Source organism: Pseudophryne corroboree, chromosome 3, assembly GCF_028390025.1.
Source record: "Pseudophryne corroboree isolate aPseCor3 chromosome 3, aPseCor3.hap2, whole genome shotgun sequence".
Lineage (NCBI taxonomy): Eukaryota > Metazoa > Chordata > Amphibia > Anura > Myobatrachidae > Pseudophryne > Pseudophryne corroboree.
The window spans coordinates 360,726,820-360,870,998 of record NC_086446.1 but is presented as its reverse complement, the minus strand read 5'-3'; the positions used below and the strand labels follow the sequence as shown (position 1 = coordinate 360,870,998).

Here is a 144,179-nt window from a genome sequence, read left to right as displayed (position 1 = left end):
CTGCTGGTCAGCTCTGGATTCCCACCGCATACCAAGTACATAATAAACACAAATATACCTTTAATCTGCCTTTGCGAATAACTATTCGCAACGACATGCGATCTTCTCCAAACCAACACCGGATTATTACTCATAATTATCCGAACACGTAGATACCATGCATGATGCTCTGATCAGTTACTGTCCCCTCGCATACTGTAAAGGTGTATAATTCCCTTGTTGTGCCTTGCAAATAAGTAAAAGTTGCATGAGGGGAAAGGGGAGACTATGTGCTATGTGTGCACCAAGTTTGGGAAACATGCAATGTGTGACAGATATTTCCATGTTCATTATGTTACCCTGTTATGCTATCTCCAAGCAACATGATCCTACACATGAAATGACCAACCATTCTCAAGATACACACAAATATCTCCTATATAATAGCCCAGATCTGTGACTTTGTGACTCATTTGCTAACGCTGGGCGGAGTCACAACACTGGGCGGAGTTAGTCAAATGAGTCACAGATCTGGGCAAATCTATAGGAGACTAGGAGCAGGAGCAGATAGTATGGGCATGGCACAGGCAGGGGTGCATACCTTCCAGCTTTCTTCAGGCAGACAGGGGTGCATACCTCCCAGCTTTCTTCAGGCAGAAGGAGGGACAAACGTGCATTGAAAAGGGGGCGTGGCCAACGAAAAGGGGCGTGGCTTCACGGGAGGGCTCCCGTTTTCGTCAGTGAGGGGGCATGCTCTCTGTGAGCTGCTGGCATGCCTCCAGGGGCGGATTATGAGTCCGGGGGCCCAGGGCACTTGAGACAGGGGAGCCCTATCTCATTGCTGTGCCTGCTGTGGGGCTGGGGCGTGGCCTAATCGCTCTGCTGCCGGAACCCCGGGACAGTTGGGAGGGATGGGGGTGTGTGAGGGGGTATGCCGTACAGACAGACGGGCACCGGCTCACTGTGTGCTTGACCCCCCACATCAGCATACTCAGCAGGGTCTCTCTGGCGCGGAGGAGCGTCACTTTCTAGCACACTCCACGCTTCTTAGCTGCAGTTTTGTGGGGCACCTGCCGCTGTGCAGGTTCCGTACTGCCTCTGTTATCTCCAGCCCCGGCAACCCCACTGCTAGCTGCAGCGCTGCCGCCCGCAGTGAAGTGCGGCCAGCTCCTTCACACACTTTAGCCAGCAGGTAGCGCTGCAGAAGTCCGAGTTGCTTGCAGGCTCCAACCCCCTCCTCCCTCCAGCCGCAGCGTCTCCTGGGAGCTAACCAGTCACTCCCAGTCTCCCCTTATCACAGTGCCCAGCAGCCACGAGGTCCGCGCCGCGTGCATGCTATGACCCCCTCCTCCCTCCAGTCGCAGCGTCTCCTGGGGGCTAACCAGTCACTCCCAGTCTCCCCTTACCACAGTGCCGGGCAGCTGCGCAAGGTCTGCGGTGTGTGACTGAGGAGGGGGGGAGGGATGCTGACGGGCAGAGGAAGCAGGACTCCAGCCTGAGAGAGTCAGCCATGCCAAGTCTCCACCAGCAGCAGATCCCAACAGGTTGGAGTGGAACAGCAGCAGCCAGCAGCAGTGACTCCGGTAAGACACATCTGTCTGTCACCACTGTTTTGTCCCTAATACCAATCTCTCCCATGCCCTGTGTTCTGTCATGTCCCTGTCACCCCTGGCCTTGCCCTGTCACCCTTATCCTGGCCCTTTCACCCTTATGCTGGCCCTGTTACCCCTATCCTGGCCCTGTCACCCCTGTGCTTGCCCTGTCAACCCTATACTGGCCCTGTCACCCCTGTCCTGGTCCTGCCGCCCCTACCCTGGCCCTGTCACCCCTATCCTGTCCCTGTCATTTCTGTCCTGGCCCCGTCACCCCTGTCCTGGCCCGTCACCCCTGTCCTGGCCCCGTCACCCCTGTCCTGGCCCCGTCACCCCTGTTCTGACCCCGTCACCCCTGTCCTGGCCCCGTCACCCCTGTTCTGACCCCGTCACCCCTGTCCTGGCCCCGTCACCCCTGTTCTGACCCTGTCACTTCTGTCCTGGCCCTGTTACTGCATGCCCTCCAACTACCTTTTTGGCAGGTACAGTACCCGCAGCGCCTCCAGACCCCTCCTCAATGCACCACACCTCCGCACCTTCCCCTCCACCACATGCGGCACTCCACCCCTCCCCCACACGCTGTGCCTCCAGACCCCCTACACCACCCGTGGCTCCCATTCCTCTGCCCCTCCACCACCCACAGCACCTCCAGACCCCCTCCACCATCCACCCCCCATATATGTCTCCCCCCACACCTGCCCCCCTCCACCCGCAGCATCTGCAGACACCCTCCTCCATCTGCGGTCCCCCCCCTCACATACCCCTCCCCCACCTATCGCACCTGGTCCTCCACCACCTGCAGCGCCTCCGGACCCCCTTCCCCATCCGCCGCACCACCCGTACCTGCCCCTCCCCTACCCACGGCGCCTCCGGACCCCCTACCCCACCCCCTTCCCATCCCACAGCACCTACGGAACCCTTCACCCATCTGCAACATCCCCGCACCTGCCCCTGTCCCACCCGTGGCACCCCTGCCACTCCCCCACCTACAGTGCCTCTGGACCCCTCCCCCCTCTGCAGCCCCCACTCCTCTGCCCCTCCCCCACCCGCAGCACCTCCCGACCCTTCCCCATCCGGGCCCCCCCCCCCCCCCGCTTCCGCCCCCTCCACCCGCAGCATCTACAGACACCCTCCCCCATCCGCAGTCCCCCCCGCACCTGCTACATTCTGTACATCGTGCCCTGCAGGTGCTGTTCACGCCGTCGCAAGGGGCTGCACCTCCTTCACCTTTGCACGCCCTTTCATTGTGCAATATTTAACCACTAACAAAGGAATGCAAGTAATACTCCATATAACACAAATATTGAACCCCAGAAAGGCATGCAAGGGTTAAGGGGGCGTAGCCCCTTGCGACGGTGTGAAGAGCGCCCGTAGGGCGCGATGAAGCACCTAGTATATATATATATATATATATCCATAAGTGTTTCCCTGCTATTATATCAAAGGTTTTCTAGACTGCAGGCTGCCTGTAATTAATAATTTGAAAATGCAGGCTTATGTGTATCTATTGGGATATTTGTCTCCCATTGTTCTGGCTCCCACCAAACGATGACTTGTTCAGTTTCTGTTGTCTTCAGTATACACTCTGAAACAATAAGGATAACTAGAGATATTTACTGTCCTCACAGATCAGGGTGCCTGTTTCATGATCACAAACCTTTGCGTAAACAAGACATGTCTTGATATATTCAAGACATTGTTTTAGAAGAATGTGTATGTGTGGTTTGATTAGCTTGTGTGTGAACAGTAACTTGCCTTTAAAGATTACAGTCTGTACAAATTCTGTACTATAAGGGTTGAATATGGAACATGGCTTTGGGGGCCTTTCTATGCGACTGCGTATGTCACCGTATTTACCCACACCCCACGCTAATACGCAGGGCTTCACGAGCCAATGTATGCAGCGTCCGGGTGTGCGCACGCACGGCTAATACGCAACCGCACAGAAGCCACTCTGAATGGTGTCTGTATGTGTAGTGCGGGTTTGTAATATTTTCCGACTTCGACAATAATATATAGCATTACGGTACAGTAGGCCACTGCTATACCTACCTCTGTGTCGTCAAGTATACTATCCATCTAGATTCTATACCTGTGGTGCATTTCAGTTGTGCAGTTTGCTGACACAGTGACCACCAGTATATATAGCAGTATGGTACGGAAGGCCACTGCTGTACCTACCTCTGTGTCGTCAAGTATACTATCCATCTACATTCTATACCTGTGGTGCATTTCAGTTGTGCAGTTTGCTGACACAGTGACCACCAGTATATATAGTAGTACGGTACGGAAGGCCACTGCTGTACCTACCTCTGTGTCGTCAAGTATACTATCCATCTAGATTCTATACCTGTGGTGCATTTCAGTTGTGCAGTTTGCTGACACAGTGACCACCAGTATATATAGCAGTACGGTACGGAAGGGCACTGCTGTACCTACCTCTGTGTCGTCAAGTATACTATCCATCTACATTCTATACCTGTGGTGCATTTTAGTTTTGCAGTTTGCTGACAGTGATCACCAGTATATATAGCAGTACGGTATGGAAGGCCACTGCTGTACCTACCTCTGTGTCGTCAAGTATACTATCCATCTACATTCTATACCTGTGGTGCATTTTAGTTTTGCAGTTTGCTGACAGTGACCACCAGTATATATAGCAGTACGGTACGGAAGGCCACTGCTGTACCTACCTCTGTGTCGTCAAGTATACTATCCATCTAGATTCTATACCTGTGGTGCATTTCAGTTGTGCAGTTTGCTGACACAGTGACCACCAGTATATATAGCAGTACGGTACGGAAGGCCACTGCTGTACCTACCTCTGTGTCATCAAGTATACTATCCATCTACATTCTATACCTGTGGTGCATTTTAGTTTTGCAGTTTGCTGACAGTGACCACCAGTATATATACAGCGACCTTGGTGCGCCTCTTTTTTTCTTTGCATCATGTGCTGTTTGGGGACAATTTTTTTGAAGTGCCATCCTGCCTGACACTGCAGTGCCACTCCTAGATGGGCCAGGTGTTTGTGTCGGCCACTTGTGTCGCTTAGCTTAGTCACACAGCGACCTTGGTGCGCCTCTTTTTTTCTTTGCATCATGTGCTGCTTGGGGACAATTTTTTTGAAGTGCCATCCTGCCTGACACTGCAGTGCCACTCCTAGATGGGCCAGGTGTTTGTGTCGGCCACTTGGGTCGCTTAGCTTAGTCATCCAGCGACCTCGGTGCAAATTTTAGGACTAAAAATAATATTGTGAGGTGTGAGGTGTTCAGAATAGACTGGAAATGAATGGAAATTATGGTTATTGAGGTTAATAATACTATGGGATCAAAATGACCCCCAAATTCTATGATTTAAGCTGTTTTTTAGGGTTTTTTGAACAAAACACCCGAATCCAAAACACACCCGAATCCGACAAAAAATTTTCGGTGAGGTTTTGCCAAAACGCGTCCGAATCCAAAACACGGCCACGGAACCGAATCCAAAACCAAAACACAAAACCCGAAAAATGTCCGGTGCACATCACTACGGTATATATATGTGTAGATATGTATATGTGTATATATATATATATATATATATATATATATACATATACACACAGACACACTAGTTTTATGGACCCAGCATATACTGGGTCACCTCAGTCCCCCGTGCTTGGCTCCACCCTGTTCTGGAAACCCCCCATGCAATCCTGGGTTTGCCACTGCTCCCCCCCTGCAGTGCACATGGGGGTAATTCCAAGTTGATCGCAGCAGGAATTTTTTTAGCAGTTGGGCAAAATCATGGGGGTATTCCAAGTATGTTGGCGGCAGGATTTTTTTAAGCAGTTGGGCAAAACCATGTGCACTGCAGGGGAGGCAGATATAACATGTGCAGAGAGAGTTAGATTTGGGTGGGTTATTTTATTTCTGTGCAGGGTAAATACTGGCTGCTTTATTTTTACACTGCAAATTAGATTGCAGATTGAATACACCCCACCCAAATCTAACTCTCTCTGCACATGTTAAATCTGCCTCCCATGCAGTGCACATGGTTTTGCCCAATTGCTAACTAAATTCCTGCTGCGATCAACTTGGAATTACCCCCCATGTGCACTGCAGTGGAGGCAGATTTAACATGTGCAGAGAGAGTTAGATTTGGGTGGGGTGTGTTCAATCTGCAATCTAAATTGCAGTGTAAAAATAAAGCAGCCAGTATTTACCCTGCACAGAAACAAAATAACCCACCCAAATCTAACTCTCTCTGCACATGTTATATCTGCCACACCTGCAGTGCACATGGGCCCTCATTCCGAGTTGTTCGCTCGTTCTTTTTCATCGCATCGCAGTGAAAATCCGCTTAGTACGCATGCGCAAAGTTCGCACTGCGACTGCGCCAAGTAACTTTACTATGAAGAAAGTATTTTTACTCACGGCTTTTTCTTCGCTCCGGCGATCGTAATGTGATTGACAGGAAATGGGTGTTACTGGGCGGAAACACGGCGTTTCAGGGGCGTGTGGCTGAAAACGCTACCGTTTCCGGAAAAAACGCAGGAGTGGCCGGAGAAACGGTGGGAGTGCCTGGGCGAACGCTGGGTGTGTTTGTGACGTCAAACAGGAACGACAAGCACTGAACTGATCGCACAGGCAGAGTAAGTCTGGAGCTACTCTGAAACTGCTAAGTAGTTAGTAATCGCAATATTGCGAATACATCGGTCGCAATTTTAAGAAGCTAAGATTCACTCCCAGTAGGCGGCGGCTTAGCGTGTGTAACTCTGCTAAATTCGCCTTGCGACCGATCAACTCGGAATGAGGGCCATGGTTTTGCCCAACTGCTAAAAAATTTCCTGCTTCGATCAACTTGGAATTACCCCCATGGTTTTGCCCATTAGCTAACAAATTTGCTGCTGCAATAAGGTCTGAGTAAGGCCCCATGTTACAATGCAAGGGGTGCAAATACTTAAATGTATTTGCATGCAGGGTAAATACTGGATGCTATTGCATGTAGCCCGCACATGCTGGACAGCTTTATTTCTACACTTCAATATAGATTTCAGTTTTGACACATCCCTCCCAAGTCCCAAGTCCAAATCTCTCTGCACAGTTTAAATCTACCCCATTTGCTGTGGAACATGGGGGGTCATTCCGACCCGATCGCTCGCTGCAGTTTTGTCGCAGCGCAGCGATCGCGCCGGCGCATGCCAGCCGTTGTTGCCTAGCGATCACCTCTGAGGCAGAGGCAGTCGCTGGGCAGGAGGGGGCTGGACGCCGTCATTTAGGGGGCGCGGTCCGGCCAACGCAGGCATGGCCAGACCATTGGGGGGCGGGCCGCGGCGGCTGCGTGTGACGTCACAGGCCGGGGAGCGACGAGTAGCTCCCGGCCATCATGCTAAAGCTGCGCTGGTCGGGAACTACTCTTGAAGTGCAAAGGCATCGCCGCTGTGTGATGCCTTTGCACTTCTGCGGGTGTGTGTGTGTGTGTGTGTGTGTGTGTGGCACTAACATGCAGGCCGGACTAGCCCTGTGCTGGGCGTCCCCACGCATGTCAGTGTGAATGATCATAGCTGTGCTAAATTTAGCACAGCTACAATCAGCTTGGAATGACCCCCATGGTTTTACCCAGGTGCACAGCTACTTTATTCTCACCTCAGAATCAGGCACGATGGCTTGCATATAACTCGATGGTGAGAAATCTGCTCACTCGCAGGATCAGATTGCATGCAGTGCATTGAAGCTGCAGCATGATTGACATGCTTAGACCATTTGGGGGAGGGAAGGGGGTGGCATCTGTGAGCGTTTTACAAAATGGGGGCATCGCAGGGGCAAACGCAAGAATTGTAAAGGGGGGTTTCCATCAGACAAATTTCCCCACGACTTCCTCATAAGCAATGTCAAATCACACAATGAGATTTTAGGACTTTCTATGGGATACATTTAATTTGTCAGCTGTCGGGATCCCGGCGGTCAGGATACCGACTCCGGAATCTTGACAACCAACAATGCCGCCAGTCGGAATCCCAGCGAAACAAGGCTATTCCATTCGTGGATGCACACAGAGTGGCCAGCGCAGCAAACCCGCAAGGGGACACTTAGCACTCGCCCCGCTACCGGCATTCTGGAGGACGGGATGCCGCTGTCAGGATCCTGACAGCCGGCAACCCATCCGCCGGTAATAAATACCGAAACCCCTTTCTACACCTCACTTGCTATATGCTATGATTTTAGACTTCAGATGCTATTAATATATTTGTATCTCAGGGAGTAATTCATACCTGAGGAAGACCCAAACGGGTCGATACGCGTTGGAGAAGGAATAGAGCATCACATCACTACTCTCTTTTAATACTATTATAGAATACAACAGCACCTAGAAGGAAATCTGGACGGAACAAATCACATTCACAGGAGATCTTGTGGAGGAAAAACGGAGCCGCACGGACGAGAAGGTACAGACCTACGAGCGGAGCACCGATCGTCAGGCTGAAAGAAGACAGAAGAAAAGAGTGGAAGTGTGCGACGGGATCGAGCGCAGGAGAGAAGGTAATCCACCCCGTAGGAGGGAAGGTTCACGGCGGACAGTCCCCTTGTGGGTCCCGAAGTCAGTGATACCTTCCCCCCAGAGGCATGACCGCGTCCCTCCGGATTTGACGGACGGCAGACGCCTGTGATTGCGGGCGTCTCCTGCTGTACAAAACGGAGTAGATCAGCGGGGAGTCCGGGGTATTTATTATTACCCTTTCCCTGATCACCTTATCCCACCACTATCCACATTGGGGTACCCCGCAGTGATATATCCAATTCGAACCAGAACTTGCCTCCACAAGAGACTCACCTTTAAAACTACTGTGACTAACTTTGGAATTCAACATTCCTGTCAATCCAGAAATATCCATCTATACTGTAGTACTAGATAATATTAAACGACATTTAGGTGGAAAAGAGGTGGGACGCCACACTCTGTTCACACCACACATTTGGGACCTGGTTTTCAAAACTTTTTCATATTATACAGGTGCAGCTTAAACAGCTTGACCTGATATATATTTCTTATTTTGTTTATATTAGAGATGAGCGGGTTCGGTTCCTCGGAATCCGAACCCGCCCGAACTTCAGGTTTTTTTACACGGGGCCGAGCGACTCGGATCTTCCCGCCTTGCTCGGTTAACCCGAGCGCGCCCGAACGTCATCATCCCGCTGTCGGATTCTCGCGAGGCTCGTATTCTATCGCGAGACTCGGATTCTATATAAGGAGCCGCGCGTCGCCGCCATTTTCACACGTGCATTGAGATTGATAGGGAGAGGACGTGGCTGGCGTCCTCTCCGTTTAGACTAGAGTACTAGAGAGAGACACAAATTTTGGGGAGCATATTATTAGGAGGAGTACTACTTGCTGCTGATAGTGTGACCAGTGACCACCAGTTTAATTAATCCGTTCTCTGCCTGAAAAAAAAACGATACACAGTGTGACACAGTCACATACCATATCTGTGCTCAGCCCAGTGTGCTGCATCATATGTAATACTGTATATCATTATCTGACTGTGCTGAGTGCTCACTGCTCACACAGCTTAATTGTGGGGGAGACTGGGGAGCAGTTATAGCAGGAGTACATATTTTAAGTACAGTGCACACTTTTGCTGCCAGAGTGCCACTGCCAATGTGACTGACCAGTGACCACTGACCACCAGTATTGTGATTGTCTGCTGACCACCAGTATATTGTGATTGTCTGCCTGAAAAAGTTAAACACTCGTCGTGTGGTGTTTTTATAAACGCATTCTGCAGACAGTGTCCAGCAGGTCCGTCATTACATAATATATACCTGTCCGGCTGCAGTACTAGTGTGATATATATATATATTTTAATTTTATCTCATTATCATCCAGTCTATATTAGCAGCAGACACAGTACGGTAGTCCACGGCTGTAGCTACCTCTGTGTCGGCAGTCGCTCGTCCATCCATAATTGTATACCACCTACCCGTGGTTTTTTTTTTTTTCTATCTTCTTTATACTAGTAGCTTACTTTAGGAGTCTGCAGTGCTGAGTCTGACAGACAGTGTCCAGCAGGTCCGTCATTACATAATATATACCTGTCCGGCTGCAGTACTAGTGTGATATATATATATATATTTTAATTTTATCTCATTATCATCCAGTCTATATTAGCAGCAGACACAGTACGGTAGTCCACGGCTGTAGCTACCTCTGTGTCGGCAGTCGCTCGTCCATCCATAATTGTATACCACCTACCCGTGGTTTTTTTTTTCTATCTTCTTGATACTAGTAGCTTACTTTAGGAGTCTGCAGTGCTGACAGACAGTGTCCAGCAGGTCCGTCATTACATAATATATACCTGTCCGGCTGCAGTACTAGTGTGATATATATATATATTTTAATTTTATCTCATTATCATCCAGTCTATATTAGCAGCAGACACAGTACGGTAGTCCACGGCTGTAGCTACCTCTGTGTCGGCAGTCGCTCGTCCATCCATAATTGTATACCACCTACCCGTGGTTTTTTTTTTTTTCTATCTTCTTGATACTAGTAGCTTACTTTAGGAGTCTGCAGTGCTGAGTCTGACAGACAGTGTCCAGCAGGTCCGTCATTACATAATATATACCTGTCCGGCTGCAGTACTAGTGTGATATATATATATATTTTAATTTTATCTCATTATCATCCAGTCTATATTAGCAGCAGACACAGTACGGTAGTCCACGGCTGTAGCTACCTCTGTGTCGGCAGTCGCTCGTCCATCCATAATTGTATACCACCTACCCGTGGTTTTTTTTTCTTTCTATCTTCTTGATACTAGTAGCTTACTTTAGGAGTCTGCAGTGCTGACAGACAGTGTCCAGCAGGTCCGTCATTACATAATATATACCTGTCCGGCTGCAGTACTAGTGTGATATATATATATATATATATTTTAATTTTATCTCATTATCATCCAGTCTATATTAGCAGCAGACACAGTACGGTAGTCCACGGCTGTAGCTACCTCTGTGTCGGCAGTCGCTCGTCCATCCATAATTGTATACCACCTACCCGTGGTTTTTTTTCTTTCTATCTTCTTGATACTAGTAGCTTACTTTAGGAGTCTGCAGTGCTGACAGACAGTGTCCAGCAGGTCCGTCATTACATAATATATACCTGTCCGGCTGCAGTACTAGTGTGATATATATATATATTTTAATTTTATCTCATTATCATCCAGTCTATATTAGCAGCAGACACAGTACGGTAGTCCACGGCTGTAGCTACCTCTTTGTCGGCAGTCGCTCGTCCATCCATAATTGTATACCACCTACCCGTGTTTTTTTTTCTTTCTATCTTCTTGATACTAGTAGCTTACTTTAGGAGTCTGCAGTGCTGAGTCTGACAGACAGTGTCCAGCAGGTCCGTCATTACATAATATATACCTGTCCGGCTGCAGTACTAGTGTGATATATATATATATTTTAATTTTATCTCATTATCATCCAGTCTATATTAGCAGCAGACACAGTACGGTAGTCCACGGCTGTAGCTACCTCTGTGTCGGCAGTCGCTCATCCATCCATAATTGTATACCACCTACCCGTGGTTTTTTTTTTCTATCTTCTTGATACTAGTAGCTTACTTTAGGAGTCTGCAGTGCTGACAGACAGTGTCCAGCAGGTCCGTCATTACATAATATATACCTGTCCGGCTGCAGTACTAGTGTGATATATATATATATTTTAATTTTATCTCATTATCATTCAGTCTATATTAGCAGCAGACACAGTACGGTAGTCCACGGCTGTAGCTACCTCTGTGTCGGCAGTCACTCGTCCATCCATAATTGTATACCACCTACCCGTGGTTTTTTTTTTTCTATCTTCTTGATACTAGTAGCTTACTTTAGGAGTCTGCAGTGCTGAGTCTGACAGACAGTGTCCAGCAGGTCCGTCATTACATAATATATACCTGTCCGGCTGCAGTACTAGTGTGATATATATATATATATTTTAATTTTATCTCATTATCATCCAGTCTATATTAGCAGCAGACACAGTACGGTAGTCCACGGCTGTAGCTACCTCTGTGTCGGCAGTCGCTCGTCATCCATAAGTATACTAGTATCCATCCATCTCCATTGTTTACCTGAGGTGCCTTTTAGTTGTGCCTATTAAAATATGGAGAACAAAAATGTTGAGGTTCCAAAAATAGGGAAAGATCAAGATCGACTTCCACCTCGTGCTGAAGCTGCTGCCACTAGTCATGGCCGAGACGATGAAATGCCAGCAACGTCGTCTGCCAAGGCCGATGTCCAATGTCATAGTACAGAGCATGTAAAATCCAAAACACCAAATATCAGTAAAGATAGGCCAGGTGTTTGTGTCGGCCACTAGGGTCGCTTAGCTTACTCACACAGCTACCTCATTGCGCCTCTTTTTTTCTTTGCGTCATGTGCTGTTTGGGGAGTGTTTTTTGGAAGGGCCATCCTGCGTGACACTGCAGTGCCACTCCTAGATGGGCCAGGTGTTTGTGTCGGCCACTAGGGTCGCTTAGCTTAGTCATCCAGCGACCTCGGTGCAAATTTTAGGACTAAAAATAATATTGTGAGGTGTGAGGTGTTCAGAATAGACTGAAAATGAGTGGAAATTATGGTTTTTGAGGTTAATAATACTTTGGGATCAAAATGACCCCCAAATTCTATGATTTAAGCTGTTTTTTAGTGTTTTTTTAAAAAAAACACCCGAATCCAAAACACACCCGAATCCGACAAAAAAAATTTGGTGAGGTTTTGCCAAAACGCGGTCGAACCCAAAACACGGCCGCGGAACCGAACCCAAAACCAAAACACAAAACCCGAAAAATTTCAAGTGCACATCTCTAGTTTATATCCTCATTTTGATTTTGATTTTTCATTTTCACTTTTTATTTTTATTTTTCATTTTTAATTTTTTGTTATTTTTAATTTTTTATTTTTTATTTATCTTCATTATTATTCTCTGCCTCAAACTCATTATTATTTTTTCATATATTTGCAAGAGGCAAGTTTGACCTTATACTATTTATACGAATAAACGTCAGTATTATTCTCAATACATATCATCTTGTGATTTTTTCATTTAAACAATTTATTTCTGACATTTTTCTCTGCACGCAGGCGCAGTTGTGAAAAAAAAAAAATGTTTTTGTTATACCTGATCGCTAGGCTGCGTTTTCTCACAGCCTGCGATCAGGTCTGAACCGCGCATGCGTATGCACCACAATGCGCAGGCTCGTCGGACGACTGCACCGGGCATTGGTGCACAGCGACGGGATGGTGCGCACAGATGATCACAGAGAGATTGACAGAAAGAGGGCGTTTGAGGGTGTCAACTGACCGTTTTCTGAGAGTTCCTGTGAAAACACAGGCATGTCCGAGCGTTTGCAGGGAGGGTGTTTGACGTCAAATACAGTCCCGAACAGGCTGAAGTGATCGCAGCGGCAAGTAAGTTCTGGGCTACTCAGAAATTGCACAAAAATAGTTTGTGCAGCTCTGCAACACATGTGATCGCACACTTGCACAGCGAAAATACACTTCCCTGTAGGCGGCGACTATCTGAACGCAGGACAGCAAAAAAACACTTGCGAGCGATCAGGTCTGAATTTACCCCTCAATCAAGTAGCCTACAGTAATTTTATATATATATAATTTTTATATTATTATTTACTCTGACAGACAGTGTCCAGCAGGTCCGTCATTACATAATATATACCTGTCCGGCTGCAGTACTAGTGTGATATATATATATATTTTAATTTTATCTCATTATCATTCAGTCTATATTAGCAGCAGACACAGTACGGTAGTCCACGGCTGTAGCTACCTCTGTGTCGGCAGTCGCTCGTCCATCCATAATTGTATACCACCTACCCGTGGTTTTTTTTTTCTATCTTCTTGATACTAGTAGCTTACTTTAGGAGTCTGCAGTGCTGAGTCTGACAGACAGTGTCCAGCAGGTCCGTCATTACATAATATATACCTGTCCGGCTGCAGTACTAGTGTGATATATATATATATATTTTAATTTTATCTCATTATCATCCAGTCTATATTAGCAGCAGACACAGTACGGTAGTCCACGGCTGTAGCTACCTCTGTGTCGGCAGTCGCTCGTCATCCATAAGTATACTAGTATCCATCCATCTCCATTGTTTACCTGAGGTGCCTTTTAGTTGTGCCTATTAAAATATGGAGAACAAAAATGTTGAGGTTCCAAAAATAGGGAAAGATCAAGATCGACTTCCACCTCGTGCTGAAGCTGCTGCCACTAGTCATGGCCGAGACGATGAAATGCCAGCAACGTCGTCTGCCAAGGCCGATGTCCAATGTCATAGTACAGAGCATGTAAAATCCAAAACACCAAATATCAGTAAAGATAGGCCAGGTGTTTGTGTCGGCCACTAGGGTCGCTTAGCTTACTCACACAGCTACCTCATTGCGCCTCTTTTTTTCTTTGCGTCATGTGCTGTTTGGGGAGTGTTTTTTGGAAGGGCCATCCTGCGTGACACTGCAGTGCCACTCCTAGATGGGCCAGGTGTTTGTGTCGGCCACTAGGGTCGCTTAGCTTAGTCATCCAGCGACCTCGGTGCAAATTTTAGGACTAAAAATAATATTGTGAGGTGTGAGGTGTTCAGAATAGACTGAAAATGAGTGGAAATTATGGTTTTTGAGGTTAATAATACTTTGGGATCAAAATGACCCCCAAATTCTATGATTTAAGCTGTTTTTTAGTGTTTTTTGAAAAAGAACACCCGAATCCAAAACACACCCGAATCCGACAAAAAAAATTCGGTGAGGTTTTGCCAAAACGCGGTCGAACCCAAAACACGGCCGCGGAATCGAACCCAAAACCAAAACACAAAACCCGAAAAATTTCAAGTGCACATCTCTAGTTTATATCCTCATTTTGATTTTGATTTTTCATTTTCACTTTTTATTTTTATTTTTCATTTTTCATTTTTTGTTATTTTTAATTTTTAATTTTTAATTTATCTTCATTATTATTCTCTGCCTCAAACTCATTATTATTTTTTCATATATTTGCAAGAGGCAAGTTTGACCTTATACTATTTATACGAATAAACGTCAGTATTATTCTCAATACATATCATCTTGTGATTTTTTCATTTAAACAATTTATTTCTGACATTTTTCTCTGCACGCAGGCGCAGTTGTGAAAAAAAAATTTTTTTTTGTTATACCTGATCGCTAGGCTGCGTTTTCTCACAGCCTGCGATCAGGTCTGAACCGCGCATGCGTATGCACCACAATGCGCAGGCTCGTCGGACGACTGCACCGGGCATTGGTGCACAGCGACGGGATGGTGCGCACAGATGATCACAGAGAGATTGACAGAAAGAGGGCATTTGTGGGTGTCAACTGACCGTTTTCTGAGAGTTCCTGTGAAAACACAGGCATGTCCGAGCGTTTGCAGGGAGGGTGTTTGACGTCAAATACAGTCCCGAACAGGCTGAAGTGATCGCAGCGGCAAGTAAGTTCTGGGCTACTCAGAAATTGCACAAAAATAGTTTGTGCAGCTCTGCAACACATGTGATCGCACACTTGCACAGCGAAAATACACTTCCCTGTAGGCGGCGACTATCTGAACGCAGGACAGCAAAAAAACACTTGCGAGCGATCAGGTCTGAATTTACCCCTCAATCAAGTAGCCTACAGTAATTTTATATATATATAATTTTTATATTATTATTTACTCTATATATTTAAATGATGTATTCAATTAGTTATGTTACCATCAGTTTTTCCTGATGCTATTAACATTGATAATTTGGCTTGAAAAAGACATGCATGCTTATATTATATATATATATATATATATATATATATATATAATGCATAAAGCTAATAAATTAGTGCACATGTACAGAAATGTTGGCATACTGTGTTTAAAGCCCTTATGAATATGAAGCAATGGTTGATTGAAGGCAGAGGTTCCTTACCGAGGTCAGCTAGGAAGGGAGCAGTGTGTGGTGGTCATATTCAGATTAGGTAGCCTCACAAGACTTGTGACCATTAGCTCTGGTTCACCTGCCGCTGGCTGAGAGAGGTCAGTGTTTGTAACTCAACCCAGAGGGTCCGCGAATCGTGGGAAAATGCCGCAAGTGGGCGGAGCCTAGTGCCACAAGTGGGCGGAGCTACACTTGCAAGCCGCGATTAGCAATAATATTGATTTGGTTAATCAGGGGGTTTCTGGGTACTCAGAAACCCTCCCTGGGTGCACCACTGCATCGCCCCTGTTTGTAGGCAGGTCAAGGCCAGGTTCTGTGTCTTCTGAAGCTGATTTCCTGGCCTCAGCAAAGTGAAAACACCTGAGGGTTACTCAGGTGGCCAATGTTTTCGCAGATGATCCGATGCTGCAGTGGATCACAGAAGCTTGCATTTATTTACACAAGATACCTCTTGTAGCATTAGCATCTTTACACACAGCAGCTGCATTCCCCTGTGAATCAGGCCCTATGTACATTAACATGAATTTCTAAATATTAACTTTTACAGTGCATACAAATGCTGAGGCTGGGATGTAATGGGAGTCGATAACGCATACTTGCCTACCTGACCCTCTCCATGAGGGAGAAAATGCTCTGTTCCTGGATATTCCTGGTAATGTATGATTGCCATCACCTGTGGTGAAACACCTTTCTTATCAATTAACTCGTAAGGGAAAGAAAAAAAGATAATTCCTATCAGGAATTAAATACAGGCGCTTATAGAAATAATTAAAAACCACTTTAACAGTATTAGATAATTGCAGCTCTCACAAGGTATTCTGTTGTACCTGATAAACACTAAAAAGACTATAGATACTATAATAGGGAGCGCAAACATATAATATCTTAAAAACAATTTATTAATAAAACAGCATATATTTGACCATAAAATGACTGCTGCAGAGCCAATTGGTAATTAGACAGGAGCAATTGATTATACCAAACAATGTTGGATAGACACATGTAAAAATGGTCCCCTGTTAATTATGATACAGGGAATCCAATATATCCAATAATAAGATGGTGTATATTTATCGTTCCTTAATAACCCCAAAAAAAGGGTTCAGTCAGCTGTGTCCCTGTTGTTGCAAGAAATTAGCAGCGATGTTCAAAATTGCCTCATTAATATGATTTTGATGTGATAGCACACACACAGATGGTTTGCAACTGTAATTGATTATCAGTTCCTTAGCAACGTAATTTTGACATCACTACGCCGTATTTGAGATGATACAAGTTTCTCACCAAAGTGCAGTGTGAAAAGCCGTATCCTATGGCACAAGGATGTAGCGGCTGTGCGGCAGTGGATGTTAACGTTGGTGCCGGGTCCTATGACACGAGGACCGCCCGGCACTGGAGCTGGAAAGGCAGCCAAGTTGGAATTAGGAAATGAGGCAAACCTTAGGGACACGGAGTGATCACTCGTGCTGCTGAATATGGACGTCCTGGGATCAATATTGATCTTGCGGCTCAGCAGTATCGTCGTCAGAATCCTTGACGCGTTTCTCCGGCTTAAATCATGCCGGTTTCCTCAGAAGGTATAACTGGTGATCAGTTCAATGTGGTATATAACAGAACATCAGCCAATCAGTGTTCAGTATAATTAAACACCTGATCTATAACAGGTGTAGATATCATGATGTTCAATCAGTATGGTCTCTAACGGGTGTATTTTCATGACTATTTATACATACACTCGCTTGATTGAATATATATTATACATAACAATATAGCATTTTTCTTACATATAAAAGGCAATGAATTGCTCGTAATCAATTAATGGCATCGCGGAGAATATATTTGTTTAAAAAGAAAAAGAGAAGAAAGGGGAACTCTTTAATAATCAGCTCTATACTAAGATACATATATGTTTTTCAGACCAACGTATTACAGAGTTGTCAGTGGCACATCATACTAATCGTCAGGTTTACCAACTGCAACATCCTGGGTTCAAACCCCACTAGTCTCAGACTGATAATTTTAATCTGTTAATTTTTATTTTTATTTTTATTTCTATTCAATTAACCTTTATTAAACAAGAATATATTGGTCATCATGTATATATCTATATACAATTTCTTAGAGTAATCAATAAATTATCGGCATTATTTGGGATGGTGATTTATTATCCACTTCTTCCTTTGTATCACATCTTAATTCCAATAATTATGGTTTACGGTTCACTAGCACTGCGCACACCTCACATATTAGTTTTTTGGATATCGATATTAGTATTAAGGATAATATATTAGTTACGTCAACATATCACAAAGAGGTGGATACCAACAATTTTCTTAACTACCATAGTTGCCATTTTCGTCCGTGGGTAAATAATATACCGAAAAGTCAATTTTTAAGAGTACTCCGTAATTGTTCCCAATCAGAGCAGTTCGAGGCACAAGCTGCGGAACTTACCACTGCCTTTAGAGACCAGGGATATCCAGTGACACTGATCGAGAAAGCCTTAAATGATACACGCTCTAGAGAAAGAGGATCACTATTGGTACCTAAACCAGTGATTAAACAATCATGTATTGACACACAACAACCTAGATTTATCTCTAAGTATAATATGTGCTCAGGAGAACTACGCAACATAATTAATAAAAATTACCCTATTTTAAAAACAGATAGGTTACTCTCGACATTTCTGGATGACAAACCGTGTGTGTTACATATAAAAAAGCGTCAAATCTACAAACTCTTTTAGCTCCAAGTCATTTTAAACCATCTCATACTGATACAATAGATACCAAGCAGAAAAAAACTTGGTTACATAAGTGTGGAGAACAAAAAACAAATGGATGCTATAAATGCAGGAGAAGTAGGTGTATTACTTGTCAATTTATGTTGGATAAAGTAAAATTTATTTATTCATATACTTATGGGACTCAGTTTAAAGTAGTAGGTAGCATTAATTGTCAAACCAATTATGTTATTTATGTGATCAACTGTGCTTGTGGGATCCAATATGTGGGTCGAACCACACGAGCACTACGGTTGCGGTTCTTGGAACACAAGAATAATATACTGAGGGGTACTAGCCAGCATAGTTTAGTCAGACATGTAATTACTAAGCATAAAGGTAACATTGAGAACATTAAAATACAGGGTGTAGAACATATTGAGGCCACTATCAGAGGAGGCGATAGATATAATCTCCTTTGCAAACGAGAAGCTTTTTGGATATTCTCTTTGGGCACTCTATTTCCAAATGGTCTTAATGACTGTATTGAAATGAACAATGTCTAATGTCTGTTTATATCGAGTTCCCCCTTCTTTTATATTAGTTAGATTAAGTGACCCTATCTTTGGAAATAAATATAGAGATGCACTACATCACTTAGTGATATAATCCTTTTAGGTCTTCTCTATGTATATGTCCTCTTGTTATAGAGATCTCTAATGATACACCTTGGAACACTGATTTAAGAATCATTATACTTTTGTGACACTGTCCAGCCCTCTCATCCCCCTCGGGCGATGGGAATTTTGGTTAATGCCGATAATTTATTGATTACTCTAAGAAATTGTATATAGATATATACATGATGACCAATATATTCTTGTTTAATAAAGGTTAATTGAATAGAAATAAAAATAAAAATAAAAATTAACAGATTAAAATTATCAGTCTGAGACTAGTGGGGTTTGAACCCAGGATGTTGCAGTTGGTAAACCTGACGATTAGTATGATGTGCCACTGACAACTCTGTAATATGTTGGTCTGAAAAACATATATGTATCTTAGTATAGAGCTGATTATTAAAGAGTTCCCCTTTCTTCTCTTTTTCTTTTTAAACAAATATATTCTCCGCGATGCCATTAATTGATTACGAGCAATTCATTGCCTTTTATATGTAAGAAAAATGCTATATTGTTATGTATAATATATATTCAATCAAGCGAGTGTATGTATAAATAGTCATGAAAATACACCCGTTAGAGACCATACTGATTGAACATCATGATATCTACACCTGTTATAGATCAGGTGTTTAATTATACTGAACACTGATTGGCTGATGTTCTGTTATATACCACATTGAACTGATCACCAGTTATACCTTCTGAGGAAACCGGCATGATTTAAGCCGGAGAAACGCGTCAAGGATTCTGACCACGATACTGCTGAGCCGCAAGATCAATATTGATCCCAGGACGTCCATATTCAGCAGCACGAGTGATCACTCCGTGTCCCTAAGGTTTGCCTCATTTCCTAATTCCAACTTGGCTGCCTTTCCAGCTCCAGTGCCGGGCGGTCCTCGTGTCATAGGACCCGGCACCAACGTTAACATCCACTGCCGCACAGCCGCTACATCCTTTTATCAATTAACTAGCTCACCACAGGTGATGGTAATCATACATTACCAGGTAAGTCCAGGAACAGCGCATTTTCTCCCTCATGGAGAGGGTCAGGTAGGCAAGTATACGATAACGTCAAAATGTTCGATAATGGCAAAATGTCAGATGTTTGCGGCTATATCATTTTAAATAGCAGAAGCTTGTTGTGCATCCTATTCGTATCATTTTGTTTCTATTTAGGATGTTTGTTGCTTTAGTCATTGGACTTTTGGGGACAAAATGGGTGACTTTTCTGACACTGTGATCCTCCTATACTAAAAGACATATTCCGGTTGGTCCAAATATATCTGACGTTTTCTAGTGTAAAATACAGCTACAACTTGGATCCGATACACAGAAGCCGGGAAATAGATGCTCACCGTTACATTGTCCGAGTTCTGGGAAATAAACTTACATTTGTAATGTCCGAGGTGGTGCGATAATTTCCTGGGCGGCATTATCGGCTGCCATTACAACCTAGCTTTAGTTTCCTGTATACCTGCACTTCAACAAGGTAAGAAATAAAATGTAGAATATTCTAATATATAATGCAAAGCACTGGAACGGTTTCTTGCAAATTATAAATTTACGTTTATTATACTTCAGTTTCACAGAACCCCTATAAAGTAATTGCCATTAGATTGTTGCAGTGATTATACCACGGATGGCATATTGTAGCTTACTACTACTTAAATGATAAACTAAAAGAATACATGGAACCATCACACAACTTTTCTGTTTGTCTCCATTAGCTATTTCTGGGTACAAAGGTGTTATTCTGGTTTATTCAGTTATCCATCTTCTGAATCTTTCAATTAGGTGGGGTTAGTCAATAACTGACCTGCAGCATTCTTGCTCTCCTTATCACAAATGTTGTCTCCAGGAGATTGACAGTTTACTACCCCTATTGTGTTTGGAACATTTGACCTTCTTCATTCCTGGACTGTTTGTCTTGTCACATGTTCTGCAGAAAGAAAGCATTTCAAAAGATCATTACAGGGGAAACTTGCTTTGCACCATGATAATAGCCCCTGATGCATAGCCAGATTAAGGAGGGATGCAGGGCATACTGTACCCCAGGCGCCCCCCCCCCCCCCCCCCCCCCCCAGCCACAGCACACTGACATCACTAGCTTAACCTCTTAAGCAGCAGTGGAACCTGCAGCCTGAATGCAAGCAGGACAGTATGCAGGGGGTCATTCCGACCCATTCGCACGCAGCGGTTTTTCGTTGCGGTGCGAACAGGTGCTGAATGCGCATGCGCAGCGGCCGCTGTGCGCGTGCGCAACGTTGCCCGGCGACAGAGGTCGCTGGGTTACGTCGCGGCTACCGACGGAAGCGGTCACAGAGGTGACCGCTAAAAAGATTGACAGGAAGGAGGCGTGGCAGGGCGGATCTGGACCGTTGGAGACCGTTTTCGGGGAGTGGTGAGTAAAATGCAGGCGTGTCAATGACAACGGAGGGCGGAGGTGTGACGTCAAAGATGGGCCCATCATCGCTGAACCCATTGCACAGGGTAAGTATGTCCAGGGCTGGTCTATTGCTGCTTGAATTTTTTTTAGCTTAGCAGGGCTGCAAAAGCGATCGCAGCCCTGCTAAGCTAAAATACACTCCCCCATAGGCGTGGACTATTGATCGCAGCAGCAGCAAAAAGTTGCTGGCTGCGATCAACTCGGAATGACTACCGCAGTGCAGGCAGAGACACAGGAATATGTCATGTTTCATGAGATACCAACAGAGCTTTCTGACCAGAGGAGAGATGGGAGGGTGGAGAGAGCTGTAAGTGACACAGGGATCCCAGCTTCTCCTACTCCGCTTGGGTGTCTAAGTCCTGAGCAAACTGTTATGCAACTAAACCATTTGGGTCTAGCGATAGAGACACACACAGAGAGTCCTCCTGAGTCCTGTCCCAGTGTGGGACAGGCTAAAGCTTTAGACTGTCCCAGGATGCATTGGGGCCTCCTCTGTAACCCCGCATCCAGGCACTGTGAGCTCAGTTTCGAATTGGTGCCTGTAGCAGCAGGTTACCTAACAGCAGTGCTGCACTGGGCAGCACTGAAAAAGCTTTTTCTGACAGAAAATTTATTCGAAACTGGGCTGTCAGCACTGTATGCCATTTTGACACTTCAGCGCTGCAGCTCCATCACCTCCCAAGCAGCATTGCATACTCCTGCAGCTCAGTTCCTGGGTACTTGCAGCGGAGACGCTACGGCTTTAGGCACACGGTCGCGGACGCTCTCCTGGTTCGCGTGGCTGCTACGCGGAGGAGGTAAGAGGGTCCTCCAGGCGGGACCCGGCACTAAATCATGTTCCTGATCAGTCTAGGGAGACGGACTGCAACGCTGGCGTGGACACTGTCACCGAGCAGGGACCCCACTATATCCGCCAGGGCATAGGAGTACAGGTCAGGTGTACTAACGCCCCTATTGATAAGGCTCTGTAGTATCAGTGGTGAGGTCCAGCATAGGGGAGTCGGCGCTTGACCTGTAGCCTCTCTCCGGCCCAGGGTGACATCTACTGCAGATTTTCCCACCCTGGAGCTTCCTCACACTCTCCCGCACTTCCTGACTGTGACGCTGGGTGCCATCTTAGGAGTATAGCTGCGGCTAGTCCCTGGGACTGTAGGGCAAGTTCTCCCTTGTAAAGCCGCTATACAGCGCTGTGACTTTACAAATACTTGAGTTTTCTACATGTCTCTATACAGACAGCATTAGTTATTAGTTAAGAAAAAGTGTACCAAACACAGAATATATTCTACGAGTTTTCTGATATACTGTATACCTCCGGTCTAGGACCGTGCTGTGTTTTATATATATATATATATATATTTATGAGAGTGTCCAAGTTCCGTATGGAGACGCTGCGCTCAACTGTGCTGGCGATGGAACCCGGAGACTATATGGTATCCCTGGATATTCAGAATGCGTACCTGCATATACCTATTGGCAAGTCACATCAGCAGTATCTGCGGTTTGTTATTGGCAACCTACACTATCAGTTCCAGGCTCTGCTATTTGGACTGTCTACAGCTCCTCAGATCTTCACCAAGGTTATGGCCGTAATGACGGCATATCTTCGTCGCCAGGGAGTCAGGATCCTGCCGTATCTGGACGACTTGCTGATCCTAGAAAACTCCCACTATGTCTTCCTCAGTCTTCTACAACTGATGGTAAGCTCCCTACAAGCCCACGGGTGGCTCATCAATTGGAAGAAACTGGAACCAGAAGTGACATCATTATTGGGCACACACAAACTAACACATAAAAACGACCTGAGACTCCACACCCCTATGCCTTGAAAAAGAGTTTATACTCGAAACGCGTTGGCTCAGGAGACATTGGCGCAGGTGGAATTGATGTGCTCTTCTGGGATGGTAGGACTCTATCCAAATTTTATTCATTTTTAATCTGGCCAGGAGCTTTGAACCGGAACTTTGCTCCTTATTTGAGGATCTTCCCATCAGCACTGCACATCCCCCCTGTTCAATGTTGTAATTTTCTGAGAACATTTTTTTAGACTTTTTACTATGTGTTGTACAAATAATTTTTTTTACTGGATTCAACTTGTGACACGTACCTGACTGAAGCAAAGATACCATTATATGAGGATCCACTACATGATTACTGTGAGTAATGGTACGCCATACACCAAGTTTTAAAGAAACCGCTATATATGTTAACCTACCTCCTACAAAGTAAGTGAGGTAAGCTGTGGTTGATTATCTAAGACCGACTTCATTTCAATGCACATAAAGATACCATGATTTGTTTTATTTTGCTCCTCACTATGTAAGTGAGGTATGCTATAGATTGCTATCTAAAGATTTTCAGCTTTAAAAGCAGAATATAGACACCAGGATCTGTATAAAATTTGCAGTCTAAAGCGTTTCCACACATGATTCTTTTTTATTTCTTCATATATCTCCGAGTTCTTCGTTACACCTGGAGAACATTACAGAAAAAAGATCCAAAACAGTAAAAGATAAGTATCCGTTTTGTTTTTTTCTCCTGCACTTTTATCTATCCTCACTGACCTAGTAGCGCCATCTGCTTCACAACCTACACAATATTTACCAATATTCTGGTTTGTGTCCAAATTGTCCACCTATGTTAATTGTCTAATATATTTTAAGATATATATAACTCACAATAACCAGGTAAGAGCACAAATTTGTGACTTACATTTTGTGGCTTATTTAGAGTTGGCTCCACTATGTGCTTGGAGGGGGTAAATTCAGAGATTTATGTAAATCTGTAAATTGTGGTCAGAAAGGGCTGTTATGGCACTGTTTTTACATAATCCCACAGGGTCTTAATAATGGCAAATAAAATTAAAAAGAAGGCTGTACGATGCAGAAGGCTGTACAGTTCACTCTTCCTAGTTCCGCCAATGATTCAGCCCTGTCAGCGGGCCCTAAGTGGCTGCTTTGGTCGCATAGTGGTAAATCCGCTTTTGATCCCAAGAATGTATTTGTTTGCTTTTTTGTTGTTTGCTTTGGTCTAAATGATCTATTTTGAGACCTCTGTATACAGAAAGTGACTGACAGAACAGTATCATGTACTCATAATTCATCACTGAAATATTTCCCCTATTCTCTAAAGGGGGGTACACACGGAGCGATAATCTAAGCAATCTGACTAGATTGCTTAGATTTTCAGCAACATCGCTCCGTGTGTAGCGCCCTCAACGATAGCGATGCGCGGCCCCGCACATCGCTATCGCTGCTGCTAGATTGGCCTGCATGCAGGCCAATCTAGCGGGTCGCTCACTTCACCCGCTGGGTGAAATGAGCGGCCCCCCCGTCTCACCCCGCACGCTCAGCACAGATCGCGCTGTGCTGAGCGCCGGGAGAGATGTGTGCTGAGCGGTTCGCTCAGCACACATCTCTCCCAAATCGGGCCGTGAGTACTGGCCTTAGTGCTGAAACACACTACCCGGCTGTTGCCGGCCGGGAAAAAGCCGGACGGCTTTTTCCCGTGCCGGCCATGTAGTTAACAGTGTGAGGGCTAGGGTCCCTTCACACTGCACGGCCCCGGCCCGGCTGCCGGGTTGCAGCCGGGTCTCACCACTGGAAGGTCCGGCGGCCGGGCGGCCGCCGGGCCGTCTTTGGAGCCAGTAAACCATGTGTGTGAAGGGGAGCTTTCACACACAACGGTTTTTTCGGAAGCCGTGTCTGATGCTGCGCATGCGCACAGCATCACACACGGCTCAAAGCCGTCCTGTGTGACAGATACTGCCGGTTTCTCCCGGATGGCAAAAAGCCGGACAAAGTTTGTCCGGCTTTTTGCCATCCGTGAAAAACCTGAGTGTGTGTTACAGCCCTTAAAAGTCACTCAGGGCATTTTGGCAGCTGGATTAAAAGGGGCAATATTATTAATTACAAAACCACGCATGTTTTGAATGTCATTATTATTGCTTCTTTAAACTCAGCGGCTAAAACTGCTGAAGACATGAAGGCTTTGAAAAAACGCTTCTTAGTAAATCTAACGCAATATAAATATATCAATATGCTCTGCAATAATACCTCACCCCCAGCTGCATTTCTGTAACATATTGTTGCTTTGTTATTAGTGCATAGAAACTATGGGGTCAATCCAATCAGCTGAGAGGATTTCTCAGGTGCGAGTCATTGCGGCAGTGGGCGCACGTTATGGCGGTCCGAATTCGCACAAAAGTGATTGCCACCCCATAAAGGTCAGAGCAATTTTGTGTGAATTGGGGTTAGTTTCAGCCAGCAAAGGGTGCGAGATCGGGTGCCATTGCCGGCATTGAAATGCAGCGGCAATGGCACATCGCACCCTTCTCGTGTAATTGGATTGAGCCCTAAGGGTCTGATTCTGAGTCACACACTGCTGCGACAGGTTTAATGTCTTTTGCCGCAGTTGCAAATGCGACTTTATGCTAATGCTAGTATAATTCCTTCTCCTGGTGTACAAGCGTGCATCTAAGGGGGTCATTCCGAGTTGATCGCTAGCTGCCGATGTTCGCAGCGCAGCGATCAGGCTAAAAATCTGCATTTCTGCGCATGCGTATGGGCCGCAGTGCGCACGCGCGACGTACTTTCACAAAAAACTATGCAGTTTCACACAAGGTCGAGCGACTCTTTTCCGTCGCTCTGTTGATCGATGACTGATTGACAGGAAGTGGGTGTTTCTGGGTGGTAACTGACTGTTTTCCGGGAGTGTGCTAAAATGCAGGCGTGTCAGGTAACAACACAGGCGTGCCTGGGGAAACGGGGGAGTGGCTGGCCGAACGCAGGGCGTGTTTGTGACGTCAAAGCAGGAACTAAACAGACTGAAGTGATCGCAAGGAAGGAGTAGGTCTGCAGCTACTCTGAAACTGCTTGAAAAAATTTCAGCACTGTTTTGCTAACCTTTCGTTCGCACTTCTGCTAACCTTAGATACACTCTCTGAGGGTGGCGGTTTAGCGTTTGCACTGCTGCTAAAAGCAGCAAGCGAGCGATCAACTCGGCATGTGGGCCTAAATGTACAAGGGCTGTGGTGTCCACTGTGAGGGCCGCAATCACCTACGACCATTGGAAGCACCATCGGGACTTGCACTAGAATCTTCATTAGAGTATGTACACAATTATGTTTGCTGAGTTTGCAACCACTCCTGTGACACCTTTGCAACGCTCCCATAACACACCCATCAGACAGAAGATCTTCATGCATCTGCTTAGCATAGGGTTGCTATATTTAAAGAATAAAAATCTGGGACACACTGGGAGACATGGCCAATTCTGAAGGCGTGGGCAAATCTAGGGTGTGGTCATGCCCCCTCCGCAAAAAAGTTTTTAAAATATTTAAAAATACAGAGTGAGTGATGGGTGTACAATTCAGGCATATGGGAGAGAGAGCAGAGAATGAGGGATGCATATGTGGGAAAAGGAGACAGCAGCACACAAAATGCAGGAAAGTTGCCCAAGCTCTCTGGCTAGGTGGACACCATGCACAAAGCCACCTTCCTTGGTATTTGGCGTCAGTCTCCTGCATCAGGGAGACATTTCTCTGAAAGTTCAATGGCATAGATAGAGTCTAAGTAATTCTCCACATGGGTCAGAGCGCAATTCTTGGCTGAGATGGCCAGATCTTGACGCTAGTATTTGTGCAGGAGGAAAGCGCTGATAATATCCAGCATCACATCATTTCTGATATTAAGCACCATGAGAGATCACCACAGCAGAGAAGCTTTCATACATACTGTGAAAGCTTTTCAGGAGAAGCAGTGGATGGCCCACTTCCAGATGTCACGTGCCACCTTTTACTATGTGGTGGATATATTGGCACCAGCACTGACGATGCAGACCACTAACTACTGTCAGCATCACCCCAAACAGGAGATTAGCAATCGTCCTCTGGTTATATGCTACCCCTGGAGAGTACTCTCCTGTTGATGCTGTGTCGGGATTGACACAGTCTGCAAGATCATCTACCAGGTAATGTGGTCACTTGTGGATTCTCTGTACCAGCGCTTCATCTCCTTGCCCAAATGACAGCACCTAGATGACACCCTCTAAGGATTCCTGATGCGTGGGTATCCGCAATGTGCTTGTGACAACCCTGTGGACTACTACAATCACAAAGGCTGGCATTCTATCTTCCTACTTCTTCCATAGTGGACCATAGATACTGGTAAGTACCTTTGTACTATTAAATGTTTCATACCTTTTTTTGTGTGAGCTATATATAATCTAATAAACCTTTGTTTATTTATTTTTTATATCACAGATGTCTTCATTGGGTCACCTAGACGGGCATGATGCCAGAGTCTTCGCCAACTTGGATCTTTTTGAATTTGCAGAACAAAAGCAGGGTGGATGACTTTTCACTAGAGAGGTGTAGCAGGTAGTGTTTTACTAGAGATGAGCGGGTTCGATTCTCAGAGGACCGAATTCTACCGAACTTCACCATTCGAGTCCGGTTCCGAGCCAGGCTCGGGTTTTCCCGCCTGACTCGGAAACCAGAATGAGGCAAAACATCATCATCCCGCTGTCGGACTCTCACGGGGTTTGGATTCCATATAAGGACATTTTCACTCCGGCATTGGAGAGTGTAGAGAGAGGATGTGTCTCCGTCCTCAGTGTCCTCAGTGTCCTCTGTGGTAGTGTCTTGTGCTGTATTTGCCCAGTCACAGTGTTTGTGTCCTCTTGCTGCCATATGTCCATTGCTGCTGTGTTGTGCTGCATCAGTTCAGTGATGGTGTTTTGTGCTGCATCAGTACAGTGGTAGTGTCCTGTGCATCAGCCATCAGTCATTCCAGTGACCAGGCAGTCACAGTGTTTATATACTTTTGCTGCCATATGTCCATTGCTGCTGTGTTGTGCTGCATCAGTTCAGTGTTGCTGTGTTGTGCTGCATCAGACCAGTGGTAGTGTCCTGGCCATCAGTCATTCCAGTGACCAGGCAGTCACAGTAGTATACGCTGCTGCTATATGTCCACTGCTGCCATATTATTATTATAATAATAATAATAACAACAACAAGTCCTTTACAGTGTTGCTGTGTTGTGCTGCATCAGACCAGTGGTAGTGTCCTGTGCATCAGCCATCAATCATTCCAGTGACCAGGCAGTCACAGTGGTATACGCTGCTGCTATATGTCCACTGCTGCCGTATTACAATAACAACAACAACAACAAGTCCCTCACAGTGTTGCTGTGTTGTGCTGCATCAGACCAGTGGTAGTGTCCTGTGCATCAGCCACCAGTCATTCCAGTGACCAGGCAGTCACAGTGGTATACGCTGCTGCTATATGTCCACTGCTGCCGTATTATAATAATAATAATAACAACAACAAGTCCCTTACTGTGTTGCTGTGTTGTGCTGCATCAGACCAGTGGTAGTGTAAATATTTAATGATCGCACACACTGCGCTAAATCAGCAGCCTGAATTCAGGTGGTACAAGTTTCACCAACACTTCAAATTACAAACAGAAAAAATATTTACCACACCGTATCACAAGCGCTTCTCAGAATTTTCATAAGGAGGATTAAACCACTGTTTAAGGGGTAGTTTGAACCTTATAAAAGACATAAAAACACAACCATAGTGTAACACTGTATATTAGAAAGCACAGGTGTCGGCGGTTGCGATGCCTGACCTTCCCAACACTGGACGGGAAGAGATGGCTCCTTCCACCATTTGCACGCCCCCTGCAAGTGCTGGAAGGAACAGCCACAGTCCAGTTTCTGATATTCAAATTGAAGATGTCACTGTTGAAGTACACCAGGATGAGGATATGGGTGTTGCTGGCGCTGAGGAGGAAGTTGACGATGCAGATTCTGATAGTGATGTGATTTGTTTAAGTCAGGCACCGGCAGAGAGACCTGTTGTCCGTTGTATGTAGAAGCTCATTGTGATGCCTGGGCAAACTACCAAAAAAGCCACCTGTTCGATGTGGAATTATTTCTTCACAAATCCGGACAACAGGTGTCAAGCCATCTGTTGCCTCTGTCAATCTGTAATAAGTAGTGGTAAGGATGTTAACTACCTAGGAACATCCTCCCTTATACGTCACCTGCAGCGCATTCATCATAAGTCAGTGTCAAGTTGTGAAACTTTGGGTGAGAGCGTAAGCAGTCCACTGACACCTAAATCCCTTCTTCCTCCTGTACCCAAGTTCTGCAAGCCACACCACCAACTCCCTCAATGTCAACTTCCTCCTCAGTTAGGAACATCAGTAGTCCTGCAGGCCATGTCACTGTCAAGACTGAGGAGTCCTCTCCTAACCGGGATTCCTCCGGAGGATCTTTGAGTGGTACACCTGCTGTTGCTGCCGCTGCTGTTGTTGCTGCTGGGAGTTGATCGTCATCCCAGAGGGGAAGTCGGAAGACCACTTGTACTACTTCCAGTAAGCAATTGACTGTCCAACAGTCCTTTGTGAGGAAGATGAAATATGACAGCAGTCATCCTGTTGCAAAGCGGATAACTGAGGCCTTGACACTTATGTTGGTGTTAGACGTGCATACGGTATCCGTCATTAGTGCAGTGGGATTTAGACAATTGATGGAGGTATTGTGTCCCCAGTACCAAATCCCATCTAGGTTCCACTTCACTAGGCAGGCGATACCGAGAATGTACAAAGACGTCAGAAAAAGAGACACCAGTGTCCTACAAAATACGGTTGTATCCAGTGTCCACTTAACCACAGACATGTGGACAAGTGGAACAGGGCAGACTAAGGACTATATGACTGTGACAGCCCACTGGGTAGATGTATTGCCTCCAGCAGCAACATCAGCAGCGGCGACAGTAGCAGCATCTCACAAACGCCAACTCGTTCCTAGGCAGGCTACGCTATGTATCACAGCTTTCCATAAGAGGCACACAGCTGACAACCTATTACGGAAACTGAGGGACATCATCGCAGAATGGTTTACCCCAATTAGACTCCCCTGGGGATTTGTGATATCGGACAACACCAGCAATATTGTGCGTGCATTACATCTGGGCAAATTCCAGCACGTCCCATGTTCTGCACATTCAATTAATTTGGTTGAGCACAGTTTTTTGAAAAATGACAGGGGTGTACAGGAGATGCTGTCAGTGGCCCGAAAAATTGCTGACCACTTTCGACATTCTGCCACCACGTGCCGAAGACTGCAGCGACAGCAAACACTCCTGAACCAGGCCCTGCCATCAACCAAAGCAGGAGTTGATAACAAGGTGGAATTCAACACTCTATACGCTTCAGAGGATGGAGGAGCAGCAAAAGGCCATTCAAGCCTATACATCCACCTACGATATAGGCAAAGGAAGGTGAATGCACCTGACTCAAGCACAGTGGTAAATGATTTCTGTCTTGTGCAAGGTTCTCCAACCCTTCGCACTTGACACACGTGAAGTCAGTTCAGACACTGCCAGCTTGAGTTAGGTCATTCCCCTCATCAGGCTTTTGCAGAAGCAGCTGGAGAAATTGAAGGAGGAGCTAAGACGGAGCGATTCCGCAAAGTATGTGGGACTTGTGGATGGAGCCCTTCATTCACTTTGCCAGGATTCAAGGGTGGTCAATCTGTTGAAATCAGAGCACTACATTTTGGCCACCGTGCTCGATCCTAGGTTTAAAGCCTACATTGTATTTCTCTTTCCGGCAGACACAAGTCTGCAGAGGTGCAAAGACCTGCTGGTGAGTAAATTGTCAACTCAAGCGGAACGTGACCCGTCAACAGCTCCTCCTTCAATTTCTCCCGCCACTGGGGCTGCAAGGAGAAGGATAAGATTTACTAGCCCACCCGCTGGCGGTGATGCAGGGCAGTCAGGAGCGAGTGCTGACATCTGGTCCGGAATGAAGGACCTGCCAACGATTACTGACATGTCTACTGTCACTGCATATGATTCTGTCACCATTGAAAGAATGGTGGAGGATTATATGAGTGACAGCATCGAAGTAGGTATGTCAGAAAGTCTATACAGAGCTGGTCCTAGGCATAGGTAAACTAGGCAAATGCCTATGGCATTTGGTATGCCTAAGGGCACCAGCAGCTTCTGCTGATTAAAATGATATGCGGCATGCCTATATTCTGTGTGTAGCATTTCATATGCAGAAACCGCTACAGTGGCACACAGTATACAGGTATGCAGCATATAATTTTAATCAGCAGAAGCTGCTTGCGCGTCTTAGCCACACAGCAATGCAAATAAGATGCATTTTCATCAAAAATAGGCACCTGCCGTTAGCAGAGCTGCCAGCTGACTCACGCCAGGCATCTCCTGCTGCATGGCACACTGAGGCAAGATGTTAGAGGACACATCTGTATCCAAGCAGAGGCAACAGTGTTAGCGGTCATGTGAGTGCTGTGTGTGAGTGGGTTGTTTGGGTTGCATTTTTTTTCGTGATTTTTAACCCATTCCCACCCCTTCCCACTGAAAAACATGCTCTGATCTCTCCATATTATTTTAGTCAGTAAAAAAAAAAAAATATTCTTTTAAAAAATATATAAATAATACTTGTGGCTCCTAATAGACAAACCAAGTAGATAATCCCTTCTAATATAAATAGATATGCTATTAGCAACAACAAAAAACACACAAAAAAATATGTTTTTAATTTTTTTTTATTAGATTCCGCCAGCAAAATGAGGCGGACTGAAATTGACGAAATGACTGTCGAAAAGCACTGTTGTCGAATCGACATTCTTCAATTGAATATACTTTTGTCGAAAAGCCGCATTTTTACCATTGCAGACATGTCGAATTTAACAACTGTCGAATTTCAAAAAGTCGAATCTGAAACGTCCGTTTTTTTGTCGAAAAGTACTGTATTGCATTGTCGATTTTTTTTGTGTGTCGAAAATGCCCCGTTTTTCGACATTTGCGGCAATTCGACCGCAATTGCATATACCCCTATGTGTATAAAGGCATTAATAAAGGTTGGCATAATGTGTAAGGCGCATTGTGTTTATAAGGACATTAATAATGTGTGTCATATGTGTAAGGGGCATTACTGTGTAGTATTATGTGTATAAATGCATTACTAATGTGTTGCATTATGTGTATAAGGTGCTCTACTGTGTGGCATAACGTATAGAAAGGGCACTACTGTGTGGTCTAATGTGAATAAAGAGCAATTCAGTGTGATGTAATGTGAATAAGGGGCACTACTGTGAGGAGTAACATTTATAAGGTAAAGTGGTACTACTGTGTGATGTAACATGAATTAGGGACACTATCACATGATAAAATGTAAATAAAGTTGAAGTACTGTGTGGCATAATTTGAATTGGGGGTACTATTGTGTTGCCATGCCATGCCCCTTGCCAGCAAAAACACACACCTTTTTGGGCTGTGCGCCAAATGTGCTCACTGTTCCTGTTTAAAATATAGGAAGTGGGAACACCAAAATAAGGACTGCTATGGGTGAGGGGTGATGGTGCTGGGAAAGGGGTGCAGGGTCAGAGGTGGAACTAGCAGTGGTGCTAGGGGGCACCAGCCAAAATCTTGCCTAGGGCATCATTTTGGTTAGGGTCGTCTCTGAGTCTGTATGTATACTGGCAGGATAAAGAAGCAATTTGGATGCCCTTGCACAAACTGGCTTTATTTTCCCTAAGTTGCTCCTCCTCCAGTGTGTACTCCGAAAGAGTGTTTAGTGCAGCCGGTAACCTTGTCAGCGATCGGCGTAGGAGGTTACTTCCACAAAATGTGGTGAAGATGATGTTCATCAAAAAGAATTATAAATTCCTCCGGGAAGACCTTTACCAGCAATTGCCTCCAGAAAGTACAGAGGGACCTGTGATGGTGGATTCCAGTGGGGACGAATTAATACTCTGTGAGGAGGAGGATGTACACAGTGAAAGGGGTGAGGAATCAGAGGATGAGGTCGACATCTTGCCTCTGTATAGCCAGTTTGTGCAAGGAGAGATTGATTGCTTCTTTTTTTGGTGAGGGCCTAAACAAACCAGTCATTTCAGCCACAGTCGTGTGGCAGATCCTGTCGCTGAAATGAATGGTTTGTTAAAGTGTGCATGTCCTGTTTATACAACATAAGGGTGGGAGGGAGGGCCCAAGGACAATTCCATCTTGAACCTCTTTTTCTTCTTATCATCATGTGCTGTTTTGGGACTATTTTTTTAAAGTGCCATCCTGTCTGACATTTCCGTATATATGTCCAGTGGTACTGCCATTTAATTCCAGTGATTTGGACGTATAATTCCAGTGATTTTACCATTTAATTCCAGTGATTTGGACGTATAATTCCAGTGATTTTGCAGTTTAATTCCAGTGATTTTGCCATTTAATTCCAGTGATTTTGCCATTTAATTCCAGTGATTTGGATGTATAATTCAAGTGATTTGGACGTATAATTCCAGTGATTTTGCAGTATAATTACAGTGATTTTGCCATTTAATTCCAGTGATTTGGACGTATAATTCCAGTGATTTTGCCATTTAATTCCAGTGATTTGGATGTATAATTCCAGTGATTTGGACATATAATTCCAGTGGGAATTGTTTGTGTTGCTTGGCTTAGTCATACAGCTACCTCACTGCACCTCTTCTACATCTTTGCATGAGGTGCTGTTTGGGGCCTAGTTTTTGAAAAGTGTCATCCTGTCTGACACTGCCGTATGAGTCCAGGGGTACTGCTGTATTAGTCCTGGGGTACTGCCGTACACCAATTGCAATTTTTTTTTTAAATGACTGGGGCGTGCTGGAGATGCTGTCAGTGGACCGAACAATTGCGGCCCACTCTCGACATTCAGCCACTGTGTGACACTACTAGATGGGCCAGGTGGTTGTGTCGCTTAGCTTAGTCATACAGCAACCTTGGTGCACCTGAATCAGGCCCCTTGTGAGGCAAAGTGCACTGAAATATGCGGCATATTAAGCTTATCTTCTTATCTATAGTCTTCTACAGTTGCTTTAATTAGGATTGTATATAAACCAGCTAAATGATGTGGGTGGATATTTACCAAATCTTGGAAAGATAAAGTACCAGCCTATCAATATCTTTTATTTTACAGGCTGTGATAGAATAATGATAGAAGCTGATTGGTTGGTACTTGCACAAACAGTAGTTTTAAAAAGCAAACATGAATAGCAGCTTCTTAACTACTTCCCTGGCATGGCTGCATCAGATGCGACCACACCAGGAAGTGTTTTATCTGACCTGGTCGTACAGGATGCGACCAGTCAGATAAACAGTGCTAGCAGCAGCAGGGAAGAGAAACTTCCCCACAGTGTTGCTGTGCTGCCGATCCTTGCTGATCGGTCAGCACGGCAGGATCACCCCCCTCAGCAGCTGCAGACAATAGCAGCCGCTGGGGAAGTATAAAACAATCCCCTCCAAGCCCCCTACCCTGTGTACCTGGACAGTCCGGGCTCTAAAAGGTAAAATCGCGATGGTCGTGATGTTACAGATAGTCGAAATGTTTCCAATTGATGTTTGAAAGAATATATATATATATATATATATATATATTTTTTTTTTTTTTTAACAAAAATCATTTTGCATATGGTTAAATTCATGTACTTAACCTAATTCATTCATTAAAAAAAAGACAATTTCTGAGCGGTTTTTGGGTTATAAAATCATCAGTTAAGTGGTTAAATTAGATTTTTAATATCAGTGAATGTTTTTTTAATCTAGTGGTCATCTTTCAAGTATAACAAAGCAATTTATCCCATCAACCTGATAGACAAGACTCTCGCCTTGAATGCTAGGTGCATTGGGAAATCAGTTCCGCGCACAACTGTGAGCAGTTGCAGTGACCTCTTTGGACACTGCCACACCTCATCAGCAGGTGGCCATGCTCCCTTGACATAGTACAGGGGTGTCAAACTCACAGCTCATGGTCTGCATGCGACCTCACCGCATCCTTATGCAGCCCGCAGGAATGGGCGTTGGCAGGTCACAATGGGACTGAACTGTGTCCCTGGTGTTCTGCCTCCATCTGACCACGGGGATGTTAGCCCGCTACCTGCTCCACCCACTGGCACCCATGCAGCGGTGTGAAGCAGGCAGTCAGGGAGCCCTGACAGACAGCCGCAGCACTTCAAGCCGCAGTCGTGACTTTCAGAGCCCTTAAAGCTGCAGCCCTTCCAGCTGGAGCGCTGACGCCCTGAAGCAGCATGCCCATGAAGGAGCATCCTGCTAATGTAAGTCTCTGGGGCATGCTGCACAGGGGATAGGGGTGCATTGGGAGACACAATGTGTAGTATGCACTATACTGGGAGACATTGGCCCTAATTCAGACCTGATCGGTGCTAGGTTTTTGCACAGCAGCTGATCAGGGTGGTCATTCCGAGTTGTTCGCTCGCAAGCTGCTTTTAGCAGCTTTGCACACGCTAAGCCGCCGCCTACTGGGAGTGAATCTTAGCATAGTAAAATTGCGAACGAAAGATTAGCAGAATTGCGAATAGACACTTCTTAGCAGTTTCTGAGTAGCTCCAGACTTACTCGGCAACTGCGATCAGTTCAGTCAGTTTCGTTCCTGGTTTGACGTCACAAACACTCCCAGCGTTCGCCCAGACACTCCCCCGTTTCTTCAGACACTCCCGCGTTTTTCCCAGAAACTGCAGCGTTTTTTCACACACACCCATAAAACGGCCAGTTTCCGCCCAGAAACACCCACTTCCTGTCAATCACATAACGATCACCAGAACGAAGAAAAAACCTCGTAATGCCGTGAGTAAAATACCTAACTGCATAGCAAATTTACTTGGCGCAGTCGCAGTGCGAACATTGCGCATGCGCAATTAGCGAAAAATCGCTGCGATGCGAAGAAAATTACTGAGCGAACAACTCGGAATGAGGGCCCAGGTCTGAACTGCGCATGTTAGACAGCCGACGACCGTCTCAGCCCTGCGATCACCTCTGCCTGATTGACAGGGAGAGGCGGTTGCTGGGCGGGAGGGGGATGTCCAGTGGCACTTGGCAGCCATTTTAGGGGTGCGGTCCGGGCAACACAGGTGTGCCCAGACTGTGCGAGGGGGCGGGCTGCAGCCACTGCGACCAGCACAGCGACGAGTAGCTCCCTGCCAGCACGCAGGAGCTGCACTGGTGGGGAGCTACTCTTCAAGTACTAAAGCATCGCCGCTGTGCGATGCTTTTGTACTTGTGCGATGGGGTAAAGCCTGACATGCAGGGCGGACTAGCCCTGTGCTGGGCGTCCCCCCGCATGTCAGTGTGCCTGATCGTAGATGTGCTAAATTTAGCACATCTACGATCAGGTCTGAATTAGGCCCATTATGTGTAACTGGTACTATACTAGGAGACATTATGTTTAACTGGCACTATACTGGGAGAAATGTGTAACTGGCACTATACTGGGGGCATTACTTGTAACTGGCACTATATGGAGGACATTATGTCTAATTGGCACTATAGCGGGGCATAAAAATAAAAATATTCTGAAACTGAACATAAAGGGGCATGGCGGTAGTCAAACGGGGGGCGTTGCGTGGGTGTGATCGGGGCAGCTGCGTGACATCTCAGGCAGCCACTGTGATAACAAAATGTTGACGGACCTCCTGCGATTATGCTTAATTTGCGATGCAACCGCAATTTCTGCGTGGCCATTGAGGGGGGGGGGGTTAGCATGCTGGGCGGCCCCCAGCATGCGAACAAAAGAATGGCAAATTCTGACACTTAGCAGAATTTGCAATCCTTACTGAATCAGGTCTGTAGTATCATAATAACAAGAGTTGGAAGTTTGTAAGGTATGAAACATTATAAGATAATGAGCCGGTAATTACTTCAAAGTCAAAGTGCTTTAGAATTTCCTACTGATTGTAAGATATACAGTATGCAGCAACATGTTTTCAAGGACACAGCAAGAGGCAACTAATGCTTATACTGTAACAAATAGTTCTGATGTCAATAAGGCCTTAGGGGGACATGTACTAAGCAGTGATAAAAGTGGAGAAGTGAGCCAGTGGAGAAATTGCCTACTATGAAAGTATACAGAGCAGCTGATTGGTTGCCATGGCCATCTTCTCCACTGGCTCACTTCTCCACTTTTATCACTGCTTAGTACATGTCCCCCTTAGACACCAACCTAGGTGTTTGTGCCACCTCATTTTTCACTCATGTCACTGTGGGGGAGATACATGAACCCAGAACAAGATCTGACTGGGCGGATGCTATTGAAATATAGTTTTTTTCTTTTTCTTTTTACTTTATACATATTTCTCTGACGTCCTAGTGGATGCTGGGAACTACGTAAGGACCATGGGGATTAGCGGCTCCGCAGGAGACTGGGCACAAAAGTAAAAGCTTTAGGACTACCTGGTGTGCACTGGCTCCTCCCCCTATGACCCTCCTCCAAGCCTCAGTTAGATTTTTGTGCCCGGCCGAGAAGGGTGCACACTAGGGGCTCTCCTGAGCTTCTTAGTGAAAGTTTTAGTTTTAGGTTTTTTATTTTCAGTGAGACCTGCTGGCAACAGGCTCACTGCATCGAGGGACTAAGGGGAGAAGAAGCGAACTCACCTGCGTGCAGAGTGGATTGGGCTTCTTAGGCTACTGGACACCATTAGCTCCAGAGGGACCGAACACAGGCCCAGCCTCGGAGCTCGGTCCCAGAGCCGCGCCGCCGGCCCCCTTACAGAGCCAGAAACAAGAAGAGGTCCGGAAAAATCGGCGGCAGAAGACATCAGTCTTCAACAAGGTAGCGCACAGCACTGCAGCTGTGCGCCATTGTTACTCAGGCACACTTCACACTCCGGTCACTGAGGGTGCAGGGCGCTAGGGGGGGGGCGCCCTGAGCAGCAATGTAAAACACCTTGGCTGGCATAAATACACCACATATAACCCCCAGGGCTATATGGATGTATTTTAACCCCTGCCAGAACTTACAAAAAAGCGGGAGAAAAGGCCGCCGAGAAGGGGGCGGAGCCTATCTCCTCAGCACACAGGCGCCATTTTCCATCACAGCTCCGCTGGAAGGACGTCTCCCTGACTCTCCCCTGCAGTCCTGCACTACAGAAAAGGGTAAAAAAGAGAGGGGGGGCACTAATTTGGCGCAGTTTTAATACTTACAGCAGCTATAAAGGAAAAGCACATTTTATAGTGGTATTCCTGTTTATATATAGCGCTCTGGTGTGTGCTGGCATACTCTCCCTCTGTCTCCCCAAAGGGCAAGTGGGGTCCTGTCCTCTATCAGAGCATTCCCTGTGTGTGTGCGGTGTGTCGGTACGATTGTGTCGACATGTTTGAGGAGGAAAATGAGATGGAGGCGGAGCAATTGCCTATTATACAGTTGTCACCCCCTGGGGAGTCGACACCTGAGTGGATGAGCTTATGGAAGGAATTGCGTGACAGTGTCAGCTCGTTACGACAGACAGTTGACGACATGAGACAGCCGGCTACTCAGCTGGTGCCTGTCCAAGGGTCTCAAACGCCATCAGGGGCTTTAAACGCCAGTTACCTCAAATGGCAGACACAGACACGGATACTGACTCCAGTGTCGACGATGATGAGACAAACGTGACTTCCACTAGGGCCACACGTTACATGATTGAAGCAATTAAAAATGTATTGCATATCTCTGATAATACAAGTACCACTAAAAAGGGTATTATGTTTGGTGAGAAAAAACTGGCTGTAGTTTTTCCTGTATCCGAGGAAATAAATGAAGTGTGTGATGAGGCGTGGGTTTCCCCCGATAAAAAACTGATAATTCCTAAAAGGTTATTGGCATCGTACCCTTTCCCGCCAGAGGATAGGGCACGTTGGGAAACACCCCCTAGGGTGGATAAAGCGCTCACACGTTTGTCAAAACAGGTAGCACTACCCTCTCCTGATACGGCCGCCCTGTAGGAACCTGCCGATAGAAAGCTGGAGAATATCCTAAAATGTATATACTCTCACACGGGTGTTATACTGCGACCAGCAATCGCCTCAGCCTGGATGTGCAGTGCGGGGCTGGCGTGGTCGGATTCCCTGACTGAAAATATTGATACCCTAGATAGGGACAGTATATTACTGACTATAGAGCATTTGAAGGATGCATCTCTATATATGCGTGATGCACAGAGGGATATTTGCCGACTGGCATCAAGAGTTAGCGCGCTGTCCATTTCTGCTAGAAGAGGTTTATGGACGCGGCAGTGGTCAGGTGATGCGGATTCTAAAAGGCACATGGAAGTATTGCCTTATAAGGGGGAGGAGTTATTTGGGGTAGGTCTATCAGACCTGGTAGCCACGGCAACTGCTGGAAAATCCACATTTTTACCCCAGGTAGCTTCTCAACCTAAGAAGACGCCGTATTATCAGGCGCAGTCCTTTTGGCCCCATAAGGGCAAGCGGGCAAAAGGCGCCTCATTTCTGCCCCGTGGCAGAGGGAGAGGAAAAAGGCTGCAACAAACAGCCAGTTCCCAGGAACAAAAGCCCTCTCCCGCCTCCGCAAAGTCCTCAGCATGACGCTGGGGCTTTACAAGCGGACTCAGGCACGGTGGGGGCCCGTCTCAAGAAGTTCAGTGCGCAGTGGGCCCACTCGCAAGTGGACCCCTGGATCCTTCAAGTGGTATCTCAGGGGTACAAATTGGAATTCGAGACGTCTCCCCCTCGCCGTTTTCTAAAGTCTGCTTTACCGACGTCTCCCTCAGACAGGGAGGCAGTAATGGAAGCCATTCACAAGCTGTATTCCCAGCAGGTGATAATCAAGGTACCCCTCCTACAACAGGGAAAGGGGTACTATTCCACACTATTTGTGGTACCGAAGCCGGACGGCTCGGTGAGACCAATTTTAAACCTAAAATCCTTGAACACTTACATACAAAGGTTCAAATTCAAGATGGAGTCACTCAGAGCAGTGATTGCAAACCTGGAAGACGGGGACTATATGGTGTCTCTGGACATCAAAGATGCTTACCTACATGTCCCAATTTGCCCTTCTCACCAAGGGTACCTCAGGTTTGTGGTACAGAATTGTCACTATCAGTTTCAGACGCTGCCGTTTGGATTGTCCACGGCACCCCGGGTCTTTACCAAGGTAATGGCCGAAATGATGATACTCCTTCGAAGGAAGGGAGTTTTAGTTATCCCTTACTTGGACGATCTCCTGATAAGGGCAAGATCCAGGGAACAGTTGGAAGTCGGGGTAGCACTATCTCAGATAGTGCTGCGCCAGCACGGTTGGAATCTCAATATTCCAAAATCTCAGCTGACCCCGACTACCCGACTCTTATTCCTAGGGATGATCCTGGACACAGTCCAGAAAAAGGTGTTTCTCCCGGAGGAGAAAGCCAGGGAGTTATCCGAACTAGTCAGAAATCTCCTAAAACCAGGCCAAGTCTCAGTGCATCAATGCACAAGGGTCCTGGGAAAGATGGTGGCTTCTTACGAAGCAATCCCATTCGGCAGATTCCACGCAAGAACCTTCCAGTGGGATCTGCTAGACAAATGGTCCGGGTCGCATCTTCAGATGCATCAGCGGATAATCTTGTCACCAAGGACAAGGGTGTCTCTCCTGTGGTGGTTGCAGAGTGCTCATCTTCTAGAGGGCCGCAGATTCGGCATTCAGGACTGGGTCCTGGTGACCACGGATGCCAGCCTGAGAGGCTGGGGAGCAGTCACACAGGGACGAAATTTCCAGGGCTTGTGGTCAAGCCTGGAGACATCACTTCACATAAATATCCTGGAGCTAAGGGCCATCTACAATGCTCTAAGCCTAGCAAGACCTCTGCTTCAAGGTCAGCCGGTGCTGATCCAGTCAGACAACATCACGGCAGTCGCCCACGTAAACAGACAGGGCGGCACAAGAAGCAGGAGGGCAATGACAGAAGTTGCAAGGATTCTTCGCTGGGCGGAAAATCATGTGATAGCACTGTCAGCAGTGTTCATTCCGGGAGTGGACAACTGGGAAGCAGACTTCCTCAGCAGACACGACCTCCATCCGGGGGAGTGGGGACTTCACCCAGAAGTCTTCCACATGATTGTGAACCGTTGGGAAAAACCAAAGGTGGACATGATGGCGTCCCGCCTCAACAAAAAACTGGACAGGTATTGCGCCAGGTCAAGGGACCCTCAGGCAATAGCTGTGGACGCTCTGGTAACACCGTGGGTGTACCAGTCAGTGTATGTGTTCCCTCCTCTGCCTCTCATACCCAAGGTACTGAGGATCATAAGAAGGAGAGGAGTAAGGACTATACTCGTAGCTCCGGATTGGCCAAGAAGGACTTGGTACCCGGAACTTCAAGAGATGCTCACAGAGGACCCGTGGCCTCTACCTCTAAGAAAGGACCTGCTTCAGCAGGGACCCTGTCTGTTCCAAGACTTACCGCGGCTGCGTTTGACGGCATGGCGTTTGAACGCCGGATCCTGAAGGAAAAAGGCATTCCGGATGAAGTCATCCCTACCCTGATCAAAGCCAGGAAGGATGTAACCGTGCAGCATTATCACCGTATTTGGCGTAAATATGTTGCGTGGTGCGAAGCCAGGAAGGCCCCTACAGAGGAATTTCAACTGGGTCGTTTCCTACATTTCCTGCAAACAGGACTGTCTATGGGCCTAAAATTAGGGTCCATTAAGGTTCAAATTTCGGCCCTGTCGATTTTCTTCCAGAAAGAACTGGCTTCAGTTCCTGAAGTTCAGACGTTTGTCAAGGGGGTACTGCATATACAGCCTCCTTTTGTGCCTCCAGTGGCACCTTGGGATCTCAATGTAGTTTTGGGGTTCCTAAAATCACATTGGTTTGAACCACTCTCCACTGTGGACTTAAAATATCTCACTTGGAAAGTGGTAATGTTGTTAGCCCTGGCTTCAGCCAGGCGTGTCTCAGAATTGGCGGCTTTATCCTATAAAAGCCCTTACCTTATTTTTCATACGGACAGGGCAGAATTGAGGACTCGTCCTCAATTTCTCCCTAAGGTGGTTTCAGCATTTCACTTGAACCAGCCTATTGTGGTGCCTGTGGCTACTAGGGACTTGGAGGACTCCAAGTTGCTGGACGTAGTCAGGGCCCTGAAAATATATGTTTCCAGGACGGCTGGAGTCAGGAAATCTGACTCGCTGTTTATCCTGTATGCACCCAACAAGCTGGGTGCTCCTGCTTCTAAGCAGACTATTGCTCGTTGGATTTGTAGTACAATTCAGCTTGCACATTCTGTGGCAGGCCTGCCACAGCCAAAATCTGTAAAAGCCCATTCCACAAGGAAGGTGGGCTCATCTTGGACGGCTGCCCGAGGGGTCTCGGCTTTACAACTTTGCCGAGCAGCTACTTGGTCAGGGGCAAACACGTTTGCTAAATTCTACAAATTTGATACCCTGGCTGAGGAGGACCTGGAGTTCTCTCATTCGGTGCTGCAGAGTCATCCGCACTCTCCCGCCCGTTTGGGAGCTTTGGTATAATCCCCATGGTCCTTACGTAGTTCCCAGCATCCACTAGGACGTCAGAGAAAATAAGAATTTACTTACCGATAATTCTATTTCTCATAGTCCGTAGTGGATGCTGGGCGCCCATCCCAAGTGCGGATTGTCTGCAATACTTGTACATAGTTACAAAAATCGGGTTATTATTGTTGTGAGCCATCTTTCAGAGGCTCCTCTGTTATCATGCTGTTAACTGGGTTCAGATCACAGGTTGTACGGTGTGATTGGTGTGGCTGGTATGAGTCTTACCCGGGATTCAAAATCCTTCCTTATTGTGTACGCTCGTCCGGGCACAGTATCTTAACTGAGGCTTGGAGGAGGGTCATAGGGGGAGGAGCCAGTGCACACCAGGTAGTCCTAAAGCTTTTACTTTTGTGCCCAGTCTCCTGCGGAGCCGCTAATCCCCATGGTCCTTACGGAGTTCCCAGCATCCACTACGGACTATGAGAAATAGAATTATCGGTAAGTAAATTCTTATTTTTTTTTAACTCATTGCTTATGTAAATGCAGTGGGTGCGGCATGCGGAGTATTAGTCATTCTGTCTGGACACCGCACATCCACTTAAATCAGCAGAGAGCAGCATACAGCATCAGGGCCGTAACTATGTGTGTGCCAAGTGGGCTTGGCACACAGCGCAGTTGCCCTGAGGGCGCACGGCCAGCGGCATGTAATCAAATTGACTCATTACATGCCGCCTCTGAAGTCTTCGCCGTGTGCCGCCGCCGCACTGGGGAGGAGAGCTACAGCGCCGGGCAGCTCCCTTGGTGCAGGCAGGTGAGAAGGAGGAGGAGGGAGGGGGACTGGAGCCGCAGCAGCGCTATTTCATTGGTAGTAAGCGCCGCTGCAGCTGTCCCCTCTCCTTCTGTATTGGCTGCCCGGCGCTGCTGTGGATGCTGGGATGCGGTTCCTCCATCCCAGCATCCACAGTAGCGCCGGGCGGCCAATACGGAAGGAGAGGGGACAGCTGCAGCGGCGCTTACTACCAATGAAATAGCGCTGCTGCAGCTCCAGTCCCCCTCCCTCCTCCTCCTTCTCACCTGCCTGCACCAAGGGAGCTGCACGAGGAGCCTGTCTGCCAGAGGGGAGATGGTAAGTATCTCTCTCTTTCTCTGGGGGACACCGTCTGCCATAATGTGTAAAAAGGGGGACTGGCTGCCGCAACGTGTAAAAAGGGGGACTGGCTGCCGTAATGTGTAAAAAGGGGAACTGGCTGCCGCAATGTGTAAAAAGGGGGACACCGTCTGGCGTAATATGTAAAAAGGGGGCCTGGCTGACGCAATGTGTAAAAAGGGGGACTGGCTGCCGCAATGTGTATAAAGGGGGACACCGTCTGCCGTAATGTGTAAAAACGGGAACGCTGTCTGCTGTAATGTGTAAAAAGGGGACGCTGTCTGCCGTAATGTTAAAAAAGGGGACGCTGTCTGCTGTAATGTGTAAAAAAGGGGATGCTGTCTGCCGTAATGTGTAAAAAAGGTGACGCTGTCTGCCGTAATGTGTAAAAAGGGGACGCTGTCTGCCGTAATGTGTAAAAAGGGGACGCTGTCTGCCGTAATGTGTAAAAAGGGGGACTGTCTGCTGTAATGTGTAAAAAGGGGGACGCTGTCTGCTGTAATGTATAAAAGGGGCTCTACCTGGTGTAGTGGCACCACTGTGCAGCGTAATTTGAATAATGGAGACTACTGTGCACTGTAGTATGAATTGCTATTATTTTGTGGCCACACCCCTTCCCCATGAAGCCACGGCTCTGTATATTTTTTGCGCGCCTACGGCGCGCACTGCCCCTGTCTTACATGGGGGGGGGCAATGTCATTTCTTGCACACAGCGCTAACATGCCTAGTTACTTCACTGTACAGCATCATGCCTTGTATAAGTTAAGAACAGCCATTTGTATTAGTCACTCTGGACAACGCGCAGCCACTTAAATCAGCAGAGCAGAGAGCAGCATACAGCAGCGTGCCTGGAATAAAGTGAAATGGCGCCAAGTCACTGCCACAGTTCCCTTATATCGAATCCAACGCCGGGAAGATGATGTTTTACTTTGATCTGAAATCCGACGCTGGTGGGAAGTGGGAACACCCAAGCTGCAGCTCAGTGTGACTCAGATCCCAGAAGTTCGGAATCCGAGACGCTCATCTATAATTGATACATATGTATATTTTAAAATGTTTTACACAAGTTCCTGTATATGAAATTGTATCTTGAATCAAATGAGTAATGGTTATGCAGAACCCTTTGGTGTTATTCATTTTTCTCTTTCACTAAATCATTTCAAAATAAATGTGGCTGGCATTAGCTCTCTTCCAGAGAGATTCAGGAGAGCAGCAGCTGAGATTTATGTAATGACGTGAAATTTCAAGGGATGCAAGCTAGTGATGCAGGAATTTACAACAACTGTCACGCCCGTTTACCTGCAGGAATGTCCCTTTGTATACAGGTTGTTATGCTGGTTCTTTGTGTAGTTAGATTCCATTTCTCCCCCTCCCCTTCACTGGGTATATAAAACAGCTCAGAGGGGACATGGATTTAGCAGCTGATCCTCCTGCATAGTCTCTGATATTCCAGTTCCTTATCTCTTCAAGAAAATGATGAACTTCTCCACTCGTAGTATCTCCCAGTCATGCCGCTTTACTGCAGCTGGCACCCACAGGGCACACAGTGTAGCAGGAGGTGCTGGCATTGTCAAGATGTCCGCTGGTAGTGTCAATATGGCCAGGATAGGGGTTCCTGCATTTGGTGGTGGATTAGCAGTACAGGATGCAAGTGCATTTGGTAACAATGGAAAAGAGACCATGAACAACTTAAACGACCGCCTGGCTATCTACTTGGAACGGGTAAGAACTAATCTGTATATAGATATATATTCTATAAACTTTCCAATAATGCTGGAATTATTTATATGGGCTAGCTGGAATTTTATGGAAAAAAAATATGTTGCAGCTTTAAGAAATGTAAGCCTACTTCAGTGAATGGTCCCCAGAAACAGTAGTCACTGCCGGCACCAACAGTTTTCATTTTTTCACCATGGAGTAGATACTGACTGCATAGGTGTGCGCAGCACACTTTATTAGGGGGTGCACCGTCGGAGGGGTGTGCCTAGCACCACCTTTTGGGCGTGTCTAGCACCATCTATTGGCGTCAATGCAATATAAAATATCCACCCTTGTGCCAATCCTAATAAAGCAGATACATTGTCAGACAAACACCCCTGATGGCACTCACTGCAGTTACCCTGCTCGTCCTCAGCTTGGTCTGGCTGCCCCTCTCTTTCCCCTGCAAGCTGCAGCAGCTTACTTACAAATCAGTCACTCACTGACACTGACAGTCGCAGACTAGTACTGCTGCTGCTGGAAAAACTAGTGACGTGTTAATGCTGCTGCTGGTCGCCTGCCAGTATTGAATTTGTCTTCCTAAGAGGAACGCTGGCTGCATGCTGATCCTCATCAGTGGCTGGCGTTGGCATAGCATAGAAGGAGAGAGGTGGGCATGTGGCAGGTGTGATGGGTGGGCGGTGGCATCCTTGATTAACCCAGGCGTCTGGTCAGTAATGCAGTCCTGACAGGGTGCAGCGCAGAGGGGACAGTAATCAGCCTGCTCGGCGATCGCTGCATCAGGCATGTGAGATCGTGGTGCCAGACATTAGGGGGTGCCTGTGCGCACCAGGCACCCCCCCCTGCGCACACCTATGACTGACTGGTATGTGGTATTGCTGCTGCCAGCTTTACAGCCCTATTAAAGCTATTGCCACTGGTTACATACATTCTAAGCACTTGTTTCAAGCCTTGTTCAGCCAAATTTTTTATTTCTGCTGAAGGTTTGTGGTGAGTGGTATTTTCAAGCACTTTTAATTCTCCTTAGACATGCCACTGTATGTTGCAGATTAACCTATGTTACTATAACAGTTCTCTCACACATTTTATGAGAGTAGTGGATAGAATTACTGCCTCATAACCCGGGGGTCATGGGTTCTATTCCTGCCCAAGACATTATGGGGTAGATGTAAGAAGTGTTGTTATAGGGGAGAAGTGGTATCAGTGCCGTTGTGTGCTGATACCACTTCTCTCCATGTATGAAGGAGGGGCTATGCGCTGTATGACAGGGGCGCCCCTGTCTATAACGGTGCTGCTATCAACACGATATCACGCCAATGTGTGGGGACAATGTATGAACGGTCAGTAACACTGACCGTTTCTGACAACTGCAGCTAGCAATTTCAACAGCTGCAGTTGTCGTTGCCCATACGCCACAGCAGAGACAGTGATGTCCCTGGCTGCGGCAGCTGCTGGTTCCGGGCTGCACAGGAGATCTTGCAAGAGTAGTGAGATCTCGCACATGCCCAGTAAGCTGGTAGGGAGGAGAGACGCAGATCATCAGCACTAAGCTGATGCGTTGTCGGGGGTCTGGCAGCAATCACCAGAGGGGGGAGTTTTCACTCCCTCACTGTTGTTCATACATCTTAAGTGGTTAATATTGGCACTTTAATATAATTGTTAAATAATATTGCTGTTTTAATATAAATAAACAATATTCCACCCTAATATATTTATAAAATACTGTTTCTCCAGTAAGAGAATGATCAATGTTATCTGCCTGTTGCCTTTTTATTTACATAATTGTAATCATTTCATACACTGATATTTCAGTTACATGTGCTTTTATAGTTACAGTAACTTCAAAAGTAATATTATGTTAGTATAGGTTGGGTTTGGGTGACCGGCGCTTGGGATCCCGCCGTTCACCATACTGATGCTGGGATCCCGATCTTTAGATTGCCGGCAGGGGAGCGAGCGCAATGGAGCCCCTTGCGGGCTTGCTGCTCTCGCCACGCAGCGGGCTCGTGGCTCGCTGTGCTCTTTGGGTGTCGTGGACACCCACGAGTGGAAAAAGTCCCAATCGCTCGGGATCCTGTCATCGGTATAGTGACCGGTCACATAACTACATCCCGTTAGTGTATATGCTTCTTAGCACTGCTTCTTTGTACATCATATCACCTTTTTTCCTATACTCCTACATTTATAATCACATAGCAATTAGTCACTATTAACCTATTCTATATTATAATGATCATTAACTTCTATAGTAATGAGAAGATAACGGTTAATGCCACTCATGCACACACTAATCTACATTTACGGATTTCACATGCAGTAAAGGGAACGGGAACCTGCTTGTGCAAGCTGCTTACAATCTAACATTGTTTTCAGGTCCATTCACTAGAGCAAGCCAACCGTGATCTGGAAGCAAAGATTCATGAGTTCTATGAGAAAAAAGCATCCATCAGCGCTTTTGATCCAAGTGGATTTTACAAAACCATCAGCCACTTGCGCTCTCAGGTAACTGCACTGATCACTGATGCTGCCCTGGACAGATTCTGTGCTGAGCATAATCCCATGTAAAGTCATGTTTACTTTTTTTAGATTATCCAAGAAAAGCAATTGAATGAAGAATATTCTGCTCTATAGCCATGTTGTATACTTTGTTTTAACTGGACAGTCTTATTTCAGACTGATGAAAGTACTGATAGGATTAATGTTGTTGCAGAAAGACACCATGTTAGGTTCTACAGTAAATTAAATTGTCAGTGGCAGTTTATAGTGGGGATAATGGGAGAGTTGTCTTCAGGTCAAGATTTCCCAAGAGGCCAATATGGGTGTGGATTATTAAATCTACACTAAAAAGGTCAATAGGTCTGCAAAATAGTAGACATGCATTAGGTTGACAGGATCAAAAGGTCGACAGGGTCAAAAGGTCCACAAAGAATAGGTAGATAGATAGTAGAGTGTCGACAGTGTCAAAAGATCGACAGTGTCAAAAGGTCGACATCGAGATGATCGACACAAAGAAAAGGTAGACACATTTTTTTGGGGGGTGTTTTCTGCCACAAACAAGCCCCAATAGTGTAACACATCCCCTCGCATGGCTCACTTCACTCACCATGCTTCATGCAAGGTGCCTCCATTCGCTACCGCTGCGCTCGGCACATGCTGCTATTCCCAATTATGTATGGTAAAATATGAAACAGTTAAAAAAAATTAGAAAAAATATATAAAAAACTTGTGTCAACCACATGTGTGTCGATCTTTTGACCCTGTTGATTTTTGACCCTATCAACATTTTGAACTACCATTTACCTGTTGACCTTTTAACCCTGTCGACCCTTTTGACGCTGTCGACCTTATGCATGTCTACCATTAGTGGTCGACCCATTGACTGTAGACTTTTTTAGTGTAAATCTATGGACCGGATACCGTCCAATATGGCTTCCATAGGATAGGGTCTTATTTAAAACATGTATCGTCATTATAATGAATGCTAGGGTTCATGCATATTTTCTATCCACTGTTTTAATTTTTTTCCTTTGCTGTAAATAAGAAATAACATTGTCACCTAGAATATAGCCATAGTGACTTATCCCCTGCCAGCGTAAAACATATTTTATCTTTGTAATTCAATTGATGTAGACTAATTTCTTAATGACTACACTTTCTCATTCAATACATATCTCAATGAATACACATCCCATATTGTTTCTACCTCTTTTTTTTTTTTTACTTAGAACTTGAATTTCAAACATGACATATAGTTCTACTGTATTAATATAATTATGTTATTATTATTACACAGATGTAACCACTACAGCAACTTTCTCTGAAATAGCAAGTATTTTGTTTTCTTATTTTTTTTTAATACAACAAACATTTAAATAATTAAACTGAAATAAACATAAATGTAAATATCAGAGGTTATTTGTCGTTTGTATGATCTCTTTATTATACCTGTTACAGCTTATTCTATCCATCATCGCATATTCCTCATTTTATTATGCAGATCAAAGAAGCCACCACTGACAATACTAGGCTTGTTCTGCAGATCGATAATGCAAAGCTGGCCGCGGATGACTTCAAAACGAAGTAAGTGACTGATTATTAACAACTGAAATTAAACCCTTACAGGGATTACAGCATATTTTGAAGTAGTATGTACTAATGATGCTTTGCAAACCATAAGAAAAGTAAGCATATTGGCTTATTAAGTAGACATGTACAGGTCATGATGAGTATTTGTACTGGGTAAATAAGTGCCTCCATCCTGCAGGTTTGAGTCGGAGTTGGCCATTCGTCTTGGTGTGGATGGTGACATTAATGGACTGCGAAGGGCTCTTGATGAGCTGACTATGCAGAAATCTGAACTGGAGATGGAACTAGAAAGTATGAAAGAGGAGCTAATCCATTTGAAAATAAACCATGAGGAGGTAAAGCTATTCCTGTTACTAGGGGTCAGGTTGGTGTAATAGCAATGATAAGGGATTGTTCATCTTAACATGACTTTAATGTATTGGATTGTACCTGCCATGCAACAGTTTATGATAAATACATAACTTTGCCTTCTTTGGATTATTCCCATGCTTTTCACTAATATATTTTACAAAGTGTTGGCTATTTTCATTGTTCTTGGTTATAACACAGACCTGATGTATTGTTAAAGCTGTATTCAATGGACAGAGCAGATCTCAATCATATCCAAAGGCAATGCAAATGCTCTGTGACTAAAGGAAACAATTGAAACATTAATTTTCTAACAAATGGAGTGCAACTAAAGAATGCCTTATGAAACCCTTTTTAACACTAACTAGGTATACATCAAATTAGGCTGAATATCTGGTGATGTTATAAGGAGGGTGACTATCAATATATAGGAAAATATACAGGAAAATACTTTGTGGTCAGTAGGGATAGTCTTATAAAGGGATCTTACTAAACATGTAATACCATTAGTGAGTAATTCCCAAAGGTTGTTGTAATTGGATTACAGTATTTATGAAAAAACTAACTGGAGCAAATTTACTAAGATGGGAGTTCTATTTAAGATGGGATGTTGCCCATAGCAACCTATCAGATTCCAGGTATTAACTTCTACAAGGTGCTACATAAATGATAAGTAGAATCTGATTGGTTGCTATGGGCACCATCCCATCTGAAATAGAACTCTCATCTTAGTAAATTTACCCCAAGGAGTACTGAGTGAGTGAAATCACCACTCAGTGGGGGTCATTCCGAGTTGTTCGCTCGCAAGCTGCTTTTAGCAGCTTTGCACACGCTAAGCAGCCGCCTACTGGGAGTGAATCTTAGCATATTAAAATTGCGAACGAAAGATTAGCAGAATTGCGAATAGACACTTCTTAGCAGTTTCTGAGTAGCTCCAGACTTACTCGGCATCTGCGATCAGTTCAGTGCTTGTCGTTCCTGGTTTGACGTCACAAACACACCCAGCGTTCGCCCAGACACTCCTCCGTTTCTCCAGCCACTCCCACGTTTTTCCCAGAAACGGTAGCGTTTTTTCACACACTCCCATAAAACGGCCAGTTTCCGCCCAGAAACACCCACTTCCTGTCAATCACCAGAATGAAGAAAAAACCTCGTAATGCCGTGAGTAAAATTCCTAACTGCATAGCAAATTTACTTGGCGCAGTCGCACTGCGGACATTGCGCATGCGCATTAGCGACTATTCGCTCCGTTGCGACAAAAAAATAACGAGCGAACAACTCGGAATGACCCCCAGTATTAATTACTGTAATTTAAGCAATATAACTTAACTCTTGCAGTAGAATTTGAAGATAAAGCTATGTCCCAATACTCCTTGATTACTTCTTATAGTCTTAGAATCTTCTTTACTTTATTCTTTGAGGCTAATAAAGAAAATGTATTGAGTCATATAACAATTTATTGTCTATTTCCGTTTATAGCACTCTTTGTGATGTATCAACACCTTCTTTCTTGTTTCAGGAACTTGCTCTTCACCAGAGAGATGTAGGAGGAAATGTTCATGTGGAGCTGGATTCTGCACCTCTGGTTGACTTGACTAAGGCCCTGGCAGAAGTAAGGGAACAGTATGAGGACATGATGGATAAGAACCATCAAGAGGCAGAAGCCTTGTACAGAACACAGGTATGTCGGGATGGGAACTGAATCTCATACAAAAAAGTAAACAAAACATAGTTGAAATATGATGACTTTCTCACTGCACATTAATTTATTCTTGAAACTGGCAACTCCCTTTTTTTTATTTACAGAATGAAGGTTTCAGTAAGGAAATTACTGTAAACCAACAAAGTTTTCAGACTTCCAGGACTGAGATCACAGATCTGAAACGAACAGCGCAGAGCCTAGAACTGGAGCTGCAGTCTCTGATGAACATGGTTAGTCTGCGGGTCTAACCAGTCTCTTGCCTGGGGCAGATCTACCCTAAAACAGATTGTGATTCAATAAAACAAGTTCAGCAGATTAAATATATAATACAATAAGGGCCGGTTGTAGACCTTGTGGCGCCCAGGGCGAAAGTTTCCTTTGGTGCCCCTACCCCGACAGGCAAAACAGGGTTAATGTGCAGCAAAAATTGGGGAGTGGTTTCATAGGAAATGGGTGCGGCCACAGAATAGTACCAATCCACATTACACCACACAGCAGTGTCCGTCAGTCACATTACACCACACAATAGTGTCCGTCAGTCACATTACACCACACAGTTGTGTCCGTCAATCACATTACACCACCAGGTGTGCCCCCAGTAGTTGTTCCCCCAGTAGTTGTTCCCCCTGTAGTTGTGCCCCCAGTAGATGTGTCCCCTGTAGATGTGCCCCCTGTAGATTTGCCCCCTGTAGATGTGCCCCCTGTTGTTATGCCCCCTAGTAGCGCAGCTTACAAACACAAATAATAAAAAAAAAACACTCAATACTCACCATCCCCACTCCTGCTTCTCGACCACTGCTGCACTCCATCTCTTGCTGCCGGCTCCTCTCTATGGGAGAGACATCATGACGTCTCTCCCATAGCAGTGCACGGACACTAGAGGTCAATTAGGACCTCTAGCTTCTGACAATGGTCCCCGCTGCAGCGGGCGCCCATACAGCCTAAGGTGCCTGCTGCAGCCGGGGACTACGGGATGCGGGGTGCGGGTGGGTGCCTGTGGGGTGACTGCAGCTGCGCCCACAGGCCGCAGTGCCCCGGGCACAGGCCCGGCTTGCTCGTATCTAGAACCACTCCTGAATACAATCAGCTGAATTCACCAATTTAATTTGTGTTAGTTATTTAGCTTTTTAAAAGCATGCTCTCAGTTTAATGAAAAACGGAATAATTAATGAAACGTATCAGGATAACACTGCACAAATGGTCTCTAACTGTATTTCTGCTTCCCTGTGTGTTTTGCAAGGTCACAGTTTTCAATTCCATGCTATTATGTACCAATGACCGGTAAAAAAATAATACTTAAAGGTCTTATTTATTCATTTAATACTGTAATGGAGGCACATACTTGCCTTCTCTCCATGAATACCACATTTTGGGGTTTCCTCCTGAGTTCATGGAAGAGTAAGCCACCCCCCGAGAATTCCCCTCTCCTTCTAGTAATGGGGCATTGAGGCATTGATATGATTGTCATTGGTGCCTTATGAACCTGATTTGACTGCAAATCATACACAGTTCTATCTCTGTAGCTTTAAATCACAGAATTTAGGTACCTTACAAACAGTGACTAACAGTCTTACTTACTAATATGCTAGGGAGGGGCCTTAGACTGCACACCTATAGCTGCCAGTAATGTGAGGTGCTACCTACTGAGACTTGTAGTTCTACAGAAGAAAAAAGGGGGGTGTTGTAGGTGCACTGTCTCTAGCATTACTGATATCATATAGCTTAGCATATAATAAATAGTGGAGTTTAGTTATGAATTACTTACTAATATACATTGATAGTGCTGATTTACTATAGTGACTTAGGGGGTCATCCGAGTTGATCGCTAGCTGCATTTGTTCGCAGCGCAGCGATCAGGCTAAAAAACAGCAGTTCTGCGCATGCGTATGCAGTGCAATGCGCACTCGCGTCGTACGGGCTCAAGGAACGATGTAGTTTTGCACAGGGTCTAGCGAAGCATTTCAGGCGCACTGGTGGCCGCAGAGTGATTGACATGAAGTGGGCGTTTCTGGGTGTCAACTGACCATTTTCAGGGAGTGTTCAGAAAAACGCAGGCGTTGCTGGGCAAACGCTGGGCGGGTGTGTGACGTCAAAACAGGAACTGAACTGTCTGAAGTGATCGCAAGCGCTGAGTAGGTTTTGAGCTACTCTGAAACTGCACAAAAAACTTTGTAGCTGCTCTGCGATACATTCGTTTGCACTTCTGCTAAAGCTAAAATACACTCCCAGTGGGTGGCGGCATAGCGTTTGCACGGCTGCTAAAAACTGCTAGCGAGCGATCAACTCGGAATGAGCCCCTTAGGCCCTTTAAACTAGTCTGAATCTGAAGGTGTATACACGTGACTGACTAATCTCATACACTCATAGTGGAACTGGAAGGCCAGACTTTTGGTTCCACTTCATAAATAAAACAAAACAAAACAAAAATAGAATAATTGCTTGTTTATAAATATTTTTAACAGAAAACTGCTTTCTTTTATTTTTTTATGTTCTTTCCACCCGGAGAGCCTTGTTGAAGCTTTGCCAGCAAGGCCCAGGGAATGTGTTCCCTATTACCTTAATAAATAGGGAAAAACTGCACTGCCTGCAAAAACAGCCATTTTTTTTATATTTGCTCCATTAAAAAAATAAGCCTGCAAGAGACGTCAATCTCATTGCATTGCAGTGTGATCGGTTTATATCTGAACTATTCAATAATGCTGCCAATTTGGTAGAAATGCCTTAAACTGGATATACAAGGTGCAGATACATTTGCATATCAGATAAACGCTCCTCAGAGCAATATTGTGATCAGTGTGAACTAGTGATGTGCACCGGACATTTTTCGGGTTTTGTGTTTTGGTTTTGGATTCGGTTCCGCGGCCGTGTTTTGGATTCGGACGCGTTTTGGCAAAACCTCACTGAAATTTTTTTGTCGGATTCGGGTGTGTTTTGGATTCGGGTGTTTTTTTCAAAAAACCCTAAAAAACAGCTTAAATCATAGAATTTGGGGGTCATTTTGATCCCATAGTATTATTAACCTCAATTACCATAATTTCCACTCATTTCCAGTCTATTCTGAACACCTCGCACCTCACAATATTATTTTTAGTCCTAAAATTTGCACCGAGGTCGCTGGATGGCTAAGCTAAGCGACACAAGTGGCCGACACAAACACCTGGCCCATCTAGGAGTGACACTGCAGTGTCAGGCAGGATGGCACTTCAAAAAAATTGTCCCCAAACAGCACATGATGCAAAGAAAAAAAGAGGCGCACCAAGGTCGCTGTGTGACTAAGCTAAGCAACACAAGTGGCCGACACAAACACCTGGCCCATCTAGGAGTGGCACTGCAGTGTCAGGCAGGATGGCACTTCAAAAATATTGTCCCCAAACAGCACATGATGCAAAGAAAAAAAGAGGCGCACCAAGGTCGCTGTGTGACTAAGCTAAGCGACACAAGTGGCCGACACAAACACCAGGCCCATCTAGGAGTGGCACTGCAGTGTCAGGCAGGATGGCACTTCAAAAAAATAGTCCCCAAACAGCACATGATGCAAAGAAAAAAAGAGGCGCACCAAGGTCGCTGTGTGACTAAGCTAAGCGACACAAGTGGCCGACACAAACACCTGGCCCATCTAGGAGTGGCACTGCAGTGTCAGGCAGGATGGCACTTCAAAAAAATTGTCCCCAAACAGCACATGATGCAAAGAAAAAAAGAGGCGCACCAAGGTCGCTGTGTGACTAAGCTAAGCAACACAAGTGGCCGACACAAACACCTGGCCCATCTAGGAGTGGCACTGCAGTGTCAGGCAGGATGGCACTTCAAAAAAATAGTCCCCAAACAGCACATGATGCAAAGAAAAAAAGAGGCGCACCAAGGTCGCTGGATGGCTAAGCTAAGCGACACAAGTGGCCGACACAAACACCTGGCCCATCTAGGAGTGGCACTGCAGTGTCAGGCAGGATGGCACTTCAAAAAAATTGTCCCCAAACAGCACATGATGCAAAGAAAAAAAGAGGCGCACCAAGGTCGCTGTGTGACTAAGCTAAGCGACACAAGTGGCCGACACAAACACCTGGCCCATCTAGGAGTGGCACTGCAGTGTCAGGCAGGATGGCACTTCAAAAAAATTGTCCCCAAACAGCACATGATGCAAAGAAAAAAAGAGGTGCACCAAGGTCGCTGGATGGCTAAGCTAAGCGACACAAGTGGCCGACACAAACACCTGGCCCATCTAGGAGTGGCACTGCAGTGTCAGGCAGGATGGCACTTCAAAAAAATTGTCCCCAAACAGCACATAATGCAAAGAAAAATGAAAGAAAAAAGAGGTGCAAGATGGAATTGTCCTTGGGCCCTCCCACCCACCCTTATGTTGTATAAACAGGACATGCATACTTTAACGAACCCATCATTTCAGTGACAGGCTCTGCCACACGACTGTGACTGAAATGACTGGTTGGTTTGGGCCCCCACCGAAAAAGAAGCAATCAATCTCTCCTTGCACAAACTGGCTCTACAGAGGCAAGATGTCCACCTCATCATCATCCTCTGATTCCTCACCCCTTTCACTGTGTACATCCCCCTCCTCACAGATTATTAATTCGTCCCCACTGGAATCCACCATCTCAGGTCCCCGTGTACTTTCTGGAGGCAATTGCTGCTGGTGAATGTCTCCACGGAGGAATTGATTATAATTCATTTTGATGAACATCATCTTCTCCACATTTTCTGGAAGTAACCTCGTACGCCGATTGCTGACAAGGTGAGCGGCTGCACTAAACACTCTTTCGGAGTACACACTGGAGGGAGGGCAACTTAGGTAGAATAAAGCCAGTTTGTGCAAGGGCCTCCAAATTGTCTCTTTTTCCGGCCAGTATACGTACGGACTGTCTGACGTGCCTACTTGGATGCGGTCACTCATATAATCCTCCACCATTCTTTCAATGGTGACAGAATCATATGCAGTGACAGTAGATGACATGTCAGTAATCGTTGGCAGGTCCTTCAGTCCGGACCAGATGTCAGCACTCGCTCCAGACTGCCCTGCATCACCGCCAGCGGGTGGGCTCGGAATTCTTAGCCTTTTCCTCGCACCCCCAGTTGCGGGAGAATGTGAAGGAGGAGATGTTGACGGGTCACGTTCCGCTTGACTTGACAATTTTCTCACCAGCAGGTCTTTGAACCTCTGCAGACTTGTGTCTGCCGGAAAGAGAGATACAACGTAGGTTTTAAATCTAGGATCGAGCACGGTGGCCAAAATGTAGTGCTCTGATTTCAACAGATTGACCACCCGTGAATCCTGGTTAAGCGAATTAAGGGCTCCATCCACAAGTCCCACATGCCTAGCGGAATCGCTCTGTTTTAGCTCCTCCTTCAATGGCTCCAGCTTCTTCTGCAAAAGCCTGATGAGGGGAATGACCTGACTCAGGCTGGCAGTGTCTGAACTGACTTCACATGTGGCAAGTTCAAAGGGTTGCAGAACCTTGCACAACGTTGAAATCATTCTCCACTGCGCTTGAGTCAGGTGCATTTCCCCTCCTTTGCCTATATCGTGGGCAGATGTATAGGCTTGAATGGCCTTTTGCTGCTCCTCCATCCTCTGAAGCATATAGAGGGTTGAATTCCACCTCGTTACCACCTCTTGCTTCAGATGATGGCAGGGCAGGTTCAGGAATGTTTGGTGGTGCTCCAGTCTTCTGTACGCGGTGCCTGAATGCCGAAAGTGGCCCGCAATTCTTCGGGCCACCGACAGCATCTCTTGCACGCCCCTGTCATTTTTTAAATAATTCTGCACCACCAAATTCAATGTATGTGCAAAACATGGGACGTGCTGGAATTTGCCCAGATGTAATGCACGCACAATATTGCTGGCGTTGTCCGATGTCACAAATCCCCAGGAGAGTCCAATTGGGGTAAGCCATTCTGCGATGATCTTCCTCAATTCCCGTAAGAGGTTGTCAGCTGTGTGCCTCTTATGGAAAGCTGTGATACAAAGCGTAGCCTGCCTAGGAACGAGTTGGCGTTTGCGAGATGCTGCTACTGGTGCCGCCGCTGCTGTTCTTGCTGCGGGAGGCAATACATCTGCCCAGTGGGCTGTCACAGTCATATAGTCCTGAGTCTGCCCTGCTCCACTTGTCCACATGTCCGTGGTTAAGTGGACATTGGGTACAACTGCATTTTTTAGGACACTGGTGACTCTTTTTCTGAGGTCTGTGTACATTTTCGGTATCGCCTGCCTAGAGAAATGGAACCTAGATGGTATTTGGTACCGGGGACACAGTACCTCAATCAAGTCTATAGTTGCCTCTGAATTAACGATGGATACCGGAACCACGTTTCTCACCGCCCAGGCTGCCAAGGCCTGAGTTATCTGCTTTGCAGCAGGATGACTGCTGTGATATTTCATCTTCCTCGCAAAGGACTGTTGGACAGTCAATTGCTTACTTAAAGTAGTACAAGTGGTCTTCCGACTTCCCCTCTGGGATGACGATCGACTCCCAGCAGCAACAACAGCAGCGCCAGCAGCAGTAGGCGTTACACTCAAGGATGCATCAGAGGATTCCCAGGCAGGAGAGGACTCGTCAGACTTGACAGTGACATGGCCTGCAGGACTATTGGCTTTCCTGGGTAAGGAGGAAATTGACACTGAGGGAGTTGGTGGTGTGGTTTGCAGGAGCTTGGTTACAAGAGGAAGGGATTTAGTGGTCAGTGGACTGCTTCCGCTGTCATCCAAAGTTTTTGAACTTGTCACTGACTTATGATGAATGCGCTGCATGTGACGTAAAAGGGAGGATGTTCCGAGGTGGTTAACGTCCTTACCCCTAGTTATTACAGCTTGACAAAGGCAACACACGGCTTGACACCTGTTGTCCGCATTTGTGTTGAAATAATTCCACACCGAAGAGGTGATTTTTTTTGTATTTTGACCAGGCATGTCAATGGCCATATTCGTCCCACGGACAACAGGTGTCTCCCCGGGTGCCTGACTTAAACAAACCACCTCACCATCAGAATCCTCCTCGTCAATTTCCTCCCCAGCGCCAGCAACACCCATATCCTCATCCTGGTGTACTTCAACACTGACATCTTCAATTTGACTATCAGGAACTGGACTGCTGGTGCTCCTTCCAGCACTTGCAGGGGGCATGCAAATGGTGGAAGGCGCAAGCTCTTCCCGTCCAGTGTTGGGAAGGTCAGGCATCGCAACCGACACAATTGGACTCTCCTTGGGGATTTGTGATTTAGAAGAACGCACAGTTCTTTGCTGTGCTTTTGCCAGCTTAAGTCTTTTCATTTTTCTAGCGAGAGGATGAGTGCTTCCATCCTCGTGTGAAGCTGAACCACTAGCCATGAACATAGGCCAGGGCCTCAGCCGTTCCTTGCCACTCCGTGTCGTAAATGGCATATTGGCAAGTTTACGCTTCTCCTCAGATGCTTTCAATTTAGATTTTTGGGTCATTTTACTGAACTTTTGTTTTTTGGATTTTACATGCTCTCTACTATGACATTGGGCATCAGCCTTGGCAGACGACGTTGATGGCATTTCATCGTCTCGGCCATGACTAGTGGCAGCAGCTTCAGCACGAGGTGGAAGTGGATCTTGATCTTTCCCTATTTTACCCTCCACATTTTTGTTCTCCATTTTTTAATGTGTGGAATTATATGCCAGTATCAATAGCAATGGCCTACTACTATATATACTGCGCACAACTAAAATGCACCACAGGTATAGAATGTAGATGGATAGTATACTTAATGACGACACAGAGGTAGGCACAGCAGTGGCCTTCCGTATCGTACTGCTATATATAGTATACTGGTGGTCACTGTGTCAGCAAACTGCAAAACTGAAATGCACCACAGGTATAGAATGTAGATGGATAGTATACTTAATGACGACACAGAGGTAGGCACAGCAGTGGCCTTCCGTATCGTACTGCTATATATAGTATACTGGTGGTCACTGTGTCAGCAAACTGCAAAACTAAAATGACCACAGGTATAGAATGTAGATGGATAGTATACTTAATGACGACACAGAGGTAGGCACAGCAGTGGCCTTCCGTATCGTACTGCTATATATAGTATACTGGTGGTCACTGGTCAGCAAAACTCTGCACTGTACTCCTCCTATATAATATTAATTATACTGGTGGTCCCCAGTCCCCACAATAAAGCAGCACACTGAGCACAGATATGGAGTGTTTTTCAGGCAGACAACGTATACTGGTGGTCACTGTCAGCAAAACTCTGCACTGTACTCCTGCTATATAATACAGCTACTCCCCAGTCCCCACAATTAAGCAGTGTGAGCACAGATATATGCAGCACACAGCACAGATATGGAGCGTTTTTTTCAGGCAGAGAACGGATAAAACTGGCGGTCACTGATCAGCAAAACTCTGCACTGTACTCCTCCTAACAGCTGCTCCCCAGCCCTCCCCACAATTAAGCAATAAAGCAATCAAGTTCAACAATAAACGGAGAGGACGCCAGCCACGTCCTCTCCCTATCATCTCCAATGCACGAGTGAAAATGGCGGTGACGCGCGGCTGCTTATATAGAATCGGAATCTCGCGAGAATCCGACAGCGGGATGATGACGTTCGGGCGCGCTCGGGTTAGCCGAGCAAGGCGGGAAGGTTCGAACCTGCCTCGGACCCGTGTAAAATGGGTGAAGTTCGGGGGGGTTCGGTTTCCGAGAAACCGAACCCGCTCATCACTAGTGTGAACCCTGTACTCAGTGGGTACTTCTGTGTTGCATCTCATGAGCATTTAATGCCATTTATTGACTAAAACTCCTGCATCGCTCTTGCATACACACTATACAATTATCGAGCTGATCATAAATGTATTGGCTGATCGGCCCGGTATTGTATAGTGTGTACCTAGCTTAAGGTGGATTGGGTGGGAGTGTTAATTAAGCATTTTCAGATTCTGTTCTGTTTATGTTACTGCATAATGTTATCTGGATTATCTGTGGTTAAGTGGTCTGTTTACAGTGGAGAGAGATAAAGTATCAACCAACCAGCCTGTAACATGGCAGCTAGGAGCTGATTGGTCAGTAATTTATCTCTCTCCACTATATCTCTCTCCAAGGCTAAGTAAATAGACCCTTATTGTATGTCTCGTTTTCATTGGTTCTGATCTCTTTTTATTCCAGAAACATGCTCTAGAGGGAGCATTAGCAGAAACAGAAGGTCAATATGGAGCAAAACTTGGAGATATGCAGAATTTCATCTCTCAGACAGAAAATGACCTTCAGCAAGTGAGGACAGCCTCTGAGCAACATTCACTGGAGTACAGAGTTTTGTTGGATGCAAAAACTAAACTGGAAATAGAAATCGCAACCTACAGGAGGCTATTGGATGGGGAAGACAGGAGGTAAGGGCGTACAATCTGAATCATTGTTACATGTTGTTCAGCAGCATTGAAATAAATTAAATGTTTATATTTCCATAAATACTTCAATATAAAATCAAAGATAGATCCATAAATAAATAAATATTTGTCCTCAAATATAATACCTGTTAAGGGTCGTACTGACCGGGAGATGTGTGCTGAGCGAACCGCTCAGCACACATCTCTCACCCCGCTCAGCACAGCACAGCTGCTAAAAACAGCTAGCGAGCGATCAACTCGGAATGACCACCTATGATTGGTGAGGTTCTGCCTCCCTTGACTGCACATCACCACACATTGGGGGCTATTTAGAGATTAACGCAGATCTTGCTTCCACAGCAAAATCTGCATCCATATACTAGAGATGTGCAGCGGACATTTTTAGGGTTTTGGCTTTGGATTCGGTTCCGCGGCCGTGTTTTGGATTCAGACGCGTTTTGGCAAAACCTCCCTGAAAATTTTTTGTCGGATTCGGGTGTGTTTTGGATTCGGGTGTTTTTTACAAAAACCCCTCAAAAACAGCTTAAATCATAGAATTTGGGGGTCATTTTGATCCCATAGTATTATTAACCTCAATAACCATAATTTCCACTCATTTTCAGTCTATTCTGAACACCTCACACCTCACAATATTATTTTTAGTCCTAAAATTTGCACAGAGGTCGCTGGATGACTAAGCTAAGCGACCCAAGTGGCCGACACAAACACCTGGCCCATCTAGGAGTGGAACTGCAGTGTCAGACAGGATGGCACTTCAAAAAAATAGTCCCCAAACAGCACATGATGCAAAGAAAAAAAGAGGCGCAATGAGGTAGCTGTGTGACTAAGCTAAGCGACCCAAGTGGCCGACACAAACACCTGGCCCATCTAGGAGTGGCACTGCAGTTTTCTAGCGAGAGGATGAGTGCTTCCATCCTCATGTGAAGCTGAACCACTAGCCATGAACATAGGCCAGGGTCTCAGCCGTTCCTTGCCACTCCGTGTCGTAAATGGCATATTGGCAAGTTTACGCTTCTCCTCAGATGCTTTTAATTTAGATTTTTGGGTCATTTTACTGAACTTTAGTGTTTTGGATTTTACATGCTCTCTACTATGACATTGGGCATCGGCCTTGGCAGACGACGTTGATGGCATTTCATCGTCTCGGCCATGACTAATGGCAGCAGCTTCAGCACGAGGTGGAAGTGGATCTTGATCTTTCCCTATTTTACCCTCCACATTTTTGTTCTCCATTTTTTAATGTGTGGAATTATATGCCAGTATCAATAGCAATGGCCTACTACTATATATACTGTGCAAAACTGAAATGCACCACAGGTATGGATGGATAGTATACTTGACGACACAGAGGTAGGTAGAGCAGTGGCCTACTGTACCGTACTGCTATATATTATATACTGGTGGTCAGCAAACTGTGCAAAACTGAAATGCACCACAGGTATGGATGGATAGTATACTTGACGACACAGAGGTAGGTAGAGCAGTGGCCTACTGTACCGTACTGCTATATATTATATACTGGTGGTCAGCAAACTGTGCAAAACTGAAATGCACCACAGGTATGGATGGCTAGTATACTTGACGACACAGAGGTAGGTAGAGCAGTGGCCTACTGTACCGTACTGCTATATATTATATACTGGTGGTCAGCAAACTGTGCAAAACTGAAATGCACCACAGGTATGGATGGATAGTATACTTGACGACACAGAGGTAGCTAGAGCAGTGGCCTTCTGTACCGTACTCCTATATATTATATACTGGTGGTCAGCAAAATTATGCACTGTACTCCTACTATATACTACAATGCAGCACTGATATGGACCGTTTTTCAGGCAGAGAACGTATAATACTGGTGGTCACTGGTCAGCAAAACTCTGCACTGTACTCCTCCTATATAATACTGCTGGTCCCCAGTCCCCACAATAAAGCAGTGTGAGCACAGATATATGCAGCACACTGAGCACAGATATGGAGCGTTTTTCAGGCAGAGAACGTATAATACTGGTGGTCACTGGTCAGCAAAACTCTGCACTGTACTCCTCCTATATAATACTGCTGGTCCCCAGTCCCCACAATAAAGCAGTGTGAGCACAGATATATGCAGCACACTGAACACAGATATGGAGCGTTTTTCAGGCAGAGAACGTATAATACTGGTGGTCACTGGTCAGCAAAACTCTGCACTGTACTCCTCCTATATAATACTGCTGGTCCCCAGTCCCCACAATAAAGCAGTGTGAGCACAGATATATGCAGCACACTTAGCACAGATATGGAGCGTTTTTCAGGCAGAGAACGTATAATACTGGTGGTCACTGGTCAGCAAAACTCTGCACTGTACTCCTCCTATAATACTGCTGGTCCCCAGAATAAAGATATTTGCAGCCCCCTGAAAGTTCTGAAACAAAGTGAGAGGACGCCAGCCACGTCCTCTCACTATCATTTCCAATGCACGAGTGAAAAATGGCGGCGACGCGCGGCTCCTTATATAGAATCCGAATCTCGCGAGAATCCGACAGCGGGATGATGACGTTCGGGCGCGCTCGGGTTAACCGAGCAAGGCGGGAAGATTCGAATCTGCCTCGGACCCGTGTAAAATGGGTGAAGTTCGGGGGGGATTCGGATTCCGAGGAACCGAACCCGCTCATCACTACCATATACTCACATGCTGGAGGCCGCCCAGCATGTGTGTTGCTGCTCCAAACCCTTTAATTGTAATTTTTTTTAGAATCCACATACTTATATTGGGAAATGTGATATGTCCGAATCTACTAAAAAAAATTGTCAGAAAACACTGCAGTGAGCCCTGTGACAATTATGCCAACTTCAGCTGTGGATTTGGTACTTGTACACAACTTTCTCTGCCCTAGGTAGAGAAAACTGCAGTGTGATCAGCTATGGACACACAAGCTGATCACTGTGAAAAAAAAGAGGTAAAAGCAAATAAAAATAAATACCTACCCAGGGTCCAGTGATCTGTGCTCCGGTGTGGGCGTTCGGTTTTCGGCGCTCTCTGCTGCCGCTGTGAACCAGGGTGCAGTAAAGTGATGCTGTAAAGTGGCAGATCACTTTACAGCAGGAATCCCTGTTGACCGGCAGCGAGCTCTGGAGCACCGAGCACCCCTGATGATTATGAGTGAGCGGCCCGGGGGTCTCGGCGCAAAGGGGGGTTGTCGCAACGGGGAGGGGGTGCTGGCGGTGGTGGTATCGGCGGCACATACGTAGCACACACTCGGGGTATTTTTCACGGAAAATACCCAGATAGTGCTGTGGAGTGTCATTGCAGGGACAGAGCTTTCTTGCAAGCTCTGTCCCTGCATGCAGTTATTGATACATCCGTGCAATGTAATCAATAATCGCATTGCGAATTGTGTCGATTTTATCACTTCACTTCCGCATCCTCAAGAGCAGATGGTGATAAATCGGCCCCATAGAGTTCTATAATCCTCATAGATTAAATATGGTGTGCTGATGCAATCTAATTTTAGTATCTCATCTTTTGTTCAAAACCCCTTCCCCCTAACATGATTTCTTTTTAATTCATTTATACTGTATTTTCTCTCATCAGTTTATCAACACATTCGCAAATGGAAACACAGAAAAGTAAGTAAACATGTCCATGTCAACCAGAAACAATGAGATATGATTACAGATGTGATCTGCACGGGCTGCCTAAAATATTGTTTTGCTTTTTATAGTCCTTGTATTGTATTTAACATCAGATACTTTCTTAATGTGAAAATGTCTTGTGCGTTTACTCCGTATGCCATTGCGTACATCTTGTGGCATCACATAAATGTTATTATTATTAAATAATAATAAAAATTAGGTTAGGTACGAAATCCTGGCATTCACAATCCCGATGGTCAGGATGCTGACAGCGACATCCCAGCAGTCAAAACCCAAATGGATTTTGGCAAGTATTTTACCCCTATCCCTAACTGTCCCCTCCCACCGCCTAACCCTAACTGTCCCCTCCCGCAGCCTCACCACTGGCGTATCTAAAATGGATGCAGTGTGTGCGGTGCACAAGGGCTCTGGGTCCACTGCACACACTACACCCATTTCTTCTATATTTATCTTTCTGGCATCCATTGGTGACTGTGTGTGGGCCCCCTCCTCTCCTGTAGCCGTCACCGCCGCTGCTAACACACTGAGCGCTAGAGACTCTGGCACAGTGCCAGAGTCTACAGCGCATGCGCAGGACTCTGGAAAAATGGTGCGGCGGCCATTTTTCTGAGCCCTGCGCATGCACTGTAGACTCTGGCACTGTGCCAGAGTCTCAGTGCTAAGAGTGCCAACAGCGGTGACGGCTACAGGAGAGGAGGGGGCCCACACATGGAGTCTGCACAAGGGTCATTTCCTCTCTAGAAACGCAGCTGAGCCTCACCCTAACTGTCCCCTCCCACCGCCTAAACCTAACTGTCCCCTACCGCAGCCTATCCTTAACTGTCCCCTCTCGCAGCCTCACCCTAACTGTCCCCTCTCGCAGCCTCACCCTAACTGTCCCCAACCGCAGCCTATCCCTAACTGTCCCTTACCGCAGCCTACCCCTAACTGTCCCCTCCCGTAGCCTCACCCTAACTGTCCCCTCTCGCAGCCTCACCCTAACTGTCCCCTCTCGCAGCCTCACCCTAACTGTCCCCTACCGCAGCCTATCCCTAACTGTCCCTTACCGCAGCCTACCCCTAACTGTCTCCTCCCGCAGCCTACCCCTAACTGTCTCATCCTGTAGCATATCCCTAACTGTCCCCTCCTGCAGCCTCACCCTAATTGTCCCCTACCGCAGCCTACCCCTAACTGTCCCTTACCGCAGCCTAACCCTAACTGTCCCTTACCGCAGCCTACCGCTAACTGTCCCTTACCGCAGCCTAACCCTAACTGTCCCTTACTACTGCCTATCACTAACTGTCCCTTACTACAGCCTATCACTAACTGTCCCTTACCGCAGCCTATCCCTAACTGTCCCTTACCGCAGCCTACCCCTAACTGTCCCCTCCCGTAGCCTCAACCTAACTGTCTCCTCCCGCAGCCTACCCCTAACTGTCTCATCCTGTAGCCTATCCCTAACTGTCCCCTCCTGCAGCCTCACCCTAATTGTCCCCTACCGCAGCCTACCCCTAACTGTCCCTTACCGCAGCCTAACCGTAACTGTCCCTTACCGCAGCCTACCGCTAACTGTCCCTTACCGCAGCCTAACCCTAACTGTCCCTTACCGCAGCCTACCGCTAACTGTCCCTTACCGCAGCCTAACCCTAACTGTCCCTTACTACAGCCTATCACTAACTGTCCCTTACCGCAGCCTAACCCTAACTGTCCCTTACCGCAGCCTAACCCTAACAGTCCCCTCCTGCGGCCTAACCCTAACCCCCCCTCCCATACATCATAGTCTATAAGTACAAGGTTATCATATGCATACTCTAATCATATGCAAACTGCTAGAGCATTCTCTTGTCTACAATACAGGGCAGAGCCAGTGGACCAGACATCCCATTCTCAGAATGTCTCCTACCCTCTGTAAGCCCCCCTCCCCACCAGGGGCAAATACAAGATTTCTAAAGGGGTGTTTCTATATGCTTGAATTCACTGTGTGGCCAGCCCATAAATGCTGCATTATTAGTACTTAACAAGCTATAGTCTACCTCATACAAAGTGCAGCACATGTATTACTTCAGACATATGCAGGGTCAGCAATCACAGTAAGCCATTAGTTGCAGCCATAGAGCCAGCCTGCCTTAGCTAAATGGTGCTTTTTCCGAATTTGGCCATAATGCCACAATCCAAGTCCTCCACTCAGAGGAACATTAGAGGAAGTCCGGGAGTCTTGTGGAGTGGAAGAAGAACCTAGCACTGGGCCTGGACATATATGCACATGGGTCTTACGATATGCACTAAAGTACTAATAATTAACACTATAGATTGTCTATAGCAGTGTTCAGTCTCCCTTAACAGTGTAACAGTGCATGATTTACAGATCTCCTAGTTGGTACACGTGTATTCATTATTGGCTATCACCATTTAAAAGATGCACAGGTGTGCTAATTATTCTAGTTGAGATACTGAGGAGACCTGTGAAAGATGTGGCCATAGCAAGGTGAAAATGTGCTATGTGCCAGTGCACTGATACCAAGTAGAAGCTAGGATGGCTTGCCTCCAATACCAGGAATACATTCAGCAGCTGGAGCATTGTAGACACTCCAGGTGGCTTTCTAGGCAACAGGGTGCCATTCTAGGAAATCTGCAAGCCAAATACAAATGCCACAGGATAACGGCCGTGCTGCCTCCCTAAACCCTACATCCTGAGTGGCGAAATATCTTGTCTAACACTACTTACAGCTCTGATAAAACATTCACTGTTAGGATTCCATGAATACCAAGTTTGGGAAACACTGGTCTATAGTATAGGCTGTAGGGGAGATAGTTTAAGAAAAAACATTATAAATATGCATACCTTATATAACTAGTAAGAGATAGAACTAAGCTTTCTAAGCACATATTCTTCCACTTCATGTTAAGACACCTGTATTTTGTAGCTGACAACTACTATCTTGTCTAGTGTGTGGACAGAGCCAGACCAGGAAGAGGTGTGGGGAAGGTTCCGGACAGCTGGAAACCACCTCTGCGCGCTGATCCCACCCTCCTCCTGTTGCTCCTTACCTATGTGCAACAACCTCCAGGCAGAGAAGGGGTGTCAGTCTCAGTGCTGCTGCCAAATTGGCACTCTAAGCGACTGTCTGAATTTGCCAATTATAGTGCCTCTTGTAGTTGTGACTCTTATTTTTTATTCTTTTTATTCTTCTCTTTTGTAGATGTAAAGATTGTCAGCAAAGAAGAAACTTCAAGTTCCACAGTAACAATCCAGAAAGTAAAGACAATAGTTGAAGAAGTGGTAGATGGTAAAGTGGTAACTTCATCTGTGCAAGAGGTGATTCAGACATCTAAAACCACAGAGTAGAGAGTGAGACATCATTGTATGTTAGAGAATTCAATCTACAACCGTTTTCATGAAACAAATAGTCCACACAATAAAGTCTCTTGATTTCAAATCTGTATCATCTTTGTTTTTGTTTTTTTCAATGTAAACAATATATTTAAAGTGCAAATAGTCTTACTCAAGTAAATAGGGACAGTTTTCCTTGTGCTATTTTCACTATTGCCTGCTACAGTCCTTTTGTACCGCTTTGTTACACATATTGGGCCTGATGCAGAGGTGCACGTAGATGTAAGTGCAGGTGTGATTTCATACGCAGCGGAGTAACGAAAATAACAAGTTTTATGGTAAGAACTTACCGTTGTTAAAACTCTTTCTGCGAGGTACACTGGGCTCCACAAGGATGGACAATGGGGTGTAGAGTAGGATCTTGATCCGAGGCACCAACAGGCTCAAAGCTTTGACTGTTCCCAGAATGCACAGCGCCGCCTCCTCTATAACCCCGCCTCCCAGCACAGGAGCTCAGTTTTTTGTTAACCAGCTCAATGCAGTAGCAGGAAAAGAGACGACAACGGTTAGTAGCCACATACACCACACTCTCACGACAAGAGAAGTGTCAGCGGCTAATGCCATACCAACCCAAAGAAGCTAAGTGCGTCAGGGTTGGCGCCTTTTGGAGCTCAGTGCACCTCGCAGAAAGAGATTTAACAACGGTAAGTTCTTACCATAAAACTCGTTTTCTGCTGCGGGGTACACTGGGCTCCACAAGGATGGACAATGGGGATGTCCTAAAGCAGTTCCTTATGGGAGGGGACGCACTGTAGCGGGCACAAGAACCCAGCGTCCAAAGGAAGCATCCTGGGAAGCGGCAGTATCGAAGGCAGAAAACCTTATGAACGTGTTCATGGAGGACCACGTAGCCGCCTTGCACAATTGTTCAAGGGTCGCACCACGTTGGGCCGCCCAAGAAGGTCCAACAGACCGAGTAGAATGGGCCGTAATGTGAGCAGGAGCTGACAGACCAGCCTTCACATAAGCATGTGCAATCACCATTCTAATCCACCTGGCCAGGGTCTGCTTGTGAGCAGGCCAGCCACGTTTGTGAAATCCAAACAAAACAAAGAGAGAATCAGTTTTTCGAATAGAAGCAGTTCTCTTCACATAGATACTGAGAGCCCGTACCACATCCAAAGACCGCTCTTTGGAAGACAAGTCAGGAGAAACAAAGGCCGGAACCACAATCTCCTGATTAAGGTGGAATGAGGAAACCACCTTTGGTAAATAACCGGGACGAGTCCGAAGTACCGCCCGGGCACGGTGAAAAATCAGATATGGGGAACTACAGGAAAGGGCACCCAAACCCGACACTCTTCTAGCAGAGGCAATAGCCAGCAAGAACACCACCTTAAGGGAAAGCCACTTAAGATCAGCTGAACCAAGGGGTTCAAATGGAGGCTCCTGCAACACCTCCAAAACCACCGACAAGTCCCAAGGAGCCACAGGTAGGACATAGGGAGGTTGGATACGCAACACACCCTGAGTGAAAGTATGAACATCAGGTAAAGTCGCAATTTTTCTCTGAAACCACACAGACAAGGCAGAAATATGAACCTTGAGGGAGGCCAGACGCAGGCCTAAATCCAGGTCCTGCTGCATAAAGGCCAAAAGTTTGGCTGTACTAAACTTGGAAGCGTCATAATTGTTAGATGCGCACCAAACAAAGTAGGAATGCCAGACCCTATGGTAAATCCGGGCAGAAGCCGGTTTCCGGGCCCGCAACATAGTTTTAATGACCTCCTCAGAAAAACCCTTAGCCCTCAAGACGGAAGCTTCAAGAGCCACGCCGTCAAAGACAGCCAGGCTAGGTCCTGGTAGACACAGGGGCCCTGAACGAGGAGGTCTGGGTGTTGTGGAAGTAGAATTGGACGCTCTAACGATAGGCCCTGCAGTTCTGAGAACCAGTGCCATCTGGGCCACGCTGGAGCTATGAGAAGCAGAATTCCTTTTTCTTGCTTGAACTTCCGAATTACCCTGGGCAGGAGTGACACCAGAGGGAACACATACGGCAGCCGAAACCTCCACGGCACCGCCAGCGCATCCACAAACGCTGCTTGAGGATCCCTTGTCCTTGCTCCGAAGACCGGAACCTTGTGATTGTGTCGAGACACCATCAGATCTACGACTGGAAGACCCCATCTTTCCACTAGGAGTTGAAACACTTCTGGATGGAGGCCCCACTCGCCGGCATGCACGTCCTGACGACTGGGAAAGTCCGCTTCCCAATTCAGGACTCCCGGAATGAAGATTGCCGATATGGCCGGTAGATGGCGTTCCGCCCAATGTAGAATCCGTGAGACTTCCTTCATTGCCAGACGGCTTCGAGTGCCGCCTTGATGATTTATGTAAGCCACTGTGGTGGCGTTGTCCGACTGCACTTGAACAGGACGGTTGTGAATTAAATGCTGGGCTAGGTTCAATGCATTGAAGACCGCCCGCAATTCCAGAATGTTGATTGAGAGGAGAGACTCCTCCTTGGACCACCGACCCTGAAGGGAGTGTTGCTCCAGCACCGCGCCCCAACCTCTTAGACTGGCATCTGTCGTCAACAGGAACCAGTTGGATATCCAGAAGGGACGGCCCCTGCACAACTGTTGGTCCTGGAGCCACCAGAGCAGTGACAGACGGACCTCCGGAGTCAATGACATCATTTGAGACCAGATCCGGTGAGGCAGGCCGTCCCACTTGGCTAGAATCAGCCTCTGGAGGGGGCGAGAATGGAATTGAGCATACTCCACCATGTCGAATGCTGATACCATGAGGCCCAGCACCTGCATTGCCGAATGTATCGACACTTGCGGACGAGAAAGGAAGCAACGAATCCTGTCCTGAAGCTTCAGGACTTTCTCCTGACACAAGAACAACCTCTGGTTGTGAGTGTCCAATAGCGCTCCCAGATGCACCATGCTCTGAGCAGGGATCAGGGAGGATTTCTTCCAGTTGATGAGCCACCCGTGGGCTTGTAGAAACCTAGATGACGTAGGAGAAGTTCTGGGGAATTTGCCAGGATTAACAAGTTGTCCAGATACGGCAGTATCCTGACCCCTTGACGGCGGAGTACCACCGTCATCACCGCCATTACTTTGGTGAAGACTCGCGGAGCCGTTGTTAAACCAAAAGGTAATGCCCGAAACTGGTAATGGAGGTTGCCAATAGCAAACCTCAGGTATTGCTGATGTGACACTGCTATAGGAATATGCAGGTAAGCATCCTGTATATCCAGGGAGACCATGTAGTCCCCAGGTTCCAAGGCCAGAACTATAGAGTGAAGAGTTTCCATATGGAACTTGGAAACCTTCACAAACCTGTTCAATGCCTTGAGGCTGAGAATGGGCCGGGAGGACCCAATCGGTTTCGGGACTAGAAACAGCGGAGAATAGTACCCCCGGCCCCTCTGCGCAAGAGTCACCTGTACTACGACTCCTGTATCCAGGAGGGTCTGTACCACCGAATGCAGAGTGTTTGCCTTTGTCTGGTCCAATGGGACGTCTGTCTGGCAAAATCCATGAGGGGTCGGTTTTTGAAGGCTATGGCGTAACCGAGTGACGACTTCCCGTACCCAGGCATCTGAAGTGGTCTTCAACCATTCCTGGGTATACCCTAGAAGCCAGCCCCACACCCTGGGATCCCCCAGGGGGTGGCCCGCCCTGTCATGCGGCAGGCTTATCGGCCTTGGAAGCTGGCTGACGGGCTGCCCAGGCTCTTTTTGGCTACGGCTTACCAGGTTTGGAAGTGCGGGTCTGCTTGTTGTACGCCTGACCTTTTGCTTTACCTGAAGGACGAAAGGTGCGAAAGGAAGTACCTTTAGCCTTCGACACAGAAGGAGCGGTACTTGGCAGACAGGCAGTTTTGGCAGTAGCCAAGTCAGCCACTATCTTATTTAAGTTCTCTCCAAACAGAATATCTCCCTTGAAAGGGAGTACCTCCAGGGTTTTCTAGAGTCCAGATCCACAGACCAGGATCTCAGCCACAATATCCTGCGAGCCTGGACTGACGTAGTAGAGTCCTTGGCTGCTAGGATACCGGCATCAGAAGCTGCCTCTTTAATATAGCGAGAATCTGTGACAATATATGACAAGCATTGTCTAGCATGGTCAGAAGAGATTTCAGCTTCTAACTCCAAGGCCCATGCTTCAATAGCCTCTGCAGCCCATATTGCTGCAATAGTGGGCCTTTGTGCAGCACCCGTGAGGGTGTAAATCGCTTTAAGACAACCCTCCACACGTTTATCCGTAGGCTCTTTTAGAGACGTGACGGTAGTGACAGGTAGAGCTGAGGAAACCACCATCCTAGCCACATGTGAGTCTACTGGAGGAGGTGTTTCCCAATTCTTAGACAGCTCTAGAGCGAGGGGATAGTGAGCCAGCATCTTCTTTTGAGGCACAAACTTCGTACCCGGGTTTTCCCAGGGTTCCTGATGTATATCTACTAGGTGGTCAGAGTGAGGTAAAACTTGTTTAACCACCTTCTGACGCTTGAACCTATCTGGTTTCTTGGGAGGGACGGATGGCTTGGGATCATCCGTAATCTGTAGAATTAACTTAATAGCCTCCAAAAGATCAGGAACATCCACATGTGAACTACCCTCCCCATCAGCAGTATCTGAGTCAGAACCTGTGGGGTCAGTGTAAGTGCCGTCTTCATCAGACAAGTTGTCAGTGACAGCAGTGGATTGTGAGGAGACAAGCGCTCGCTTAGAGGACCCCTTGGACTTAGGCGAGCGATGGTCAGACTTTTTAGTAGTCAGGGACTGGTTCAACTTCTTCAATTGAGCAGATAAATCGTCCGCCCACGGCGGGTTAGCTGCAGGGACCACATACGGTTGTACCGGCATTGGGGGCCCATAGGGGGTGTTAGTTTATTAACTAGTGTATGTAGAAGCGTGGAAAAAGCGGCCCACGGCGGGTCATTAGGTACCTCCGTTGCCACAGTCCCACTGGGGGGCAAGGAGCCCCCAGAACCAGAGCCCACAGCTGCTAGAATCTCCCCATAGTGATCTGTGGCTTCAGCAACACCGGCAGTGTGTTCAGCCCCAGAACCGTTACCCTCAGAAGCAGACATGATATAACTTGCAGTATCAGGTAACACAGTGACAGTACAATTGGCAGCAGCACAATACCTCTTACTCAAACCCCTGCTCAGTGTAGTCAGCACCAGCAGAGATAAAGGAGAGATATGGTAACTAAATCACAGAGAAAAATACGTATATCAATAAAAAACCTGACGCACCAAGCCCCCTCAGGTTATAGAATATAGGGATAGCAAGTTGAGTGAAAGACACAAAATTGACACCACTCAGCTATCTAATGCGCACACAGATAGTCACAGTTTGTACAATGCAGGTGTTATTACTAACAATAATACTGCACTGGACTAGCTTATATATATAGCTATATAGGCAATAGATATAACACTGCACAGTAAGAGCTGAATGTATATCACAGGGTAATTGTACTAGAAAACCCTGACTAAATGCACTCTTTCTTAACTAGCAATGTCTAAAAAGGCAGGTAGAATACTTAAGTTAAAAAGCAAAAAATAAAAATGTGTAGCCAAGCGCTCAGTCACTCCAAACCCATGTGCTGCCAGCAAATTAAGGCTACTCAACCTTAAAAAATCAAATAGAAGAAACAAAAAATATTGCAGCGCACATAAGTTGGGCAAAGATTTTTTATTATTTACTTTTAAAAATAATAATAATTAAAATTGCATTCAAAAATCCATAACCACCGGCCGGTGAATTTTAATGGCTAATATATTAGGAAAAACATATATAACACAGCCTATTCTCCTATACTTATTCAGTAAAATCACTTAAATGTGAATAAACACACTATATCTTGGTTAATACAGCCACAAAGAATCACTCCCACCTAAAATATCTGTCTAGATAAACAAGAGAATATGTAGAGGCTCAATCAGGGATTAGTGTAGCTATATCACTGAAAGAATGTAACAATATGGCACTCTGAACAACTTTTCTTGTAGCTAATAAGTAGCAGTCATACCTCTCGTGTGTAACTTAACAGACACACTATATTGATCAGTCCGTTTTAGCACTGGCAATCCATTCAGTGCTTAGTAATACTGTGTCACTATAACAACGTGACAACAAGCACACTGATTCATGCGGCTGTTTAGCGTCACTGATGGCTGTAGTTATATATTTCAATAACCGCAAGATTTAGAACAGTCCGTTCAGCAATTAAAATCCATTTATATTGAATAAAAATAGATTTATTTGAATCGTCTGGCCAGACAAAATTGTTATTCTCACCGCACCTTCCAGCAGTATATTCACAAAGGACTCCTCCCGGCTGTAGTCCGTATGTAGATATGAAGCGGCTGGGGCTGCGGCTTGCGGTGAGCGTGTCCACTAGCGGTGGACAAGTTTTCTGATGAAGCCGCTGAACCCGAAGGGAGGAGGGGGAAACGGGTTAAAGGACTCACGGTACTTTCATCCATACCACCGCTAGTGGACACGCTCACCGCAAGCCGCAGCCCCAGCCGCTTCATATCTACATACGGACCTGATCCTCCAGAGATGACTGCTCTTTAAGGTTGAAAGCACCAGCAGCCGGGAGGAGTCCTATTACTAAGCACTGAATGGATTGCCAGTGCTAAAACGGACTGATCAATATAGTGTGTCTGTTAAGTTACACACGAGAGGTATGACTGCTACTTATTAGCTACAAGAAAAGTTGTTCAGAGTGCCATATTGTTACATTCTTTCAGTGATATAGCTACACTAATCCCTGATTGAGCCTCTACATATTCTCTTGTTTATCTAGACAGATATTTTAGGTGGGAGTGATTCTTTGTGGCTGTATTAACCAAGATATAGTGTGTTTATTCACATTTAAGTGATTTTACTGAATAAGTATAGGAGAATAGGCTGTGTTATATATGTTTTTCCTAATATATTAGCCATTAAAATTCACCGGCCGGTGGTTATGGATTTTTGAATGCAATTTTAATTATTATTATTATTTTTAAAAGTAAATAATAAAAAATCTTTGCCCAACTTATGTGCGCTAGAATACTTAAGTGTCATGTAAAGTCACAGCACTGACATCCAGGCGGCTTTACACAGAAGGATTTGCCCAAGCAGTCCCAGGAACAGTGAAGCTGAGGGATAATGGCACCCAGACACTGACAGAGAGTGAGGGAGAGACAGATATGCAGCTCCAGGGCAGGAACATTTGCGGGAAATAGCGCCCTGGGGCTGGGGGAGGGGCTTCAGGTCTAAGCCTTATCCCCCTGCTGGCAAAACCACCGGGTACTGTGGGCTACTGAAAATGGTTTAGAGAGAAAACCTGACCTGCACCCATGCCCTGGTGATCTAGTTGGATCGCCTGTACTGCCACAGTGTCCACCGCCAGAGCATGCGGCCCATCTCCCACTGACCGCGCCGGATCGCGATAAAGACCGGGTACCGCAAGCGGGACCCTCTCACCACCTCCCGAAGCGCGGGCACGCGATCCCGGAGAGCCCCCATCGTGTATGCCTGACTTTAGAAGAAAACCCGAGCCTCCTGCTGTAGTTACCCGGCAACCAGGGCTCGGGAGTGTACAGCGCCGCTGGGGAGAGCTGGAGCTGCAGCAGTGAATGTCTTCTGACATTTTCCACCGCTGCTGCCCTTGAAGTATTCACTTTTTTCTTCAAAAAAAGCTCTTCTTAGGGCTGCCAGGAGCAGCCCCTCTGTTAAGTGCCTGCTTACTGCAGCACCAACTACAAAACTGAGCTCCTGTGCAGGGAGGCGGGGTTATAGAGGAGGCGGTGCTGTGCATTCTGGGAACAGTCAAAGCTTTGAGCCTGTTGGTGCCTCGGATCAAGATCCTACTCTACACCCCATTGTCCATCCTTGTGGAGCCCAGTGTACCCCGCAGCAGAAATGCTAATAACTCATACACCATATGTCACAACTGAGGGTTTTAGCTGACAGGAGGAAGCCTCAGTTGTAGGGGCTGAGAGGAACTTAAACCGGGGAGGTATAATCAGACCCCTGGACATGTAAGTGTTAAAAGGAAACCCGAAGGTGTGACCATGACAACCAGGTAAAAGTAAATTAAAAGTTTATTGACAAACTCCGTGTAACAACAGACAGCAAATGATGACAGTGGCAATAAATAATATTCCTGGAACACTTTAACCATGGAAGGTGTAACAGAGCACTGGTAGGTTAAGAACAGCTGTTAAAGTCTGCAGATGATCTGCACATAAAGTGTATGTTAATGAAAAGTCCGGCACTTGGCCTCCCCAACTATGTACTACCTTTTCATTTGTTTGCAAGGGACAATTGTAAAACCATGGCGGGGGTGCTCACACAGTTTCATGGAGGAAAGTTGCGCCCAGTGGCATTTTTTTCCAAAGTAATGCCTGTCTCAGTGCAAGGTATGCCTGCTTGCCTCAGGGCACTTGCAGCCTGTGCAATGGTAACTGAAATGGCCACCACACTCACCCTAGGCCACACAACAATACTTCACACCACTCATGATGTTCTAACCATTTTAAAAGGGTTACACACACAACACATGTCAGCTCAGCGCCTCAGTGGATATGAGGTTCTCCTTTTGAACAACCCCTCACTCACCATTAAGTATGCCACCAACTCTTCAGGTCCTGCACCCATTCTCAACGCTCTACTGGGGCTCAAAGGTCCTGAAGACCACCCTCCTGAACCCCATGACTGCTCAGCTTCCATTGAGTCAGAAACATCCCCCAGACTGGGCATGTCCCCTGTCCCTGTCCCCGACGCGGATGTCATTTTTGTAGATGGTTCCTGTAGCAGACCCAATGACACCACGTACCAAGCGGGTTATGCTATTGTCACTCTCCCTGACATTATTCTGGAAGCACAGCCCATTCCTTACCAGTCAGCACAGGCTGCAGAGCTCATTGCTCTCACAAGGGCTTGTCACCTTTACCAGAATAAACCAGTCACCATCTACACTGACTCCAAATACGCGCACGGCGTCGTGCATGACCATGGGGTCATTTGGCGACGCCGTGGTTTCCTTGGAGCTGATGGAAAAGGCATATCACATGCCCAACTCATCTCTGACCTTCTGCATGCCATAACCCTGCCCTCTGACATTGCAATCCTCCATTGCAGGGCACACACGGGGGGGAAGGATGCAGTCTCCCTTGGAAATGCCCTTGCTGACTCTGCTGCCAAACATGCGGCCTCACAGCCCATCACTCAGGCCCACATGTCCATCATGACCCCCCCAGCTCTCGACAACCATTACCTGATCACCCAGTTACAGGCCTCAGCCTCCAATGCCGACCTAGCTGACTGGATTTACCCAGTTTTGCAGAAGAATCCTAAAACAGGATTAATCTGCAAAGAGGGGAAACCTTGTATACCCCAGTCCAGTGCACCCTTGTTTATTGCCCACTACCATGGCATAGGACACCACAGTAAGGCAACAACTACCTTACTCTTACGTAATGATTTCTATGTCACGGATGCCAAGTCATTAGTAGATCAGTATGTCAGTAGATGCATCACTTGCCTGCGAAACAACCCCAACAACCCTGATAAGGCAAAACACCAGCATCTTGAATACCCCACCACACCCTTTACACACCTGCAAATTGACTTCACCCATATCCCAGGTACTGGTAAACAGGAGTATGCCCTGGTCATTGTAGACATGTTCTCTCGATGGCCAGAGGTATTCCCCACTAAATCTGAGGATGCAAAGACAGTTGCTAGGATCCTAACTCAGGAAATCATCCCCAGATGGGGGTGCCCATTGCAAATCAATAGTGATAAAGGCTCCGCCTTTACAGCAAAAATTACACAGGCCTTGGTAAAGGCCCTGCAGGTGGAATGGAAGTTCCACATCCCGTATCACCCGCAGAGTTCAGGGGTCGTAGAACGCATGAATAGGACCCTCAAAGACAAGCTTAGGAAGGCCACAGGAGGCACCTTCCACAAATGGAAGCAAGTCCTTCCCATTATCTTGGCAGAAATTAGAATGACACCACAAAAGACTTTGGGTTACTCCCCCTTTGAAATATTAATGGGTAGGCCCTTCCCTACACCTTGGGCTAAGAAACCATTAGTAATACAGGAGGGAGATCTAGAACTTATCAGAGAAGAGTATGTCAGGTCCCTGATAATAAAACTGAATGAAATTGAACATGAGGTTGTTTGTAAAAACCCTTTGAATCCACAGGAACCTACACACCCCTTTAAAGTCGGAGACAGAGTCGTGGTGAAGGTGCTCCCCAGGAACAAGAGCCCAGGAGACTTTACCTACGGTCCAGAGACAGAGGTCGTAGCAGTAACCAGAACAGCAGTCCTGACAGAGGAAAGCCCCACCTGGATCCATGCATCCCGAGTGAAAAAGGTTCCTAGACCAGACCTAGAGAGGGAAGCAAGTGATTCCAGCGAGGTACGAACGGGGGCAGACAGCCCTGACCTCCCACCTAGCGAAGACAGAAGAACAGAGGAAGATGAGGAACCTGTCCCCTACCTCTATCCTGGGGACTATGTTGATAATCCTAATGGTCCTCACTTGCCAAGCTACAGCTGAAGTAGACATTACACAAAAATCCGGCACCTACACATTTTGGTATAACTCCTCCAATACTGAGGTTGCCACCTACAAAATAGATTTCTGTACCATTGCTCCCTGTCTAAACAAATATTATTCCTGGCAGTGTGATCAGTATGGTACACGTAATACCCCCACTGAAGCCTATATTTGTGTTACTAGTAAATATTGGGGAAATAAATGTGCGTATTGGGGATCAGTGGGATGGAATTCTGGCCATGGTTATGGATACCAGCCCAAAGAGGCTCTCTCAAGTAAAGACAAATATGGTGAGTCCCTGCTTACCCGTCTTACCCTTCATAGACAAAACAGATGTGATAGTAAATTCATATTAAGCATAAAACATCCCCAGTCTACTGATGCAGGCACCTATGTCCTAGGTGAATCTTTTTTTTAAACCCATCCCTTACACCATTCTTGTTACAGGATATGTTTAACAATGAAAAGTATGCCCAGCTCAAGCCCTCTAAACCACGCCCCAACCTCTTGAAACCTCATATAACCACCTTCAAGGATATGATGGCCGTTAACAATCCCACCTTTAAAGACACCCTAGCTATTGAAACTGGTTTCTCTGACATCAATTTCTGGTTGGAATGGATGAAGTATAGTGCTAACAAACACAATAAAAGCAACTGTTATGTCTGTGGCAAATCTAGGCCCCACCTAGGTACAGTGCCCCTTAATATACCCCTAGAACAGGAAAATTGTTTTTTCAGCCTTTTTAATGACACCAAAACAAATGATAGTCAGTGCGAAATGTGGAAAAGGGAATATCCCATATTGTCAAAAAATCCCAACCCAGGAAGCACCATAACCATATATCCTGGAAACTATACCTGTTATACATCTAACACCACCACAGGGAGAAATCTAAAAACCTTCCCACCAGGGTATTGTGCAAATAAAAGAACAACTGTTTTAGTCAACCAAACTAGATCATTAGGCGACATTTATTACATATGTGGGGATATGAAACTTAGAATTAAATTAGACACACCATGGTATGGTGAGTGTGCCCTGGCCAAAGTCATAATGCCACTCCTAATGATCACCGATGACCCCACTCCTCCCTCTAATACTCCTGCTAATCGAAAGAAAAGAGCACTCCCAGGAGGTAGCTTTGACCCCCACGTATACATTGATGCTATAGGGGTCCCAAGAGGTGTTCCAAATGAGTTCAAAGCTAGAGATGAAGTGGCTGCGGGTTTTGAATCATTGTTTCCTATAGTAACTGTAAATAAAAACGTAGCCTGGATTAATTATATATATTATAATCAACAAAGATTTGTTAATGATACCAAAGATGCTCTTAAAGGTATAGCTGAACAGCTAGAAGCCACTTCCCAAATGACATTTCAAAATAGAATGGCCCTTGACATGATTCTAGCAGAAAAAGGCGGTACATGTGTTTACATTAGTAAGGTGGAAGGCTGTTGTACATATATTCCTGACAACACTGGTCCCAATGGTAAGGTTACTTTAGCCATAAACAAGTTAGAAACCTTATCCATAGAACTTAAGAAAAATTCAGGTATTGATAACCCATGGAGCCAATATTTTGGGTGGTTTGAAAATTGGAAACAGGCTCTTGTGCAAATAAGCATATTTATACTCATAACTTTAATTCTTTTAGGCATTATAGTTTATTGTGTAATTCCCTGTGGAAAGAAACTTACCTCCAAAGGCATTGATAAGGCCCTGATGTATTATGATATAACTACCAGTCCTGTCACCTCCTCTGATAGTGAGGGACCCGACGATTATGTCCAATATCTCAAGAACTGGAGAAACAAGAAAGGAGCCTCACTCCAGAATCATGTCATATAATAATCATGATTCTAAGAGGGGATTGAAGGGTTACCTCTTCTGTCTTTGTACATATTACTTTTTATATGATCAGTTTCCTTGTGGTGGTTACAGTGTAAAAGTGAATATTTCTATTTCCCTAGTGAAGGGTTAAAACATGCTATATGAACTCTTATGTGTTTGCATGGATGCGTGCTGCCCTGTGCTAGGTGCCTTTGTCTCTCATACAGATACCAGGCTTGTGTGGGTCTGGCATCCAAGGTCAGTTCTATACCAGATGAAACCTGCTTTTTCTACTTCTGTGTGTTACTAAAAGATCTTGTGTTAAGTTCCGTTTGATGCAACGTATATAACATCTGCCTAGCAACTGCTATATCCAATTATGTTATGTCAAGTATTAACCACCCCTACGTACCCCACTTGGACACCACCCCTAAGCCAATGAGCCCTTTTACACTTATCAGTTACACCCTTATGTGTTCTCTTTTTATACCAATGTTAAAACATTCAATAAAGCAGAGTGATTCTTAACTACATGGTGTCGTGTATTATCTGTAACGTTAAGGATTGCTCTCACTGACGTCAGTAGGCCATCACATCGAGGGGTAAAACAAGAGGCTGAATTCCTTTCAAAGTCCTTGATGGAAAAACCTTACCAGGCCTGGCTAAAGTAGTGCAGATAACCAAGGAACATGCCAGTAGATGGAATAGATGAAGCTGGTAACTTGAATCAGCTGTTGTGTTTGCTGGATAGAACCAGCCAGGTGGTAAGACACGGAGTGGATGCTGAGTGGGATCAGCCAGGTGATAAAGTCACTGAGTAAATGCTGGATGGAACCAGCCAGGTGATGATACACGGAGTGGAAACTGTAAGATTCTAGGGAGCGTGGAAACAGAGGAGTTGAAGGATGGTTACTGGTGGTAGTGGATACTGCTGATAAGTAGGAATCCGCTGGAACAACACCGGCACTTTAAGGATACTGGAATCTGCTGGAAGCAGGCTGCTGGAAGCAGATGGGTTAATAGCTGGAAGCTGGATCAGCCACGGAGGACTGCAGAGTCAGGCTGCACCGCAGGATAGTAGGCAGGTGCGGGTCTCTTAGTGGATGCTGGAGACAGGAGCTGGAACCTGGAAAAACAACCACAGGAGAGAGAGACTGGAACAAGGTATGACAAACAAAGCACTTACCATTTCCTGACCCAGGCACAGGATACTTATACCTGCAGCAATGCAGGCATTGGCTGGGCAATTATGCAGATTTCCAGAGGCAGTGGATTGGTGGAACCGAGACATGTGATTGGATCCAACATGGCTGCGCCCATGTTAGAACTTGGAGGGAAAGCTGGTTTGGAAACCATGTGGAACATAACAGTAATGGCGGCGCCGGCCGCAGAGGACAGGAGACGCCATGCAGGATTCAAACATGGCGCCGCTGTGACAGCGTCTCAGCGTGACAGGAGGGATATGCAGAATGTGGACACAGATGAGATCCGGCCTTGGAACGCTGAGCCATCCTCAGGAGACATCTGAAAGGCAAGTAATGGCGTCCAGATACCCGGATCGTGACAGCACCCCCCCCTTTAGGAGTGGCCCCAGGACACTTCTTAGGCTTTAGAGGAAACTTCGAGTGGAAATTCCAGACCAAGACAGGAGCATGGACATCTGAGGCATTGGTCCAAGAGCGTTCTTCAGGACCATAGCCCTTCCAGTCAATAAGATACTGCAACTGACCGTAATGGAAACTTGAGTCCAGAATCTTGGCCACCTCATACTCGACTCCCCGTTGAGTCTGAACTTTAGGAGCTGGAGGAAGTGCAGAATGAAACCGATTCAGTATCAGCGGTTTCAACAGGGAAACATGGAATGTCCTGGATATTTTCAAGAAGGGAGGTAACTGGAGTCTGTAAGCAACGGGATTGATGACTTGTTCAATTTTAAAAGGACCGATGAAACGAGGTGCAAATTTCATGCTGGGAACTCTCAACCTCAAATTCTTCGTGGACAACCATACACGATCACCCACCTTGAGAGCAAGAACCGCTCTACGCTTCCTATCTGCAAACTTCTTGTACCTGAATGAGGCTTTAAGCAGGGCCGCGCGGACATTCTTCCAGTTATTTGAAAACTGACGCAAGGTGACATCCATTGCTGGAACAGAAGTTGCTGGAAGCGGTTGGAAATCTGGAACTTTAGGGTGGAATCCATAGTTGATGAAGAATGGTGTTGAAGAAGATGAGGAATGGTATTGATTGTTGTGGCTAAACTCGGCCCAAGGAAGGAGTTGAACCCAGTCATCTTGGGAGGAAGACACATAAATGCGGAGGAAGGCCTCCAAGTCCTGATTCACCCTCTCGGTCTGACCATTGGTCTGAGGATGGTAAGCTGTAGAAAACTTTAACTTGACTTGGAGGGCTTGACACAAACTTCGCCAAAATTTGGCTACGAATTGTACTCCACGATCGGAGATGATCTCTTCAGGAAGACCGTGAAGTCGTAAGATCTCTTGGATAAACACTTGAGCCAACTTGGGAGCTGACGGAAGACCGGTGAGGGGTATGAAATGTGCCATCTTGGTGAACCGGTCAACTACCACCCAGATGGTATTAAACTTGTTGCACATAGGCAGGTCTGTAACAAAGTCCATCGACAAATGGGTCCACGGTCGACGGGGAACAGATAATGGAACCAGTTGCCCTGCAGGCGTCTGGCGGGAGACTTTGTGTTGGGCACACTTCGGGCAAGAAGCAATAAACTCCATGACGTCCTTCTTCAGAGTTGGCCACCAGTAGGACCTAGAAATAAATTCAAGGGTTTTCTGAATGCCTGTATGTCCGGCAAAACTGGAAGCATGGGCCCAATGCATGAGCTTCTTACTTAACACCGGCTTCACAAAACTTTTCCCTGGTGGAGGCGTAGAGTCCATCCCTACCGTGGAGAATGCCAACGGATTAATAATAGGATGCTTGTCCGCAGACTCCGACTCATTTTCTTGCTCCCATGAGCGGGAAAGGGCATCGGCCTTGCGATTCTGAGAACCCGGACAGAACTGGAGTTTAAAGTCGAACCTGGAAAAGAAAAGTGCCCATCTGGCCTGACGAGGGTTAAGACATTGTGCGCTTTTCAGATATAAAAGATTCTTGTGGTCGGTAAGTATAGTAATTGAATGAGAAGCTCCCTCCAACAGATATCTCCACTCCTCTAGAGCGAGCTTGATGGCTAGCAACTCCTGGTCGCCAATGGCATAGTTGCGCTCAGCTGGGGAGAACTTCCAGGAGAAGAAACTGCAAGGATGTAGATGGCCATCTTTAGCCCTCTGGGATAACACTGCTCCTACTCCAACGGAGGAGGCATCCACCTCTAAGATGAAAGGAAAGTCGATGTCGGGCTGTTTCAGAACTGGTGCAGAGATGAAACGTTGCTTTAGGAGATGAAAAGCTTGCGTAGCTTCTTCAGACCACTTGGACGGGTTAGCACCCTTCTTGGTTAATGCAGTGATAGGCGCCACAATGGTGGAAAAGTCTCGTATGAACTTTCTGTAATAATTGGCGAACCCTAAGAACCTCTGGACCCCTTTGAGGGTTAAGGGTATCAGCCAATTCTGGATTGCTTGTAGTTTCTCAGGATCCATCTCTAGTCCGGAACCGGACACAATGTAACCTAGAAGCGGAATGGATTTAACTTCAAAAACACATTTCTCCAATTTGCAATAGAGATGATTGACACGGAGACGGGACAGAACCTCCTTTACCCAAAAACGATGTTCCTCTAGATTATTGGCAAAGATGAGGCTATCATCTAGATATACCACGACATGGCGGTATAAGATGTCTCTGAAGATCTCATTGACGAAATGCTGGAAGACAGCTGGAGCATTGCTCAATCCGAAGGGCATGACGAGGTACTCATAATGTCCATCACGGGTGTTAAAGGCGATCTTCCACTCGTCACCCTCACGGATCCGGATGAGATTGTAGGCACCCCTCAAATCCAACTTTGTAAAGATGGTTGCTCCGCTGACTCGATCGAAGAGCTCTGTAATCAAGGGTAAAGGATACCGGTTCTTGACTGTAATGTCGTTCAGACCTCTGTAGTCGATGCACGGCCGCAGACCACCGTCTTTCTTCTTAACGAAGAAGAAGCCTGCGCCAGCTGGAGAAGAAGAAGGTCGGATAAAACCCTTCGCCAGGTTCTCTTTGATGTACTCCTCCATGGAGTGCGTCTCAGGCAGAGACAACGGATAAGTTCGGCTTCGAGGTGGAACCTTCCCTGGAATGAGATCAATTGGGCAGTCCCATTCTCTATGAGGAGGAAGGATATCAGCAGAAGCTTTACTGAACACGTCCGTGTAGTCTTGATATGGAGGAGGTGGAACATCAGACGACCTAGGGAAAGAAGAACAAACAGGAAGCACTTTGGACAAACAGGTCTCAGCACAGGAGGGACCCCATGCTAGTATCTGCATAGTCGTCCAGTCAATCGATGGATTGTGGAGGCGGAGCCATGGAAGGCCCAAAACCACTGGATGTGTGGCTCTTGGAATCACTAGGAAGGAAATAAATTCTGCATGAAGAACTCCCACTCTCAGACGAACTGGTAGAGTCCTTAGAGAAATAACTGCATCAAATATCTTGCTGCCATCCACGGCAGTCAAGGAGATGGACGAGGAAAGTCTCTCAGTGGGTAGGGACCACCGTTTAACATAAGCTTCGGTTATGAAATTCCCAGCTGCTCCGGAATCAAGGAGGGCAATGACGTTCCTGTAACGTTGAGCAATTTGAAGCGAGACTGGGAGATTACAATCACGAGGAGATGGAGAGGAGACCATTACTCCTAGTCGGCCCTCTCCTTGGCGAGCTAGGACTTGAAGTCCCGGACGTTTGGGACAGGCATTGATTGCGTGAGACGGAGCTGCACAGTAGAGACAAAGGAACTCGGAAAGACGTCTTCGGCGCTCAGCAGGGGATAGACGGGAACGACCAATTTGCATGGGCTCATCTTCGGACGGAGACGGTTGACGAGGAGGAGGAGCAGAGGATTTTGGAGTGGATGACCTTCCCTGCTCAATTGCTCTTTCGCTGAACCGTAGATCAACCTTCATGCATAATGAAATTAGCTCATCCAACTTAGAGGGCAAGTCTCTGGTAGCTAACTCATCCTTGATGCGCTCAGATAAGCCATGCCAGAATGCAGCATACAGGGCCTCGTCGTTCCATGCCAGTTCGGATGCCAGGATTTGGAACTGTATTAGATACTGTCCCACAGTACGTGTTCCCTGGCGTAAACGGAGAATCTCAGATGAAGCAGAGGTTACCCGGCCTGGCTCATCGAAGATGCACCTGAATGTTGCCACAAAGTCAGTATAGGAGGATAGCAGGGGATCAGACTTCTCCCATAAAGGTGATGCCCACTCAAGGGCTGAGCCGCTGAGAAGGGAGATGATATAGGCAATTTTAGTACGGTCACTGGGGAAATTGCCAGGTTGAAGCTCAAAATGGATTTCACATTGGTTGAGAAATCCCCTGCAGAACCTTGGAGATCCGTCAAATTTTGCTGGCGTTGTAAGATGAAGACGTGGAATGGAAATGGGCAAGGTGGGTGGGGTTACAGCTGGTGTCACTGTGGTGGACGCACCGGACGTGTCAGGTTCACGGAGGGTCGTTTGAATCCCATCCAGCCGCGTAGAGAGATCCTGGAGACAGCAGATGATATGGCCTTGTGCAGCCTCCTGATGTTCAAGTCGGGCTGCCAGTTCTTGCATCGGCCTAACCGCTTGATCCTGGTCTCCGGCTGGATTCATATGGTCAGTGCTTACTGTCAGAACTGAGGGTTTTAGCTGACAGGAGGAAGCCTCAGTTGTAGGGGCTGAGAGGAACTTAAACCGGGGAGGTTTAATCAGACCCCTGGACATGTAAGTGTTAAAAGGAAACCCGAAGGTGTGACCATGACAACCAGGTAAAAGTAAATTAAAAGTTTATTGACAAACTCCGTGTAACAACAGACAGCAAATGATGACAGTGGCAATAAATAATATTCCTGGAACACTTTAACCATGGAAGGTGTAACAGAGCACTGGTAGGTTAAGAACAGCTGTTAAAGTCCTTGATGGAAAAACCTTACCAGGCCTGGCTAAAGTAGTGCAGATAACCAAGGAACATGCCAGTAGATGGAATAGATGAAGCTGGTAACTTGAATCAGCTGTTGTGTTTGCTGGATAGAACCAGCCAGGTGGTAAGACACGGAGTGGATGCTGAGTGGGATCAGCCAGGTGATAAAGTCACTGAGTAAATGCTGGATGGAACCAGCCAGGTGATGATACACGGAGTGGAAACTGTAAGATGCTAGGGAGCGTGGAAACAGAGGAGTTGAAGGATGGTTACCGGTGGTAGTGGATACTGCTGATAAGTAGGAATCCGCTGGAACAACACCGGCACTTTAAGGATACTGGAATCTGCTGGAAGCAGGCTGCTGGAAGCATATGGGTTAATAGCTGGAAGCTGGATCAGCCACGGAGGACTGCAGAGTCAGGCTGCACCGCAGGATAGTAGGCAGGTGCGGGTCTCTTAGTGGATGCTGGAGACAGGAGCTGGAACCTGGAAAAACAACCACAGGAGAGAGAGACTGGAACAAGGTATGACAAACAAAGCACTGACCATTTCCTGACCCAGGCACAGGATACTTATACCTGCAGCCAGGGGCGTCGGAATGGGGGGGGCAAGGGGGCAGTTCGCTCCCCCCAAACATGAGAGAGGCGCCATCCACCCGGGAGCGCAATTGCCCGCTGAGCCTGCAGCTGCCACCACTAGCGGCAGCATTCCCCGCTGTGTAAAGTGATAGCAGCGGTCAGTGCCGGCGCATCCCTCTGAGCAAAGGGATGCGGCCGGGGCAAATAACTTGAACGGTGGCTCTGCTACTTTCTACTGTAAACGTGTTTGTATACAGTAGCTACTGTATAAGCACAACACGTTCCGACCACACAGCGGGCGCCGGCCACTGCTGTGTGACACTGTCCACGAATCCGCAGCACGACAATGCGGCACACGGTGCATCGCATCCAGGAGGTCGGCGCACACCAGGTAACGTCCACCCCTCCCTCTGTATCTGCTGCTTATCGCCACCGCGATCGGAGCTCAGCTCCGATCGGGCAGCTCATACAGCAGGGAGTCAGGGACATGTCACACAGCAGTGGCCGCAGGCGCCCGCTGTGTGGCCGCACTGGCCGGGACGTGTTGTGCTTATACAGCAGCAGCTGGAGCGGAAAGCAGGGCAGTGAGGGCAGCGGGCAGCAATAAAAATGGCCACTGGAGGAGGGCTGCTGCGCTTGCCCAGCCGCAGCAACTCCTCCTCCTACCAAACAGTCCCTACACTACAGCCTGCCAATCACGGAGCCGCTTTAACCCTGCCAACCCCACAGGGAGCAGAGCCTGAGGAGCGGACGCACAGCTAGCCAGTAAGCTTTACTTTTGTGAAAAATGTTTTGTTGAAACTTGAAATCAACTTAGGCTTGCTGAGCTGCCTGCTGTGGTGGATATACAGGTGCTGTGTGCTGGCCGGGTGAGGGGTGATTGCTGTTGGGTGTACCTGTGATCTATTCTGCTAGGTGAGATGTGCTGTGGAAGGAGAGGGCAGGGAGTTTCTGTATGAGGGGTCACTCACTGTCACCCTGTGTATATGTCCCTCTGTCCCCGTGAATGTCCCTCTGTCTCCCTGTATATGCTTGCCGCCGTCACCCTGTGTATATGTCCCTCTGTTTCCGTGTATGTCCCTCTGTCTCCCTGTATATACGTGCTGCCGTCACCCTGTGTTTCTCAACCTGTGTATATGTCCTTCTGTCCCCGTGTATGTCCCTCTATCTCCCTGTATATACGTGCTGCCGTCACCCTGTATTTGTCACCGTGTGTATATGTCCTTCTGTCCCCGTGTATGTCCCCCTGTATACGTGCCGCTGTCACCCTGTGTTTGTCACCCTGTGTATGTCCCCTCTGTCACCATGTGTATGTCCCTCTGTGTCCCTGTGTATATGTGCTGCTGTCACCCAGTGAATACGTGCCACTGTCACCCTGTCTATGTCCCTCTGTCCCCCTGTGTATGTCCCTCTGTCTCCCTGTATATACGTGCTGCTGTCACCCTGTGTATATGTCCCTCTGTTACCCTGTGTATCAGGGCCGTAACTACCTGTGTGCCAGGTGTGCCTGGCACACAGCACAGTTGCCCTGAGGGCGCAACGGCCAGCAGCATGTAATGAGTCAAATTGACTCATTACATGCCGCCTCTGTTGTGTGTGCCGTGCGCCGCCACCGCGCTGTGGAGGAGAGAACAGCGCCGGGCTACGGAGAAGGAGGAGGAGGGAGGGGGACTGGAGCCACAGCAGCGCTATTTCATTGGTAGTAAGCGCCGCTGCAGCTGTCCCCTCTCCTTCCGTATAGGCTGCCCGGCGCCGCTGTGGATGCTGGGATGCGGTTCCTCCATCCCAGCATCCACAGCAGCGCCGGGCAGCCAATACGGAAGGAGAGGGGACAGCTGCAGCGGCGCTTACTACCAATGAAATAGCGCTGCTGCGGCTCCAGTCCCCCTCCCTCCTCCTCCTCCTTCTCCCCTGCCTCCGGAGCTGCCAGCACGAGGAGCCTGACTGCCAGCGGGAGAGATGGTAAGTATCTCTCTCTCTCTCTCTCTCTCTCTCTCTCTATCTATCTTGTCTGCCGTTATGTATAAAAAGGGGGACTGTGCCTGCTGCAATGTGTAAAAAGGGGGACTGGCTGCCGTTATGTGTAAAAAGGGGGATGCTGTCTGCCGCAATGTGTAAAAAGGGGGACTGTGCCTGCCGCAATGTGTAAAAAGGGGGACTGGCTGCCGTTATGTGTAAAAAGGGGGATGCTGTCTGCCGCAATGTGTAAAAAGGGGGACTGGCTGCCGTTACGTGTGAAAGGGGGGACTGTGCCTGCCGCAATGTGTAAAAAGGGGGACTGGCTGCCGTTATGTGTAAAAAGGGGGGCGCTGTCTGCCGCAATGTGTAAAAAGGGGGACTGGCTGCCGTTATGTGTAAAAAGGGGGACTGTGCCTGCTGCAATGTGTAAAAAGGGGGACTGGCTGCCGTTATGTGTAAAAAGGGGGAGTGTGCACTGCCGTAATGTGTAAAAAGGGGACGCTGTCTGCCGTAATGTGTAAAAAGGGGTACGCTGTCTGCCGTAATGTGTAGAAAGGGTGACGCTGTCTGCCGTAATGTGTAAAAGGGGGACGCTGTCTGCCGTAATGTGTAAAAAGGGGACGCTGTCTGCCGTAATGTGTAAAAAGGGGACGCTGTCTGCCGTAATGTGTAAAAAGGGGACGCTGTCTGCCGTTATGTGTAAAAAGGACACGCTGTCTGCCGAAATGTGTAAAAAGGGGGACTGTCTGCTGTAATGTGTAAAAGGGGGACTGTCTGCTGTAATGTATAAAAGGGGCTCTACCTGGTGTAGTAGCACTACTGTGCAGCGTAATTTGAATAATGGAGACTACTGTGCACCGTAGTATGGATTGGTATTATTTTGTGGCCACACCCCTTCCCCATGAAGCCACTGCCCCTATCTTGCATGGAAGGGGGGGCGCCAATACCGTTTCTTGCACACAGCGCTAAAATGCCTAGTTACGGCACTGCTGTGTATGTCCCTCTGTTACCCTGTGTATGTCCCTCTGTTACCCTGTGTATATACTAACCGTGGGGTAGGGAAGTAGAGCACAGGGATGAGAAGGAGAGGCGAGATGAATGAGGAGGAGTAGGCGCTCTACAATGTAAATAATGGGCTCTGTCAGGCATATTGTGTGTAAGGGGGTTCTACCAGAGTTCCGTACAGGAGTTCCGTACAGGTACAAGTGACCCATCTAAGGTGTCCAGTAATTAGGGGCGCCAAACTGAGATTTTTATCCTGCCCCCCCCAACTGAAAAACGTTCTGACGCCTCTGCCTGCAGCAATGCAGGCATTGGCTGGGCAATTATGCAGATTTCCAGAGGCAGTGGATTGGTGGAACTGAGACATGTGATTGGATCCAACATGGCTGCGCCCATGTTAGAACTTGGAGGGAAAGCTGGTTTGGAAACCATGTGGAACATAACAGTAATGGCGGCGCCGGCCGCAGAGGACAGGAGACGCCATGCAGGATTCAAACATGGCGCCGCTGTGACAGCGTCTCAGCGTGACAGGAGGGATATGCAGAATGTGGACACAGATGAGATCCGGCCTTGGAACGCTGAGCCAGCCTCAGGAGACATTTGAAAGGCAAGTAATGGCGTCCAGATACCCGGATCGTGACATCATAGAGCTGTCCACTGCCGGCATCAAACATCTTTCGGTTACACACAAATGCAGTAACATACGGAACACTGGACGCACCATTGAACCTCAGGACAACACTATGCTGTCTCAGAATGAGCATCTTACCCTGGGGTCCCTCCAACTGCATACAAATTGTTGCTGATTATGCCTAGAAAATGAGCTGCACTAGGTTTGACAAGCTAGGGCATTTTCCACACTCTGACTAATAAGAATTTACTCACCGGTAATTCTATTTCTCGTAGTCCGTAGTGGATGCTGGGAACTCCGTAAGGACCATGGGGAATAGACGGGCTCCGCAGGAGACTGGGCACTCTAAAAGAAAGATTAGGTACTATCTGGTGTGCACTGGCTCCTCCCTCTATGCCCCTCCTCCAGACCTCAGTTAGGGAAACTGTGCCCGGAAGAGCTGACACAACAAGGAAAGGATTTGGAATCCAGGGTAAGACTCATACCAGCCACACCAATCACACTGTACAACTTGTGATAACCATACCCAGTTAACAGTATGAACAATAAATGAGCCTCAGTCAACGGATGGCTCATAAAAATAACCCTTTAGTTAAGCAATAACTATATACATGTATTGCAGAGAGTCCGCACTTGGGACGGGCGCCCAGCATCCACTACGGACTACGAGAAATAGAATTACCGGTGAGTAAATTCTTATTTTCTCTGACATCCTAGTGGATGCTGTGAACTCCGTAAGGACCATGGGGATTATACCAAAGCTCCCAAACGGGCGGGAGAGTGCGGATGACTCTGCAGCACCGCATGAGCAAACTCAAGGTCCTCCTCAGCCAGGGTATCAAACTTGTAGAACTTAGCAAACGTGTTTGACCCCGACCAAGTAGCAGCTCGGCAAAGCTGTAAAGCCGAGACCCCTCGGGCAGCCGCCCAAGAAGAGCACACCATCCTTGTGGAATGGGCTTTCACCGATTTTTGATGCGGCAATCCAGCCGCAGAGTGAACCAGCTGAATCGTGCTATAGATCCAGCGAACAATAGTCTGCTTCGAAGCAGGAGCGCCAACCTTGTTGGCTGCATACAGCATAAACAGCGAGTCAGACTTTCTGACTCCCGCCGTTCTGGAAACATAAATTTTCAAAGCCTGGACTACGTCCAGCAACTTGGAATCCTCCAAGTCCCTAGTAGCCGCAGGCACCACAATAGGCTGGTTCAAATGAAACGATGATACCACCCTAGGAAGAAATTGGGGACGAGTCCTCAATTCTGCCCTGTCCATATGGAAGATCAGATAAGGGTTTTTACATGACAAAACCGCCAATTCTGACACACGCCTAGCCGAAGCTAAGGCCAACAGCATGACCACTTTCCACGTGAGATACTTTAGCTCCGCGGTCTTAAGTGGCTCAAACCAGTAGGATTTCAGGAAATCCAACACAACGTTAAGATCCCAAGGTGCCACCGGTGGCACAAAAGTAGGCTGAATATACAGCACCCCCGGAACAACGTCTGAACTTCAGGCAGTGAAGCCAGTTCTTTTTGAGAGAAAATGTATAGGGCCGAAATCTTGACCTTTATGGATCCTAATTTTAGGCCCATAGTCACTCCTGACTGTAGGAAGTGCAGGAATCGACCCATCTGGAATTCCTCTGTAGGGCCTTCCCGGCCTCACACCAAGCAACCTATTTTCGCCATATACATTGAAAAAGTCTTGCTGTCACGTCTTTCCTAGCCTTTATCAGCGTAAGAATAACTGCCTCCGGAATGCCCTTTTCCGCTAGGATCCGGCGTTCAACCGCCATGCCGTCAAATGCAGCCGCGGTAAGTCTTGGAACAGACAGGGCCCCTGTTGCAACATGTCCTGTCTGAGAGGCAGAAGCCATGGGTCCTCTGAGAGCATATCTTGCAGCTCCGGGTACCGAGTCCTTCTTGGCCAATTTGGAGCAAAGAATATTGTTCTCACTCCTCCTTTTATTGCAATTCTCAGCCCTTGGGTATGAGAGGAAGAGGAGGGAATACATAGACCGACTGGAATACCCACTGTGTTACTAGTGCGACCACAGCTATCACCTGAGGGTCCCTTGACCCGGCGTAAAACCTTTTTTAGCTTTTTATTGAGGTGGGACGCCATCTAGTCCACCTGAGGCAGTTCCCATCAATTTGCAAACTGCGTGAAAACTTCCTGATGAAGTCCCCACTTTCCCGGGTGAAGGTCGTGCCTGCTGAGGAAGTCTGCTTCCCAGATGTCCACTCCCGGAATGAACACTGCTGACAGTGCGCTTACTTGATTCTCTGCCCAGCAAAGAATTCTGGTGGCTTCTACCCTCGCCACCCTGCTCCTTGTGCCGCCTTGGCGGTTTACATGAACCCATGCGGTCTGACTGGATCAGAACCGGTTGGTCGCGAAGCAGGATCTCCGCTTGACTTAGGGCGTTGTATATGGCCCTTAGTTCCAGGATATTGATGTGAAGGCAAGTCTGTTGACTTGACCACAGACCTTGGAAATTTCTTCCCTGTGTAACTGCCCCCCACCCTCGGAGGCTTGCATCCGTGGTCACCAGGATCCAGTACTGAATGCCGAATCTGCGGCCCTCGAGAAGGTGAGCACTCTGCAGCCACCACAGGAGAGACACCCTGGCCCTGGGGGATAGGGTGATTAACCGATGCATCTGAAGAGGTGATCCGGACCACTTGTCCAGTAAGTCCCATTGGAAGGTCCTCGCATGGAACCTGCCTAAGGGATGGCCTCGTATGATGCCACCATCCTTCCCAGGACTCGAGTGCAGTGATGCACCGACACCTGTTTTGGTTTTAATAGATTCCTGACCAGTGTCATGAGCTCCTGAGCTCTCTCTATCGGGAGATAAACCCTTTTCTGGTCTGAGTCTAGGATCGTGCCTAGGAGAGGCAGATGAGCTGTAGGAACCAACTGCGACTTTGGAATATATAGAATCCAGCCGTGTTGCCGTTACACTTCCAGAGAAAGTGATACGCTGTTCAGCAACTGCTCTCTTGATCTCGCTTTTATGAGGAGATCGTCCAAGCACGTGATAATAGTGACACCTTGCTTCCGCAGGAGCACAATCATATCCGCCATTACCATGGTGAATATTCTCGGGGCCGTGGACAGACCAAACGGCAACATCTGAAATTGGTAATGACAATCCCGTACCGCAATTCTGAGGTACGCCTAATGAGGTGGATAAATGGGGACATGAAGGTATGCATCCCTTATGTCCCGATTCACAATAAAGTCTCCCCCTTTTTAGGCTTGCACTGACCGCTCTTAGCAATTCCATCTTGAACTTGAACCTTCTCAGGTATATGTTCAGGGATTTTTAATTCAATATGGGTCTGACCGAACCGTCTGGTTTCGGGATTACAACATGGTCGAATAATAACACCCCTTTTGTTGAAGGAGGGGACCCTTGACCACCACCTGTTAAAGATACAATTTGTGAATTGCAGTTAACACTGGCTCCCTCTCTTGGGGGGAAGCCCGCAGCGCCGTCGGTGAGGGGGCATCTTCTCACAGTCCAGCTTGTATCCCTGAGACACAATATCTATTGCCCAGGGATCGAACAGGGAGTGAACCCACTTGTGGCTGAACTTACGAAGGCGTGTCCCCACCGGGCCTAGCTCCGCCTGTGGAGCCCCAGCGACATTGGTGGATTTTTGTAGGGGCCGGGGAGGACTTCTGTTCCTGGGAACTAGCTGCCCGGCTCTGACAAGAAAGGACGCACCTCAGACTTTCTTGTTTCTTTATTCGAAAGGCTGCATTTAATAATGTCTTGCTTTCTTAGGCTGTGCAGGAATATAATGCAAACTAGCAGAATTACCAGCTATAGCTGTGGAGACCAGGCCCGAGAACCCTTCTCCACACAATCCTCAGCCTTCCATATGCCTCTTAAGTCGGCATCATCTGTCCAATGCATATTCTACAGGACACGTGAAGCAGAGATCGACATAGCTTTGACTCTAGGACCCAGTATACTCATGTCTCTTTGGGCATGCTTTATAACTATATATCTATCACTTAAGACAGCATCTTTAATATATTTATATTGCATACTAGGGTCTCATCTCTGCTGATAAGGTACCTGTCCACGCTGCCACAGCGCTATAAACCCATGCCGACACAATCGCCGGTCTGGGTAGTATACTAGAATGTGCACGCTATCTGCAGGATCCCTGAGAATAGCAAGTGCTACCATCTGTGCAAACAGGACACCCCAGGGGAAGATTCTCAACATATCCTGGCCCTAGTGGGGAAAGGATACAGCCTGAGAATTCTCTTGTGGGAAGCTTCCGTCTCTTGTCTGGAGATTCCCGCTCTTTTTCCTCATGAGAGGAGGGAAATTTACCTCAGCATTCTTCCCGTTAAACATGTGTACTCTCGTGTCAGGGACAGATGAGTCATCAGTGATATGCAAATCATCTATTATTTCAATAATCATATATTTAATACCTTCTAGCCATCTTGGCTGTAACTTTGCATTATCGTAGTCGACAGTGGAGTTAAACTCCATGTCGATACCAGTGTTTGTTATTTTGGATAGTGAGCATTGAGAGACTCTGAAAGTCTCTGTGACATAGGTACAGACATGGGTAGATTTCCTGTCTGTTCCCTAACCTTTTGTGCAATAAATTCACCTTAGCACTTACACATATCCAAACAGGTGTCGGCGTTGTCGACGGAGACACCCTGTCACACACATATCCGCTCTATCACCTCCTTAGAGGAGCCTTTTACCTCAGACATGTCGACACACGCGTACCGACACACCACACACACAGGGGATGCTCTATTTGAGGACAGTTCCCCCACAAGGCCCTTTGGAGAGACAGAGAGAGAGTATGCCAGCACACACCCCAGCGCTATATAACCCAGGGATTACACTACAACTCAGTGTTTACCCAGTAGCTGCTGTATATACAAATTTTGCGCCTAAATTTATGTGCCCCCCCCCCCTCTCTTTTCACCCTTTGTGTACCAGGATACTGCAGGGGAGAGCCTGGGGAGCTTCTTTCCAGCGGAGCTGTGAATAGAAAATGGCGCTGGTGTGCTGAGGAAGAAGGCCCCGCCCCCTCAGCGGCAGGCTTCTGTCCTGTTTCTGACTAAAAATGGCGGGAGTTTTACACATATACAGTCACAGACTGTATTATGTGTATTTTTATGCCAAAGGTATTTTTATTGCTGCCCAGGGCGCCCCCCCCCCAGCGCCCTGCACCCTACAGTGACCGGAGTGTGTGGTGTGCTGTGGGAGCAATGGCGCACAGCTGCGGTGCTGTGCGCTACCTTAATGATGACAGGAGTCTTCTGCCGCCGATTTCATCTCTTCTCTTCTGTCTTCTGGCTCTGCAAGGGGGACGGCGGCGTGGCTCCGGGAACGGACGATCGAGGTCAGGCCCTGTGTTCGAACCCTCTGGAGCTAATGGTGTCCAGTAGCCTAAGAAGCACAAGCTAGCTGCAAGCAGGTAGGTTTGCTTCTCTCCCCTCAGTCCCACGTAGCAGTGAGTCTGTTGCCAGCAGATCTCACTGAAAATAAAAAACCTAACAAATACTTTCTTTCTAGCAAGCTCAGGAGAGCCCACTAGGAGCACCCAGCTCTGGCCGGGCACAGACACTAACTGAGGTCTGGAGGAGGGGCATAGAGGGAGGAGCCAGTGCACACCAGATAGTACCTAATCTTTCTTTTAGAGTGCCCAGTCTCCTGCGGAGCCCGTCTATTCCCCATGGTCCTTACGGAGTTCCCAGCATCCACTAGGACGTCAGAGAAAATAATATTTAGTTGCTTGAAACTGAGAATAAAAAAAAATATTTTGTATTCTACAATGCGTTCATCTAAAGTTTACTGTATCCATAAATGTTACTGTATCTCCAAAATTTACTGTATACCAAAAGTGTTAGAAAGCGTTCAATATATAAAATTAATTTAGGGCAGAAAAAAATTGACAAAGGCTTTGCTGTAATTTACAACCCAAAAGGGAAAAAGCAAGCACTGCCCACTCAGTGCTTTTTCTATGGGAAAAAGTCATGACTTTGATGTATTATTCCTTAAAAACCTGTTATGGAACTCCAGCACAATTGCATAAGACCTCTAGAGCCCTAGTGAGGATCTTCTGCCTACAACAGCTGCCTGCTGTTCCCTTAGTGTACGACACACACACACTGATACTTAGGATACTGCCAGGTCTTATACCTCCGGCAGTAGAGGCTTACACAATTTGTTGGATACCACGGGATAGGAGGCTGGAGTAATATACAAGAGTAAGTAACAAACTGGACTGGAACATGGGGGGTGAAGGACAGGACTGGGTCTGGACCTCAGAGAAGGCAGCTGAGACACGGTGAGGTGGAACATGAGCACTATGCAGTTGTTATCTTGCAGGCTGAGCACTTGGTAAAAACTGGGGAAACAAACAAAAGGTTAACAAACACTGGAACAGAACAAGGGTTCAGGCAAGGCAAAGCTAGTCTTCTGACAGGCAGAGAATCTAGCAGATGGGTAGAGTATCCACAGGACAGAGACGAGATGCGAGACCACAAATCAGTTCAGCCAGGGGTGGAGCTCTGGTAGAACCCCCTTACACACAATATGCCTGACAGAGCCCATTATTTACATTGTAGAGCGCCTACTCCTCCTCATTCATCTCGCCTCTCCTTCTCATCCCTGTGCTCTACTTCCCTACCCCACGGTTAGTATATACACAGGGTAACAGAGGGACATACACAGGGTAACAGAGGGACATACACAGCAGTGCCGTAACTAGGCATTTTAGCGCTGTGTGCAAGAAACGGTATTGGCGCCCCCCCTTCCATGCAAGATAGGGGCAGTGGCTTCATGGGGAAGGGGTGTGGCCACAAAATAATACCAATCCATACTACGGTGCACAGTAGTCTCCATTATTCAAATTACGCTGCACAGTAGTGCTACTACACCAGGTAGAGCCCCTTTTATACATTACAGCAGACAGTCCCCCTTTTACACATTACAGCAGACAGTCCCCCTTTTTACACATTTCGGCAGACAGCGTGTCCTTTTTACACATAACGGCAGACAGCGTCCCCTTTTTACACATTACGGCAGACAGCGTCCCCTTTTTACACATTACGGCAGACAGCGTCCCCTTTTTACACATTACGGCAGACAGCGTCCCCTTTTTACACATTACGGCAGACAGCGTCCCCCTTTTACACATTACGGCAGACAGCGTCACCCTTTCTACACATTACGGCAGACAGCGTACCCCTTTTTACACATTACGGCAGACAGCGTCCCCTTTTTACACATTACGGCAGTGCACACTCCCCCTTTTTACACATAACGGCAGCCAGTCCCCCTTTTTACACATTGCAGCAGGCACAGTCCCCCTTTTTACACATAACGGCAGCCAGTCCCCCTTTTTACACATTGCAGCAGGCACAGTCCCCCTTTTTACACATTGCGGCAGCCAGTCCCCCTTTTTACACATTGCGGCAGACAGCGCCCCCCTTTTTACACATAACGGCAGCCAGTCCCCCTTTTTACACATTGCGGCAGGCACAGTCCCCCCTTTCACACGTAACGGCAGCCAGTCCCCCTTTTTACACATTGCGGCAGACAGCATCCCCCTTTTTACACATAACGGCAGCCAGTCACCCTTTTTACACATTGCGGCAGGCACAGTCCCCCTTTTTACACATTGCGGAAGACAGCATCCCCCTTTTTACACATAACGGCAGCCAGTCCCCCTTTTTACACATTGCAGCAGGCACAGTCCCCCTTTTTATACATAACGGCAGACAAGATAGATAGAGAGAGAGAGAGAGAGAGAGAGATACTTACCATCTCTCCCGCTGGCAGTCAGGCTCCTCGTGCTGGCAGCTCCGGAGGCAGGGGAGAAGGAGGAGGAGGAGGGAGGGGGACTGGAGCCGCAGCAGCGCTATTTCATTGGTAGTAAGCGCCGCTGCAGCTGTCCCCTCTCCTTCCGTATTGGCTGCCCGGCGCTGCTGTGGATGCTGGGATGGAGGAACCGCATCCCAGCATCCACAGCGGCGCCGGGCAGCCTATACGGAAGGAGAGGGGACAGCTGCAGCGGCGCTTACTACCAATGAAATAGCGCTGCTGTGGCTCCAGTCCCCCTCCCTCCTCCTCCTTCTCCGTAGCCCGGCGCTGTTCTCTCCTCCACAGCGCGGTGGCGGCGCACGGCACACACAACAGAGGCGGCATGTAATGAGTCAATTTGACTCATTACATGCTGCTGGCCGTTGCGCCCTCAGGGCAACTGTGCTGTGTGCCAGGCACACCTGGCACACAGGTAGTTACGGCCCTGATACACAGGGTAACAGAGGGACATATACACAGGGTGACAGCAGCACGTATATACAGGGAGACAGAGGGACATACACAGGGGGACAGAGGGACATAGACAGGGTGACAGTGGCACGTATTCACTGGGTGACAGCAGCACATATACACAGGGACACAGAGGGACATACACATGGTGACAGAGGGGACATACACAGGGTGACAAACACAGGGTGACAGCGGCACGTATACAGGGGGACATACACGGGGACAGAAGGACATATACACACGGTGACAAATACAGGGTGACGGCAGCACGTATATACAGGGAGATAGAGGGACATACACGGGGACAGAAGGACATATACACAGGTTGAGAAACACAGGGTGACGGCAGCACGTATATACAGGGAGACAGAGGGACATACACGGAAACAGAGGGACATATACACAGGGTGACGGCGGCAAGCATATACAGGGAGACAGAGGGACATTCACGGGGACAGAGGGACATATACACAGGGTGACAGTGAGTGACCCCTCATACAGAAACTCCCTGCCCTCTCCGTCCACAGCACATCTCACCTAGCAGAATAGATCACAGGTACACCCAACAGCAATCACCCCTCACCCGGCCAGCACACAGCACCTGTATATCCACCACAGCAGGCAGCTCAGCAAGCCTAAGTTGATTTTAAGTTTCAACAAAACATTTTTCACAAAAGTAAAGCTTACTGGCTAGCTGTGCGTCCGCTCCTCAGGCTCTGCTCCCTGTGGGGTTGGCAGGGTTAAAGCGGCTCCGTGATTGGCAGGCTGTAGTGTAGGGACTGTTTGGTAGGAGGAGGAGTTGCTGCGGCTGGGCAAGCGCAGCAGCCCTCCTCCAGTGGCCATTTTTATTGCTGCCCGCTGCCCTCACTGCCCTGCTTTCCGCTCCAGCTGCTGCTGTATAAGCACAACACGTCCCGGCCAGTGCGGCCACACAGCGGGCGCCTGCGGCCACTGCTGTGTGACATGTCCCTGACTCCCTGCTGTATGAGCTGCCCGATCGGAGCTGAGCTCCGATCGCGGTGGCGATAAGCAGCAGATACAGAGGGAGGGGTGGACGTTACCTGGTGTGCGCCGACCTCCTGGATGCGATGCACCGTGTGCCGCATTGTCGTGCTGCGGATTCGTGGACAGTGTCACACAGCAGTGGCCGGCGCCCGCTGTGTGGTCGGAACGTGTTGTGCTTATACAGTAGCTACTGTATACAAACACGTTTACAGTAGAAAGTAGCAGAGCCACCGTTCAAGTTATTTGCCCCGGCCGCATCCCTTTGCTCAGAGGGATGCGCCGGCACTGACCGCTGCTATCACTTTACACAGCGGGGAATGCTGCCGCTAGTGGTGGCAGCTGCAGGCTCAGCGGGCAATCGCGCTCCCGGGTGGATGGCGCCTCTCTCATGTTTGGGGGGAGCGAACTGCCCCCTTGCCCCCCCCATTCCGACGCCCCTGGTGGAGAGGCTCCTGATTAATAAGTTTAAGCAGTTGCAGCACTGCACTTACAACTCAGTGTATAGCAGCCCCAGCAGTCTCTGGTCGCCTGGCAACTGCAGCCGCATCTTTGTCCGGCGTCCCCGTTGTCTAGTAACCTGAGGGACTGCTGGATCTTGCAATCAGAAGGCACGGGTTCCCAGCTGCTTAGCAACAACTGGGACCCAACCAGGAGACAAGCCTCAGCGGTAGCTTGTGACACAAACTGACCACTTATCAAAATTCACATTGCACATCGACATCACACACCCTATCAAAAGACACCTGAACCATCAAATTGGTGTTGTCATTGCGGAGTAGTTGCTCTAACAAAAAGATTGCTTAGCCAATTAAATATATAGATAATAATAATAATAATAATAACTATTATTATTATTATTATTATTATTATTTTATTTATAGAATGCTCTCTCTCAAAAGGACCCAAGGCTCTTTACAGGCATCAAAAACAAAGCACATAGTAATACAGTACAGAGTAATACAGTAATACAGAAGTAAAAAGAAAACCTAGAGCTCACAATAAGCATAATGCAGGGTTGGTGCAGACATTTTGGTTAATATCTTCCCTGGGTTGTATATTCCACCCACAAAAAATATCAGGTGAGGCAGCCATATTGGGAGCACTAAGTAGGATTACCCAATATACGTGGTTCCACTCATTCCTAAGAAGAAGTTCCCAGAGTGACTGTAACGGGACACAGTCAATTGTCCGCCGGATGGAATACCGGCTGACAATATACCGACGCTGGAATCCGGACACAAGCTGCTATATATAGTCCTGATCGCCGGGTGGTTCCCCCCACTTGGTTGGTGGTCCACGCCCCCACCCAAGGGGGAAGCGTGGTGAGCGCAGTGAGCCCGCCGGTATCTCATACGGATCCCCAGTTACCTATGGAATGAGTGAGTGATAAAAGGTAAAACAAAGGTGTGTGGGCAGTGTTTAGTTAATCAAATATTTTTTTTACAGTGTGCGTGTACTGTATTTTAATATTTTTTTACAGGTGGACTACAGGTGCCTGTAGGCTCTTGATGACTGGGCATGCTGGCGCTTGTGGTTCTGCAGGTGCCATCATGCCCTTGCAGGTTTGCTGGGGCTAGTAGTTCACATGTAAAAGAAATATGTAGTGTTTTTCTCATACGTCCTAGAGGATGCTGGGGTCCACTTCAAGACCATGGGGTATAGACGGTTCCGCAGGAGCCATGGGCACTCTTAAGACTTTTCAATGGGTGTGAACTGGCTCCTCCCTCTATGCCCCTCCTCCAAACCTCAGTTTTAGAAATGTGCCCAGGCAGACTGGATGCACTCTGAGGAGCTCTACTGAGTTTCTCTGAAAAGACTTATGTTAGGTTTTTTATTTTCAGGGAGAACTGCTGGCAACAGTGTCCCTGCTTCGTGGGACTGAGGGGGCAGAAGTAGGAACAAACTTCCTGAAGAGTTTCATGGCTCTGCTTCTGGCTGACAGGACACCATTAGCTCCTGAAGGGTACTGAACGCTAGCCGTGTCTAGATGCACAGCACGCCGTCACCCCCCTCACAGAGCCAGAAGTCAGAAGACAGGTGAGTATGAAAAGACAGATCTCCTATCAAGTAAAGTGATGGCTGAGGTACAGCGCGGCTGGCGGGAGCTCAGTGCACCATTGCTGCCCACACACACAGGCACTGCATGGTGCAGGGAGCGGGGGGGGGGGGGGGGACGCCCTGGGCAGCAAAAATAACTAAAACTGGCACAAATGGGGCATAAGATGCCGCTGGCACAGCCCTACCCCCGCCAGTATAAATATTAAAACATATTGCTGACTGAAAAACGCGCCATTGCGGGGGTGGAGCTTCTTCCTCAGGCAGCCAGCACACTGCTCAGCGCCATTTCCTCTCTCACCTCAGGCTGCAGAGACTACGCTGGTCCTTTCCTCCACTTCTGACTACAAGTACAGGGTGTAAATAAGGGGGGGGGGGCACAAAGCATTTGTGGTGCATTACAAGTGTGAATTACTGTGTAAAGCGCTGTTTGTCTGTGGGCATTCTGTGTTCTCAGGCATTACATACTGTCGCTATGTTTGTGAACTGGCTGCTCCTAAACTGTGTCCCTCTGACAGATTTTACTGTGGGTCTGTCCCCTATAAGTCCCAGTGTGTCTGTGTGGGTGTTGTACACGTGTGAGGCATGTCTGAGGCAGGGAGTTCCTCCCCGGAGGAAGCCATTTTAGGGACCCAGAGTTGTAATGTGGTGGCTCTGCCGACACACCAAGAGCCTGCATGGGTGAATGAAATACGTGATAGTATGCATCATCTTAATAGGAGATTAGATAAATCTGAATCTCATGCTGAGTGCTGGAGAAAATCTGTGGAAGATGTGATTTTTCAGGGCTCTGTTCTTCCATCTGCAGGCGACCCCTCTGGGTCACATAAGAGACCATTTGCGAATATTGTGAATACTGATACCGACACGGACACTGATTCTTGTGTCGACGATAGTGACTCCAGAGAAATAGATCATAAATTGGCAAAAAATATACAATATATGATTATAGCTATAAGGGAAGTTTTGGAAGTCACGGAAGCCGCTCCTGTACCTCAGGAGAAGGCGTATTTCTATAAAGAAAAGAAATTCAAAGTCACTTTCCCTCCTTCCCACAAGCTAAATACTCTCTTTGAAGGGATGTGGGTGAATCCTGAAAATAAATTTCGTATTCCCAAGAGGATTCAGATAACTTACCCTTTCCCAGCAGAGGACAGGAAGAAATGGGAGTCACCCCCTGTGTTAGACAGTGCACTGTCCAGGTTGACAAAGAAGATAATTCTCCCTGCACCTGGCACGGCTTCACTAAAAGAGCCGGCAGACCGAAAGATGGAAAGTGGAAACTACATTGAAATCCATTTATGTTGCCAATGGTACGCTGCTCAGGCCCACAATTGCCTGCGCGTGGGTGAGCCGCGATATTGAAAAATGGTCAGAAAGCGTGTCATCAGAAATTGACACGATTGATAAAGATGAGTTACTCCTTAAGTTAGGGAATATCAAAGACGCTGCCGCATACATGTTAGAAGCGATGAAAGATATTGGACTCTTGAGTTCACAAGCCACTACCATGGCAGTATCGGCTAGGCGGGCGTTGTGGATTCGCCAGTGGAACGCGGATGCAGATTCCAAAAGAAACATGGAGGCTCTCCCGTATAAAGGTGAGGCCTTATTTGGCGATGGACTGGATGCGTTAGTCTCGGCGGCTACCGCAGGTAAGTTGACATTTTTGCCCTCTGCGCCTGCACCGGCAAAAAAGACCTATCACCCTCACATGCAGTCCTTTCAGCCCAATAAATACAAAAAAGCGAGAGGTTCCCCCTTCTTTGCAGGTAGGGGAAGTGGAAAGGGAAAGCGGCTTTAAGTTCCCAGGAGCAGAAGTCTACCCCTACTTCTGCCAAATCTTCAGCATGACGCGGGGGCTCCCTTGCGGGAGGCCGCTCGGGTGGGGGCACGTCTTAAACTGTTCAGCCAAGGCTGGATTTTGTCTGGCCTGGATCCCTGGGTGTTGCAAATAGTATCCCAGGGATACAAGCTGGAGTTTCAAGACGTCCCCCCATGCCGATTTTTCAAATCGACCTTGCCAGCTTCTCTTCCAGAAAGAGAAGTAGTAACAGCGGCAATCCAAAAATTATGTCAGGATCAGGTCATAGTCCTGGTACCTTTGTCACAACAAGGGGAGGGATTTTATTCAAGCCTTTTTGTAGTTCCGAAGCCGGACGGCTCGGTCAGACCGATCCTAAACCTGAAAAATCTGAATTTCTACTTGAAATTTTTCAAGTTCAAGATGGAATCACTGAGAGCAGTGATTTCCAGTCTGGAGGACGGGGACTACATGGTGTCTGTAGACATAAAGGATGCTTACCTGCATGTTCCCATTTATCCTCTTCATCAGGCCTATCTGAGATTCGCGGTTCAGGATTGCCATTACCAATTACAGATGTTACCTTTCGGTCTCTCCACGGCACCGAGGGTATTCACCAAGGTGATGGCGGAGATGATGGTTCTCCTGCGTCAAAAAGGAGTCAATATAATTCCTTATCTGGGCGATCTCCTGATAAAGGCGAGATCCAGGGAGCAGTTGATACAAAACATCGCACTCTCCCTTTCGATTCTCCAACAACACGGTTGGATTATAAATTATCCAAAATCACAGTTGTAACCGACGACAAGGTTGTCTTTTCTCGGGATGATTCTGGACACAGAAGTTCAGAGAGTATTTCTTCCGGTGGAAAAGGCTCTGGAAATACAGAAAATGGTAAAACAGATACTGAAACCATCCTGTGTGTCGGTCCATCAGTGCATTCGGTTGTTGGGGAAGATGGTGGCGGCCTACGAGGCCATACAGTTTGGCAGGTTCCATGCCAGAGTATTCCAGTGGGATCTGTTGGACAAGTGGTCGGGTTCCCACCTAAACATGCACCGAAAGACAATCCTGTCGTCAAAAACCAGGATTTCGCTCCTGTGGTGGCTACACAGTTCTCACCTACTAGAGGGACGCAGGTTCGGGATTCAGGACTGGCTCCTAGTAACCACGGATGCAAGTCTCTGAGGCTGGGGAGCTGTCACTCAAGGAGAAAACTTCCAAGGACGATGGTCAAGTCAGGAAGCCTGCCTTCACATAAACGTGCTGGAACTGAGAGCCATTTACAACGGCCTTCAACAAGCGGTACATCTTCAAGACCATCCCGTGCAGATCCAGTAGGTCAATGTAACAGCAGTCGCGTACATAAACAGGCAGGGCGGAACGAAAAGCAGAGCGGCAATGGCAGAGGTGTCGAAGATCCTCCTCTGGGCAGAAAGACATCTAAAAGCTCTGTCGGCAATATTCATTCCGGGAGTAGACAACTGGGAAGCAGACTTCCTCAGCAGACACGATCTCCATCCAGGAGAGTGGGGCCTCCACCAAGAAGTCTTCACAGAGGTGACAAGTCTTTGGGGGGTTCCTCAAGTAGACATGATGGCATCTCGTCTCAACAAGAAGCTTCAGAGAAACTGTTCCAGGTCGAGAGACCCTCAAGCAATAGCGGTGGATGCGCAAGTGGTCCAGTGGGTTTTCCCGTCCGTGTATGTCTCCCCTCCACTTCCGCTGATCCCAAAAGTGCTCAGGATCATAAGAAGAACAAGGGTTCGAGCAATCTTCATTGTCTCAGACTGGCCAAGGAGGTCTTGGTACCCAGATCTTCAGGAGTTGCTCACAGACGATCCTCGACCTCTTCCTCTTTGTGAGGACCTGCTACAGCAGGGGCCGCGCGTGTATCAAGACTTACCGCGGCTATGTTTGACAGCATGGGTGTTGAGCGCCGGATCCTAGCCTGAAAGGGTATTCCCAAGGAAGTCATCCCCACTCTCAGCCCAGGAAGGGAGTTACGTCGAAGCATTACCACCGTATTTGGAGAAAATATGTATCTTGGTGTGAATCCAAGAAGGCTCCTATGGAAGATTTTCAGTTGGGACGTTTTCTCCATTTTCTACAGGCTGGTGTGGAGGCAGGCCTCAGATTGGGATCTATCAAGGTCCAGATTTCGGCCTTGTCAGCGTTCTTCCAGAAACAATTGGCCTCTCTTCCAGAGGTTCAGATCTTCGTGAAAGGGGTTCTGCACATCCAGCCTCCATTTGTGCTTCCGGTGGCACCATGGGACCTTAATGTGGTGTTGCAGTTCCTTCAATCGGACTGGTTTGAGCCTCTACAAGAGATAGAGTTGAAGTTTCTCACTTGGAAAGTGGTGATGCTTTTGGCATTGGCATCTGCACGGCGGGTGTCTGAATTGGGGGCCTTGTCTCACAAGAGCCCTTACTTAATTTTCCATGAGGATAGGGCAGAGTTGCGGACTCGTCAACATTTTCTGCCAAAGGTGGTTTCTACTTTCCACATAAACCAACCTATTGTGGTGCCAGTAGTTACTGCCACGTTCACCGAGTCAAAGTCTCTAGATGTGGTTAGGGCTTTGAAAATTATGTCGCTAGGACAGCTCGAATACGGAAAACAGAGTCTTTGTTTGTCCTGTATGCTCCCAACAAGATTGGGTGTCCTGCTTCCAAACAGACTATTGCGCATTGGATTTGAAATACGATTCAGCATGCTTATACTACGGCTGGATTGCCGTTACCGACGTTGGTGAAGGCCCATTCCACTAGGAAGGTGGGCTCATCCTGGGCGGCTGCCCGAGTGGTCTCGGCATTGCAACTTTGCCGGGTTGCTACTTGGGGTCAAACACATTTGCAAAATTCTACAAGTTTGACACCTTGGCTGATGAAGACCTCAAGTTTGGTCAATCGGTGCTGCAGCGTCATCCGCACTCTCCCGCCCGTACTGGAGCTTTGGTATAGACCCCATGGTCTTGAAGTGGACCCCAGCATCCTCTAGGTTGTATGAGAAAACAGGATTTTGATACCTACCGGTAAATCCTTTTCTCCTAGTCCGTAGAGGATGCTGGGCGTCCGTCCCAGTGCGTACTTTACCTGCAGTTTAGTTATTAGAGTTACACAAGTTGTGTTATCTTAGTTCAGCATGTTTGCTGTAATTGGTTAATGCCTGTTGGCGTGTGTTATGTTGAATGCCATGTTGTGCGGCATGGTTGAGGTGTGAGCTGGTGTGTATCTCACCACTAGTATTAAAGTAAATCCGTTCCTCGAAATGTCCGTCTCCCTGGGCACAGTTCCTATAACTGAGGTCTGGAGGAGGGGCATAGAGGGAGGAGCCAGTTCACACCCATTGAAAAGTCTTAAGAGTCAGGGCCGGCTCCAGGCCTACTAGCACCCTGAGCGAGAAAATGTGAAAGCGCCCCTCCCCCTCTCCTTGCGCGCGTCGAAGGCGTGTGCGCTCCTGGAAAAGTGGGTGTGGTCTCTGGAGAAGTGGGCATGGCCTCGTAACTTCATATCACCAAACTATCTCCTATATATTAGCCCAGATCTGTGACTTTGTGACTCATTTGCTAACGCTGGGCGGAGTCACAATGCTGGGCGGAGTCAGAGTCACAGATCTGGGCTAATATATCGGGATCTAGGCGTGTCTCCTGGCCCTTTCAGTATGTCGTTTGCAAGAGAGGAGGTGCGCTGTATGACCCCAGTCGTGTGATTGGCGGAGTGTCTGAGAAGGGGTTGTGATCCCTCAGACCTGTTAGCCAATCACCGGTCGGCGGGGCGTGGCGGCAGTCAACTGGCCACTGTGTGCTTGGCTGGAGGAGGACGGGTAACGGCCCGCAGCAGCAGAAGACTCGCCGGTCAGTCTGAGGCGGCGGCAGCAGAGGACAAATCCGCCCGGGGAGGAAGAGAGCGGGGAGCCGGCACCGAAGAGGAGGACAGGTAACGGCCCGCAGCAGCAGAACACTTGGCCGGTTAGTCTGAGGCGGCGGCAGCAGAGGACGAATCCGCCTGGGGAGGAAGAGAGCGGGGAGCCGGCACCGAAGAGGAGGACAGGTAACGGCCCGCAGCAGCAGAACACTTGGCCGGTCAGTCTGAGGCGGCGGCAGCAGAGGACGGATCCGCCCGGGGAGGATGACAGCGGGGAGCCTGCGCCGACGGAGGGAGACACGGAGACATGCAAGTGACCCGCAGTACACAGCGGCTGCAGCACCTCCTCCCCTCCCCACTGTCTGTGTATATACCTGCTCTATGTACTCCCTCCATACACACACACACATCTACACCCCCCACACACACACATACCTGCCTACCATATGTACCCCCTCCATACACACATATATCTGCTGTACACTCATACCTACCTTTGCCTGCCCTATATACCCCCCACTCATATACGCCTGCCCTGTGCACCCACATACACATACCTACCTGCCCTATGCTCTCCCTCCACACACACATACCTACCTGCCCTATGCTCTCCCTCCACACACATACCTACCTGCCCTATGCTCTCCCTCCACACAAACATACCTACCTGCCCTATGCTCTCCCTCCACACATACATACCTACCTGCCCTATACTCTCCCTCCACACACACATATACCACCTGTGTAGGACTGGACGCCCCCTGTATATACCCCAGGTGAAGGCAGCTCTGTGGTCCCTGTGCCCTGGCTGCTGGATGCCGCTCTCCCCTCTGACTCCTCTCCCAGCACAGACGGCCTCTGCTCCGTGTGTTTCCCGCTCCACCCCGTCTGCATCCTCAGACTCTAGGCTGGGCGGCGGTGTAGGCCTCATGCCGGTCCCCGGCCTGACCCAGTGACCGCTCCAGCGCCACCTGCCTGCGGGGCTGAGGAGAAGCTCCGGCCAGCGGGATGGAGAGAGGCGAGCTGGCCAGGGAAGATGAGGGACCCGCGGCGGGAAAATGAGGGACCCGCGGGAAGGTGAGGGACCCGCGGCGGGAAGTCTCTCCCGATACCCCGACCCCATTATACATACTCCATCCCCATTATATACACCCCCCCACAGTGTACCCATCCCCATTATATATACCCCCCAACGTGTACCTATCCCCATTATATCTACCCCCAACGTGTACCCATCCCCATTATACCCACCAACGTGTACCCATCCCCATTATATATACCCCCCAATGTGTACCCATCCCCATTATATATACTCCCCCACAGTGTACCCATCCCCATTATATGTACTCCCCCACAATGTACCCATCCCCATTATATATACCCCCTACAGTGTACCCCACCCCATTATATATACCCCCTTATACTCTCACACCCGCCCTTCCCCACACCCGTGGCACCCCCCCATCCGGCCCTTCCCCCACCACAGCTCCCCAGACCCCCTCCCCCATCCACGGCACCCCAACACCCGCCCCTTCCCCACCTGCGGCGCCTCCGCCCCCCCCCCTCCCCCCCCCCGCAGCGCCTCCGGAATCCCTCCCCCATCTGCGACTGCTGCACCTGCCCCTCCCCCAACCGCAGCGCATCCGGACCCCTCCCCCATCTGCGGCCCCCGCCCCCTCCTTATCGCAAGGGGCTATGCCCCCTTCACCATCGGACGCCCTTTCGTCGTGCAATTGTAATACTCCATATAATACAAATATTGAACGCCGGAAAGGCGTTCAGGAGTTAAGGGGGCGTAGCCCCTTGCGACGGTGTGAAGAGCGCCCGTAGGGCGCGATGAATCACCTAGTAAATAAATATATTTTCACAGCCCCTCTACGCACACAATTAGCAGCCTTACACATAACAGCCACAGTAGTGTTCCTTACACATAATGTCTCCAGTATAGTGACAGATACACATAATGTGCAGTGCCAGATAGACATGATATGCAGTGCCAGCTACACATGACATGACCCCCAGCAGTGCCAGCTACACATGACATGCCCCCCAGCAGTGCCAGATACTTAAATGGCCACACAGTGCCAGATATGTCCCCACAGTTCCAGATACATAAATGACCCCACAGTGCAGATATGCCCCCACAGTGCCAAATACATAAATGCCCCCACAGTGCAGATATGCCCCCACAGTGTCAGATACATAAATGTCCCCACAATGCCAGATACATGCCCCCAACAGTGCTGATATGCCCCCACAGTGCCAGATACATACATGCCCCCACAGTGCCAGATACATACATGTCCCCACAGTGCAGATATGCCCCCACAGTGCCAGATACATAAATGCCCCCACAGTGCCAGATACATAAATGCCCCCACAGTGCTGACATGCCCCCACAGTGCCAGATACATACATGCTCCCACAGTGGCAGATACATACATGTCCCCACAGTGGCAGATACATACATGTCCCCACAGTGGCAGATACATACATGTCCCCACAGTGCTAGATACATAAATGCCCCCACAGTGCTGATATGCCCCCACAGTGGCAGATACATACATGTCCCCACAGTGCCAGATACATAAATGCCCCCACAGTGCTGATATGCCCCCACAGTGCCAGATACATACATGCCCCCACAGTGCCAGATACATACATGTCCCCACAGTGCAGATATGCCCCCACAGTGCCAGATACATAAATGCCCCCACAGTGCTAGATACATAAATGCCCCCACAGTGCTGATATGCCCCCACAGTGCCAGATACACACATGCCCCCACAGTGCCAGATACATACATGTCCCCACAGTGCAGATATGCCCCCACAGTGCCAGATACATACATGCCCCCACAGTGCAGATATGCCCCCACAGTGCAGCTATGCCCACAAAGTGCTGCCAGATACACAAATGCCCCCACAGTGAATGCCAGATACACAAATGCCCCCACAGTGAATGCCAGATACACTAATGCCCCCACAGTGCTACCAGATACACTAATGCCCCCACTAGCGTGCGCAGCTCATTTTATTAGGGGGTGCACCGTCGGAGGGGTGTGTCTAGCATCGCCTTTTGGGCGTGTCTAGCACCATCTATCGATGGTCCACGCATATAAAATATCTTTGTACCAATCCTAATAAAGCAGGTACATTGTCAGATGTTGTGGTGTGCACCAAACAAACACCCCTGATGGCACTCACTGCAATTACACTGCTCCTCCTCAGCCTTGTCTGGCTCCCCCTCTCTTTCCCCTGCAAGCTGCAGCAGCTTACTTACAAGTCGGTAACTAAACTGACACTGACAGTCGCAGACTAGTACTGCTGCTGCTGGAAAAACTAGTGACGTGTCAATGCTGCTGCCGACCGCCTGCCAGTATTGAATTTGTCTTCCTAAGAGGAACGCTGGCTGCATGCTGATCCTCATCAGTGGCTGGCGTTGGCATAGCATAGAAGGAGAGATTTGTGTATGTGGCAGGTGTGACGGGTGGGCATGCAAGCAGCATGACATAATCACGTCACATCACAGTTTTTGTACATGGAGATGGAGCTGGGAATTTGAAAGCCGGTGTCAGTGGCACCCTTGATTAACCCAGGCGTACGGTCAGTAATGCAGTCCTGACGGGGTGCAGCGCAGAGGGGACAGTAATCAGCCTGCTCGGCGATCGCTGCGTCAGGCATGTGAGATCGGGGTGCCAGACATTAGGGGGTGCCTGTGCGCACCAGGAACCCCCCCTGCACACACCTATGAATGCCCCCACAGTGCTGCCAGATACAAAAATGCCCCCACAGTGCTGCCAGATACAAAATTGCCCGCACAGTGCTGCCAGATACAAAAATGCCCCCAGTGCCAGATAACTGTATCCAAGTGCGGAGAGGAACGGGCGGTGCGCAGTATTCAGAATGATGAGGTATGGGAGCTTTGCTCCCGGGACCTCAGCTACATGCAGGCAGCAGGGGATCGAGCTACGGCAGCAGGGGATCGAGCTACGGCAGCAGGGACAAAGGACACCCATACCGCCCTCAACCCCCGGATCAGACTCACCCGTGCGTGACCCACAGCGATGTCTGCGGAGCTGCGGCTGCTCTCCGGTGCCGGTCATCTGAAATATGGCGCCGGTCCTCGAGCCAATCAGAGCTCGCGGCCCGGCAGCCAATCAGGAGCCGCTGCTGCCGGGCCGTGAGCCCTGATTGGCTGATGGCCGGCACCATGTTTGAAATGGGCAGCCGCCCTTTAATAGCTGGCGCCCTGTTCGGCCGCTCCAGTGGAACGTGCCTGGAGCCGGCCCTGTTAAGAGTGCCCATGGCTCCTGCGGAACGGTCTATAACCTATGGTCTTGAAGTGGACCCCAGCATCCTCTACGGACTAGGATAAAAGGATTTACCGGTAGGTATCAAAATCCTGTTATTACAGGGGTGGATTTAGGAGTCATAGCGATTCCAGGCACAACAGTAACGGCTGCCTAACAGCACCCCCTGTCTCAGGCCATGACCATCTCTGCTTCGTTTACTTCCTGCCACCAGGCCACCTTACACTTGTACCTCATGTCACCTGTCTGTCTCCCCGCTCCCACTTGATTGTAAGCTCCTTGGAGCAGGGCCCTCTTCCCTCCTGTTCTCACAACCCTCTTCTCTTGCACTTTAATTACAGCTTTCTCCTACCCAGTGACTGTCTATACCCACATCTCCTCTCAATCGTGACCATTCATCTCTTCCAATGGCTGCCTGCCCCTAATAGTACAGCAATTACTCCTTTGCGTCCTTACATCTCAGCTGTATTGGGTACTGAGAATTGTGTTGGTAATTGTTACCTGTGATCTATTTTAGTTTTTCTGTTTCTGTGATGTTAGTTTTTCTGTTTCTGTAATGTTAAGGTCTGTATACCCTGTATTGTGTGTCGTATGTATGGTGCTGCAAACTTGTGGTGCCTTATAAATAAAATGTAATAATAATAATAATAATAATAATAATTATTATTAATTGGTTATAAGCCCTCATTTGATGATTGCCAATTTAATAATAAATAAAAACCTCATGAACTATGAAATTTCATTTTATTTTTAATTATGTATACATTATTATTAACTAGGACAGCTTATAGGGTAGTCTGTGCATGTCCTACCCATTTACACTCCACTGTTAACGTTCAGTTGAGTGGTACTAAAACAAGCATCCAAGTGCTGCCCCCCAATATGTGTTGCCCCTAGGCACGTGCCAATTGGGATATTCACTACTGATTTATTACATTAACCAGTACCTCCGTACCCACCACCACCAGGGGTATGGAGAAGAACCCTAGTGCTATTTGCACTAGGGCTGGTTGGACTCAGGGGGAGGCCTGTATATTTTTTAGTGGACCCCACTCCCTCAGGGGAACTAGCCCCGGTGTCAAGTGGCTGGTGGAATCATGGTGTGGGGGCCCATGTATGTCAGGTCTCGACTCTGTAGCTCCGCTAGCCCTGGCTGGTGAAGCCTAGTGCTGGTAAAGGAGAACTTGTGGGGACCCCACACATCACAATTTTTCTTTTACCAATGTGTTAATAAATAATGTACATCTACTTCTGGGCACTTGCAGCAGTTTTTTTTAAAATCTGCATAGCCATCACTAAGTTGATTTGTCAAATGAATGGAAATTGCTTAGACAATTCATATTGTTATATAGTACATACAGGTTTAGCTTTATGTTGTATGCATAACTTTACACAACCATACATATTTTACATTTTTAGTTCTGATTGACACTTCCCGCAAGTACACCTGACAACAGTGTACCCTGCAGTAGAACATTTATTCATGACACATAACTATTCTTTCACTGAAGGTAAAGCCTGTGGGGATTATTTTTGCATTGTACGTGTTGTAATTTTCCTCCTTAATAGATTATCGTCTTGCTCAGCATTAATTACTCTTGACAGCTTTCTGTGCGGTAATATAGCTGCTGGTTATGTTTCCATCATTAACATACTGAGTTTATTTTTAAAAGACTTGAAAGAGGAGATGTACTAAGCCTTGGTTAGTGATAAAGTGGAGAGCCATAAAATACCAACCAATCAGCTCCTAACTGCCATGTTACAGACTGTGTTTGAATAATGACAGCTATGAGCTGATTGGTTTATACTTGATCTCTCTCCACTTTATCAGTTTTCAAGGCTTAGGGGTGTATTCAATGATTGTTGGAAGCTGCCATCTTGTCAGAAAGACGGCAGCTTCCGTCAGGTTTAGGTCGGAAGGAGTTCCGACCTATTCAATATGGGGCCGTTATTCCCGACTTGTCGGAAAGCTGTCGGAATGCATGTGGATCGGCAGCTTCAGCCGTCGATCCGCGTGCATTTTCGGAAGTGCAACAGGTTTTAGCCCCGTTTCGGACAATGTCAATTCGACTTTAAAAAAAGTCGGATTGACAATGCTGCTGCCTCCTCCCCCCCCCAGTCAGCATTAGCAGCATCATCAGCCCCCACTCACTCCCTCACCCCGGGGTGGTCGGAGCCGGACACAAAGCACTAGCACTGCCGCCACCTCCTGTACTTCTGGACCTGCAACCTGATGGTGAGAGAGGTGAGCCGGCTCTGGGAGGAGAGCAGCAGGTACAACGGCTGAGACAGGGCAGAGAGCTGCTCACAGCTCTCCCTGGTGCCCTGCCTGAGCCGTCCATCCCCGCCACCTCCTCACTCATCGCTCCGGCTCCCGCAGGCGGTAGCTGTAGTCCGATCCCATGGACAGATTGAGTCCTCCGGTGGTCCCGGGATGAAGTTGCCCATCCAGTCCCCCCGCCGGCTGCAGTGCCTCAAGAACACATTGACCCACATGCAGAGCACCCACATCTCCTGCTCAAGTCTGGCTGCACAGCAGTAGCGCTGCCGCCGCCGCACGATCTCTGGAAGCAGCGGCCTGGCTGTCGGATTGGCATTGTCGGAACGGCCAAATCCGACAGCCCATTGAATACTGACCGACAGGTATATGCAATTGCGGTCGAATTGCCGCAAATGTCAAAAAACGGGGCATTTTCGACACAAAAAAAAAATTCGACAATGCAATACAGTACTTTTCGACAAAAAACCGGCCATTTCAGATTCGACTTTTTGAAATTTGACAGTTGTCAAATTCGACATGTCTGCAATGGTAAAAATGCGGCTTTTCGACAAAAGTATATTCAGTTGAAGAATGTCGATTCGACAACAGTGCTTTTCGACAGTCATTTTGTCAATTTCAGTCCGCCTCATTTTGGTGGCGGAATCTAATAAAAAAATTTAAAAACATGTTTTTTTGGTTGCTAATAGCATATCTATTTATATTAGAAGGGATTATCTACTTGGTTTGTCTATTAGGAGCCACAAGTATTATTTATATATTTCTCTATCGTCCTAAGTGGATGCTGGGGTTCCTGAAAGGACCATGGGGGAATAGCGGCTCCGCAGGAGACAGGGCACAAAAAAGTAAAGCTTTACTAGGTCAGGTGGTGTGCACTGGCTCCTCCCCCCATGACCCTCCTCCAGACTCCAGTTAGATTTTGTGCCCGAACGAGAAGGGTGCAATCTAGGTGGCTCTCCTAAAGAGCTGCTTAGAGAAAGTTTAGTTTAGGTTTTTTTCTTTACAGTGAGTCCTGCTGGCAACAGGATCACTGCAACGTGGGACTTAGGGGGAAAGTAGTAAACTCACCTGCATGCAGAGTGGATTTGCTGCTTGGCTACTGGACACCATTAGCTCCAGAGGGATCGAACACAGGCCCAGCCGTGGAGTCCGGTCCCGGAGCCGCGCCGCCGACCCCCTTGCAGATGCTGAAGCGTGAAGAGGTCCGGAAACCGGCGGCTGAAGACTCCTCAGTCTTCATAAGGTAGCGCACAGCACTGCAGCTGTGCGCCATTTTCCTCTCAGCACACTTCACTGGGCAGTCACTGAGGGTGCAGAGCGCTGGGGGGGGGCGCTCTGAGAGGCAAATATAAACCTTATACAAGGCTAAAAATACCTCACATATAGCCCATAGGGGCTATATGGAGATATTTAACCCCTGCCTGACTGGAAAAATAGCGGGAGAAGAACCCGCCGAAAAAGGGGCGGGGCCTATCTCCTCAGCACACGGCGCCATTTTCTGTCACAGCTCCGCTGGTCAGAACGGCTCCCAGGTCTCTCCCCTGCACTGCACTACAGAAACAGGGTAAAACAGAGAGGGGGGGCACATTAATGGCTATATATATATATATTAAAGCAGCTATAAGGGAGCACTTAATATAAGGATATCCCTTGTATATATAGCGCTTTGTGGTGTGTGCTGGCAGACTCTCCCTCTGTCTCCCCAAAAGGGCTAGTGGGTCCTGTCTTCATTAGAGCATTCCCTGTGAGTTTGCGGTGTGTGTCGGTACGTGGTGTCGACATGTATGAGGACGATATTGGTGTGGAGGCGGAGCAATTGCCAAATATGCAGATGTCACCCCCCAGGGGGTCGACACCAGAATGGATGCCTTTATTTGTGGAATTACGTGATGGTTTATCTTCCCTTAAACAGTCAGTTGAGGACATGAGGCGGCCGGACAATCAATTAATGCCTGTCCAGGCGCCTCAAACACCGTCAGGGGCTGTAAAACGCCCTTTGCCTCAGTCGGTCGACACAGACCCAGACACGGGCACTGATTCCAGTGACGACGGTAGAAATTCAAACGTATTTTCCAGTAGGGCCACACGTTATATGATTTTGGCAATGAAGGAGACGTTACATTTAGCTGATACTACAGATACCGTAAAACAGGGTATTATGTATGGTGTGAAAAAACTACAAACAGTTTTTCCTGAATCAGAAGAATTAAATGACGTGTGTGATGAAGCGTGGGTTGCTCCTGATAAAAAGTTGATAATTTCAAAAAAGTTATTGGCATTATACCCTTTCCCGCCAGAGGTTAGGGCGCGCTGGGAAACACCCCCTAAGGTGGACAAGGCGCTCACACGCTTATCCAAACAAGTGGCGTTACCCTCTCCTGAGACGGCCGCACTTAAGGATCCATCAGATAGAAAGATGGAAGTTATTCAAAAGAATATATACACACATGCAGGTGTTATACTACGACCAGCTATAGCAACTGCCTGGATGTGCAGTGCTGGAGTAGTTTGGTCAGAATCCCTGATTGAAAATATTGATACCCTAGATAGGGACAATGTTTTACTGTCGTTAGAACAAATAAAGGATGCATTTATCTATATGCGTGATGCACAGAGGGATATTTGCACACTGGCATCTCGGGTGAGTGCTATGTCCATTTCAGCCAGAAGAGCCTTATGGACACGACAGTGGACAGGCGATGCGGATTCAAAACGTCACATGGAGGTTTTGCCGTATAAAGGGGAGGAGTTATTTGGAGTTGGTCTATCAGACTTGGTGGCCACGGCTACTGCCGGGAAATCCACTTTTTTACCTCAAGTCACTCCCCAACAGAGAAAGGCACCGACCTTTCAACCGCAGCCTTTTCGCTCCTACAAAAATAAGAGAGCAAAGGGCTTGTCGTACCTGCCACGAGGCAGAGGAAGAGGGAAGAGACACCAACAGGCAGCTCCTTCCCAGGAACAGAAGCCCTCCCCGGCTCCTGCAAAAACCTCAGCATGACGCTGGGGCCTCTCAAGCGGACTCGGGGACAGTGGGGGGCCGTCTCAAAAATTACAGCGCGCAGTGGGCTCACTCGCAGGTAGACCCCTGGATCCTGCAGATAATATCTCAGGGGTACAGGTTGGAATTAGAGACGGATCCTCCTCATCGTTTCCTGAAGTCTGCCTTACCAACCGTCTCTTCCGAAAGGGAGAGGGTGTTGGAAGCCATTCACAAGCTGTACGCTCAGCAGGTGATAGTCAAAGTACCCCTATTACAACAAGGAAAGGGGTATTATTCCACTCTATTTGTGGTACCGAAGCCGGATGGCTCGGTAAGGCCTATTCTAAATCTGAAGTCCTTGAACCTCTACATAAAAAAGTTCAAGTTCAAGATGGAGTCACTCAGAGCAGTGATAGCGAACCTGGAAGAAGGGGACTTTATGGTATCCTTGGACATCAAGGATGCGTATCTACACGTTCCGATTTACCCCGCACACCAGGGGTACCTCAGGTTCATTGTTCAAAACTGTCACTATCAGTTTCAGACGCTGCCGTTCGGATTGTCCACGGCGCCTCGGGTCTTTACCAAGGTAATGGCCGAGATGATGATTCTTCTTCGAAGAAAAGGCGTATTAGTTATCCCATACTTGGACGATCTCCTAATAAGGGCAAGGTCCAGAGAACAGCTGGAGACAGCTTTAGCACTATCTCAAGAGGTGCTAAGACAACACGGGTGGATTCTGAATATTCCAAAATCCCATTTAATCCCGACAACTCGTCTGCTGTTCCTAGGAATGATTCTGGACACGGTTCAGAAAAAGGTTTTCCTTCCAGAGGAAAAAGCCAAGGAGTTATCCGATCTGGTCAGGAACCTCCTAAAACCAGGAAAAGTGTCAGTACATCAATGCACAAGAGTCCTGGGAAAAATGGTGGCTTCTTACGAAGCAATTCCATTCGGCAGATTCCATGCAAGAATATTCCAAAGGGATCTGTTGGACAAATGGTCAGGGTCGCATCTGCAGATGCACCTGCGAATAACCCTGTCACCAAAGACAAGGGTGTCACTTCTGTGGTGGTTGCAGAAGGCTCACCTATTAGAAGGCCGCAGATTCGGCATTCAGGATTGGATCCTGGTGACCACGGACGCCAGCCTGAGAGGCTGGGGAGCAGTCACACAAGGAAGAAACTTCCAGGGAGTATGGACGAGTCTGGAAAAGTCTCTTCACATAAACATTCTGGAACTAAGAGCAATCTACAATGCTCTAAGCCAGGCGGAACTTCTCCTGCAAGGAAAGCCGGTGTTGATTCAGTCGGACAACATCACGGCGGTCGCCCATGTAAACAGGCAGGGCGGCACAAGAAGCAGGAGTGCAATGGCAGAAGCTGCCAAGATTCTTCGCTGGGCGGAGAATCACGTGATAGCACTGTCAGCAGTGTTCATCCCGGGCGTGGACAACTGGGAAGCAGACTTCCTCAGCAGACACGATCTTCATCCGGGAGAGTGGGGTCTACATCCAGAAGTCTTCAACATGTTAATAGACCGTTGGGAAAGACCAATTGTAGACATGATGGCGTCTCGCCTCAACAAGAAACTGGACAAATATTGCGCCAGGTCAAGAGGTCCACAGGCAATAGCTGTGGACGCACTGGTAACTCCTTGGGTGTACCAGTCAGTGTATGTGTTTCCTCCTCTGCCGCTCATACCAAAGGTATTGAAGATCATACGGCAAAGAAGAGTAAGAACAATACTAGTGGTTCCGGATTGGCCGAGAAGGACTTGGTATCCGGAACTTCAAGAGATGCTCACGGACGAACCGTGGCCTCTACCTCTGAGAAGGGACCTGCTACAGCAGGGTCCCTGTCTTTTTCAAGACTTACCGCGGCTGCGTTTGACGGCATGGCGGTTGAACGCCAGATCCTAAAAGGGAAAGGCATTCCAGAAGAAGTCATTCCTACCTTGATTAAGGCACGGAAGGAAGTCACCGTGAAACATTATCACCGCATTTGGCGAAAATATGTAGCGTGGTGCGAGGATCGGAGGGTTCCGACGGAGGAATTCCAACTGGGTCGTTTCCTACATTTCCTGCAATCAGGATTATCTATGGGTCTCAAATTGGGATCCATTAAGGTTCAAATTTCGGCCCTGTCAATATTCTTCCAAAAAGAATTGGCCTCTGTCCCTGAGGTCCAGACTTTTGTCAAGGGAGTACTGCATATACAGCCTCCTGTGGTGCCTCCGGTGGCACCGTGGGATCTAAATGTAGTTTTAGATTTCCTCAAATCCCATTGGTTTGAACCATTGAAAAAGGTGGATTTGAAATATCTCACATTGAAAGTGACTATGTTACTAGCCCTGGCCTCTGCCAGGAGAGTATCTGAATTGGCGGCTTTATCTTATAAAAGTCCTTATCTAATCTTCCATTCGGATAGGGCAGAACTGCGGACTCGTCCGCATTTTCTCCCTAAAGTGGTATCAGCATTTCATCTGAACCAACCTATTGTGGTGCCTGCGGCCACTAGCGACTTGGAGGACTCCAAGTTGTTGGACGTTGTCAGAGCCTTAAAAATATACATTGCAAGGACGGCTGGAGTCAGAAAATCTGACTCGCTGTTTATATTGTATGCACCCAACAAGTTGGGCGCACCTGCTTCTAAGCAGTCGATTGCTCGTTGGATTTGTAACACAATTCAACTTGCACATTCTGTGGCAGGCCTGCCACAGCCTAAAACTGTAAAAGCCCACTCCACAAGGAAGGTGGGCTCATCTTGGGCGGCTGCCCGAGGGGTCTCGGCATTACAACTCTGCCGAGCAGCTACGTGGTCGGGGGAGAACACGTTTGTAAAATTTTACAAATTTGATACCCTGGCAAAGGAGGACCTGGAGTTCTCTCATTCGGTGCTGCAGAGTCATCCGCACTCTCCCGCCCGTTTGGGAGCTTTGGTATAATCCCCATGGTCCTTTCAGGAACCCCAGCATCCACTTAGGACGATAGAGAAAATAAGAATTTACTTACCGATAATTCTATTTCTCGGAGTCCGTAGTGGATGCTGGGCGCCCATCCCAAGTGCGGATTATCTGCAATACTTGTACATAGTTATTGTTAACTAATTCGGGTTATTGTTAAGGAGCCATCTTTAAGAGGCCCTTTCTGTTGTCATACTGTTAACTGGGTTTAGATCACAAGTTGTACGGTGTGATTGGTGTGGCTGGTATGAGTCTTACCCGGGATTCAAAATGCCTCCCTTATTGTGTATGCTCGTCCGGGCACAGTACCTAACTGGAGTCTGGAGGAGGGTCATGGGGGGAGGAGCCAGTGCACACCACCTGACCTAGTAAAGCTTTACTTTTTTGTGCCCTGTCTCCTGCGGAGCCGCTATTCCCCCATGGTCCTTTCAGGAACCCCAGCATCCACTACGGACTCCGAGAAATAGAATTATCGGTAAGTAAATTCTTATTTTTTTAAAAGAATATAATTTTTTTTTTATTGACTAAAATAATATGGAGAGATCAGAGCATGTTTTTCAGTGGGAAGGGGAGGGAATGGGTTAAAAATCAAGAAAAAAAATGTGTGGGGTCCCCCCTCCGAAGCATAACCAGCCTAGGGCTCTTTGAGCTGGTCCTGGTTGTAAAAATATGGGAAAAATTTTTACAGGGGATCCCCCATATTTTTACAACCAGCACCGGGCTCTGCGTCTGGTCCAGGTGCAAAAAATACGGGGGACAAAAGACGTAGGTATCCCCCGTATTTTTAACACCAGCACCGGGCTCCACTAGCTGGAGAGATAATGCCACAGCCGGGGGACACTTTTATACCGGTCCCTGCGGCCGTGGCATTAAATCCCCAACTAGTCACCCCTGGCTGGGGTACCCTGGAGGAGTGGGGACCCCTTAAATCAAGGGGTCCCCCCTCCAGCCACCCAAGGGCCAGGGGTGAAGCCCGAGGCTGTACCCCCCATCCAAGGGCTGCAGATGGGGGGCTGATAGCCTTGTGTCAAATAAAAGAATATTGTTTTTTGTAGCAGAACTACAAGTCCCAGCAAGCCTCCCCTGCAAGCTGGTACCTGGAGAACCACAAGTACCAGCATGCGGGGGGGAAACGGGCCCGCTGGTACCTGTTGTTCTACTGCAAAAAACAAAAACAAATAAAAACAGTACACGCACATTGTGAAAGTAAAACTTTATTACATACATGCACGCCGACACACACATACTTACCTATGTTCTCCCGCCGACTCTGTCCACTTCTCCATGTAGAATCCATGGGGTACCTGAAAATAAAATTATACTCACAAAAATCCTGTGTAGCATCTGTCCTCTTCTCCTTGTAATCCACGTACTTGGTAAAATAATAAAACGCAATAACCGGACCACACACTGAAAGGGGTTCCATGTTTACTTTACACATGGGACCCCTTTCCCCAAATGCCGGGACCCCACATGACTCCTGTCACTGAGGGTCCCTTCAGCCAAACAGGGAGCGCCACGTCGTGGCACTCACCTGATTGGCTGTGCGCGTCTGAACTGTCAGACGGCACATGCCGCTCCATCATCTTCAATGGTGGGAACTTTGCGGTCAGCGGTGAGGTTACTCGCGGTCACGACGTGGCGCTCCCTGATTGACTGAAGGGACCCTCTGTGGCAGGGTGTCTGACTGTCGAATTGTGTCGAATTAAAAAACGGTCGAATTCCAGCCGGAATTCAACCGCAATTGCATATACCCCTTAATCCTAATAATCAAAGTATTTGAGTCAAAATTTAAGGCTTTCTGTCATCTTTTCCTTTCCTGCCCATTTATTATCATATATTTACAAAAGCTATCATAGCAATTAGTGATGTGCACCGGAAATTTTTCGGGTTTTGTGTTTTGGTTTTGGATTCGGTTCCGCGGCCGTGTTTTGGATTCGGATGCGTTTTGGCAAAGCCTCCCTGAAAATTTTTTGTCGGATTCGGGTGTGTTTTGGATTCGGGTGTTTTTTTTACAAAAAAAACTCAAAAACACCTTAAATCATAGAATTTGGGGGTCATTTTGATCCCATAGTATTATTAACCTCAATAAACATAATTTCCACTCATTTTCAGTCTATTCTGAACACCTCACAATATTATTTTTAGTCCTAAAATTTGCACCGAGGTCGCTGGATGGCTAAGCTAAGCGACACAAGTGGCCGACACAAACACCTGGCCCATCTAGGAGTGGCACTGCAGTGTCAGGCAGGCTGGCACTTCAAAAAAATAGTCCCCAAACAGCACATGATGCAAAGAAAAAAAGAGGCGCACCAAGGTCGCTGTGTGACTAAGCTAAGCGACACAAGTGGCCGACACAAACACCTGGCCCATCTAGGAGTGGCACTGCAGTGTCAGGCAGGATGGCACTTCAAAAAAATTGTCCCCAAACAGCACATGATGCAAAGAAAAAAAGAGGCGCACCAAGGTGGCTGTGTGACTAAGCTAAGCGACACAAGTGGCCGACACAAACACCTGGCCCATCTAGGAGTGGCACTGCAGTTTTCTAGCGAGAGGATGAGTGCTTCCATCCTCATGTGAAGCTGAACCACTAACCATGAACATAGGCTAGGGCCTCAGCCGTTCCTTGCCACTCCGTGTCGTAAATGGCATATTGGCAAGTTTACGCTTCTCATCAGACGCTTTCAATTTTGATTTTTGGGTTATTTTACTGAACTTTTGTTTTTTGGATTTTACATGCTCTCTACTATGACATTAGGCATCGGCCTTGGCAGATGACGTTGATGGCATTTCATCGTCTCGGCCATGACTAGTGGCAGCAGCTTCAGCCAGTGGTGCAAGTAGAAAAAATGTCTTACGGGTACTGTGTGCGCGCGCCGAAGGCGCGCGCGCAAAAAAATGGGTGTGGCCAAATGCCACATGGGGCGTGGCCAATGAAAATGGGGGCGTGATACACATATGGGGGAGGGGCAGATACACGTATGACCCCAATAGTGTCAGATACACGTTGCACCACAGTGCTAGATATACATTGCCCCACAGTGCCAGATACATATAACCCCACAGTGCCAGATACACATTGCCCCACAGTGCCAGATACACAAATGTCCCCAGAGTGCCAGATACACAAATGTCCCCAGAGTGTCAGATACACATTGCCTCACAGTGCCAGATACACATTGCCCCACAGTGCCAGATGCACATTGCCCCACAGTGCCAGATACACAAATGTCCCCACAGTGCCAGATACACATTGCCCCACAGTGCCAGATACACATTGCCCCACAGTGCCAGATACACAAATGTCCCCAGAGTGCCAGATACACATTGCCCCACAGTGCCAGATGCACATTGCCCCACAGTGCCAGATACACATTGCCCCACAGTGCCAGATACACATTGCCCCACAGTGCCAGATACAGAAATGCCCCCAGAGTGCCATACATTGCCTCACAGTGTCAGATACACATTGCCCCACAGTGCTAGATACACAAATGCCCCCACTGTGTCAGATATACATTGCCCCCCGTGCCAGATATGCCCCCAGTGCCAGATATCCTCCAGTGCCAGGTATACATGCCCCCCTGTGCCAGATATCCCCCAGTGCCAGGTATATATGCCCCCCTGTGCTAGATATGCCCCCAGTGCCAGATATCCCCCAGTGCCAGGTATACATGCCCCCCCAGTGCCAGATATCCCCCAGTGCCAGGTATACATGCCCCCCCAGTGCCAGATATCCCCCAGTGCCAGGTATACATGCCCCCCCAGTGCCAGATATCCCCCAGTGCCAGGTATAACATGCCCCCCCAGTGCCAGATATCCCCCAGTGCCAGGTATAACATGCCCCCCCAGTGCCAGATATCCCCCAGTGCCAGGTATACATGCCCCCCTGTGCCAGATATCCCCCAGTGCCAGGTATATATGCCTCCCTGTGCCAGATATGCCCCCAGTGCCAGGTATACATGCCCCCCTGTGCCAGATATCCCCCAGTGCCAGGTATATATGCCCCCCTGTGCCAGATATGCCCCCAGTGCCAGGTATATATGCCCCCCTGTGCCAGATATGCCCCCAGTGCCAGGTATATATGCCCCCCTGTGCCAGATATGCCCCCAGTGCCAGGTATACATGCCCCCCTGTGCCAGATATCCCCCAGTGCCAGGTATATATGCCCCCCTGTGCCAGATATGCCCCCAGTGCCAGGTATATATGCCCCCCTGTGCCAGGTATACATGCCCCCCCCAGTGCCAGGTATAACATGCCCCCCTCCCCTACTCACCGCTGCCGTCGCTGTCCTCCTGTCTGTCATGTGAGGGAAGGAGAGTGCAGCCTGCGCCTCTCGTTCCCCTCAGTCTTCGGCGGGTGTCTCAGTTTAATTCAGCGCCGATCCGTGAGCCAATCAGAGCTCGCGGGTGCGAGCTCTGATTGGCTCACGGATCGGCGCTGAAGTAAACTGAAACACCCACCGGAGACTGAGGGGAACGAGAGGCGCAGGCTGCACTCTCCTTCCCTCACATCAGAGGCGTGTGTGGCGGTGCGGCGTGGGGGAGGGAGGGAAGGAAGAGGAGCGGCGGCCCGTCAGTGTGGGTACGGCGTACCCACGGCTAAATTCTTACGGGTACGCCGTACCCACCCGTACCCGCCCACTTGCACCACTGGCTTCAGCACAAGGTGGAAGTGGATCTTGATCTTTCCCTATTTGAACCTCCACATTTTTGTTCTCCATTTTTTAATGTGTGGAATTATATGCCAGTATCAATAGCAATGGCCTACTACTATATATACTGCGCACAACTGAAATGCACCACAGGTATGGATGGATAGTATACTTGACGACACAGAGGTAGGTAGAGCAGTGGCCTTCCGTACCGTACTGCTATATATACTGGTGGTCACTGTCAGCAAACTGCAAAACTAAAATGCACCACAGGTATAGAATCTAGATGGATAGTATACTTGACGACACAGAGGTAGGTAGAGCAGTGGCCTTCCGTACCGTACTGCTATATATACTGGTGGTCACTGTCAGCAAACTGCAAAACTAAAATGCACCACAGGTATAGAATCTAGATGGATATTATACTTGACGACACAGAGGTAGGTAGAGCAGGGGCCTTCCGTACCGTACTGCTATATATACTGGTGGTCACTGGTCAGCAAAACTCTGCACTGTACTCCTCCTATATAATATACTGGTGGTCCCCAGTGCCCACAATAAAGCAGTGTGAGCACAGATATATGCAGCACACTGAGCACAGATATGGAGTGTTTTTCAGGCAGACAACGTATACTGGTGGTCACTGTCAGCAAAACTCTGCACTGTACTCCTCCTATATAATACAGCTGCTCCCCAGTCCCCACAATTAAGCAATAAGCACAAATATTATTAATAAACGGAGAGGACGCCAGCCACGTCCTCTCCCTAACATTTTTAATGCACGAGTGAAAATGGCGGCGACGCACGGCTGTTTATATAGAATCCGAATCTCGCGAGAATCCGACAGCGGGATGATGACGTTCGGGCGCGCTCGGGTTAACCGAGCCATACGGGAGAATCCGAGTATGCCTCGGACCCGTGTAAAATGGGTGAAGTTCGGGGGGGTTCGGTTTCCGAGGAACCGAACCCGCTCATTGTTATGCACACCAGTGCCTGCAGGAAAGTACTGGTGTCAGAACTGTTATGCACTCCAGTGTCTGCAGGAATGTACTGGTGTTTGAACTGTTATGCAAAACAAATGGACTCACAGACAAACTGGGGAATATGACATAACGTACACAGAAGGTAATAGGGTAACAAAATACACACAAAGTGAACAGAGAAGCCCAGAGGCTAAGGAACTGGGTATCTCCCTTGTATTAGAACTGCACCGATGGAAAAAGCAAGATGTTGTGTTTTAATACGTAGAGAACCTGAAATGCTGTTGCTAAGGGCAACAGCAAAACCCTAAAGGGTTACCAACGGGTGTGGCAGTAAACTCCTTGGTCAGAGATGGAATGATAGACACAAGGAGAGTCTCCACAATCCTATTTCTCACTTGCAGTGCACAGGTTTTAGCTTACTGCCACTAAACTGACCCCTGACACCTAGCACAGTGAGACAGGATTAGACAGGCAAGTCTTAGAATACAGCCGCAAACTTGCTAAGTTCACAGAGTAGTAACAGAACCCCAGCAAGCTAAACGACTGACTCCAGTCTTACTGCTAGGTCTGGATTGGCAGAGTGTAATACCAAATCCCCAGGCCTATTTGCAGTAAGCAACAAACAAATACAAAGCTACACAGTACTGGCTAACTTTCATGAACTGACTAACCAACAAAGATTCAGCAGCATCTGCTTACCCTGAAAAGAGGCCTTATAAAGCAGGTGCTGTCCACGCCCCACTCAGACCTCACAGACTGTGAGCACAAAAACCAGCACCGGATCCCCTGCCGTGCACAGAGCCTATAACCACTGCACAGCAAAAGACCCGAACCGGAGTATCAGCTGCGCTCAGGTTACTCCACTAGCACTTGTCTCCCGGTTGCCATGACGACGTGGCAGCACAGGGCAGGAGACCCTAACAGTACCCCCCCTCTGACGAGGGGTCAAAGAACCCCTACCACCGGGTTTATCGGGGAACTGCGAGAAGAAAGAGCGTATCAGTCTGGGGGCATGAAGATCACAACTGCGCACCCACGACCGCTCCTCCGGGCCATACCCCTTCCAGTGCACCAAAAATGACAGCCGACCCCGAACCACCTTGGAGTCAAGAATCCTTTCAACAACAAACTCCCTCTGGCCACGTATCAGAAGAGGGGAAGGTCTTCCACTGGAAGAAGGATTACTAATCGCCCGTTTTAAAAGGGAACAATGAAATGTTTTATTGATACCCAAAGAACGGGGCAGATCTAACTGAAATGCCACCGGATTGATAACCCTGGTGATCTTATAAGGGCCGATGAACCGGGGCCCTAACTTATGAGATGGCTGTCTCAACTTCAAATTCTTGGTAGACAACCAGACGAAGTCTCCTAATTTGAAGCTGCAGGGTCTTTTCCGCTTATCAAAAACCCTTTTGGTCACTAATGACACAGACACAAGGGCTTTCTTCACTTTCCGCCAAATACCTCTAAGGACCGAAACCACAGAGGAACCACCAGGCGTGGAGTCCAGGGGGTCAAAAGAATTGGCCTTAGGATGATGCCCATACACACAAAGGAAGGGAGAGATCCCTGTAGCAGAGTGAGCCGCGTTGTTATAGGCAAACTCCGCCATGGACAGATGAGCAACCCAGTCAGTCTGACACTTGGAGACATAACACCTGAGGAACTGCTCCAAGGACTGGTTCACCCTTTCAGTCTGCCCATTAGACTGCGGATGGTAGCCTGACGACAAGCTGACAGAAATCTGGAGATCGGAACAAAATGCCCTCCAGAATTTGGCCACAAACTGGGATCCGCGGTCAGAGACCACATCAAGTGGCAACCCGTGGAGACGCACAACATGCAGCATAAATAATTCAGACAGGCGTCTGGCTGATGGCAGCCCAACCAGTGGAACGAAGTGCGCCATCTTCGAAAACCTGTCAACGACAACCCAGATGGCTGTCATCCCCGAGGATTTGGGCAAGTCCACCACAAAATCCATTGAAATGTGGGTCCATGGCTTAGATGGGATAGAGAGTGGATGTAATGGGCCAACAGGAACCCCTCTAGGAGTCTTATTTCGGGCACAGATGTCACATGCCCGAACCCACTGATCCACATCCTTAGCCACCGAGGGCCACCACACCGCCCTAGATAGCAACTCCCGAGTTCTGGCAATACCCGGGTGACCTGCCGACTTCTTGGCATGGAATTCCAGGAACACTCGCTGTCTTAACCTAGGAGGCACAAACAAAAGACCTACCGGAAGGTCTGGAGGAGCCTGCTCCTGTGCTCTAAGGACTAATGATAAGAGGTCCTGGGTAATGCCCACTTTAATACATGATGGGGAAACAATGGGCAACGGCTCCTCGGTGGTCTCCTGGATTGGAGCAAAACTCCGCGAGAGCGCATCAGCCTTGATGTTTTTTGACCCAGGGCGATATGTTATCAAAAAATTAAAGCGAGCAAAAAACAAAGCCCATCGTGCCTGCCTGGCATTGAGACGCTTCGCTGACTCTAAATATGCCAGATTCTTATGGTCAGTGAGAATTGAGACCACAAACTTAGCCCCCTCAAGCCAGTGTCTCCACTCCTCGAGTGCATCCTTAATAGCCAACAATTCCCGGTTACCCACGTCATAATTCATCTCGGCAGGCGAAAATTTACGGGAAAAGTAAGCACAGGGATGAAGGCGATTATCAGACACTCCCATCTGAGAAAGCACTGCCCCAATACCCATCTCAGAGGCATCCACCTCCACCACAAAAGGACGCTCTGGATCTGGGTGTCGCAGCACCTTGGCCGAAACAAATGCCCTTTTGAGACGGGCAAAAGCCGCTTTAGCCTCACAAGACCAGTGAGCAACATCCGCCCCTTTCTTAGTGAGTGCCACCAAGGGCGCCACTATAGACGAAAATCCAGCGATAAATCGTCTATAAAAATTTGCAAAGCCCAGGAAACGCTGAAGCGCCTTCAAACTAGTGGGCTGCACCCAATCCAGGACTGCCTGTACCTTGGAACCCTCCATTTGGAAACCTTCTGAGGAGATAATATATCCTAGAAATGCGATTTGCTGAACTTCAAATTCGCACTTCTCCAGCTTTGCCCCAAGCCGGTGGTCTCTGAGTTTCTGGAGGACTAAGCGTACATGCTTCCGATGTTCCTCCAGGGAATGGGAGAAGATTAGGATGTCATCTAAGTATACAACTAAGAATCTATCCAAATATTCCCTGAGCACATCATTCATGAAATCCTGGAAGACTGCCGGGGCATTACAGAGCCCAAAAGGCATCACCAAATATTCATAATGCCCTGAGTGGGTATTAAAGGCAGTCTTCCATTCATCCCCCTCTCTTATTCGGATTAGATTGTACGCACCGCGTAGGTCAATCTTAGAAAAAATGGTGGCAGTACGAAGCTGGTCAAACAAGACCGAAATGAGAGGCAGTGGGTATGAGTTTTTAATCGTGATACGGTTCAATTCCCTGAAGTCGATGCAGGGTCGCAACGAACCGTCCTTTTTACCCACGAAGAAGAACCCCGACCCAACTGGAGACTGTGAAGGTCAGATAAATCCCTTAGCCAAGTTCTCCTGAATGTACTCTGCCATAGCCTGAGTCTCAGGACGTGACAGGGAGTACAACCTGCTCTTGGGAAGCTTAGCATTTGGCAACAAATCAATGGCACAGTCATAGGGGCGATGGGGAGGTAGTACCTCTGCAACTTTTTTGGAGAACACGTCCGCAAAATCTGCATAACACCCTGGCAATCCTGGCAAACTAGCTGCGAGAGCCTGACTGGAAGGCTCAAGCAACTCCTGAAACAATCAGTACTCCAACTAAGAATCTCCCCAGAGACCCAGTCAAATTGAGGATTGTGGGCCCTTAACCAGGGTAACCCCAACACCAATGGGGCAAAAGTACAGACAGTCACATAAAAGGACAATTTTTCAGAGTGTGTGGCTCCAATAAACAAAGAAATCTGGCTAGTGCAAGAGGTAATTTTACCTTGGGATAATGGTTCCCCGTTTAACCCACAAATCTCAATTTCCGATGCCAAGGGTACTAAGGGAACAGAGTGTTTCAGGGCGAATTGGCGGTCCATAAAAACCCCGTCGGCCCCACTGTCCACAAAGGCCTCAGTCTTGACAGTTTGACCGAGGATCTTCAAGGTCACCGGAATGATAAAAGTCTTCTTGGGAAATTCTGACTTCTGGCCTGACAGGATATTTCCCATCACCCTCAGGCCCTGAAGTTTTCCGGCTTTTCTGGGCATGATACTACCACATGACCTTTATTCCCACAGTACAAACACAACCCCTGCTGTCTCCTCCGCGTCTTCTCACGCGAGGAGAGGCGGGTAGCCCCAATCTGCATAGGCTCCTCAGAAAATTCCTCAGAGTTTGAGGTTCCCTTGGGAAGGAAGGAAATCTCAGTCTCCCTTTCAAGCCTACGCTCTCTCAGCCGTCTATCCACCCGGATGGATAACTGCATGAGCTGATCCAAGCTATCAGGCAAGGGATATTGTACCAGTTGGTCCTTTATCTGGTTAGAAAGACCTCTTCGGTACTGGTGTCTCAGGGCTGGGTCATTCCACTGGGTATCATGGGCCAACCTCCGAAACTCCGTACAGTAAACCTCAACTGGCCTTCGCCCTTGCTTAAGGATCGAAATCTGAGCCTCGGCTGAGGCCGTCTTGTCAGGGTCATCATACAACATGCCCAGTGCCGTAAAAAAAGCATCAACACTTTTAAGCGACGGACAGTCAGGCTGCAACCCATATGCCCAGACCTGTGGGTCTCCTTGTAGCAAGGAAATCACTATGCCCACCCACTGAATCTCCGACCCAGAAGACTGAGGCCTAAGCCGGAAGTATAGCTTGCAGCTCTCCTTGAAACAAAAGAACTGCGAGCGATCTCCAGAAAAACGATCCGGGAGATTTACTTTCGGCTCCTTAACCCCTGCAGGTGCTGCTGCTGCGGGAGCTCCGCCAGCAGCCTGGGAGGTGTGCATTTTAATGGACAAATCATTAAATTGTCAAGTCAGGACCTGCACCTGATCGACCACCTGTTGCAACGTATTTTGAGGGGTATGCTCCATATTCCCACAAAATTTCAACAGGAGTATTAGGCTGCTGAATATGTTATGCACACCAGTGCCTGCAGGAAAGTACTGGTGTCAGAACTGTTATGCACTCCAGTGTCTGCAGGAATGTACTGGTGTTTGAACTGTTATGCAAAATAAATGGACTCACAGACAAACTGGGGAATATGACATAACGTACACAGAAGGTAATAGGGTAACAAAATACACACAAAGTGAACAGAGAAGCCCAGAGGCTAAGGAACTGGGTATCTCCCTTGTATTAGAACTGCACCGATGGAAAAAGCAAGATGTTGTGTTTTAATACGTAGAGAACCTGAAATGCTGTTGCTAAGGGCAACAGCAAAACCCTAAAGGGTTACCAACGGGTGTGGCAGTAAACTCCTTGGTCAGAGATGGAATGATAGACACAAGGAGAGTCTCCACAATCCTATTTCTCACTTGCAGTGCACAGGTTTTAGCTTACTGCCACTAAACTGACCCCTGACACCTAGCACAGTGAGACAGGATTAGACAGGCAAGTCTTAGAATACAGCCGCAAACTTGCTAAGTTCACAGAGTAGTAACAGAACCCCAGCAAGCTAAACGACTGACTCCAGTCTTACTGCTAGGTCTGGATTGGCAGAGTGTAATACCAAATCCCCAGGCCTATTTGCAGTAAGCAACAAACAAATACAAAGCTACACAGTACTGGCTAACTTTCATGAACTGACTAACCAACAAAGATTCAGCAGCATCTGCTTACCCTGAAAAGAGGCCTTATAAAGCAGGTGCTGTCCACGCCCCACTCAGACCTCACAGACTGTGAGCACAAAAACCAGCACCGGATCCCCTGCCGTGCACAGAGCCTATAACCACTGCACAGCAAAAGACCCGAACCGGAGTATCAGCTGCGCTCAGGTTACTCCACTAGCACTTGTCTCCCGGTTGCCATGACGACGTGGCAGCACAGGGCAGGAGACCCTAACACTCATCACTAATAGCAATACATCGCTATAATTAATTATACAATTAATTTTGCTCTCAGCATGTAAGAACAGTGCCATTTATGCACATATTAAAAGGCAAAGGCGTAACTAGACCTTTGAGGGCACCATAGCATTATCTTGAAAGGGCTCCCCCTCCCCCACACCATTGTCACTACAATTCCCCTGGGGGAGCAGGAGAAAGAGAGAGACTGAGGGGAGTAAGAGAGAGACAACAAGGGTGTCAGGGGGAGAGAGAGAAAATGAGAGAGAGGAGCAAAAAAGACAGGGAGAGAGAGGGGTCAGGGAGAGAGAAAGAAAAAGGGATGAGAGAGGGCATCAGGGAGAGAGAGAGAGGGTGTCAGAGGGTGAGAGAGTGTCAGGGAGGGAGAGCAAAAGAGAAGGGGAGCAAGAGAGAGTGAGAGTGTCAGGAAGAGACAGTCAGGGAGAAAGAGAATGAGACAGAGCAAGTGAGGGGGTTTCAGGGAGAGAAAGACACTCTCTCTCTCACGGATGGAGAGAGAAACAGTGGCAGGCAGAGCGAGAGAGAGAGAGACGGGGGGAGGGAGGGACAGTGCTAGGGAGAGAGAGATAGAGAGGGGAGGGAGGGACAGTGCTGGGGAGAGAGAGATAGAGAGGGGAGGGAGGGAGAGCGAGAGGGAGAGACAGTGTTGGGGAGAGAAAGAGACAGTGTCAGGGAGAGAGAAAGGGGTAGACAGACAGTGTCAGGGAGAGATATAGTGTCAGAGAGAGGGAGAGAGACAGTATCATGGAGAGAGACAGTGTAAGGGCATGAGAGAGGGAGAGATAGTGCCAAAAAGAGAGGAAAAAAAGGTTAGTGTGAGAGAGACAGTGTCAGAGAGAGAAATTGTCAGGGAGAGTGTCAGGAAGGGGGTGAGGGAGAGAGAGAATGAGAGAGAGAGAGAGAGAGAGAGAGAGAGGGACAGAGAGTAGCAAGAGAGAGTGTCAGGGAGAGAGCAGGGGTAAAAAGAGAGATGGGATCAAGCAGGAGATACATTACCTGCTACAGCAGACTCGCTGAGGTCTCTGATGGGGTGGGCACTTCCCTGCATTAGGCCCCACCCCCTAAATTACCATGAATTGTGGCAATGCTGCTCTGCTGCTGGTGCTCGGAACCTGCCAGGTAGGGCACCCCACACCTTTCCACATCCTCCACGTGGCTGCAGAGGGGTGCTATCGGCGGCAAGCGTTCATCCCGTGGTCAAGGTTGAAGGCGGAGCGGTGGACCTTGGAGGCAGCCCGTGACTGGGTGCAGGGGGAGCAGTGGGCCCTGGAAGCAGCCAGGGCCCCATAGCAGCTGCACCCACGTTAGTTACATCCAGAGCTGGTGCTACCCACTCAGCAAAGCCTGCAAACAGTGGCGGATTTAGCGGGGGGCGATTAGGGCGAACGCCCCCCCTACACATACCGGCACCGGGATGGAGGCCTGGTTCCGCCGCGGTGCTGGGAACGGGGTGGAGAGCGGTGCAGCACGGGGGGGGGGGGAGGGGAGAGAGAGAGCGTCCTGACGCGAGTACAGGGAGGAGGGGCGTGGTCAGAACAGAGGCCGGCGGGGACAGGCTACAGTGATTGTGTACACTGCTGCCTCTGCCGTCCGTTCTCTGAGGAGACAGAGAAGGGACGGCAGAGGCAGCAGTGTACACAATCACTGTAGCCTGTCCCCGCCGGCCTCTGTTCTGACCACGCCCCCTCCTCCCTGTACGCGCGTCAGGACGCTCTCTCTCTCCCCTTCCCCCGCCGCGCTGCACCGCTCTCCACCCCGTTCCCAACACCGCGACGGTCAGGTGGGTTGGCGATATAAGTACAGTTTATAGGCACCGCTCGGTCACTCTCCTGAATCAGTAACGTGCAGCATTTCCCAGATCTTCCTGTTATGATGTTTTTAATTGGATTTTATTGAATTTTAAAACTTTTCAATTTAGGAAAAACTCAATTTGCTCTGCGCCTCTCTGTTCCTATACCTGAATCTGTAATTGCTGCATTGCTGCAGGCTTCCTTCTCTTCATCACCAGAAAACCTTTTTAGCTAATTAGGTTGCACACTGGCTTATAGAACGTCTCCCAGCAGCGCAGCATCTGAAGGTAGCGCCTTCCAAACCTGATTATCTCAGACGTTCATTAAACTGCCGCAGTGCCGGCTATCAGGCGAGGTCGCCGTCCCAGGGAGCAGATCTGAGGATGGCGACATATCTGTGCTGCAAATGTGTAAATGAGTTAGTATCCGGCACCCGGATTATTGGGAAGATGAAGTGTGGTGCGTCAGTACAGAAGAAAATAAGAGTAATAGGAAAATATTTCTATTAAGAAATTTTTTATCAAGCCTTGGAGAGTGATAAGTAGCACGGTGATAAAGTGCCAACCAATCAGCTCCTAACTGTCATGTTACAGGCTGTGTTTGAAAAATGACAGTTAGGAGCTGGTTGGCTGGTACTCATGCTGCTGCGGAGTCGGACTCCAAAATACGAGTAGGTGTCAATGTATGCCATGTCTCCTCCCCTCCAAGCTAAAGTGTGTGTGTGTGCCATATCTTCCACCCCCTTCTCCTAACTAAAGCGTTTGTGTTCCATGTCTCCCCCCTCCCCTCCTAGCTAAAGTGTCTGTGTGCCATTTCTCCCCCCTCTTCTCCTAACTAAAGTGTATGATATGTCTCCCCTCCTAGCTAAAGTGTGTGTGTGCCACATCTCCCTCCCTCCCCCCTGCGTTTTTTTTCCTCGCTGCCCCAGTGTAAGTTAATAAGGGGGTAGGATTCCCCTTGCCCCCAGTGCCTGCATTATTTTGGCTCATTCAGTGTACTGTAATGTGATTTTCGGCTCATTCTGCGTGCTGTAATGTGAATTTCGGCTCATACAGTGTGCTATAATGTGAATTTCGGCTCATTCTGCGTGCTATAATGTGAATTTCGGCTCATACAGTGTGCTATAATGTGAATTTCGGCTCATTCTGCGTGCTATAATGTGAATTTCGGCTCATACAGTGTGCTATAATGTGAATTTCGGCTCATTCTGCGTGCTATAATGTGTATTTTGGCTCATTCTGCGTGCTATAATGTGAATTTCGGCTCATTCGGTGTGCTATAATGTGAATTTCGGCTCATTCAGTGTGCTATAATGTTAATTTCAGCTCATTCAGTGTGCTATAATGTGAATTTCAGCTCATACAGTGTGCTATAATGTAAATTTCGGCTCATACAGTGTGCTATAATGTAAATTTCGGCTCATTCAATGTGCTACAATGTGAATTTCAGCTAATACAGTGTGCTATAATGTGAATTTCGGCTCATTCAGTGTGCTACAATGTGAATTTCAGCTCATACAGTGTGCTATAATGTGAATTTCAGCTCATACAGTGTGCTATAATGGGAATTTCGGCTCATTCAGTGTGCTATAATGTGAATTTCGGCTCATTCTGTGTGCTATAGAAACATAGAATTTGTCGGCAGATAAGAACCACTTGGCCCATCTAGTCTGCCCCTTTTTTTTTACATTATTTTTATCTCTAACCTTATTTGATCCTTATTTCTTTGCAAGGATATCCTTATGTCTATCCCATGCATGTTTAAATTGCCCTACTGTCTTAGCCTCTACGACCCCTGATGGAAAGAATGGTGATTCGCCAGTCTGTATCACCAGTGCGCAGGGTTCTCTCCACTAACTGGCAACATTTTATTAGTAATGGCAACAATAGGAAATTTTAGAAGCGAACGGGAAGGGCATTACTAAGTGGGAGGGGCTATGATTAGGGGGAGGAGTCATAATTATTAAACCCCCCCCCCCTAAAAGTTAAGTCTAGATCCGCCACTGCCTGCAAAGCAGGGAGGCGCCAGGATAGAGAGGTGCTCTCCTTGCTCTGCTACTGTCCACTCACTGTTGCTGCCGGCTGCCGATGCATCTGTCAAACCGTGTGACAGGCAGCGGCGCTGGCAGTGTGAAGTGCCCTGCTCTCCCTCCTCTCTCCCTCACTGCTAGCCTTGCTCCTTCCTCCCTCTACCGAGCACAGCTGTCATATGCAGCTCCCAAAGACCCAGACACAGCGTCCCTCCTCCTCCCCACTCACTCGTTTGGGTGACAGGCAATTGACATCCAGCAGTGTTTGCTGTGGAGCGCAACAAATCACCCCAGCGTCTCCACAGCACTGATCACAGGAGGTCCGGCAGGGGAAGTGGCTGTTTGCTGAGGGTGGGACTACAGTTACATGACAGGCAGCAGGCTGGGAGGTGGGTTGGTTCTAAATCGGAGTGGGAGACCTTCTGACGTCACTAGGGGAGGAGACATGTCACCAGGGGGAGGATCTACGGCCGAACAGGGTACCCGAAAAGTACCCTCGCGGGCTCGCTTTGCTTGCCATGCTTCGGGCTCGGTGGCTCGCACCGCTTTGCTCGCCACCTGATTACTAAAGGTAATAGTTGGTGGCGTGGATAGTAGAGGAACTATCCTGCTGGCCTAGCTCCTCCCCCTTGTGTCATGGCTCCTCCCCCTGATGTAAAAGGTCCCTTAGGCCACTTGAATCTAGCATCAACCCTGGGAGGTGTGCTGGTACACATGACACAGGAAGTGGAAGCAGGAAGGCACTGTGAGGCAGATTTATTAAGCCTGGTGAAGTGATAAAGTGGAAAGTGATAACGCACCAGCCAGTCAGCTCCTAACTGTCATTTTTCAAACCCAAAAGGGGGAGTTTAACCGGGGTTAAATCAGGCGCAAGAAGGGCTGCTGTGCTAATTTTGAGCAGCTGCCACACAAGCAAGACTAGTCAATCCTGCGATTAAAGAAACAACAAATAACAAACAAAATAGCAGCGCTAGAATCAAAAAATTAGATGTGAATTCAACACAACGATATATATCACTAGGAACAAATGGAGATGAATGGACTGAAAAGAAAAGGTACCAAATTATTTATTAACATGGATGATTAAAAGTGCACAGCATTGCCGAAGCAATATAAAATTGGTAAATGATAATAAAATCAATATACAGATCACCGGGGAGCTATTTTGTGTATGTCCGTTCCTTAATTAGTGTGGACGTCAGATGATTGGATCAGAATAAACATTGGAACTGGAGGCACAGTTCTGTTGGTGATGGTTACCACAATAATTACCGCTGGAGGAAAGGAGTCCTCTGAATAACGTCCCTTTATATGGATGGGATCTTTGGGGTCCTTAGTCCTCACCAGGTTGCGGATTCCTCACTGCTGAGTTGGTAATTGCGGTGTCATCAATGTGCTGGAATGGATCATCTGATCATCTGGTAGTAGTAGTCCACTAAAGGTCCGGATATGTCTCATACAGCTTCCCAATGGTGGGTGATCTGAAATGCCTAACGCGTTTCGCTGCAGAGCCTGCAGCTTTTTTTAAAAAAAGCTGCAGGCTCTGCAGCGAAACGCGTTAGGCATTTCAGATCACCCACCATTGGGAAGCTGTATGCGACATATCCGGACCTTTAGTGGACTACTACTACCAGATGATCAGATGATCCATTCCAGCACATTGATGACACCGCAATTACCAACTCAGCAGTGAGGAATCCGCAACCTGGTGAGGACTAAGGACCCCAAAGATCCCATCCATATAAAGGGACGTTATTCAGAGGACTCCTTTCCTCCAGCGGTAATTATTGTGGTAACTATCACCAACAGAACTGTGCCACCAGTTCCAATGTTTATTCTGATCCAATCATCTGACGTCCACACTAATTAAGGAACGGACATACACAAAATAGCTCCCCGGTGATCTGTATATTGATTTTATTATCATTTACCAATTTTATATTGCTTCGGCAATGCTGTGCACTTTTAATCATCCATGTTAATAAATAATTTGGTACCTTTTCTTTTCAGTCCATTCATCTCCATGTGTTCCTAGTGATATATATCGTTGTGTTGAATTCACATCTAATTTTTTGATTCTAGCGCTGCTATTTTGTTTGTTATTTGATTTTTCAAACCCAGCCTGTAACATGGTAGTTAGGATCTGATTGGCTGGTACTTTATCACCGTGCAATTTATCACTTCACCAGGCTTAATAAATCTGCCCCTGTGTGTTGTGTTCCATTTCTACTTCCCCTCATCCTTGCTACAGAGTGAGAGCTCGCTGCACTCCAGAGACCAGCCAAATGCCTGCCAGAGACCTGCCACCCAAGTAAGTGGAGTGGGCAGCTTTAACCATTTAATGTGGTACACTTTCTCTGTTTATCACAGAGCTATTTCTACAGTGCCCCCACTATGTCGCCCTGGGGCCCAAATGCTCTTAGGCCTGTGACTTTCCCCATGAATAACGGCCGCAAGTGCCCCCCACTCCCTTTAAGTAGCGGGTTCAATCCACACTCCCTGCGAAGCAGCGTCCCCGGCCCACAGCAATCAATCCCTCCCCACATGTTGGAGCTGCAATAATTTGGCTACAGAGAGCCATGGAGCTAGGGGAGAGGGCTGTCCTCTGCCTGCTCTCATCCCCTGCTCCCTGGTCACCCCCTGGACACCTGCCCAGGCAGACTTTGACTCCGCAGTTGCTGGCCATGGAGGAGCTGGGGGTGCCCCTTATGCAGGTACGCAGGGCGCCCAGTCCCAAGGGGGTGCTCCCTTTGCAGGTACGCATGGGAGTCCCAGGCTGCACTATGGAGGTGTAGTATGTATCTGATGCCTCTCTCTGTCTCTACATCCCTGCAGCCACTGTCCATACGTCCCCACTGCCTCTCTCTGTTACTACAGTATGTCCCTGTTCCCTCTGTACCAATGTCCCTGTTACCTCTCTCTGTCCCTGTGTCTTTGCCGGCACTCTCTCTCTCTGTCCCTGCGTCCACTCTCTCTGTCTCTATTTCACTGCTGCCTCTCTCTCTTCCACTATGTCCCTGCTGCCTCCCTGCTGAATCTCTCTGTCCCTATGTCTCTGCTGCCTCTCTCTGTCTCTACTGCCTCTCGCTGTCCCTATGTCCTTGCTGACTCTCTCTATCCCTATGTCCCTGCTGCCTCTCTCTGTCCCTATGACCCTGCTGCCTCTCTCTGTCCCTATGTCCTTGCTGCCTCTCTCTGTCCATACGCTTCTGCTGCCTTTCTGTCCCTATGTCCTTGCTGCTTCTCTCTGTCCCTAGGCCTCTGCTACCTCTCTCTGTCCCTATGTCTCTGCTGCCTCTCTCTGTCCCTATGTCCCTGCTAGCTCTCTCTGTCCCTACTGTCTGGCTATCTGTCCGTATGTCTTTGCCAGCACTCTCTCTGTCTCTATGTCCCTGCTGCCCATCTCTGTCCCACGTCCCTGCTGACCCTCTCTCTGTCCCTCTGTCCCTGCTGACCCTCTCTCTGTTCCTACATTCCTGCTACCCCTCTCTCTGTTCCTACGTTCCTGCTACCCCTCTCTCTGTTCCTACATCCCTGCTGCATCTTTCTCTTTTTCTATGCCCATGCTGCCTATCTCTGTCTTTGCTGGCACTCTCTCTCTCTCTCTGTCCCTGCTGCCACTATCTCTGTCTCTGTATCCCTGCTGTCACTGTCTGTCTCTGTGTCCCTTCCACCACTATCTCTCTGGAGACCAGAGTTGGGGGCTTCTTAAAAATTTTGCTCTGGGCTCAAAAGTTCTAGTTACGCCCCTGCTTGCATGTATTTGCTGACTAATAAAAACCAGCAATTTTTGACACTGTCATACACCACAAGCGCTAAAATGAATGAAATATCACCATAACATCCCTTTTAAATTGAATGTAGGATTTTTTTCTCTGAGATGTGTCTCCGGTTCGGATCAATTGGATATAGGATCACCAAGTATGGATGTCATAGAAAGACAAAATAACAAAAACAACCAATGTGTAGTAAATATTGCCAAAACTTATTATGGTTCATAAAATGCCTCTAAATGACTGAAGTGGATTCAAAGCGTACCCCACTCACACTTAGAATGAGAATATTAAGCACATCAAGGTTTCTTTGTGAGGTTAACTTATGTTCTTATAACACCCAATGTGACATATAAGGATCTCAGTCAGACAGAAGAGTGGCTTGTAATAGATTCCTGGAGGAGACAAACGATGCATACCCCAACACTCACACTCGATAAGCTGGTAACAAGCATGTAAAGGTATCTTTCTCTCCTTCAGGGGAAATGCAAATCCAGAAATAGCGTACCACAACTCACAATTTGAAAAACTGTGTGACTCCTATCTAGGTATCTTTAAGTTTTCAGATGGAGATTTCAACTTGTAATTTTGATGCGGTCTTCAGGCATAGTTCATATAAAGAAATAGCAAAAAACACAGCCAATGTGTAGTAGGTATTGCTAGTATATAGTATAATAATAAGGTGTCTCTGACAGACTAGGATAAATTTAGGGCGTACCCCACTCACACATGGATAGAGAACTTTAAACATATAAAGGTTTTTTATAATGGAACATACACAGGACTCAAACGGACTTCAATGGATAAACAACCGATGCGTACCCCAACACTCACACTCAGGAAGTGAGTAGAAAACTCATAAAGGTATCTTTTATCTCCTCAGAGTGGAAATGATAATTCAATATGGCGTACCCCAACTCACAATTTGGTATGCTGTGTATCTCCTATCAAGGTATCTTTAAACTTCAGGTAGAAGATGCGGCTTATAGGTTGAACCATGTATTATTCCGTGGACCCCAAAATAAAAGAAATTACAGTACTCATACCAGAGTAAATAGTAAGGGGTTACAGATATTTATTTAACAATACATGGAAAAACAATGGGAATAAATGCATGGAAAAACCATGCATGACAATACATAAAATAATAAAAACGGCAAAGAGAGATAATAATCTCTTGCAGAAAAAAACAAAAATATTTAAAAAATATATATAATAGTAAAAATCCGGATAAGATAGCTACTCACACTCCTGTTTGTCGACGTGTTTCAGCCCAAAACTGGGCCTTTATCAAGACATGTTGGAGTGTGTTAGTAGCTTGATATTTAAAGGACAGAGCGCCAATGAGAAGTGAGCAGGAAATGACGTCGTAATTAAAAAATTAATACCTATTCTCTTTGCCATTTTTATATAACAAATATACCTCAATCTGGCTCAAAGAATACATAATTCCTAGCTTTAAACACAGTAACAACCTAAAAAGAAGAAAGAGATAAAGAATTACAGTAGTATATCACGCATATTAACTTCCGGCGGAAGTGACGATACGACCCGGGGTTTATAGGAAATGTAGTCTTTTTCCATAGTGCTCATGGGAAATGTAGTCTTTCATGCCCGTATTTACTGGCCGTCACCGGAAGTCGTCATCTTATAATATCACCGCGGCGATATGGGAAATTAAGTCCGCTATGTGTTCTTGTTATAGCGTCTAACCGGAAGTTCGTCCTCCTTTTAGCGATGTTCCGTAGTGAGACAAAAAGTCCAATTTTAAAGTTCTTAATTAACCTCTGATGTATCGGATGAATTAGGCTCTAAGAGACAAAGAAATTGGAGTGAGAACGCTATCTTTCAACAACAGGCCGCTACATTTACACAGAAGTTTGAGGCCTGTGGCTATAAGAGTGAAAATATCAATAGAGTTTTGGAAGATGTCGAAGTAAATCGACAAGACCTCCTTACCACTAATAATGTGAAAAAAGTCAGAGATAAAAAATATGAATGGGCTTTTGTCACAGAATATACCTCACAACACAGATCTATTGAAAAGATCATGAGGAAACATTGGAGCCTTGTTAAGAATGATCCGGTCATTGGACCTTTGGTGCCAGATAGACCGGTTCATATCTATCGTAAGGCTCTGAACCTTAGATCAAAATTAGTTTCCAGTACTTTACACACCCAACCGAATACATCAAGAATAGTGTCCAAGGGTTTTTTTAGATGTGAAAGGGCCTTGAAACACACTCCCTGTCAGCCCACTTTGAGTTAAAACATGGATGCCGTATCTCTGAAGTGTCTGGATTCTGTGGGTTGAGACATATAAAAGGGAATAAACGTAATAATAATACGGTGACCCTGTTAGCAAAAACAGAGATGAGTCTCATCTTTAATTACAACACGTTAGATCCCACAGGTTTAAATAGCGATTTTGAAATCAAATGGTTTATGTAAATCATTTTCAGCGTTTGCACTTTTGTACATATCTTTCAATATAACTATTAATTCTTGACACACAATAACCACTAAGTATATAAAATACCTATTGATTTATTTGCCCTAAGTATGGGAATCTTGTGCACTTTATATACTTTTGCACTTTACACTATAGGAATACTTATTTACCTCATTGTAATATATATTTTGAACACTTTATATTAATGTATAAATTAATGTTTGTATTATTTTAACTATTTTATTTATAATAGGAATCATGTGTTTATGCTGGAAATGTCAGGAGTGTATATATTTGTATCCTGATCATGATTTTGTCTCTTAGAGCCTAATTCATCCGATACATCAGAGGTTAATTAAGGACTTTAAAATTTGACTTTTTGTCTCACTACGGAACATCGCTAAAAGGAGGACGAACTTCCGGTTAGACGCTATAACAAGAACACATAGCGGACTTCATTTCCCATATACACCGCGGTGATATTCTAAGATGACGACTTCCGGTGACGGCCAGTAAATATGGGCATGAAAGACTACATTTCCCATGAGCACTATAGACTGTTTCCTGTCTGGCCGGTCCCTGAGCAATAAATGGCCATATGCGGTGGAAAAAGACTACATTTCCTATAAACCCCGGGTCGTATTGTCACTTCCGCCGGAAGTTAATATGCGTAATATACTACTGTAATTCTTTATCTCTTTCTTCTTTTTAGGTTGTTACTATGTTTAAAGCTAGGAATTATATATTCTTTGAGCCAGATTGAGGTATATTTGTTATATAAAAATGGCAAAGAGAATAGGTATTAATTTTTTAATTACGACGTCATTTCCTGCTCACTTCTCATTGGCGCTCTGTCCTTTAAATATAAAGCCACTAACACACTCCAACATGTCTTGATAAAGGCCCAGTTTTGGGCTGAAACGCGTCGACAAACAGGAGTGTGAGTAGCTTTCTTATCCGGATTTTTACTATTATATTTTTTTTTATTTTTTTTTTCTACAAGAGATTATTATCTCTCTTTGCCGTTTTTATTATTTTATGTATTGTCATGCATGGTTTTTCCATGCATTTATTCCCATTGTTTTTCCATGTATTGTTAAATAAATATCTGTAACCCCTTATTATTTACTCTGGTATGAGTACTGTAATTTCTTTTATTTTGGGGTCCACGGAATAATACATGGTTCAACCTATAAGCCACATCTTCTACCTGAAGTTTAAAGATACCTTGATAGGAGATACACAGCACACCAAATTGTAAGTTGGGGTACGCCATATTGAATTATCATTTCCACTCTGAGGAGATAAAAGATACCTTTATGAGTTTTCTACTCGCTTCCTGAGTGTGAGTGTTGGGGTACGCACTGGTTGTTTATCCATTGAAGTCCGTTTGAGTCCTGTGTATGTTCCATTATAAAGAAACCTTTATACGTTTAAAGTTCTCTATCCATGTGTGAGTGGGGTACGCCCTAAATTTATCCTAGGCTGTCAGAGACACCTTGTTTATTATACTATATACTAGCAATACCTACTACACATTGGCTGTGTTTTTTGCTATTTCTTTATATAAACTATGAAACAACAGGTATGGACCTTTGGAGAGAACAAAGGACCAAAAAAAGGAAACTATAGGCCTTTTCCTGGGCACACTTGAAAAAATTGAAATGATTAAATTATTAAAAATTTACTTTTATTGATATATACTTAAGAAAAAGCGAGAGCTGGCATCAATGTTTAAAGAGCATGAGTGTTTGCCAGTACCAATCTACCTGTTATGGGCAAAATTATATTATAGGTGAGCGAAAATAAATGAACCCTCATCCATAAGGAAATTCATACATATTCTCCATAAACAGGAGTTTAGATGAATGAGGTCACTACCTCGATTCCGATATAATCTGACAAATACTATCGACCTGAGATCAGATTGATATAATGAGTCCAAAGTAGCTTAAGCTGTTGGAGAACAGCTTAAGCTTAAATTTAAGCTACTTGGGACTCATTATATCAATCTGATCTCAGGTCGATAGTATTTGTCAGATTATATCGGAATCGAGGTAGTGACCTCATTCATCTAAACTCCTG

At 47.4% G+C, this 144,179-nt stretch overlaps 1 protein-coding gene and 1 long non-coding RNA gene across 2 annotated transcripts; one reads left to right on the top strand and one right to left on the bottom strand.

The window, feature by feature from the left end:
- Positions 1 to 45,215: 45,215 nt before the first annotated feature.
- On the top strand, positions 45,216 to 68,116 carry LOC135055596 (keratin, type I cytoskeletal 47 kDa-like). Its single transcript, XM_063959832.1, has 9 exons — positions 45,216 to 45,572; positions 47,943 to 48,071; positions 49,567 to 49,649; positions 49,834 to 49,990; positions 51,523 to 51,684; positions 51,810 to 51,935; positions 60,850 to 61,070; positions 64,660 to 64,694; positions 67,901 to 68,116. Exons 1-9 carry the CDS (start codon positions 45,324 to 45,326, stop codon positions 68,044 to 68,046), a joined length of 1,308 nt encoding a protein of 435 aa, XP_063815902.1. The 5' UTR covers positions 45,216 to 45,323; the 3' UTR covers positions 68,047 to 68,116.
- LOC135055597 (uncharacterized) lies at positions 51,443 to 100,734 on the bottom strand. The gene is made up of 3 exons (XR_010243781.1): positions 100,563 to 100,734; positions 67,749 to 68,029; positions 51,443 to 51,606 (listed from the first exon to the last, which is right to left on the bottom strand). It is a non-coding gene; the product is annotated as an uncharacterized LOC135055597 (long non-coding RNA).
- Positions 100,735 to 144,179: the final 43,445 nt, after the last annotated feature.

What these genes read in the sequence shown, in the direction of transcription:
- LOC135055596 (XM_063959832.1), top strand. Translation starts at nt 45,324, where the DNA reads ATGATGAACTTCTCCACTCGTAGTATCTCCCAGTCATGCCGCTTTACT. An exon ending in TGGCTATCTACTTGGAACGG is followed by an intron (nt 45,573 to 47,942) that starts GTAAGAACTAAT and finishes CATTGTTTTCAG; the next exon opens with GTCCATTCACTAGAGCAAGC. An exon ending in TCAGCCACTTGCGCTCTCAG is followed by an intron (nt 48,072 to 49,566) that starts GTAACTGCACTG and finishes TTTATTATGCAG; the next exon opens with ATCAAAGAAGCCACCACTGA.